The sequence below is a fragment of the Solea senegalensis genome, linkage group LG5 (genome assembly GCF_019176455.1).
Source record: "Solea senegalensis isolate Sse05_10M linkage group LG5, IFAPA_SoseM_1, whole genome shotgun sequence".
In the NCBI taxonomy this organism is placed as follows: Eukaryota; Metazoa; Chordata; class Actinopteri; order Pleuronectiformes; family Soleidae; genus Solea; species Solea senegalensis.
Genome location: NC_058025.1, coordinates 26,694,495 through 26,812,474, shown reverse-complemented (window position 1 = coordinate 26,812,474; position 117,980 = coordinate 26,694,495). Strand labels below are relative to the sequence as shown.

At 42.0% G+C, this 117,980-nt stretch overlaps 7 protein-coding genes and 38 non-coding genes across 46 annotated transcripts; 25 read left to right on the top strand and 20 right to left on the bottom strand.

Annotated features, from left to right (window-relative positions):
- The first annotated feature begins 926 nt into the window (after positions 1–926).
- LOC122769938 (perforin-1-like) lies at positions 927–2,924 on the top strand. Its single transcript, XM_044026857.1, has 2 exons — positions 927–1,007; positions 2,445–2,924. Exon 2 carries the CDS (start codon positions 2,459–2,461, stop codon positions 2,870–2,872), a length of 414 nt encoding a protein of 137 aa, XP_043882792.1. The 5' UTR covers positions 927–1,007; positions 2,445–2,458; the 3' UTR covers positions 2,873–2,924.
- Positions 2,925–4,889: 1,965 nt separating this feature from the next.
- LOC122769951 (GTPase activating protein 1-like) lies at positions 4,890–5,688 on the top strand. The gene is made up of 2 exons (XM_044026869.1): positions 4,890–4,969; positions 5,178–5,688. The coding sequence occupies exon 2, from the start codon at positions 5,192–5,194 to the stop codon at positions 5,576–5,578; it is 387 nt and encodes a 128-aa protein (XP_043882804.1). The 5' UTR covers positions 4,890–4,969; positions 5,178–5,191; the 3' UTR covers positions 5,579–5,688.
- A 4,831-nt stretch (positions 5,689–10,519) lies between these two features.
- LOC122769962 (GTPase activating protein 1-like) lies at positions 10,520–11,608 on the bottom strand. Its single transcript, XM_044026894.1, has 2 exons — positions 11,553–11,608; positions 10,520–11,010 (listed from the first exon to the last, which is right to left on the bottom strand). Exon 2 carries the CDS (start codon positions 10,994–10,996, stop codon positions 10,610–10,612), a length of 387 nt encoding a protein of 128 aa, XP_043882829.1. The 5' UTR covers positions 10,997–11,010; positions 11,553–11,608; the 3' UTR covers positions 10,520–10,609.
- A 4,415-nt stretch (positions 11,609–16,023) lies between these two features.
- On the top strand, positions 16,024–17,671 carry paxx (PAXX non-homologous end joining factor). The gene is made up of 7 exons (XM_044026685.1): positions 16,024–16,168; positions 16,538–16,598; positions 16,700–16,749; positions 16,930–17,108; positions 17,189–17,239; positions 17,384–17,477; positions 17,562–17,671. Exons 1-7 carry the CDS (start codon positions 16,068–16,070, stop codon positions 17,608–17,610), a joined length of 585 nt encoding a protein of 194 aa, XP_043882620.1. The 5' UTR covers positions 16,024–16,067; the 3' UTR covers positions 17,611–17,671.
- Positions 17,672–17,849: 178 nt separating this feature from the next.
- abca2 (ATP-binding cassette, sub-family A (ABC1), member 2) lies at positions 17,850–82,202 on the bottom strand. Of its 2 annotated transcripts, XM_044025632.1 has the most exons (50): positions 81,747–82,202; positions 51,798–51,891; positions 51,395–51,397; positions 49,969–50,080; positions 49,129–49,292; positions 46,381–46,502; positions 45,935–46,048; positions 41,506–41,697; positions 41,025–41,246; positions 40,406–40,782; positions 40,126–40,285; positions 39,374–39,502; positions 38,874–39,041; positions 38,548–38,644; positions 38,299–38,472; positions 37,207–37,309; positions 37,001–37,115; positions 36,172–36,362; positions 35,766–35,916; positions 35,486–35,690; positions 35,248–35,412; positions 34,769–34,949; positions 34,469–34,681; positions 33,680–33,876; positions 33,405–33,578; positions 31,995–32,191; positions 31,548–31,668; positions 31,155–31,445; positions 30,572–30,793; positions 29,822–29,924; positions 29,078–29,403; positions 28,135–28,348; positions 27,859–27,964; positions 27,661–27,772; positions 27,498–27,558; positions 26,631–26,805; positions 26,437–26,552; positions 26,207–26,354; positions 25,726–25,849; positions 24,379–24,511; positions 23,937–24,057; positions 23,680–23,858; positions 23,162–23,303; positions 22,604–22,738; positions 22,126–22,229; positions 21,934–22,026; positions 21,235–21,337; positions 20,565–20,702; positions 20,276–20,485; positions 17,850–19,162 (listed from the first exon to the last, which is right to left on the bottom strand). In XM_044025632.1, the coding sequence occupies exons 1-50, from the start codon at positions 81,810–81,812 to the stop codon at positions 19,127–19,129; spliced, it is 7,599 nt and encodes a 2,532-aa protein (XP_043881567.1). In that variant the 5' UTR covers positions 81,813–82,202; the 3' UTR covers positions 17,850–19,126. The 2 variants fall into 2 exon arrangements, with proteins under 2 accessions (XP_043881567.1, XP_043881568.1); XM_044025633.1 differs by lacking the exon at positions 51,395–51,397.
- Positions 54,205–54,277, bottom strand: trnar-ucg. The gene has a single exon. It is a non-coding gene; the product is annotated as a tRNA-Arg (tRNA).
- trnar-ucu lies at positions 54,477–54,569 on the top strand. The gene is made up of 2 exons: positions 54,477–54,513; positions 54,534–54,569. It is a non-coding gene; the product is annotated as a tRNA-Arg (tRNA).
- trnar-ucg lies at positions 54,825–54,897 on the bottom strand. Its single transcript has one exon. It is a non-coding gene; the product is annotated as a tRNA-Arg (tRNA).
- trnar-ucu lies at positions 55,097–55,189 on the top strand. The gene is made up of 2 exons: positions 55,097–55,133; positions 55,154–55,189. It is a non-coding gene; the product is annotated as a tRNA-Arg (tRNA).
- trnar-ucg lies at positions 55,445–55,517 on the bottom strand. Its single transcript has one exon. It is a non-coding gene; the product is annotated as a tRNA-Arg (tRNA).
- trnar-ucu lies at positions 55,717–55,809 on the top strand. Its single transcript has 2 exons — positions 55,717–55,753; positions 55,774–55,809. It is a non-coding gene; the product is annotated as a tRNA-Arg (tRNA).
- trnar-ucg lies at positions 56,071–56,143 on the bottom strand. The gene has a single exon. It is a non-coding gene; the product is annotated as a tRNA-Arg (tRNA).
- trnar-ucu lies at positions 56,343–56,435 on the top strand. The gene is made up of 2 exons: positions 56,343–56,379; positions 56,400–56,435. It is a non-coding gene; the product is annotated as a tRNA-Arg (tRNA).
- trnar-ucg lies at positions 56,687–56,758 on the bottom strand. The gene has a single exon. It is a non-coding gene; the product is annotated as a tRNA-Arg (tRNA).
- On the top strand, positions 56,958–57,050 carry trnar-ucu. The gene is made up of 2 exons: positions 56,958–56,994; positions 57,015–57,050. It is a non-coding gene; the product is annotated as a tRNA-Arg (tRNA).
- On the bottom strand, positions 57,306–57,378 carry trnar-ucg. The gene has a single exon. It is a non-coding gene; the product is annotated as a tRNA-Arg (tRNA).
- trnar-ucu lies at positions 57,578–57,670 on the top strand. The gene is made up of 2 exons: positions 57,578–57,614; positions 57,635–57,670. It is a non-coding gene; the product is annotated as a tRNA-Arg (tRNA).
- Positions 57,932–58,004, bottom strand: trnar-ucg. The gene has a single exon. It is a non-coding gene; the product is annotated as a tRNA-Arg (tRNA).
- On the top strand, positions 58,204–58,296 carry trnar-ucu. Its single transcript has 2 exons — positions 58,204–58,240; positions 58,261–58,296. It is a non-coding gene; the product is annotated as a tRNA-Arg (tRNA).
- On the bottom strand, positions 58,553–58,626 carry trnar-ucg. The gene has a single exon. It is a non-coding gene; the product is annotated as a tRNA-Arg (tRNA).
- On the top strand, positions 58,827–58,919 carry trnar-ucu. The gene is made up of 2 exons: positions 58,827–58,863; positions 58,884–58,919. It is a non-coding gene; the product is annotated as a tRNA-Arg (tRNA).
- Positions 59,181–59,253, bottom strand: trnar-ucg. Its single transcript has one exon. It is a non-coding gene; the product is annotated as a tRNA-Arg (tRNA).
- trnar-ucu lies at positions 59,453–59,545 on the top strand. Its single transcript has 2 exons — positions 59,453–59,489; positions 59,510–59,545. It is a non-coding gene; the product is annotated as a tRNA-Arg (tRNA).
- On the bottom strand, positions 59,807–59,879 carry trnar-ucg. Its single transcript has one exon. It is a non-coding gene; the product is annotated as a tRNA-Arg (tRNA).
- trnar-ucu lies at positions 60,079–60,171 on the top strand. Its single transcript has 2 exons — positions 60,079–60,115; positions 60,136–60,171. It is a non-coding gene; the product is annotated as a tRNA-Arg (tRNA).
- trnar-ucu lies at positions 60,698–60,790 on the top strand. Its single transcript has 2 exons — positions 60,698–60,734; positions 60,755–60,790. It is a non-coding gene; the product is annotated as a tRNA-Arg (tRNA).
- Positions 61,045–61,117, bottom strand: trnar-ucg. The gene has a single exon. It is a non-coding gene; the product is annotated as a tRNA-Arg (tRNA).
- Positions 61,317–61,409, top strand: trnar-ucu. The gene is made up of 2 exons: positions 61,317–61,353; positions 61,374–61,409. It is a non-coding gene; the product is annotated as a tRNA-Arg (tRNA).
- trnar-ucu lies at positions 61,943–62,035 on the top strand. Its single transcript has 2 exons — positions 61,943–61,979; positions 62,000–62,035. It is a non-coding gene; the product is annotated as a tRNA-Arg (tRNA).
- trnar-ucg lies at positions 62,297–62,369 on the bottom strand. Its single transcript has one exon. It is a non-coding gene; the product is annotated as a tRNA-Arg (tRNA).
- Positions 62,569–62,661, top strand: trnar-ucu. The gene is made up of 2 exons: positions 62,569–62,605; positions 62,626–62,661. It is a non-coding gene; the product is annotated as a tRNA-Arg (tRNA).
- trnar-ucg lies at positions 62,923–62,995 on the bottom strand. The gene has a single exon. It is a non-coding gene; the product is annotated as a tRNA-Arg (tRNA).
- On the top strand, positions 63,195–63,287 carry trnar-ucu. The gene is made up of 2 exons: positions 63,195–63,231; positions 63,252–63,287. It is a non-coding gene; the product is annotated as a tRNA-Arg (tRNA).
- trnar-ucu lies at positions 64,441–64,533 on the top strand. Its single transcript has 2 exons — positions 64,441–64,477; positions 64,498–64,533. It is a non-coding gene; the product is annotated as a tRNA-Arg (tRNA).
- trnar-ucg lies at positions 64,776–64,848 on the bottom strand. Its single transcript has one exon. It is a non-coding gene; the product is annotated as a tRNA-Arg (tRNA).
- trnar-ucu lies at positions 65,048–65,140 on the top strand. Its single transcript has 2 exons — positions 65,048–65,084; positions 65,105–65,140. It is a non-coding gene; the product is annotated as a tRNA-Arg (tRNA).
- On the bottom strand, positions 65,402–65,474 carry trnar-ucg. Its single transcript has one exon. It is a non-coding gene; the product is annotated as a tRNA-Arg (tRNA).
- On the top strand, positions 65,674–65,766 carry trnar-ucu. Its single transcript has 2 exons — positions 65,674–65,710; positions 65,731–65,766. It is a non-coding gene; the product is annotated as a tRNA-Arg (tRNA).
- trnar-ucu lies at positions 66,299–66,391 on the top strand. The gene is made up of 2 exons: positions 66,299–66,335; positions 66,356–66,391. It is a non-coding gene; the product is annotated as a tRNA-Arg (tRNA).
- On the bottom strand, positions 66,653–66,725 carry trnar-ucg. Its single transcript has one exon. It is a non-coding gene; the product is annotated as a tRNA-Arg (tRNA).
- Positions 66,925–67,017, top strand: trnar-ucu. The gene is made up of 2 exons: positions 66,925–66,961; positions 66,982–67,017. It is a non-coding gene; the product is annotated as a tRNA-Arg (tRNA).
- On the top strand, positions 67,551–67,643 carry trnar-ucu. Its single transcript has 2 exons — positions 67,551–67,587; positions 67,608–67,643. It is a non-coding gene; the product is annotated as a tRNA-Arg (tRNA).
- On the bottom strand, positions 67,899–67,971 carry trnar-ucg. The gene has a single exon. It is a non-coding gene; the product is annotated as a tRNA-Arg (tRNA).
- Positions 82,203–83,784: 1,582 nt separating the features above from the next.
- fut7 (fucosyltransferase 7) lies at positions 83,785–87,008 on the top strand. Its single transcript, XM_044026716.1, has 2 exons — positions 83,785–84,031; positions 85,491–87,008. The coding sequence occupies exons 1-2, from the start codon at positions 84,012–84,014 to the stop codon at positions 86,578–86,580; spliced, it is 1,110 nt and encodes a 369-aa protein (XP_043882651.1). The 5' UTR covers positions 83,785–84,011; the 3' UTR covers positions 86,581–87,008.
- A 5,107-nt stretch (positions 87,009–92,115) lies between these two features.
- On the bottom strand, positions 92,116–108,691 carry npdc1b (neural proliferation, differentiation and control, 1b). Its single transcript, XM_044027110.1, has 9 exons — positions 108,223–108,691; positions 100,227–100,394; positions 96,688–96,777; positions 96,390–96,602; positions 94,891–94,957; positions 94,321–94,402; positions 93,752–93,831; positions 93,534–93,633; positions 92,116–92,800 (listed from the first exon to the last, which is right to left on the bottom strand). Exons 1-9 carry the CDS (start codon positions 108,290–108,292, stop codon positions 92,732–92,734), a joined length of 939 nt encoding a protein of 312 aa, XP_043883045.1. The 5' UTR covers positions 108,293–108,691; the 3' UTR covers positions 92,116–92,731.
- Between the last annotated feature and the right edge of the window lie 9,289 nt (positions 108,692–117,980).

Here is a 117,980-nt window from a genome sequence, read left to right as displayed (position 1 = left end):
AACATGAATCATAAAATACAAAGAGATAAAGAACAGAAATACACAGTAATAACAAAATGCAAAATAGGATTAATAATAAACTGGAAATGATGACATTCTCAAATGTCTTGTTTTTGTCCACAAACCAAAATTATTCAGTTTTAATGATTTCTTTGTTATATGGAGCAAAGAAATTAAGAAAATATTCACATTTAAGAAGCTGAAACAATCCGAAATCTTGTTTTAGTCATGAAAAAAGCTTCAAACTGATTAATCTATTATCAAAATAGTTGACAATTAATTTAGTGATCGATAAATTATCGATTAATCGAGTAACTGTGTCAGCTCTACAAGTAAAAGCTCCACTATTTTGATAAAATTTTACTCAAGTACAAGTAAAAGTCCTGGTCTAAAAATGTACTCAAGTTAAAGTAAAAAAGTAGTACTTTGTTAGTAGTACTTGTTTAAAATTTACTTAGAATACATGTTACTTAGTTACGTTATTAACAAGGTAGACACAAATCTCACATTAATTGTTTATAATTAAAGTCAAAACTTTACAAATTAAAGTGCTGGCAAAATAAAATATGTAAACACATAATATATCAGACAAAATGGGTCACCAATTCGCTTGTCTTCATCATTCACTGCTAAAGAAAACGTAGCAAAGTGCAGTACACTGAATAAACTGCTGTGATTGGTCCAAACCTCCTGTGATGACACAGAATTAGCAAAGTAAGAACAGAAGTGTCTCTCTCTCTCACTTTGCTGAGAAGTTATTGAGGAATTATTTAAGAATAACACAAAACACAGTGTCGACTCTACCTTCAAATGTTTCGAGCTGAAAACAGGCTACACACTGAATGAAATTACACTGTCTCGCAAACACACACACACGTACAGACTATTGTGTAATGCTGAGAGTGTAACAGGCTGTGTGTTATGGTATGGTGACGTCACGGTGATCTGGTCTTTAAAACATACTGGACGACGGACACACTGTGGCAGACAAGACATCAAGACTGTAGGTAAGACATCTACACCTGTACTGTGTGTGTGTTCTTCTTTTAAGACACACACACAGTACGTTAATATGTGTCATTATTATTAGTCTACCTGTTCTCTGTGTGTCACTTTTAATTCACCCTAAGCTTTTAGTTTTAAAATAGTTTTTTTTCCCCTCTAATTCTTGTTAATTTAACTGGATTTTTTTTCATTCCTGCCATTAAAATAAAGATGGTCAATTGTTTTTTAAAAATGCTCTTTGATTTTTTTGTTGTTTTCCAAGCTGTTTTGTAAAAATGTTTTTTGTGTAATTATCAGACATTTTACAGTGGTTTGACCCTCATGGCCACCATACTAAAAGATAAGGACTTGTATGTTTTTGAACAGTAGTTAGGTTGGCAGCACATTTGTATGACGAGTGAACATCAGGTCTGAAACAAACACAGATATCACTGCGTATTAGAGATAACAGGGACTAAAATAGAAGAACAGTTCAAACAAATCCAGCTGTGACATTTTCCCACAGTCTAACATTGGAAACTCCTCCCTAACATTTCACTCTTCATGATGCTTTATCTACACTAAGCAGAATCATTCAAAAACAAAAGTCCATGAAATTTGGTGTGAATTTGATTAAGGTGTTGGACGAAAAGAGACAGAATATTCTGTGTTTGTGGTTGTGGGAGAACTTTCTTGCTGTTTCCTGTTTCACCCTTGATTGGACCCATGAAAAATGACCAGTGGCAGGGGTGAAAGATCTTCACTGTTGTGCAACCAATAATACTGTATAATTTTTTATAATTTTAACAACTTTAGTTTGAATTAACCAAACACCATGGGACCAAGGATGTTTCCCTGAGGGATCCCAAAAGCTAAGCAGAATATGAGACTGACCAAAAATGACTAATTTTTGAATCAGTGCTATGCGAAACATTAAGGTAAACCAGTTCACGACTGTGCTATCAATGACAGCTTTTAATCATACAACTTTACGCCGTGCCAGATGATACATAACAACTATCATGGCGTTTTATTTTTGATTGTGGCTCCTGAACGAGGATCACTGTGAGAGACGTTTACTGATGGCTGTTGTCATGGTCTAGCAACCAAAGATACAGTAGCTTGTTAAAAGTTCTAAGTTGGATGTTTACAAAAGCTACTAGACATCCCTTCTTTGTCATCATTGTGTTAAGCCCCCTTCTACCATGCCAGGGAAAACCCCCCATTCCTGACTGGTTCCCTTTTATCGAATATTTGGTAGCTGGCTAAAATGGGTTCCTCGTTAGCCAAACCAAATTGCTGGCAGATTCACCCAGTCTAGAAATCTCACAGTCTGTCAAGCGCATTAAAAAAACAGCTACAAATGGTATGTTACACTGCTACAAAGAGATGCATGAAGTCTAAGGAAAACAACAAGCACATCCACGTACCAAAATAAAAGCACTGCTCCTCCTCCACAGCCTCCTGTGCAGCCATGGCATCCAATCTTCCCATTCTCCTTCTGCTCATGTGCAGTCTGACTGTGGCGAAAGCCCAGCTGAAGGTGTTTGACCTGAGGGCCAGCGATCTTCCATCCAGCATCCTGGGAACCACAGATGGCTATGTCAAGGTGATCTGCAGCTCCGCCATCGTTGGTCAGACATCTGTGCGGAACAACGACAAAAACCCCTGGTGGAAGGATGAGTTCTCCTACTTCGGGGCGCAGGAGAATGACGTACTGAGGCTCGAGGTTCATGACAGTGACTACCTCTTTGATGACCTTCTTGGAGTCTGCCAGAGAAATATCAAGCAGGGTACCCATGAGCACGACTGCTACCTGAAGAAAGGCGGAATCCTTCATTACTCCTATACCCTAGGGGGTCAACGAGATCAGGCCAGCACAGATTAATCCAACAAATCATGTTCAGATTATCCAGAAAAAAAAGATAAAATCAAATAAACTTTGTCAAATAAACCACTCCACGTCTTATTTGATATGATATTCATTCATTGGCTAACGCTTTATCATTCACATGAGGGTGGCAGTTGGTTAACCTCACACCTTCTTGCTGCGAGGTAACAGTGTTAGCCGCACTAACCATGTGCACCTGATATATTATTATATTATAATAATGAACAAGTGCTGGGGACACAAATGCTTGCTTTTGATATTTTACCTTTTTGTATTTCTCAAGACTTATATTTGAAATCAATGTTACACCAGGTTTTAAGATTTTGACTACAAAACATCTAGAGTCTTGGTTAAATGTCCTAGATCTGTTTTGCTCTCAGTCCCTTCCAGTGTTGTAAGGTATCAAAGTACTAATACTTTGTATATCTATAGTTTACTTGTTGTTTATTTTTGTAGCAACTTGTACTTTTACTTCAATACATTTCCTCTAACTATCTATTGGTGCTTTTCCACTATACAGTACCAGCACAACTCAGCTCGACACGGCTTGGTATCGTTTTCCATTGCTCTAGTACCTCCTCAACGTGGGCGGAGCAGCACTGCTGCATGAAACTGCCATGACAAATAGTAGTATTTGTGACTAGTGACTAGTAAAGCAGTTATTTTTGGTCCACTGAATCATTAGAATCAGTGAGTTCAGTACTTCTTGCATGACTCCGTCTGACACAGTCATTGACCTAAAATACACCTGAACGGGTTGAGATGTGGCTCTTTCGGCAGCGCTGTCGCTACATACATGACTGCTCTGTTATAGCAGTCTCTATATACATCTCTATATACAGCAAATCTCTATATACAGCAATATAGAGATTTTAGAAATGTCCTTGCTAAATGTTGGAGATTAAAGCATGTTCTCAGGATTTTGAAGTTTTTTTAACTGGTCTACAATACGGCAATGATCGCTGTGCCAATGACTCTGTGCCAATGAGTGGCCGGCAGTCTGCTGACGTCACATTTTAGCTCTTTTAGGTACCAAAAAGAGCACCAGGTATTAAGTACTATCACTAATGGTAAAGCAAAAGAAGAATTGGTGATGTAGTACTTCTGCAGGTGGTAGGTGGTGGAGTTGTGTTTGAGGTCAGCTGTGTACAGGGTGAAAAAGGAAAGGAGCCGAGACTGTTCCCCATCATGTTATGCTTATGCTATTATGTACCTTTGACTTCAGTCTCTCTCTTTCAATTCAACTTTCATTAGATCCAAAAAGTGAAATAAAAGTATTCTGCACTGTCCGACATTATATAAAAAAATACTCACAAGGTTAGTTACAAACATTGATGGCCAACAGCTATGCTCGTGGCCAGAAAGAGGAACGCACGTCACTGCGTTGTGTTAGAATTTGCATCGAAGCAGCCAAAGAAAAAATTAGCATGTTCAACAGTCGTAACAGTTCCTAACAATACAGATCAGACCTGAGGCTGGCTGATAAAAAGCTGGTAGAGAGTTTTATCATGTTAACAAATGCAGTCTTTTCATCCAGAATTACCAAGTTGTCTTTAGATTGTATATAAACTAATAACAATAATTATGATAAATATTAATAGTAGTGTTTCCTATTATTTATTGCCTGCAATGTAGACATAAGAAACTGGATGTTCAAGAACTTTGTCCAGCTGGTGGGTTCAGACCCTCACAACAAAATTTCCCTATAACCCTCTATTTAGCCAAGAGCAGCCCTGCTCTGTGTGTAAAGCCTGTGAACAGACTGCAAACAAAGCCCAGAGGAGGTGCAGATGAAGGTTTTCTCTCTTGATTTGATTTGAACTATAAGCTAAGAGGTACATTTGGAGTCATGTCTCAAAAACACCAAAACATAGTGCCTCCTGCACCTTTAAATGTTGATCGTTGAATAAAAAGACGACTCATTAATGTGCTGGCACCAGATTACACACACGTCACATGACGCGGTCATGTGATGTAATGCCTCGCAGGTTGTGTGATGTGGGAGGGTCAGGGGAAGCAGATATAAACTCCACTGGCCTTTAAAACATCAGCTAAACGACAGATTCACTGTGAGAAAAGGCATCGAGACTGCAGGTAACAATTTCACCTGTTACTGTGTGGAGTTTGTGTTTTCCCTTTTTCATTTCTTTACATTAATTAGTGTCATTAGCCTTTTTGAAGAGACTGACCATACTCAAAAACCTGTTCAGAACTGTGCCATCAGTGACAGCCTTTAGAAAATGATAAAGCAGAATGTTATGGACCACTGCTAAAAAGACAGACATCCGTTTCTCCTTTACAGCCTCCAGTGAAGCCATGGCGTCCAGTCTTCCCATCCTCATGCTGCTCCTGTGCAGTCTGACCGTGGCTGAAGCCCGGCTGAAGGTGTATAACCTGCGGGCCACCGATCTTCCCTCTGACTTCTTTGGAACCACAGACGGCTACGTTAAGGTGGTCTGTGGCTCTTACAGTGTTGGTGAGACAGCTGTACGCAAAAACACCGTAAACCCCCAGTGGACTGAGGTGTTCGTCTGTGACAACGTAGGTAACAACGATGTGCTGAGGCTGGAGGTTCACGACAGTGACATCTTCTCTGATGACCTCGTGGGAGAGTGCGAGACAAATATTAGGCGAGGGACTTACTTAAATGCCTGCAACCTGAAGGGAGGAGGAACACTTAATTACGACTACACTTTGTTCTAACTTTACTGACTATACACTGATCTTTGCTTTGGTGATGTCCTGTAATACATTATCTGGAATTTTAATCCAATAATTCATGTTCAGATTACCAATAAAAAATCAAATAAAAATTATTTGTGTTTTCATTTGTTTAAAGTACATCCTGGACAGGACACCTGTCCGCCACATGGCCAACTATAGAGATGAACAACCATTCACTCTCACATTCACACCTACGCTCAGTGTCCAGAGAAAACACACACACACACACTCAACCACATATACATATACATATATATATGTATACATATACATATATATGCATACATATACATATATGCATACATATATACATACATATATATGCAGATATATAATAAAGATAAAGTACACACACAAACATATAATGAGATGCCGTTTACAAAGTAACTCAAGCTAAAAATTACATATAACATTTTGCAACAATGTTTAAAAAAGTGTTAACTTGTAAATATATGAAATAGTTCAATCTAAATATTAAATGTTACACCTAAATGTTAAATATTAAATCGAAATATTACATTTAAATCTAAATGTTATATATAAATATAAATGTTAAATATAATATAATGCTAAATCTAAATATTACATTTAAATATAAATGTTAAATCTGAATAATAAATCTAAATATTAAATGTAAATCAAAATGTTATATATAAATATATATCTTCTGGGTGAAACTAAATATTTAGCTAATATGCAAATTCCAGTAGGTGAAGGGAAGCACCACGATATAACCTTGAGATGATCAGGTTGTGATTAGAGAATCAAACAACAAATTAAAATAGTGTCCATCTCGCTGCTCTGTGCTGGACACTGTATTTGGTGGATATAGCATGTGACTGCTCCGAGTCATAGCTCAATCTGATACACTTCATGGGCGGTACTGCAATTTATGAAAATATATAGTGAGAGACCTTTTTTGTACATTTCTTTAAAACAAATTCTTACTTTAAACAGACCGACTATACATTACATCAACGCACCTGAGATGGGACAGGCTGTTTTATGACTATAAGACATACAGTAAAAGGCTTAAAGAGCATTTATGGAAAATCAAACACAGCTAAAGTGCAGTGTAAACAATTAGGAATTATAGTTTTACACATACTGGAAGCATGTGCAAACACGTAATACGTTTAATGAATCCTGAGGGACATGAGTTTTCTTCTTTTTAAAAAAGAGGTTAAAAGTGGCAAATATATGAGAAAATAAAGTTGCAGATTTAAGATTTCATCATATATTCAGACATTCATTCCACATATTCAGACTTTTATTCCATATATTCAGACTTTCATTCCACATATTCAGACTTTCATTCCACATATTCAGAACTTTCATTCCATACTCAGACTTTCATTCCACATATTCAGACTTTCATTCCACATATTCAGACATTCATTCCACATATTCAGACTTTCATATATTCAGACTTTCATTCCATTCAGACTTTCATTCCACATATCTTTCATTCCATATATTCAGACTTTCATGCCACATATTCAGACTTTCATTCTAAATATTCAGACTTTCATTCCACATATTCAGACTTTCATGCCATATTCAGACTTTCAGACTTTCATGCCACATATTCAGACTTTCATTCCACATATTCAGACTTTCATTCCACATATTCAGACTTTCATTCTAAATATTCAGACTATAGCTCGGGATGGAGCGTGAAGAAAAAGAAAAGAGCTTTAGAAACACAATAAAAACGACAATAAATCGGATAGGAAACCAGTTTCAAGAGCACATCACAGGTGAGCAGACATAAAAGATTAGAAGAATATTTACAAAATAACAAACACAGCAAAAACACAGTGTAAACAAATGAAAGTACATCAACTGCACACACTTAGTGTGTGCAAACTTGTAAAAGTTGATGTTTCCCTTGTTGTTGTTTGTCTGCCCAGTTTCTACGCTGCCTCTTGGCCAGGTCGTCATTGTAAATAAGAATTGGTTCTAAATCAACTTGACATTTCAACAATGTTTCCATCTGTTGTCCCCAAAGATATTAACAGAGGCAAAGATAAATAAAAACACAGTACACGCCTGTACAGTTCGTTTATGCACACAATGTCAAAAATAACAAAGCTAAAACACAGTTTAAAAAACTGTTAACAAATGAAAGTACATAGTGTATGTGTGTAACACTTGTAAAAGGTAACAAGGAAGTGGGAGGAAGAACAGACCAAACAAACTACATTTGAATGCAGGTTTTGAAATATGAGTCTGTTTGATCCAAAAATAGAACATTTTCTTTGGATCGCACATAAACTAATAATAATAATACTAATGATAACAATAGCAATTAGAGGTTGTAATAGCAGTGTTTTCTATTGTTCTATTATTCCTTCCAAAAATCCTATTTAGACATAAGAAAGTGGGCGTCCATGGAGTTTGTCCAGTGGGTGGGATCAGACCCTCAGGGGGCCCTCATAACAAGATTTACTAAGGCCCCCAGTTTGGCCAGGAGCAACCTGATGCGTAAAGGCTGTAAACAGAGTGTAATCACACACACACACACATACAGAGAGAGAAGGCTTGCAGGTTGAGTGATGTGGGAGGGTCAGGTGAAGCAGATATAAACTCCACTGGCCTTTAACACACACTAAACGACAGAGACACTGAGAGAAAAGTCATCAAGACAGCAGGTAACCATTTCACTTCTGTTACTGTTCTTTAGTTTAGTGTGGAGTTTGTGTTTGTGGTGGTGAGATGGTTTGTGGTGGGCCCCATGAAATTGATTGAAGGGCCACACATGGGTTTGCGACCTCTGGCCAAGAGTGTCACAGATCCACACACCCAAATGAAAGCATGGTTTCTCCTCCACAGCCTTCAGTGAAACCATGGCATTCAGTCTTCCCATCCTCATGTTGCTCCTGTGCAGTCTGACTGTGGCTGAAGGCGAGTTGAAGGTGTATGACCTGCACGCAGAGTTTCTTCCCTTTAACTGGTTTGGAACCACAGACGGCTTCGTCAAGGTGTACTCCAACATGGACAGTGTTGGTAACACATCTGTTCAATTAAATGACATGAACCCAACGTGGGATGAGGAGTTCTCCTACCCCAACGCCAAGGAGGGTGACATCCTGACTCTTGACGTTTTTGACGATGACTTCATCTATGATGACTTCTTGGGAAACTGCGAAGAAATAATCCTGCCAGGAAACTACTCAAATTTCTGCTCTCTGCTGAGAGGTGGAGTCCTTCATTACACCTACTCTTTCATCTAAAATCACTGACAACAAGTTGGTCTTTGCTTCTCTAATCTAATCCAATTTGTTGGGCTTTTAATCCAACAAATCATGATCAGATTAGCCATTTAAAAAATCTAATAAAGTTTGTTTAAAGCAATTTCTTGCATCATGCTGTATTTCTGTGTTTCCAGGTTCTTGGTCACAGTAGAATATTCTCATTCCTTAATCCTGAATTCTTCCTTTGTCCTCTCCACCCTTCCGCCTCCTCTTTCTCATCTCTTAAGTCATTTGTACTTTATCTACATTTCTGTTTTTCTTCACACAGAGCTGTAATGACATGAATGAACGTTGATTTAAAATAGAAAGTCGATGGGTTTGAGGTACAGACTTAGAGTCAATGATGACTGCACTGTACACAGACCCTTGTTTATTATTATTATCATTATTATCATTATAATGATTACAGGTCAAAGTTACGCACTAGAGGTTTGACTTAACTGGAGAATATCAGTCCGTTTGATCCTAGATTTGCATATATTCTTTGGATTGTACAAATCCTATGAAGTGTTACTTTATAATAGATCTCCAAACCAAAACAATTCCAATCTTCGCCGGAAGCATCACTGTCCATATTAAAGTTCTCAACGGGTCGGGCCGGGTTGGGGGGTCGGTTCGGGCCTTTTCCAGCTCATAAAAGACATTTCTTGCAGGTTGTAAATGATATGTTGTTGTTTGTTGTGAATCATCGCTGTTCACGTGTGGTGAAGAGTAAATCTGGAGAGGGGCAGAGCTGACGCCGCTGCCTGCGTAACCCCTGACATTTTGGGCATGTTAGTGTCAGTTTTGGGGGAAAAAATGGCAAACGTCCATCAACATTCCCGTAGCCAAAACTCAACCAGTTTCAGATGCTGCCTGCTGACCAATGGGCAAATGTACATGAATGAACTGTGCAGCAGCCGGTTCCAGAGGACCCAGGTGACGTGAGCCAGGAGACAGGCGTAGTTTTTGGATGAATACCTTGTTTTGACACAGGACGTCCCTCAGTGACATTGTCAAGCATTCTTAAATTGACCTGTTTGGATTTGGAGTTATTTAAGTTATTATGATTTCTTTAATGACAATATGATAAAAACTTGTCATTAAAGAAAACAAACATCACCATTTTACACCTTTTATGTATATACTGTATATATGTATATATATATATATATACACATATATATGTATATATACATATATATGTGTGTATATATATATATATATATACACATATATATGTATATATATTTATATACACACACACATATACATACATATATACACACATATATGTATATATACACATATATATATATACATATATAAAAATATACATATAGACGCATATATACACATATATACGTATATATACATATATATGTATATATATATATATACATATATATGTATATATATTTATATACACACACATATACATACATATATACACACATATATGTATATATACACATATATATATATACATATATAAAAATATACATATAGACGCATATATACACACAACTCTGTGTTGATGACATTTCAACTACTGATTTTATGTAAATGTACAAAAAAGGGTAAAATGCTAAAGTCAAAATGTCCTCTCTTAACTCTTTCATGTGTTCACTGCTGGTACATTATTATATTACTTTGTTCAAATAAAAAGACAAATACAGAGGAGGATAGTCGCAACATGATTTATTGGATTAAAAATCCAACAAATTGATTCCAGGACATTAGAACAGTAAAGACCAACTTGTAGTCAGTAATGTTAAACAAAAGAATAGGTGTACTGAAGTTTTCCACCTTCCATCAAGTAGCATTTGAGCGAGTAGGTCCCTCGCTTGATTGCTGTCGCACAGGATCCCACAAGGTCATCAAAGAAGGGGTCACTGTCGTGGACCTCCAGCCTCAGTATGTCGCCAGTCTTGGCCGCGGAGTAGGTCAAGTCCTCAAACCAGCTTGGGTTTTTTTCATTTTTTTCAACAGACGTCTCACCGATGGGGTCAGTGTTGATGAACGCCTTGACGTAGCCGTCTGTGGTTCCAAAGAAGTCAGAGGGAAGATCGGTGGCTCGCAGGTTATACACCCTCAGCTCGGCTTGAGCCACGGTCAGACTGCACAGGAGCAGCATGAGGATGGGAAGACTGGACGCCATGGCTTCACTGGAGGCTGTGAACGCGAGTATTTGGATTTGAGATACTCTAAGCTTTCTGTACCCAGTGTTCATCTCATGTCTGTCTTTGTAGCAGTAATATTTGCCTTAACCATTTTCTAAAAGCTGCTCAACTGGCTTTTCCTTAGTGTTTCAGACAGCACTGTTTCAACATGAATGGTCAGTGTCATATTCTGTTAAACTCCAGTGGGGAAAATTATACCAAATATCTTATCATTCATTTCTAGAGCACTGTTCAAAATGTACATTACACATTACTTCACATCAACAGACAAAACTAACAAAGTGAAAGAAAAAAACCCAGATTGAAAAACCTGGTCAGGACCTAACAGTGCACTCCAATTTGTCTCATAATGAAGAGCTCAGCGGGACAAGAGAAATGCATTTAGATGAAAGCGTGTTTTCAACAAAAAGAATCGTGAGGTCTGAGTGATAGAAAAGAGCACAATCAGAGGGACGACACTTATTAACTTCTTTCTTTTCAGAAATGAAAAAGTTAAAACACAAACTCCACACTGAACAGAAGTGAAACTGTTACCTGTAGTCTTGATGACTTGTCTCTCACAGTGTCAGTGGTAAAGGTGAGTGGAGCTTATATCTGCTTCAGCTGACCCTCCCACAACACACAACCTGCAACATATTACCCTTCTGTGTGTGTGCGTGCGTGTGTACCTTAGTCAGTCTTGTATAAAGTACCTGAAAGCAATACTTGAGTAAAAGTACAAGTATCTTACCAGAAAATGACTTTGGTAGAAGTTAAAGTCACCTTTTAGAATATGACTTGAGTAAAAGTCTTAAAGTACACATTTACTGTACTTCAGTATCAAAAGTCATTTTCTGATATAAAATGTACTTAAGTATTTAAACAAACAAACAACATTAAAAATAACCTTCTGTCATGAATGGTGACAACCTCCCTGTGTCTGCTTGTATGTTTGAGACTTTTGGAGTTTGTGGACCTTCTCGACGTCACACTGTGTTTTAATTCAACTTGGAGACAAAATCTGCCGTTTATCTGCGCGAGCTCACCGGTTGGTCACTCAGCTCACAGCTGAGAGCTGAAACCCAGCGTCCGAAGTGTACAACAGAAACCCAGAGACCAGAGCCTCGGTGTCGGACACGGTAAACAACGAGCCGCTGGTGTGTTTTAAGTCCACTCCAACAGCTGGTGCCGCTAAAACAACTAGTGACAACAAGCAGGCAAAACTCAACTTGATTTTGTCGTAACGAGTAACGAAGATGGTTAAAGAAAATGTATCGGAGTAAAAGTAAAAGATGTCAGAAATATAAATAACAAAGTATAGCACAGATATGTAAACAGTCTACGTAAGTACAGTAACGAAGTATTGTCCTTAGTAAATCTTGTTATGAGGGCCCCATGAGGGTCTGATGCCACCCACTGGACAAACTCCATGGACGTCCACTTTCTTATGTCTATACAGCATTTTTGGAAGAAATAATAGAACAAAATAAAACACTGCTATTACAGCCTCCTGTTGTTATTATTAGTTTATGTGCAATCCAAAGAAAACCTGCTATTTTTGCAGTTTTTGCTATTATCAAAAACTGCATTCCAATTTAGTTTGTTTGGACTGTTCTTCCTCCCACTTCCTTGTTACCTTTTACAAGTTTGCACACACGTTCATTTGTTAATTGTTTGTTAACACACTGTGTTTTAACATTGTTTGTTATTTTGTAAATATTCCTCAAGTCTTTTATGACTGCTCTATGAGCCATCGAGGCAACAGTGCACGACTGTTGCATGTGCACTCAACATTTCTCCTGTTTCACTTCTTACATGTAATTGCTGTGAATGGATTAATATTGTTTTGTTGTTGATGTTTCCCTTGTTGTTGTTTGTCTGCCCTGTTTCTACGCTGCCTCTTGGCCAGGTCGTCATTGTAAATAAGAATTGGTTGTAAATCGACTTGACATTTCAACAATGTTTCCATCTGTTGTCCCCAAAGATATTAACAGAGGCAAAGATAAATAAAAACACACTACACACCTGTACAGTTCATTTATGTACACAATGTCAAAAATAAGAAAAAGGTAAAACACAGTGTAAACAAACAATTAACAAATGACAGTACATAGTGTAAGTGTGTGCAAACTTGTAAAAGGTAACAAGGAAGTGGGAGGAAGAACAGTCCAAACAAACTAAATTTGAATGCAGGTTTTGAAATATGAGTCTGTTTGATCCAAAAATAGCATGTTTTCTTTGGATTGCACATTAACTAATAATAACAACAACAACAATAGCACTCATAGGTTGTAATAGCATTGTTTTCTATTGTCCTATTATTTCTTCCAAAAATGCTATATAGACTAGGGTTGTAATCAAGAAATTCTTGGTCGATTGAAGCCCTGAAATTGATGGCTCTGAAAGTGTTTTGCATCCCGTGCATCTGTGCAATATCATAGCCTTCCAAAAATATACTACATACTATACTATACTACATCGATATCAGCGTGATATCAATTGTTGAGGAATATTTAGATTATTTGGCTCTGTGCATGTCCTCGTACAGAGCGAGACTGAACATAGGAGTTCAGCTTTGCAGGTGGGACACAAATAGATCGCGTATTCAGTTATAAAACGAATCAAGGATTAATAGACTAAAACATTGAAATATGCCAATTCTGATTCTGAAAACACCCCCATTAATACTTGGTACATTCCTCCAGATGAAATCAAATTAACCATAGACTGTATGAAATTAACACGGCAAAAACTTATCAACTTATCAGAATTTGACCAGTCGACCAGGACTTTACAGCCCTAAAATAGACATAAGAAAGTGAGCGTCCATGGAGTTTGGGTGGGATCAGACCCTCAGGGGGCCCTCATAACAAGATTTACTAAGGCCCCCAGTTTGGCCAGGAGCAGCCTGATGTGTAAAGGCTGTAAACAGAGCGCAAACACACACACACACAAACAGAGAGAGAAGGCTTGCAGGTTGAGTGATGTGGGAGGGTCAGGTGAAGCAGATATTAACTCCACTGGCCTTTAACACACACTAAACGACAGAGACACTGAGAGAAAAGTCATCAAAACAGCAGGTAACCATTTCACTTCTGTTACTGTTCTTTAGCTCAGTGTGGAGTTGTGTTTTACCTTTTTCATTTATGCTCCGCTGCAACTTTGTCACTTTTTAATCCACCAGACTTTTTTGTTTGAAGATGTTTAGACATTGTTTCCCCCTAAAAGTTAGTACTCTTATTTTAGTCAAAAAAGAACGTCTGTATCATAAATGAGCATAATGGAGTGACAGCTCAGGAGATAAAGTAAGAGAGGCAAGGTTGATGGTGAGATGGTTTGTGGTGGGCCACATGAAATTGATTGAAGGGCCACACATGTGTTTGTGACCTCTGGCCTAGAGTGTCATAGATCCACATACCCAATTGAAAGCATGGTTTCTCCTCCACAGCCTTCAGTGAAACCATGGCATCCAGTCTTCCCATCCTCATGTTGCTCCTGTGCAGTCTGACTGTGGCTGAAGGCGAGTTGAAGGTGTATGACCTGTACGCAGAGTTTCTTCCCTTTGACTGGTTTGGAACCACAGACGGCTTCGTCAAGGTGTACTCCAACATGGAGAGTGTTGGTGACACATCTGTTCAAGCAAATGACATGAACCCAGCGTGGGATGAGGAGTTCTCCTACCCCAACGCCAAGGAGGGTGACATCCTGACTCTTGAGGTTTTTGACGATGACGTCGTCTATGATGACTTCTTGGGAAACTGCGAAGAAATAATCCTGCCAGGAAACTACTCAAATTTCTGCTCTCTGCTGAGAGGTGGAGTCCTTCATTACACCTACTCTTTCATCTAAAATCACTGACTACAAGTTGGTCTTTGCTTCTCTAATGTAATCCAATTTGTTGGGTTTTTAATCCAACAAATCATGATCAGATTACCCATAAAAAAAAATCTAATAAAATTTGTCTAAAGCAATTACTTATCATTATTCTTCTAATCATTTGCATCATAATGTTTGCACACATTTACAGTATGTACTTTAATTTGTTAATTGTTTGTTTACACTGTGTTATTATGTTGTAAATATTCTTCAAGTCTTTTATGACTGTTCTATGAGCCATCGAGGCAACATTGAGCGATATTATTATCAGACAGACACCGGCTGTAATGGTATTTTTTCTTCATGTTATTGTAGTAAATTATTGTGAAAATGAAAAAGAAGAAGAACGGTAATTAAGGTACTTAAAGAGTTAGAAGGATCAAAGATAGATACATATTTCTAATATCAAATAAAATAAAATACATTTAAGTAGCTCCGTGTTGGTGGTTCGCTCAGAGATTTGCTAAATCATTAGCATCACAGTCAATACTTCATACACAGAGCTGTGTCATTCACACATTCACATTGGTTTATTATACATATTAATAACAGATTGAAACGTACATTGGATTATTAAAAGACAATGTCTAGCATGAAAAAACATGTTTTAATCCCTGTATGTGACTCTGACTGAACACTAAGGTAACGTAGATGAACGACGTTAATGAAAACTCACCCCATCAGAAGATAGAAGGTGCTTTATTTCCATCGCTGGCGTCATGTCGTCATCTCAGAAGGTGTCCAGTTATTCTTAGGTCCTAAATAATCCATCCGCTTGTGTATAAACTCTGGAGAAAGTCAGCTATCTTCAATGCTAATGCATTAGCATAAAGCCCGCTAGCTTACATGCTAACGCGTTAGCATGAAGTCCGCTAGTCCGCTATTCACGTCAATGAAACAACCCTAATTCAAATACAAAGTATGGTTTTAAGACCCTTTTAAAAACTTCAACTCGTTGCTACTTTTGCCGTGGCTGGTCATATCAGGACACAATGACATGCAGTATTCAGCTAACTATATTCTAGTTATTTAGATTTGTGTGACTTACTTATATATACTTATACTTCTACGCCAGTCCACTAGAGGGCAGTGCTGTGTCATGTTTGTTCAAGTGCCACCGAGGAAGAAGGAGGCATTTATTTATCTGCTGGTGTTGCACTTCCTGGTTGTGACGCCGCTCCGAACTGAAGAGCTATGGACGTGAAGCAAACGTCGTACTGCACTGTCACAGATTTGAAGAGTCAGTCCAAGTTTCTTTGTTATACACACAGAAAAGGGGGGACATTCTCAATATGGTGAGTAAACGTTATTATTTAAAGATAATCTAATAATCTGCACTCCTGAAATGAGTGAAACCAGACCTCAATGAAAACAATAACAGCTACCCTTCACCAACACTGAATTAAACCAGTAAATACATGATTGTTGCGTGTAGTATTTATGCCGAATCAAAGAATACCTCCTTATCAGTAATACAACCATCAGTTGTGATGCCACCATTTAAGTATATGTGTATAAAGACTAGACAAAAGTAAAAATGGCGAATATTTGAATGCAGTTTGGATCACAGCTGCACTGAGTATGTACTAGGGTTTACTCACACACTGTTTACTTGTATACAGTAAATGTAAACAGTGTGTGACTGAATGTAACTGTGTGTGTAGTCTGACAGATGCAGCTGATGTTTGGAGCACAGAGTTCACAGACGATACCCTGAATCAGTTCGTAAGTTTCACCTTTGACGCCTTTTTATTCATTTATTTCATTTCTTTTCTTCCATGTGAATGTGCTGCTGACTCACTCTGCAAATACGTTTGTTTGTGTAGAGACAGAAGTTTGCCCTTCGATCTACAGAGGATTACATTCTAAAGCTCAGGTAAGAATACATTACAATCTACTTTGTGTTATTTTTACTTTTTAAATTGTACCAGACTAGAGACTAGTATAGAGACTGTATATATTTGTTTATTAAAAAGTTAGAATTGTGAATTATTTATGAGACTGTACTAGAATTTAGTGGCTCCAGTGTAGCTCATCCCCTCTGTGTGTCCCTCAGATCAGCCTGTGGGAGTGGGGATGTCTCTGTTGTGGTCCAGGATTGCAAGGCGGAGCTCCGGGTGAGGTCAGGTGACCAGAGTGTGGATCTGACCAGGCTGGAGCGTCCGCAGGCTGCAGAGGAAGTGAGGGAGCTGCTGTTCAGGATGGCGGACGACCTCACTCAGCTGAACACGACACGTAGCGTATTCTCTTATTCCACTTGTTTGACAAACACGTTGGGATTTGGTGATTTAAACGTGTTTTATGTTTCCTTGCAGTTAAAACCTCGACCAACAGTCCAGTGAAAAATCCCCAGAGGCGTCCCACAGGTACGCACATCTTTAAGGCTGTAGTCAATCCACTATTTAACTAAGAAAATTACATATATATATACATACACTGTATACTGTATGTATTTTTTTCAGAGAGAGAGAGAGACGTACTATGAGTAACAGGCACTTTTTCCATTTCAGAGTTTGAGCCCCGGCAGCAGCAGAGCTCGGCTCCTTCAGTGACCGTGAAGAAACGACCTCCAGGAGCTTCACTCATCAACCCCGGAACTAAAAAGTACAAAAAGAATCTTGTTAAAAAGCAGCCACATAACTCGTGGAAAATAAATCATCACCACAAACGTTGATCTGCTGTTTACAGGAAGGTGCAGGCGACAGGTGTGGCCTTTGATGATGCAGAGGAAGACTGAGCCTTCACGCTGCTTTTAATGTGTTTTTAGATATATATATATATATACATCATGCGAAATTAATGGATTTTTTTTTAATAGTGTTTTTAATATTATTCTGCCGTAACTTCTATGAAATTACACATTTTAACTCCTGTGGAAATGAAATAAAGAACGACGTTACTGTGTCTGTCACATGTAAAAAAAAAAACACCTTTTCTGATTGTTTTTGACAGAAATATGGGCAACACAGAGCAGAGTTCATAAACAACATGTTTAATCATACATGAGCTCCAAAGCTAAAGGTCATTTGTGTCCAAACAACACACAGAATACAGTCATACATCCATGTTAAGTATAGAAAAAAGATATTTATAACTCCAGTGGTTGCTGGTGACGGGAGTTACCTCTTCATTGTTTGAGTCCATAAACACATTGAAATTAGTTTTGCATTCGACTGATCTCTGATTCTTTTATTTCATTGGAAACTTAAATGATTTAATAGTCAACGCTCCAAAAGTCCCGCTGAGGTTTAGACGCACAGAGATCAGTGGTGTGGTCATAAATATGTATTAATGAAGTTCATTTTATTGTACAATCATTTAAATATTTAAGCATCCAATTTCCCTACAGTTTACATTCTCAGAGAAAAAAGAAAAGGAAAAACAAACTCACCAAAGCGTTGATGTGACAGAGTGACGTCAGAGAATCTCTAAGTGTGAGTCCAAACTGAAAAGTTCTGCAGAGAATAACACGCGTCTCTGAGTATCACAGTGATGTAGTGCAGTCACAATGCCGATTACCTTCAGAGGTGCGTAACTATTATAATACACGGTCTGCGTTACACAACATCGAGATATGTTCAAAGCACAAACAAAAGAAAGAGCATTCAGTAGAAAGAGACCGAAATGTACAGCGTCAAAACAAGGTGTTAGAAGAGAGAGGCACCATCCGGACACACACACACACACAGGTCCCCAGCTCACGCTCCCTCCCGGAAACCCTCTGATATCGCAAAATAAATCGCATGCCTCAGTCTTCAGCTGCGTCCATATCCAAAATAAATCGTTCTTCTTGCCACAGAAAAATAGACTATTACACAACACCACCGGGAATCAACGTCATCACAGGACGCTCTGGAGGCGCCGGGCAGACGCAGAGTGACCTGCAGTGTTTTCAATTTGAACATTTCACCATGGTCACATGTTCAGGGTGCGGTTTACCTGCTGTTCCCATCAGCCGTCGGGCGACACACACGTTAGGAAACAGTGAACATGGAAACGTTCCAGGGTCAGGTGTTAGAACCAAGTGTTGGCCGCCATTTCGTCTCTCCATGCACTTCCTGTGATCTGACCCGAGCTTCCTCGGCTGGGAGTTAAGAGTCGGGGGGGAAAATACTGAACTAGTGGTCCCATGTTCCATCGTGCAGAGAGTGTTGGTCCTCGCCGGGGTGAAGTGAGCAGCTGCGTTCTCTCCTCCCAGGACGTCGCCCTCTCTGCTCCTCCCCTCGTCTCCCTGCACCGTCAGTGGCTCGTTTTCAACAGAGAGTGTCTGTGTTGAAGGAGAGCTGCACCTGCCAAACACACACACACACACATGGTCACACGGTCACATGGTCCCTGCAGAATGTCATTCATGCAGTCGTTTGTGTCTTCAATGCCAGTGAACACGACTACTTCCTCCTGCACTCGCCTGTAGACGTGGACACGTCGATGTAACGTTGGTGCATTCCACTTGTAGTCGGAACTCGGACTTTCCTAAGTCATGGGTGACTTGGAGAAACCTCATCAACCCCGACGTGGGATTCCAAGATGGTCTGTCTTAAAACCCATTTTTACTCTTTGGCTTTCAACCCAGTATGAGACATTGTTTTTTATCTTTATCTTATAGTTTTATTGTAGGACCTTTTCATTTGTGTTTTTGTTAATACTTCCCGCAATATTTTATTGGTTTTACTGTTTGTTGTCTAGACCTATGATGTCATTTCTTACATTTTATTTATCTCTGTTGTACAGCACTTTGTTTCAGCTGTTGTTGTTTTTATAAATAAAGTTGGATTGGATTGGTTTGGATAAAACACAGAATGATGTCGTCCTGTTGGAGTCCTCGCTATTGTTCGTGGAAAATGTTTCAAATATAAAGTAAAGAAAAATCATGTGATTCATGCTTGAGAAAACCTGCTGGTATGATGATGTGGATCCAACACAGGACTCTTGATGTTTACTTCTGGATCAGCCCCGCCCAGTTTGCCCTGATCATCCCAACACATCACTTTAGTCTCACATGCAGGTTTACTTGTGGTTCTAAAAGAGCAGCATGGGAGGCGGAGCCTTCAGTTACCAGGCTCCTCCTCTCCTGTGGAACCAGCTCCCAGCCTCTCTCTGCATTTGAAGTTAGACTTAAAACCTTCCTTTTTGATAAAGCTTATCGTTGAAGTATGAATATGACTTCATTATATGTCATTAACCTTGTTCTATCTCTCTCTCTCTCTCTCTCTCCTCATCTTTTGAAAACCATATAATATTTTCCCCGACTTTTAAATGAAATGACGTTTAAATGTGTCGTTGTGGACGAAATATTAAACCACTTTCATTTATGGCTTTGATCGCCATAAAAAAGTGTTGACTTTGAGAGAAATAATGAAAATAAAGTATTGTTGTTGTTTACTTTTATGTGACTGACTCACCCTTTCTTCTTCGAAGCTGATTAGTCCTTCGTCATCGTCGCTCTCCAGCTCCTCCGGCGCTTCGCTGATCAGAGCATTGAGCTCCGTGTTTGCCGGTCGAGACTTCAGCAGGCTGAAGATGTGCTGCAGGGGCGACTGAGCGCCACCGGGGGGCAGCACCTCCTGCTGCTCCAAGTTGTCGCTCTGCTTCTTTGCGAAGTTGACGAATACCTGTGGGACAGAATTTGAGGATTCAGGATGAATCGGGAGGGACAATAAAACCAGGTTCTAAACGGGATCACGGACTCACGTTGTCCAGTGTGGTCTGACTGACTGAGTAGTCTTCGATACCCAGGACCTCCACCACCTGCTCCATCTTACTGAACACCTGAGCCAGAGAGAGCCACTCTGACTTCAGCTGGTACTGGATCTTGGTGTGGTGACGCTCCTGCAGACAAGACCACACACAGAAGATCTCACTCAGAAATATAATATAACGCACTTTCACTTCTATGTATGAAGCAAGAATCAGCTTCAAATGTTCCTAAAAATTAAATTTTTATATTAATATATTTATATTTTTATATAATCAGCGAAGCCATGTTCTTAATTCTATTAATTTAATGCAGAATCATAATCTTATTATATCTGTTTGATCAAAGTAATATAAAATAATCAAGTTAAACTTGAATCATTTTAATGCCTTTAATTAACATTAAATGCTCAGTTTATATATAATTTAAGTTCAGCTTATGAGGAGCAAGGCCACACAACTTCTGCTCCACCATTTTCTTTTGTATTCTTCATATTTATACTGTTTACACAGAGGTACATATATTATTGTATATGATCTTTCTTCTTTTACATATTATATCGCATGTATTTGACTGTAGGCTGTGAATCTCTGTTATTATTTTCTGTTCTTCTGTAGCGGTAACAAAGCGGATGAATCTCGCGGTGTTGACGGACAGTTGTTGTACCTTGAGCACGGCCTCAGGGAAGTTTCTGTTGAAGAATCGAACCACCTCCTTCACTGTGGAGCTGCTCTTGGTCCTCACTGTGATCATGTAACCGTCTCCAAACCTGGAACACCAGATGACAGCAGTGCAGACGCTGGTTTATACTCGTTACAGTGTAAATGTCAACAGTCTAAACAGAGTCTGATCAGTTGTATTCATTGTTTTTGAGGTCTTAAGGTCCTCTGACCAACTGCTGCCGCGACCGCCCCCAGACTCTGGACCTGCAGGCTCCTCTCTATATGAGAACCAGGACCTGGAGACTTTTAAATCCTCCCTTAAAAACCCACTTCTTCTCTCTGGTGTTTCATACATGAGCTCATGCAAATGTTATGTTTCATTGTTTTTATTCTCATCTTTTTCTGTGTCTGCGTGTTTTTCTATGTAAGCTGTGCCTGTGCTGTAGACTTGAACACGGTCAGGGATACTTTGTGTCACGTTATTAACGTTATTAACTTAAATACTGTCAATATTCTTGGTAGAAGCAAAATAATAACAGCTTTAAACTAAATTACAGTTACACTATACTGTGAGAAAACAATATCATCTTGAGTTTGTTGCACATTCTTGCAAATATTAATATCATTTTACTAACTTTTGAGGGGGACAGAGTTTAAAAGATCACAAATGAAATCTACAAATGATTGTTTTCTTCCTCCTCACCTGTTCTTCAGGTGTTGGATGCTGCCCAGGCATTTGAACCTGCCATTCACCATGATGCCCAGTCTGGTGCACAGAGCCTCACACTCCTCCATGCTGCAGAGAGAACACGGTCAACAACAACAACAACAACAACAACAACACATACTGTGTATGAACAGTGTATAATGAACACACTGTGGACTGTGGTCTCACCTGTGTGATGTCAGCACCACTGAGCGGCCGGTCTTGATGATGTCCAGGATTAAATTCCAGAGGAACCTGCGAGCTTTGGGGTCCATCCCGGTGGTCGGCTCGTCCTGGAAACACCAGGAAACATCGGTAAGAATAAAGTTGCACGTGAGAATAATCTGAGAATAATCTGTCACTAAATCTAAATCTACTTCTTTCAACCAGAGGCGGCCCCAGGGTTGAATTTAAAGGCCCTGATATACGTCCATACACGCAGACCCAACACGGACTGTGCACATGAACTAGGTGTCAGCTCTGTGTCACTGTCCATGGTGCTGAAGTAGACCTTGACCTCAGTTTGTGTGTCTTTCTCAGATCAGCGGGGTTCATGTAATGTAATGTAGGTAATGCTGCTGAAACAGCACCACACAAAAAGAATCAAGCTTTACATGGAGGAGGGAAGGGTCGGAGGGTGGGCGGGGCCTCCCCTCAAACCTCTTACCAGGAAGATGAGTGAAGGATATCCAATCAGGGCAATGGCCGTGGAGAGCTTGCGTTTGTTTCCTCCACTGTACGTGCCGGCGGGCTTGTCTGCGTACTTGGACAACTCCAACTTCTCCAGTGCCCACTGCACCACCTACAGGGCAAAAAGGGTAACACGTGCAGCACAGTTCATGTTAAAACATGTTAAAGACTACTGGAGTCTCATTCTAATACATCCAGGTTTAAATCCACTCCTGCTCTCACCAGGCATCAGTGATGACATGAGTGAATGCTCTCATTTCTTCTTTGTATGCACCATTTGCTAAAAATACATTCATCTTCTGGCCATTAGCACTGATGTTTATAGAGATCCTTACTTTTAACAACTTGGTGCTCACTTTGATTTATTTCATCTAAATAATTGATTTTAAAGAGCAACTGAAGTAAAATGTGAAACGCATTATTACTGACAGCTGTTGTGTTTTCTCTCCCCTGAATCATTTTGGTTTCCCGCACATCTGTGACGTGTGTGTATGTGTGTGTGTGTGTGTGTGTGTGTGTGTGGGGGGCAGCCTACCCTCTCCTGGTCTTTCCAGGGAATGCCACGGAGGCGAGTGTAGAGCTCCAGGTGTTCCCTGGCGGTCAGGTCGTCAAAAAGGGCGTCAAACTGTGGACAGTAGCCAATACTCTGCTGCACGTGTAACAGGTCCCTCAGGATACTGCACGCACGCACACACGCGCACACACACACACACACACACAAACCAGGTGTTGAGATCTTTGTTGTCACTTTAATACAATTACATTTCTATAAGAACCACTATCTGAGAATATGCAGGGGGCGGGTTATCATTAGTCTGTTCATGTAGGGATGGAAATCGGTATCGGTCAATATTGGTATCAGTCCGATACTGGACAAAATCACTGGATCGGAATCCGATACCGTCCGATACGTGCTTTAGTGCCTGCTCTGCGTCGTCACAGGAATCAAATCAATAACTGCAAATCAGTTAAAAAGACTGAAAACAATCCAAGACAATGTCTAAAACCTTGTGACTAAATATTCCCGACACAACTAAAATCCCACAAACTGACCTGCTGCCGTTAATGAAAGCCTCCCCCCCCGTGGTGCACTCATCTCCTGTCAGCATCTTGAACGTGGTGGTCTTCCCGGCTCCGTTCACCCCCAGCAGTCCAAAACACTCTCCGGGCTGGACGCCCAGACAGAGCCGGTCCACCGCCAGGATACGACCCATCTTCCTGGATTTATACACCTGAGGGACAAACGGGAGCGTCACTTTGTTGTCAGTTCACTTTGATTGTAAATAAAAGCCCCTTTGACTGTTTTGCACCTTTGTCAGGTTCTCAATCTTCAGCATGTCGTTGTCGGCGTCTCCTCGCAGCACTCTCCTCCTCTCACAGGCCACGTCTACGTCGTCGTCGTCGATCGGCTGGCAGCTGACCGGCACTCTCCTGGACGGTCAACACAAACAGCATTTCCACAACTCAAAAAGCACTAAAACCCTAAAATCTCTGATTGAAACCTTTATGTAACAGATGTGCGTACAAAGGAAAAGATTTCCAGTGACAAACAGAAAAAACATTCCACTTGCAAAACTGTAACAGATTATTTATTATCTTCTTCCGAGATTTATTTTTGCGTGTATTGCAAATAAATGACATTACAACTTGCAGTTACAGACAGACACCTAGAATCTTACGACACAAACTAAATTAGACGTGTGTAAAATGGCCGCAGTAGAGAGGACGGCCACTGACACACACAACACTCACGAGGGTTTCCTGAGGAAGTTGTACTGGCAAAGGATGGTGATGAGGAAGCCAACGAAGCCCTCTATTGTCATGGCAACGAGACTTCGAGTCACAATGTCCCACTCGAACGGTGACTTCATCTTGTCAAACTGGCCTGGAAGCACAAAGTGACACGAGTTAGAAAAATGAAGAAATAAACTTACAGCTAACGATACAACAAACCGTAACCCTTCATCCATTTACAGCAGAGGTGTCAAACTGTGGCCCCCCATTCGATGAAATTCATTAGAACAAACAACTCTAAGTCCTGCACATTTTAGGGTGAGTTTATGTTCTCCAGTCAGATCGACGTCGGGACGCAGAGTTACACGATTGTCTTGCAAAATAAAATCATCACAGAATTGTGATATTTTACCATGAGTTACCGTGTGACTAATAAAAGACTTGTTTTATTATTCTCTATGACAGAGAAACTTGTTATTAATATTATTTTAGAATTAGTAATTCTGGCACACACACCAATTAGTGATAGTGAAGTGGGTGCCTTGCTCAGGGGCACTCCAGCCCTTGGCCTGTCCTAGGATTGAACCAGTGACCTTTCAGTTAGGTGACCAGTTCCTTTCCTCTTGGCCATGCGCTGCACACACAGCACAGGATGTTACCAGCAGCCTGTTTTTATGTTCTATGTGTCATTGTTCTATGTGTCATTGTTCTACGTGTCATTGTTCTGTGTCATTGCTCTATGTGTCATTGTTCTACGTCTCCTCATTGTTCTATGTCTCCTCATTGTTCTATGTGTCATTGTTCTATGTCATTGTTCATTGTTCTATGTGTCATTGTTCTCACGTGTCATTGTTCTGTGTCATTGTTCTATGTGTCATTGTTCTCGTCTCCTCATTGTTCTATGTCTCCTCATTGTTCTATGTGTTCTATGTGTCATTGTTCTGTGTCATTGTTCTATGTGTCATTGTTCTGTGTCATTGCTCTATGTGTCATTGTTCTCGTCTCCTCATTGTTCTATGTGTCATTGTTCTATGTGTCATTGTTCTCGTGTCATTGTTCTATGTGTCATTGTTCTATGTCTCCTCATTGTTCTATGTGTCATGTCATTGTTCTGTGTCATTGCTCTATGTGTCATTGTTCTCGTCTCCTCATTGTTCTATGTGTCATTGTTCTATGTGTCATTGTTCTATGTGTCATTGTTCTATGTGTCATTGTTCTATGTGTCATTGTTCTATGTCTCCTCATTGTTCTATGTGTCATTGTTCTGTGTCATTGTTCTACGTGTCAAAAAACATACAGGGAGTGTGTGTGTGTGTGTGTGTGTGTGTGGTAAAGTACGGGACGTCGTCAGTGACGAGTACTCACCTATCTTAGCGTAGTACTCGTTGATGTACTCGTTGTAGGCCATCTCCATCAGACCATGACCCAGGTTGTAGTTGGGGAAGATGAGGAAACAGGATTTCATGTAGCTGTTGACTCTCTTCAGATCCTGCAGGAGGAAATAGATTATTGAGCAGAGGTTCATATCAAATATCAAATATAAATATGATATATATATCAAATATTAAATATAAATATTATATATATATATATCAAATATCAAATATAAATATGATATAAATATATATATATAAATCAAATATCAAATATAAATATAAATATAAATATGATATATATATATATCAAATATCAAATATAAATATGATATAAATATATATATATAAATCAAATATCAAATATAAATATAAATATAAATATGATATAAATATATATATATATAAATCAAATATCACATATAACACAGATGCATACATGTCTACCACACGTGGTCATGTGTCAAACTGACCTTATCGTGTTCAAACAGCTGCAGGAGGAAGGTGGCGACCGTTGCCGTGATGCCTATGAAGAGGTTGATGACGATGAGGAACACGTACGCTGTGCTGGGAACCTCGAACCAGAAGGATGCTGGGTACATGATGGGAGTGATGGACCACCTGGAGGACGGGAGTCATGACCATACATTTCAATATGACACTGTGTATCAACAAGAGAAGAAGAACAAAGTGTTTGTCTTACCCGTAAAGAAGAAACAAGGAGAGCACGGCGGGGAAGTTCGTGGGCGAGGTGTAGGCGGGCAGGTCGAACACAAACAGGATAATGACGCAGCACGTGGCAGGAACCAGGTAATTCAGCTGAGGAGAACAACGTGTTCAGACACACACACAGACGGCATTTCCTGCCTGTCGCACCCCATCTACAACCCGGCTCACCATGTCCCATATGTAGTTAGCCAGCCAGTAGATGACCGGGTCACAGCCGCTCACAAACTGCAGGTGTTTGGCTTTGGTGGATTTCTCTGCCACCAAGAAAACCACAAAGCTGGCTGGAACAAAGGACATGGCAACGATGATGAAGATGGCGATCACCACGTCTGTTCCCTGCAGCCTGGAGAGAGAGAGGAGAGGAGGGGGGGAGAGAGAGGAGGGAACAGCTATACACCATTCAGACTTTCTGTAACATTCATAAACCATGTATAAAAAGTAAAAATAGTCTTCCTGTGGCAAAATGAACCTTGACTTGCAATTCAAACTGTACATTTAAAGGTGTCACCTGTAACCAGGCAAGTTATCAGCTATCAACCGCACAGGTGTCCACTCATGTCGTCCTTTATCGTCTTTGTCCCTCTAAATGGGAACATAATTCTCAAAATGTGCATCGAAATCGAGATTGTATTTTAAAAAGAAAACTGAAACTAGTGTTTACTGAGTCGATTAATCTCATTTTCCTAAAGAGTTTGTCTCACAAACAGTGGTAGCACCCCCTGGTGGCTATGACCACTTCCACCGTTCATATACTGTCTGTGGTGACATCACCTCCATTATAATTCACAACCACAGACTAGAAACAGAATCCGACGCCCGTCACTTCATTCATGTGATTTCTGTCATGCGTTAAAGATAAAGCCTCTAAATAACATCTCTCTCCATCTTATATATATATATATATATATATATATAAATATCTAATGTTTACTGTAGTGAATGCTGAAAATACAGTTCTTACCTTTCATTTAAAATAACTTTGACGTGTGTTAAAATGTTACGATGTCACGTTACATTCACGACGCCGGTACTCACAAGTAGTCCAGAGACAAACTGGCGCTCGTCCGATTCATTGGGTGGTTTGTCAGCGTGATACCTGCACAGCACATGTGCACAGTCGTAAACATTCACACTCTTAACCTTTATAATAATAAATATATATATTATTATTATATATAGACATGTTCTCTGTGGTTACCGTAGGCCGCAGGGTTTCCCTTGGACGCCGGCAGGTTGGAGCGCAGGATGGCGTTGTTGAGGACGTTGAGATACGTGGGCATGCTGTGGTAACCTTTGTTGTTGTACAGAACCTGAACGCCAGATGTTGCTCTGTCAGAAGCTGTCTGTGTGTGCGTCTGTGTGTGTGTGTGTGTGTGCGTGAGTTCAGAGGTCGTACCTGAGCTGATCTGCGGACGGCTATCTTGCGAACCATTGGTGGTATATTTCTCCCAAACGACGCTGGGATGGACTTCTGGATGTTTCCCACCGTGAGACCACCGTATCTGTCGAGAGCAGAGTCGGTGATGAAGGTAAGACTTTGGGTAAGAAAGCGTTTATGTGGCGTATGTTCACATGAAACACTTGAGACACTTTTCTTGCTCGTTGTCGTCTCGTCTCCTGCTTCAGTCGTTCTTGATGCGGCGCGTGAAAGCTAAAACACCCTCTCCGTTACCTGTGCAGCCGCAGTCTGTCGGACGTGAACAGCAGATACTCGGAGACGTTGCGGCCCGTGACGTCCACCAGGATGTCGCCCGTCACCACCTTCATGAGCGGGGGCCGCCCCCCGACCCCGCTGGGGCAGGAGAAGCCCGTGCCCTGCATGGAGCAGGTGCAGCGCACCGGCTCGTGGATGGAGAGGGGGAGGGTGGGAGGAGAGGTCACAGGCTCTGAGAAAACATACAGAGTTATTAAAGGTTACTCACGTTTAAAGCCGGGGAATAAATCCATGGTGTCTACAATCGTCGTATTGTAATATCAAGTATGTGTCATATTATAAATGTGTGTATTTCACACATTTACATTAATAACACTTGTTAAATTTAAGCCTATTTCTTTGTGTTACAGCAGAATTTGACCATATTTATAGTCAATTTTATTGTTTGTACCGCGCGTAAATAATATCCTTAATTTAACATTAAAAACGGTAATAACTGTATTTTAAGATCATGTAACGTCATAAGTTACTTGCAGTGTATAAGTGTTTATTTTTACAGTGTATTCTGATATATCGTATATATTGGGATATAGCATAAAAATATATAGCTTTATAGCTTTAAGCTTGACAGAAATATTGATTTTTGATTTATATTGACGTCATTTAGGGTGAATGTTTGTAATTCCATGGTTTTTTCATGGTTTCACAGAATGATTTACTGATTTAGTCAATTTTATTTTATCTGTTACATTTCACTGTTTCGATCATTAGTATTTCAGTCTGCAGTGTTTTCCCTCGATTCCTCACTTCCTTTCCTAACTCCCTCATGTCGGCTCAGATGGTTACTGGTTGTTTTTATCCTGTGAAGCACTTTGTATGAAAAGTGCTGTATGAATAAAGTTTGATTGAAATAAATGTTACAGTTGTCTTTTCATCGGAGTTCAACATGAGACGGACTCACCGTGGACGGTGGTTGGAGGTGCGACGGTGAAGTTCCACGGCCCGTCCTCGAAGCGAGGGTCTGGGTCGTCCGAGGGCGCCGGTGAAGGAGGCGGGGGCACAAAGTTGGACAGCGGGACGCCCTGCGTGAAGGAGTCCAGACACATGGAGTCAAAGTAGCGTGCGGCCAGGGTCTTGGAGTTGTTGGCGCTGGGGTTGAGGGTCTGGGCCAGTTGGTCCAGGGTGCTGTTGAAGGGGGTTTTGAGGACGCAGGTCGCTCCCACACCCGACGGCAGACGCAGGGTGTTGATGATCGTCTGTGGATTGGCGTCTGGGGACAACTTGGACCTGAGCACAGAGACGAGCTCCTTCAGTCCACACTTACTCAGAGCGCTGAAAGGTTTCCGTTCGGATCCACTGGATCCAGAATACTTAGACGTAACGGACACATTCACCCACATCTGTTACGATGAGATGTTATTTCTACAGTTGTTTATAATATACGGAAAATATGACTCTGTTTTTGTGACACTCAAGAATCCGTGCTTAGAGTCTTACCTACATTTAATGGCAACGTACTTGAGCGATCACCTGACCATGACAAAAACATTCAGATTGATCGCTGCAGACAGGAAGTTGCTACCAGTGAGTGGCTGATAGAGGACTTGTTCTATGAGCTCGTCTTAAAACCTCTGTGATGCAAACAATGATCCAAAGTTAATACATCACCCAGATCCTGGATCCAGGGAGACAAGTGTCATGTCACCTGTACTGTGGTCTGTCTTCATTGGCGTAGGGAATGAAGTTGCCCCTGGGCTGGGTGTAGTTATGATACTGAGATGGAGACAAGATCAGCGGGGGCAAATCTCCTGTAAGACAAAGCAAACATTCAGACCTGGATAACAACACTGACGCAGCTTACACTGTGTTTACTTTACATGTCTTATTGTACAGAGGGTTGTGTATGTCTTATTTTGTTAAAGTTCTTGGTTTCCTGTGTTCCTTGCTTTGCTATTAAGAATAAGAATAAGAACAGGGAGTATTTTCATCAACGATTAATCTGCAGATTATTTTCTCGATTTATCGAGTGCTTGTTCTTAAATGTCTTGTTTTGGCCACAAACCAAAATTCAGTTTTAATTCATTCACACAGACAAAATAATGATGTCAATACGGCCGAGGATTTCAGAGATGAAGAGGTTCCTTTAGAGAAGAAGAGTATTTTAATAAGTCACATGATTTAGAACCTCTGAATAACTCTTCTACTACTGTGCCGACAGCATTGATGCTCTATCACTGTAAGCACAGTTTGAAGCATGACTCAGTCGTTGCTCTACATCTCTGCGATTGCATCCGTCTCCCTGAGAGCGCAGGTCTCGCTGCTTTTAATTACAGCAACAACGACTGTAATTAGAGTTTGATTCATAGTGAAAGTGATTCATCACAGTCTACATCAGCACTGCAGCTGTGACCCAGTGCTTTAATGCGTGGGTGACTTCCTGTTCCACTCCTCTCACCGATCTCAGGCACAGATAGTGCGACAGTCATGGCCACGCAGACGAAGAAGGCAGGCAGGAGGATCTGAGAGAAGAGGCCCTTGGTGTTCCTCTTGGCACAGTGGAACCGCTTCACTATGAGGCCGTGAAACTGACTCAGCTTCAACCACCAACCGTCCAGTTTGAAGCTGCCCTGCCCCTCCAGGACCTCCGGCTCCGGGGACGAGGGGTTCTCTGCGTCTCCTGGACACGAAGGAAACAAGAGGCTGAAAATACTGCTGTGTGTGTGTGTGTGTGTGTGTGTGTGTGGACGCTCACAGTGAAGAGTGCCGTTTTTCTTATTCTGATTTTCATACGACGAATGTTTCTAGTTTTGTATAAAAGTGAATTTCAAAGGATAAAAAAACTTGATAAGTGGAAGTTTTTATATTATTTTACACTCAGTGAAACTGAATGCACAATATGCATGAAATGCAAATATTAATAATAATAATAATAATAATAATAATGACAATAACAATAATCATCATCATCATAATAATAAACATTATAATATAATAAACGAGCAGATTCCGTGTGACCTGCAGTGTGAACATGGACTGACCCCTGAGGCTGGCAGAGTCACACTCCTGACCGTTGTCAAAGAGGGGACAGTAGTCCCCGTAGAAGTCCGCGTAGAGTCCCCCTTCGTCCCCCCGCACTGACCCAACAGACGAGGAGGATTTCAGCGAGGTCTGACTCTGGGTCAGCTGAGAACACTTCACGAGATTACTCAGCTCCACCTCTGGCTTCTGGCTCTCCACTGACGGTCCGGTCTCACCCTGTGTCACCCCGAGTCCTCCTGAACCCACTGAGGACTTCCCAGCTGAGCTGCTCCCCGGGGAACCCTTCATGTCTGCACAGAGACGGAGGAGGAACCAGGTTTTTATCTCAGACTGGAGTCAAAGAAAGACCGAAAAGACTTTTATGAATGAACGATGAAGAGGAGAGGTCTCACCAGCGTCGCTGTTTTCCAGAGACTGGTCCTCCTCAGACACTTTGAGGAAGACTTCTTCTAAGGTGGTGTCCATCACCCCAAAACTGGTGAGTGCCAGAGTGTCCAAGCTCTGCTCTAAAGCCTGAGAGAGACGTCATAGAAATCACAGCTAATATAAAAACGCTCTCATTTACATTACCAGAGATTTTATTTCATCAAATGTCAGTGGTAGAAAAAAATGACAAGAAATAAGCAAAGGAAAAATAATGTCCTAATCTAATGTTTGTCGTGTATGTTTAATTTAATTTAATTTAATTTAATTTAATTTAATTTATTATTAATAATAAAAATAATAATAATAATAATAATAATAATAATAACTACAGGCCGAGTCTCACAGACTCCTCCTGTTCCGACACCACAGACAGGCACTCATTGAAAAACAAAACAGTGTTTGTGCCTCTGTACCTGAAAGAGCCTCTCGAAGCAGCCCTTCTTCACGGCCTCTGACGGCAGCACGTAGGACAGCTCCGTGTTGGAGTCCGACACCAGCAGACAGGACGCTACAAACTGGCGGATGAACTGCGTGACCCGCGCCTCGGAGCAGGGAGACAGCGAGGAGGACGGAGACAGACACGAAGACGGCTGAAGCTGGCTGCCCTGACCTGAGGACACACACACACACACACACACAGTGTGGGGGACAAGACAACACAGGGTGAGACAGCCTGTCTGTCTGTCTGTCTGAAGGATAAGCTCTTCATGACTGTATCACTTATTCACTGAGGATTAACATCTTTACATTTGCTTCAAAACCACTGTTTCCTCAGAATCAAATCATCCAGGTGATGACGTATGAACTATTACCAGCTTTTAACGTTATTTTTGTGTCCAATTTATTCACACGTTCACTTTTAAATCAGTCAAGGCAAATGTTCACATGGCAAGGAACAATGCAGCTATTATTCCCGTTCAACAGAACAAGATCAGTGTTGTTGTTGACATGAAATGCTAAATATTTAAAGAAATGAAGCAAATACACGCAGCTGGGACTGTTTACAAACAAACAGCATTGTTTTTTCAGCATTTTGGCTGTTGTGGACAAACAAGTGTTACACTCGTGCCGCTGAGTGCAAAAAATGTGCCATTGAAACCTCACCTCCATTAAAGCATAATACGTGCATTTTATTACATCTGGGTGTCAAATCTGGCCTTTTGCCTTGGAAGTGATCAGTTTTACTCTCGCCCTGATTCATTTTGGCCATATTTGGCAATTGTGAAAAAAATTAATCATAATAATAAGTCATAATAAATCATGGACTTATCATATAATAATTATTCAATAATATTTTGCATGTCGTATCTTTAAAATAATTCATATTTACAGTTGTGACAAAAACCTGGAATTTATCGGGTTAAGATCTTTAGAAATGAATTAGCATTTGATATCAATCATTAGGTCAGATGTAGGTGAAAAAAAATCAGCTGAAAGTAGCTGAAAAGTAGAATATATAACCAGACCTCAAGTTTCAAGAGTTTTTTATGCACGTTAATCCCCTGATGACGCGATGACACAGAATAATAATAATAATCTGACAGATTATAGCGATATAGCGTTTCCATGCACAAATTCGTGCCAGGATCCGTTTCAGTCCTTAGCATTCATGCTCGGGCCTTTATAAGGAATAATAGTTTTTATAGCTTGCCTTTAAAAAGCACATTTTTGTGTGATGATCATTCTTTTAAATGTGCTCATTATATTACATGTTCTGTCTCAACTCTGAAAATAAACTAGAATTCTGGCATCATAGTTTTGTAATCCAGCCCCCATAATCCACATAATCTGCGGATGCCGATGTGCAGGACAGGTGCGCGTACCTTGGCCGTCGCTCTGCTTCTTCACCAGCGTCAGTTTGTATCCGTCTCCGTAGGTGCTCTTCAGGAAGAGCGGCGAGCCACAGCACTTGAGCTTCCCGTGCGAGATGATGGCGATGCGATCTCCCAGCAGGTCTGCTTCGTCCATGTGGTGGGTGGACAGCAGAATGGTGCGACCTGTCGCGCGCACGAGTCGTTACAGTTGAACACACGTCAGACCAACGGCAACGCGGACGTCTTAAATGAGACGTTTATAATGTAAGGATGTCCTCGCTCACCCTGTTTGTATTTGAGGATGAGGTCCCAGATGGCCCTGCGCGCGTACGGGTCGACCCCCGCTGTGGGCTCGTCCAGGATCACGGCCCTGGAGCCGCCGACGAAGGCGATGGCCACCGACAGCTTCCTCTTCATGCCGCCGGACAGAGTCTGCACCAAGCTGTGACGCTTGTTTGATAACTCCAGGTCAACAATCATCCTACGTACATGTACACAGACAGCAAAGCAATGAATGAATGAATGAATGAATGAATGAATGAATGAATGAAAGAAAGAAAGATGCAGCCCAGAAACTTATCCTCCTCTACTCTTAAATCTGGGAAAAGTCTCAACATCCTGTTTTCTTGTTTGTTTTATTTAATTATTCATTAAAAATACACCAAATACGTAAGAGTAACGCAGGCTCGTGCAGTTCCCAGTGAAGTATGACATCATGTTTGAGTTGTTTAAGAGACCTCAGGGTTTGTCTAGTACTAGCAATGAAGTGACTCTGCTGAGTTTGTTAGTATTAGTACTGTTGAAGTGCATTCACTTCAAACTGTAGCTATCACCAAGTCTTCTTCACTGTTTGTTGTCCTTTTGTCTGTGTACTGACTTCTATTATTTATGGTTCAAATCCTGAGAGCAAGAAATGTGGAACGTGTGCAGAAGAACCATATAAATAAATAAATAAATAAATGAGTCCCGCAGGGGAAATACCTTGTCTGCATTCAACCCCTCCTCTTCTTTAGACTAACAGTAACACAATGTAAGTTCAGTGGAAGTATTGTGTGCAGTGAACGTGCACTCACTTGTCCATCTCCTTGCGTATGTCTTCTTCAGCCATGCCCTTGAGCCTGGAGTAGAACCACAGATGCTCCTCGACGCTCAGCTTGTCAAAGAGGACGTTGTGTTGTGGACACATGCCCAGGTTCTGGCGAATGCGCTCCATCTCTGTGCGGATGTCATGGCCGTAGATGGTGGCTGAGCCAGAGGTGGGCGGGAACAGGCCGGTCAGGATGGACCTATGGGAATGCCACACAGGCAGTCAGGTGATGTAGAGGAGTTCTGTTGACTCTAAATCTCACACATTCACAAACTGCTCCTCTCACATGGTTGTGGTCTTGCCAGCACCGTTGTGTCCCAGGAAGGAGACCACCTGGTTTTCGTGCAGGTTGAGGCTCAGTTTGTTCAGGGCCAGTTTGCTGCCAGTCTTGTAGACCTTGGTGAGTTTGTCTATACACACGACCAACGGCAGGTGACTCGGCTCCTCCTCGATGCCCCGCATCTCCTCTGGGTCACAACGAGACGGGGAGAAAATGAGTGCCACACAAATGTTGCTCTATTTCACTTTTCTCTCACATAACCTTCATTACAATAATGAATAAATATTACTCATGTATAATTATACTAATAATAAGAACCAAGAACGGATGGATCTTATGGGTATACAGTATATGTATATGTGTATGTGTATATATACACATGTGTAATAACATGACATAAGTTAAGTGAGGTGTCAATCACATAATCACTTAACAAAGGACACCTAATGTGTATGTACAGTAGGAGAAGCTAAGGTGTTCCACACCTGATCTCCTCTGGTCCATCGCACAAGCCTGATCCTCCTCCATCACACTGAGCCTGGCAGCCCCGCCCCCACACCACGGCCAGTCCCAGGTCTCCACGCGCCCGCTCCCTGACCAATAAGACCGCTGCAGGGGGAAGTACCACGGGCGGGGCAGCCCATACATGCCTGTAAGAGACACAAAACACGGAGTACACACACCCACCCACACACACATAGAAGTGCGATGATGATTTCCTACCTGGATGCACGGCCTCTATGTACCAGGTGAGCACACCATACACACTGGCATCAATGATGAGCATCATCATGGACAACCCCAGGTTGAAGTCGTCGCCTTCTACTGGGGACTGGCTGATGGTCCTCCACTGGATGCCCACACCTGCCACCTCGTACAGGGCAAAGTACTTGGATCCGAGGCCAAAGGCAGTGGTGGACATCAGAGACTGCAGCAGACGGGTGAACGTCACATGACAGTAATCCAGATTATTAGTGGAAAAAAAGGAAAGAAAAGGTCTTACAGCTATGCACTTCTCAAAGGCAGTGATCTTATCATGGGCCACCTCCTCCCGAATGGCCACGTACATGTACGGCACGTAGCTGAGGAAGTAGATGATTCCACCACAGGCGGAAGCCAGTTTGGCCTTGGAGTAGATGACTGACACCAAAAAACTGGAAAACAGACATTGTTGTTATTATTGTTATTATTTACTGACACATTACTCATTTCAGAACGACTGACCTTGTTTTCATCAGTGCACAATCTAAACATTTGGACTCTGTGAAGATTTCACTATCAGACCACGCCCCCTGCTCTGAATACCCTCCCTCCCTCCCTCCCTCAGCTCACAGTCCATCTTCTTGGCATTTTTCAAAATCAGGCATTGGGGCGGAGTTAGCCTCAGGAGAGGGGGGTTTCATTCTCACCAGAACATGATGGTGGCCACGGCGTAGATGGTGAGGAAGAGCCAGATGATGAAGGGGTTGCTGTGGAGCAACACTCTGCCGTACTTCAAGATGGCCGTCAGAGCGGTGACAGAGATGGACAGCTGGACGAAGCCCGTGATGAACCAAGCCACCCAGTGGACCGCGTTGTTCAGACCCATCATCTTCATCACCTGACAACGCGGCGTGATGGTTACATGTCACAATGTGGAGCTTCTGTGTTCTATTTGTTTTCAGTGGGTTTATGAAAAATACACTTCGTGGACAAAAGGGGTGGAGTTGGTGTAATAATCACGCGTCTGTATACTTTTGTCCATATAGTTTATCATCTACAGTAGGTGACTGCCCTGGCAACACTGCAGTACATACACTGTGGTAAAAAAAACTGAAAGAAAGTACAATTATTTACCTCAAAAGGTGTATTTATGTCCATTTGTCATTCAAACATTAACAATTTACCTTGAGAAAAGTATTTGAAACTGCTGCATAATGACAAGGCACACACACTGGACACAATACTACAGGGCTTTATTTATTTAGTAAAGTGAGTGTTTATTAGCGCTTTTTTATTATTTTAAAGAAGAATGTGCAGCTGGTGATGCGAGCCAAGCGTACAACAGATCTCAGAACTGTGAACCTGAACTATGTTCTACAAAGACTTAGGCAAATATTAAATAGGAAAAAATGGATTCAGGGAACTGTAACGTCTCTTACTTTAAAACAGGAACAGAAAGTGTTGTTTTTGTGACATATTGCACAAAAACAGGAATTGAAAACCGTGGTCCGAGATCATTTCCACTGTTGGTTTTACCTCTTTGAGTCGGTGCTCCTTCTCCGCCACAATGTGCTGAATCATCATGGCTACTGAGTACACCCAGGAGATCACCATGCACAGAGGCATCATGTGCTCAATCACAAACAGAAAACTGGAAGAAAAAAAACCCCACAGCACTTTAAATTCTGAGCACAAAAACAAGAGCACGATCATCACAAAACCTGACAAAGCGCAGCTCTTACTCGTCTCGGGTGTAACACGGGTAAGGGAACATTTGGACGTAGTTACCGGGCTCCACCACATCATGGCCGACAAACGTGTTGATGATGGCTCGCTCTATCATATCTGTGGCAAAGACAGAGAGACACAAGGTGTTTATGTTAAAGCAATGATTGGATTATATTAGGAATATTCCTATTAAAATCATTTGAATTATTACATGTTGACTTTACACAAGTAATAATTTAAATGATTGGATTATATTAGGAATATTCCTATTAAAATCATTTGAATTATTGCAGGTTGACTTTACACAAGTAATAATTTAAATGATTGGATTATATTAGGAATATTCCTATTAAAATCATTTGAATTATTGCATGTTTACTTTACACAGGTAATAATTTAAATTATTGGATTATATTAGGAATATTCCTATTAAAATCATTTGAATTATTACATGTTGACTTTACACAAGTAATAATTTAAATTATTGGATTATATTAGGAATATTCCTATTAAAATCATTTGAATTATTACATGTTTACTTTAAACAAGTAATCATTTAAATTATTGGATTATATTAGGAATATTCCTATTAAAATCATTTGAATTACATGTTTACTTTACACAGGTAATAATTTAAATTATTGGATTATATCAGGAATATTCCTATTAAAATCATTTGAATTATTACATGTTTACTTTAAACAAGTAATCATTTAAATTATTGGATTATATTAGGAATATTCCTATTAAAATCATTTGAATTATTACATGTTTACTTTACACAGGTAATAATTTAAATGATTGGATTATATTAGCAATATTCCTATTAAAATCATTTGAATTATTACATGTTTACTTTACACAAGTAATAATTAAAATGATTGGATTTTATTATTAATATTCCTATTAAAAGTATAAAAGTATACAGTACCAGTAACATAAATACCTTGTGTGTGTATGTATTCATTGCATTTGAAGCCCATGGTTATAATTATTCAGTATCATAATAACTACATCTCTGACGTTTATAACGAACCAAACCGTTTGAAAATCGGTTATGGTTCTTTAAAAAGTCCACGTGCCACTACAACACATCAGCCTCTTACCCTGGATCCACACAAAACCATAAAGGAAGTAGAATTTCCCGCCAGTGTTTGGCCCCGGACGCCAGTAAGCCCGTCTGATTTCATTGGTTTTCTCCGTGAAACTGGAGTTTTGTCTGATCTTGTAGAGAACGTGTGGCGGCAGGGAGCCGTCTTTGTTCGTCTGGAAAATCACACCTGAAAGGAATAAAAGAGCATAAAGTGGAATCACGGCAGCCTCAGAGTTCTGGTGGCACAGAGTGAGACACTCACTGGCAAACACAGACACGTTGTCCTGGTACGCCTGGTTCAGGGTGTAGTTGACGATGCTGTCCTCATCGGGAAAGCCCTTGAACACGTCCACACTGACCTAAAATGTCCCACAGCAGAGACGGGTTGATGTGGACTGCACTGATTAACACAGTGGACATTCATTTTGCTTTAAACACTGTTAGTGAAAGAATGTGGAAGTAAACACATCAATTGAAAACATTAACAAATCAAGAATCAGGATCAGGTATTCAGTGACACAACTTCTACACACGTGTGATTGTGTGTTGTTGCTGTTTGTCATATTGAAATCACAATTGTAACAAAACCTTTGACATGAAGCGTGTCCAGCCGCAGGCGGCGTTGTCGATGGTGTCCAGCTGCTCCAGCAGAGTGGACGTGTTTGGGAGACTGTAGTTTCCCTCGATCAGACTCTGCATCAGCTCGCTGTCCGTGTTGTTCAGCAGCTCGGGGTGTTGCTGCAGCTCAGAGGACAGCTGCGGACGGACAGACAGATGGACGGACGGACAGATGGACGGACGGAGGAACACCACAAACAGATGTAAACACTGTCATTAAAAACATGATTGATTCAATTATTTGCCAAGTATTTGATCATCACTTCGTTTGAGTGTTGTTTTTTTTTATTAGTTCTCTTGTAATCTTCTAAAATGTGAATATTTTTGGCGTGTGGAGTGAAGGCAAAGACAGATTTCCTGACTCTAGAGAATCGTCAATGCGTGCTACTCCTGCAGTATCCAGCACACAGACCAAAGGAAAAGAACGCGGTTAAATAAAGGACTTATAAATCACTGGTAGGTAAGTGTACCTGTTGCAGCCACACCATGTGTCTGTGCAGCCGACCCTCCTCCAGAAAAGTCCTGAGCTGAGCGGAGATGTTCAGCCACACCCAGGTGTAGTGCGTCACGTTCCCAACGAATGCAAAAGTCTCATTTGCCTACGAGCACAACATTTCATTAGATCTCTCTCTTCACTCTCTCACCACACCTTCCCTTCCTTCCTCTTCCTCTCTCTCACACACTGCACTCTTGATTACCTTTAGCCCACATGCACAGATGAGAGATCTACACACACACAGTAGCCACTGCCAATGGTCTGTGTGTTAACAAACATGATTGTGCTGCACAGTCAGATTCAGCAATAAAAAAGTGTTAAAGGTGCAAACATGGAAATCATTAGTTTTAATTAATAATCACATCAAAGTATCTATTTTCATCATCTATCCCTAATTACTACATATTTAATGAGAACAGTAATCACAATTCATTCTGTCTGTACAGATGTGTCTACTGTGTGTGTGTGTGTGGGTGAATGAATGAATACACTACTCACGCCGCTGTAACATTAAATTACAGCTGAGGACTTTAAATTCATCCTGACCACAGACTCAGGACACACAGTATGTCCTGGACAGATGTTGATAGCACGTCTAAAAGGGTCTTTGTTTATCTTTGACAGAGATCTTGGAATAAAGATAAAGCTTTGAGAAATAAGCTGTGTAATCTTCTCGTTTATACTCACACAGGAAGTGAAACGGGTGCATTAGAATCATGTACTCGCCTTCTGAATCACTTTATCCACCTGAGAGCCAATGGGGGAGTAGAGGATCTTGGGATTTGTCGTCATCAGGTGAACCAGTAATCCCAGATTCCTCTGCTCTTTGCTGGTGAATCCCAAAGAACTCATGTTTCCCTGCTTCAAAGCCTCTGGCTCGATGATCCTGAGAGAAGGTCACAGTTTACTCCATTTCTGTCACACATGGTTGGAATGATCCTATCTAACTACATCACGTCATGTTGTAATTAGCTGGAATTATCCTTTAAATTGTAAATATACTCACCTGTTGTTCCCACAGAGAATGGGCTGCAGTCCTGCCCACAGCTGAACAAACGCTGAGAACTGAGAATGAGGATTCTCTGTTTCCTGCTTGTCTTTCTCTCCTTTAGCTCTCCCGGGCCCCTCGGGTCCCTTCTCCACCTCCTCTCTGGGGACGTCAGTGGCATTAGGGCCCCAGGTGGTGGCATTGAGGGGCCAGGTCATGTTTGTGGTGGAGGTTGCGGAGCGGCCAGTGCAGGCACCTTTGGGGAGCAGACTCGCCAGCCCGGACAGAAGGTCCACGTCTTTGAGAAGCCTCTCCACATCGGCCAGGTCCTTCAGCAAAGCCCCGAGCTGGGACTGAGAGAGGGGAACCCGAGAGCTGGGTCGATCCAGGTGAAGCTGGAGGGGTGAGGTGGGGAGAAGAGACATGGTGAACAAACACAGTGTGTTCCAAAGACTGCTCCACTGAGATCTGATCTCTCATCCAATGGACCCAGACTTTAATTTAACGAGTAACATCTAAGTGGATATAAGGTCATTAAAGAAGGTGTACGCCACCACTGGACGAGAAAAGACTTGCACCTTGTGGTCGAGCATGGGCAGATGTCACATGGACAGTAGGACTCGTGGTTCTGCCGTACCTTCTCGGCGACGCTCCGCGCGTTGATCTGTTCTCGCAGCTCGAGGCTCAGCTGTCGGAAGCGCTCTGACCTTTGACCCTCACCGCCGCTGCAAAGCGCACTGCGATAGAGCTGCAGCGCCGGCTGCTGCTTCTCAGGCACCAGGAGGATGTGACTGAGCTCAGAGGCTCCACCCTCCCCACAGGTGAGGCTCTCCAGCGTGGATCCGGTCAGGAGGATTCCCTGTCCATACAAGAACACACAGAGATTATACTGAGCCACTTCCTGTGTGTTGTTTGTTGGTCGTGAGATAAATAGATTTCTTGATTGTATTACATGACACTGAAGGTAATGTTCTCAAAATGGACAAATAAAGAAACAATTTATAATCCTAAATAATAACAATAATGAACATATATGGTGACTCCCAGAACTATTGTCAGGACGTTTAAAATATAAAAGATAAGATAGGGAGGTCAAAGTGTGGTGAGAATCAGCATACCTCAGCCTCCTTCAGCACCTGCTGGTCTCCCTGGTCTCCCTGGTCTCCCTGGTCTCCCGTGGCCTCAGAGAGGCCTAAAGTCTGGGACATCAGTGTGAGCAGAGTGTGTCTGTGAGCAGCTGTTGTTGGATCCTGTAAAGCTTTGTACAGCAGACCTCCATCCACGCCGTGACCATCGCTCAGCAGCTTCTCCTGAGGTTAAAGCACAAGGAAACACACACACACACACACACACACACACACACACACACTCACTGATCACCCGGCTTCAGTAAAGCCACTGAGTTTGTGTGTGGACAGAGGACGCGGCGTTCACGCGGGTTCATCAGAGCGTTTCCACTCGTGTGTCTCTGTGCCAAGAACGATCAGGTGTCACTGTGAGTGGATTCACTGCAGCTTACAGTCGTGAAGCGATACAGTGACACGTGGGCCGATAACGAAAGGAAACGTCGGTGTGTTTGTTGAATGCATGATCTTGTTTTGACAGCGTTGATATTTGTGTGTTTTCTGTGAGTGGTGGAGTGGACACCCACATTTAAATGTTTGTTTGGGTTAAAATAAGCTCTGAGGATTAATGAATACCTCTTGGTTATTTTCATTTCATCAAATTGAGAACATTTCCCTATTGTCTTATTGTCCTCTAAGTTTAGTGGACTATTCTCTGTTTGCTTTGACTTCTGTCTGCAGACCTCAGGGACTTTGAAGTCTGTCCATCACACTGTGAAGCGGCGCTGCGGTGCATCACAAACGATTGGAACCCGATTATTTCCTCTATTGACTCTATTGACTTCCTCTATTAATCGTTTGGTCCATAAAATGTCACAAGAGTCAGTTTTCAAACGTCTTGTTTTGGTGACAAACCAAAACGATTCCTTTGTTACATGAAGCAAATATTCACTTCAAAAGTAAGTAATCCATTACTATCCAGCCCTACTGAGGCGTCTGCTTATTACATAGTTTGCATTTCTTTTTTTTGCACATTGATAAAAATGTTTTATATAGTTAAAATTTCTAATTTTCTCGTACAACTACAGTGTTTTTCAAATTGTTAATACGCTGTTTTAACATGCAGTAAATTGGAAATAACTGATATCCAAAGTTATTCTGGGAAAAACTGACAAAAGCAACTCACAGGACATTTTCTGGCCCTTTTTTATGATTAAAATAAGCAAAAAAAAAATTTTGAGTCCCAGGTGTTAAAGGGTTAAAGATACAGATAAGTACAGTTAATCAGATTTAGATCCGATCATCAGAGACTCTGTTCAGAGACACAGAGAGAAGCGTGAACGCTGACGGACTTGGTGTCGTGACACCAGTGAACATGACAGCGTTATCATTTATTCATGTTCCTCGGTTTCACCTTTTCCCTCTTTGACAACTCAAATGTCAGACAGTAAAACTGAGCGCTGCACCACAGTGTGGCCTGATGAATCAGAGTCTGAACGACATCAGCCAGAAAAAAGAGAACGCGATGAAAACAAGTCGTAGCAGTAACTTTCTAAACAATCTTACCAAACACTAAACTTCGCCACTGACTGAGTCTTAAAGTGCTTTTAAACAACAGCCACCACTATGAAGACTCTATTAAAGGTACAGTATGAAGAATTTAGTTATTAAAAGAACATTTATTGGTAAAGTTGCACGTTGTAGCTGAATATCGCAGCCCATCCTTATGCCACCAGAAACTGAATTTGAATCATTTATATTTGAATTTAAAACTACATTAAAAAACTGCATTAAAAATACGGCACAGGACGGCGCTGATTGGCCAAAGAGGAGGCCTGTGTATCTGCGCTCGATTGCTCTTCCTTTACAAATACCCGGATGTCTGTCACAGTAAATTGAAATTGAATTGTGAGAACTGAATGTGAAATCATACAGAATTTTTCCAATGCAATGATTCAAATTAAACAATACAAATTCAAATGATGTGATTCAAATTCATTTATTTCACTGCAAATATTCAAGTTTAGCCATTTAAATACAAATATAAATGCTTCAAATTACGTTTCTGGTGGCACATACAGTACATCCTTCCCTTCCAAAAGACTTGTGCAGCCTTTAGTAAGCATCAACATGTGGACTAAGACTTTAAGACACAAATATGTGTGACATGCATAGAATAAAACATGCTTTTTGTACTGTTAATAATTCTTGTGCCCCTAATGATTCTGTGCTCTGCTGTTTGAGATTGTGTCTGCGTAAAGAGCGTAACATTAAACCAGCGCGACACAGAGTAGCCTGCCAATAAATTATACATAAAGAAGAATGTGACACAGTAAATAAAGAGACATCCAGCGTTCTTGTCATGTGGTCACAGGACAAAGCTGCGTGAGAGAAAGGTTTTTCCTACTGTTGCATGTAAGTCATTCTTCTCTGTAAAGGATTTGTAGCTCCACCCTTTAGGAGTCGCACCACTGTGCTTGGTATGTATCACCGGAAGGGAAAGGTGCCAAAAAACGAACCAAACTTTACTGCATGTGCTGATGTTTACAATCAATCTTAGCAGAAGCCTTAGCATGCACCTGCTGCTACACTCCTCTGCCTGTGGGTCGCTAGATAACTGGGATGTCTTTGTCCGTTAACCCCTCGAAGCAAAGACATGCAGGAAAACTCTGCCACAGTAACTGATGTAGAGAGGCTGAGCTGTGAGGCTGCAGGTACCTGCTGATATGGAGCTTTTCCATTTTACAGTTCTGGCACGACTCGCCTCAACTTGACTCTACTCGTTTTTTTTTGCTTTTCCATCAGTGACGGTACCTGGTGTTTTTTTTAAGTACCCACTCTGACGAGGTTCCAAGCGAGCAAGTGAGCAAAAACCAAACATTACTAAAACGTGACGGTCATGGAGTGATCAGCAAGTGGCGTCACTGGAGGAGTCGTGAGCGAACAATGCCGAACTGAAGATCCGTTAAAAAGACTTAAAAATCCTGCAAACATGCGTTTTAGCAAAGGACATTTGTAAAATCTTGCGTGCAGCCGTGCTATGGTGGCCCCGCCCACGTTGAGGAGGTACTTTGGAGTAATGGAAAACGACGTGCCTGAAACCAAACCAAGCGAGGCAGAGAGCTGGACTGTAGCTAACCCAGCTCTGTGTTTGTGTACAGTATGATGTTAAAGTGCTGACATTCATCTTCTGTACAAACACTGATAAACAGCCTTTGTGCTATTTTTTAATTAATTTTAATCTTAATTTCTTTTTTAATTTTTAATTTGTAACAGAACTAATCTCCTTCGTGGTAATAAAACTATTGTGATTCTGATTCTGATCATTATTTCTAATGTGAGGTGTAAAGTTAGGACCCAGCATAAGCAGCAGCGACAGCACCTTGGAGATGCCTCTCCCTGCAGACAGCACCCACAAAGAAAGCGCAGCGCTCTGTAAACTGGCTCATTAATATCTGTGGTGTTAGGTGTCAAGTGTGTTTCTGGTGGGGAGTTTGTCAGACCTGTTTTTCATGTAGGTACAGTACTCAAACATCTGATCACAAGTGGACAGCATTAAATCTGCCTTGTTCACACCTGTGGCAGCCAGAAGCAACATCACCCAGATGAATCTGCAAGATTTGACTGGTGCCATAATGAGGTTTATTGCCTATTTTCCTTCAAATGGAACAACACTTCATAGAACTGGCATCAGGTTCTGTTGGTGGTCCAGTAGATACTTGATCACACCTGAGCATCTTGTCTTTTGAGTCTGGTTATAATGAAATAAGTGCCTGTAAAGTCAGTAAAGTAAACTTAGCTGATTACATAAGGGAATATATGGAAAGCTGAGCCCCAGCACTCTTGGTGCAGAAGTGTGGATCAGCACCAGCTGTTTATATACCCGCACCTGTCTCGACTAATGCTTAATGATCTCATCGTCGTTCTCTGTCCAAAAATGTTCCGTGCTAAATTTAAAATGCTGTAAGAATAAATCTTTCAGCCCATTCACCAGAAAGCTTCCAGGGACCAAATGTGAGTTTGAATGTTGCTGCTCTTGCACAAAATGTGACGAGCAGTCAACGCTGACTCAGCAACAAGCCACAAGTTTGACTTCTTCTCATTTTACAAATAAAGGAATGGTTATAGAGACATGGATACATAAGTCCTCCATGGTGTCGTCATAGTTACGCTGATATTTGTGACGTTAGCAGCCATTATGTCAGGTCACAGGTGTGAGTAATTCACTGAATGACGGTCATTGCTGCTCATGGCTCATTCATTTACTCAGGAAGTGTAATGAGTTAGTTCCTACACCAGGGGTCTCAAACTCCTAATCAATCAATCAATCAAAAATAGTTATTTCTCTCCGTCCTTTTCACGTCAAATATGTTTTTCCCCAGAAAATAAAGGATTACTTTTGAAGGTGAAGACAGGTAATCTAGGTCCTCTGAAGTTATTGAAACCAGAGTGTGTGTGTGTGTGTGTGAGTGAGTGAACGTACTTCCAGATGAAGAACTGTGTCTCCAGGTTTGTGTCTGACGTCTTTTGCCGCCTGAAGCCAACTCTGAGTCCCTCCAACAGCTCGAAGAGACGTACCAAAGATAAGTCTGTGCACCTACAGGACACACACACACGAGATTATATACCAGATTATAACCCACTGTAAAAGGAATGACGAGTCAATCATCTGGTTGTTGTTTTGATCGAATGCTCTTCACAGGTGTCACTGATCACACGTCATGTGATTATTTACACCTGTGCATTATCAGCTGAGTGACACCTGTCAGAAGCCCTGCTGCGATCCACAGAAACACACGGACTGTTCACTGTGTAATATATCGAGAGACGTCGATATTTAACAACTTTAAAACAATTGTACAGTTGTACATGTGAACATGAATTCTGTGAACGAGTTGAGCTGAAGTGAAAACAGAGCGAGCGACGAACCTCTTTGACGTTGATGGGAATGCTGAGCAGTGACGTGGAGGCGGCGTCGGACAAGGACAGGTTCTTCACCAGGAACTGATGGAACGCCGACTGACTCTTCAGTAAACTGGCCAGTGTGAAGCCTGAGTCCAGACCAACACACACACACACACACACGCACACACACACAACTATAACAAACAAACACAGTCTTCAGGTCTTTAAAGTTTAGAACTATAATGAACTGGTTTCTATAACTTATAATAAACATTTAACATGATCATATTAAATCATATCAAATGATTTAAAACTTTGGTAACACTTTATATTCAGGAACACATGCATAGAAGTAGCATACTAGCCCTTTATTAGTAATTATCAAGCACGTATTAACACCTTATTCTACATAACTGACAGTTATTCACACAACAACGCGTTCATGTCCTAGTTAATATAGTGAATACGTGTACCTTATTATAAAATGTTATAAAGCTCTGTTCTCGTTCACATTATCACATAGATCCCTGCCGTGGATGCTGATTAGGAAGCCACAGGAAGTCTTTGCCCTTGAGCAAGGTATCCCCACCCAGTTGGTGTCACAGAAGAGGACACAAGGGAGAGGACGATGGAGGCAGATGATCTGCTGTGGTGACCCCTAAAGGAGCGGACGATCTAATTGACTCTAAATGGGAACGCTCATTTACAAAACAGACATGGTGCTGCATTAAAGAAGATCTGAAACTTAGAAATGAAGTGACAGGAAGGGTACAGATTACAGACAATCCAGAATTGGTTTAGATTAAGTCCATTTCGGGCAGGGATTATCTCCTTTCTCTCTCTGCTTCTTGGTTAAAGTACGTCCACAGACGCAGCATATGGAGAAAATGTTTAATAAGTCTATTTTTAACATCCCTCTCCACCCGTGCACATGCAGCAGAACAAACTGCACTGTTTTTCTTCTCTTTTTATAACAACATCACTTTATGTCACTTGAAGATACTTTGGTTGGCCACATGAGAGCTTGAACATTTGTGCACCTGCGCTCATGTGTCTCTGCTTCACATGCTGCGGTCTGTGCTGTTTCTTTTTTTCTTTATTGTTTTTTGTGGAAGCTGCTGATGAAGATAACCATCATCCAGTAACCTGTCTTTGCTTTACTAACTGACTGCAGGAGGAGAGGATATATGAGGTTATTCAGAGGTCGTGAGGTTAAACAGGCTAAAATCTACGCTGTTTTTTGTTGTTATTTTATTGTAATTGGTACTAATAAACACCAATATTATCAGTTTTTATCTTTGTCTCTGATCAATGTCTTGATCTTTTACATTTGTGACAACAAAGGCTTTTCTTGTCCTTGAAGTAGATTTCCTGTTAAGAAACAAACAACTGCTTCTTACAACTCATACAACAAACTACATATTCATATTCTAATATTCTCCTTGTTTACATCTACAAACTGTAAGAATAATAATAATAACATTTAAATAATCACGTCATTTATCCATCTCTGTGGCAACCTAACAAAAACTTATGAAGTTCATGCTGTACTGTACATATTTTGATTATATAACGTCTATAGTGGGTATTTTGTTGCATTTGTTTAACTTCATTGTCAATATTTTCCTTCTGTAACAATGGGATTAATAAAGGATTATCATATCTTAAACTAAAGAGTACATATGTAAAAAGTGTGGTTACATATTTTGGTGTACATATAACTTAGTATATATATCTAAGTGTAGAAATCAAAATCCTCTTCCCTGTCTGGCTTCAGGGATCAGGGATGGAATCATTCTGGCTTGAATCTGCTGGTTCTAACATCACAAGACCCTCAGCTACTAAAACTCTTCTTGGATCATGTGACGCAGTGGCATGTCATGCTGACCGAAGCCAAAATGTGATCACATGACTGACATGGCATCTCTCTCTTTCTGGACCGTCTCCCTGCCGACTTTCATCTGTATGCTCGACAGCGTGGCTTCAAACTGCAGCGTGGATCAATGCACAGCGCTGCTTACTCAGCCAGCTTGGAGGGCGGAGTTTGTTAAAAATACCAGCAGGAGTGGAAAAGAAAGAAAGTGAGAGAACCACAATGTTTCATTAATTATCTAAAAGAGGATATAGATTCAATATAGTGGAAGGGAATTAGGTCAAATTCTGGGACAGGTCAAGGGCTGGGGTGCCCCTGAGCAAGCCACCCAACCCCCACTGCTCCTTAGGTACCACTTTATGTGTTCACGTTGAAATATAAAATATTGTTTGGTAACTTGTATTTTATTCAGATGATGAAAATACCTTTGTTGGTTATTTTAACCATAAAAGTGATTGTTGACAGTTTGAATATCTGAATTCACTGCGGTTTTCAGATACCGCAGTAATTACGGTAATGCAACACGTGTTAGTGCAAACGTGTCGTCGGCGATAGACTCGGCGTTCTTTAAAAACGCTAAAGGGCCTTGAATTTATTTTTTTACATTCACACACTTTCAAGGATTTCAAGGACCCACGGGAACAAAAGAGAATGTGAAGGTTTTCAAGCAATATCGAACAAAGCTTCCCCTTAGCTTCCCCTTAGCAACAAGTGACCAGAGGTTCACTGGCTTGCACTTTTCGAGAAGTTGACGCTCCATGCGTATATTTGACTGAATGACTTGCAAATAACTCATTTGCAAGGTTCCTTCTTTGTACAGTCAACTGAGTTAACTGAGCGATAACAGAAACCTGGAAGATAAACGAATATCACATCAAAGTGTGGCTGCGTGTTAAGACCTTGGCTGCTGTTGAAGTGGTAGTCTGTCGGCAAAGGCGTGGAGCTGAGAGTCTCCAGGTGTTTCTGCAACATCTCCAACTCCTGACCCAGACCGGGTCGGTCAGAAGTGAAGAGTCGGTTCTGTTCGACGACTTCGCTGATCCTCTCCAGCAGCTGGGTCACCCTGAGAGACACATTTAAATTACTCCACAAAGACAGAAGCAGTTTCCTTCAACAGACACGTCAACACAGTGTTCAACTCAGTGGTCATGTTGTGTTTCTGTTCCTGTGCTCTGGAAGGAAGTCGGAAGAAAAGGACTTTCAAAATGTAGCCTGCTGTTTTTCCAGGATCTCCAACCCTACCTTTAGTTGAGGAAGAGGAGGAGGTCTATTGTAGTTTATTGGTAAAATATGGTACCAGACACTAGCAAAGTATTCATAAGCTCCTGGACCAACAACATCTGTGTTCCATTCATTTTAACCTTGATACGAAACGACGACATGGATATTAAAGTTTGGATTGTATCAGCAAAGCAAATGTTTCTGGTGCTGCCCTCACATGGCCGCAAATTAGGATGCAGGTTTCAGGCACTAACTTATTGGCTTTACTTTTCATATCAAGACACAACATCTTTCATCATAATGTCTACAGCATAAGGTTTTCACTGGGGATGAGACAAAATCACAATTTCAAGCTTATTTTCATGTTTTGTGAATAAAAAGGAAGGTGGATATTTCTTAATTGTTATATTAAGTGTTACTAATTGCTGCATTTTTCCCCACAAAGCTCCCTGACCACATTTTTATCTCAGTGCTACCACAATTTAAGAGAACGATGAAAGAAACAGAAGTCTTCTCACGTGGAGTTCTTGTACTGCAGGAAGCCAAATTCATCCCTCTGTCCATCTGGGCACAGCGACTGCATGATGGGAATGATGCCAGCCGAGGTGAGCGGGGCAGCGCTGTAGAAGGCTGGACGTAAAAAGGAAAAGAGAGATCCACAGGAAGAGGAAGAGGATGTGGCAAGAGTAGAAGATGAAGAAGGAAAGAGGAGGATGACGATCAACAGGTTTATCATGGAGAAAGAAAGAAGGAAGCAGAGGGAGAAATTCTGTGTTAGAGAGGGAAAGGAAAGGAGGTGACAGACAAGCTAATGGTCAGAGAGGCTCCCACATGTCAACGGTGACGCTGCACAGAAACGTCCCCTGATATTCTGGCTGGACAGGGTCTTGATCATAGCCTGATGTTTCCATGGTTACTGTGCTACTGAGACAACTGCTGTACATGATTCGCCCACCATTACACTTCCTCCAACTCACTCTCTTCCTTCAATGTTATCCATATATATATCTTTTTGAGGAATAAAAGACTATTTGAATGACATGTGGTCAACTGAGAGTCTGCGTTTGACCTCACCACGATCTTCAGACTGTGGGAGGAAGCCAGAATATGTGAAATGCACACCTGGATGTGTTAATCTGACTTTGAGGAATTAGATTTTGTCCAATTTCAGTCCGAGGTTTAGACATTCACATGAGCAGCCCTGCCTCCCGACTCTCCTCAACCCCCTGACCACTTTATTTTAAATTGATGTGGTGGGTGATGTTAGGCTTAGAGCTGAGGATACAGTTATTATTGACATCAGACCTCTCTAACCAGGTGAGCTGAGGGGAAAAGGGTTATCGAGTACAGGTGTTAAACACAGGATAGAGTCCATCATGACAGTATTAAGTACAGATCCAATTACGTGAGATGTACATCCATTTATTAATATGAAGCACACTGGTAGAAAATGGACGTTTAAAGGGAAAGGAGCACAGAATGGCCTTAAATAATTCAGCCTGTTAAGGACTCTGCAGTTACAACAATGCAGTTAAGGCTCTTAGAAGCCAAAAAACAGAAATAATGCAGCCAAAATGTCATTTAAGGATTGTCAGCGACACTTTAAAATTTTCTTTAAAAGTGTGCGTATGTGTGTGTGTTTGGCTCCTTCAGTAGACACGCCCCCTTTCTGAACACAGAATGTTGATTTAAATGATTTATGACTTTACACACACCGTAAACAGGAATTCATGTGTAGATTAAATTACTCTCACCTCAGTCATTCAGTGGCTCATAAAACTATAATAATAAAAAATAATTTATATGAAGATGTTATTATGAGCTGCTGAGAAACTGAAATGTGCCTGCTCGCTGTCTCCCATGATTCATAGCAGTATTCAAGGTTAGGCTGACAAACATGTAGTGTACACACAAACACAAAAAGCACAAATCTGGAACACTTACACACTGGTCCATCCAAAATGTTGAGAACATGCACCATGCGCAGGAAAATAAAGTCATAAACAGAAGCCAGAGAGACAGAAGCAAAGATAGAACAGCAGAGGTGACGTAAAAGAAAAGACAAGAATCAGAATATATCGGGTGCTACAAGCAACAGTGAAAAAACAAACTAAAAAATGAACATCATCAACTGAAAACAGTGCAATACGATAAAAAAGTGGCATAAGAACAAAAAGGTCACATGACAACAAACTAAGTGACAACAGATTTACAATAAAGCAAAGTCATTTGACCAGAAATGATGGGATTGTAATGAGGTTGACAACAATAAAAAGAAATGAGACACTTTCACGAGACTTATCCTCCTGCCGTCTCTGTCCGTGTCCCTTCTACTTTATCCGCTTACCTTCCTTGACGGGAATCGCTGGCTTCTTCTGCCGCAGACCCAGCAGGATGAAGAAGAGGACCAGCGGGATGAAGATCTCAAAGGCCAGCACCCACTGGATGGAAAGAAAGATGTGAAACTGTGAACTGTGAACTTTTGTGACTTCAGCACAATTATAACTTTGACTCAACAAAACATCAGAACATTGTAGTTGTTTTATCCCCGAGGGAATCAACATGGTCTAAAATGGTCTTTGTTTCAGACATGGGAAGCTCAATTCAGGTGCAGTTATTCATACATAAATTCTACAAACAACTAGAACCAGGAAACTAATCATGTCAAACTGAAATGCTATAATAGTGCTATTTACAGAGTATACGTACATGAGCTATGTCGTTGAGCAAATAACACACAATCACCAGTTATTTGTCTATTGATTTCCTTCGCAAAATCCACACGGGACTGAAAAGAAAAGAATCCGCTGTTGTGTATGTTCCCGCAATGCTGTCCATCAAAAACCCAGCAACCATGCCCACCCACCCCTCCATCCACTGTTGGAAGTTATGATTTTGTAACGTCTAGTAACTCAAAGATGATCTGTCTTCAAGGTTACGTTACAATCTTTCCAGGTCACTTGACGTCTACCTGCCCATGGATCACGCTGTGGAATTGATTGAGTGCATGTACTGTCACAAAGCAATCCATTCCAGCAGGGAGGCAGCGTGACGGATGTACAGTCTGCTGAACTTGCAATTTCCACTCACTGCTGCCACTGAAGAGACCATTTCTCAGAGTGGTCCGTCTTGCATTTGCAAATCTGTGTCACTATCTGTGCGCTGCACAGTAGAGACACTCAAGCAAACAAATTTGGGTGTGTTTACTGCTGTACTGTCTGTCCTAATATACACGCCACCTCATCAGGCTACAGCCTGTACCCATCTTTTACTTTCTTTGTTTGTGTTTTTCACCTGTGAAAACCTGTGGTTAAATCCTCGATTCCACCTTTGCTTTTGAAGGTCGAGATTGTGATGTCTTTTTGGGTCAATATTCGATTTAAAATCGAGATCGTGACACTCCTAGTTCTAATGTATTTCAGATCAACAAAATGTTGAGATCCTCTTTACTGGTTGTGCCAATCAATTCATTTGAAGATAAGCGACAGTGAAAGCAAGCACAAGAGAGAACTAGACTATGACATCATCCTTTTCCCAAAGTAGTGTATTGGCCGTATTCAAAAAAAAAATATGCAAGGCTGGTGTTAAGAGATATTTCCACTCTGGGACCTGTTTTCTAAAAATATTTTTTCTTATATACACACACACACACATTTTATTAATGCCCTTAGGGAAACTATTTCTCTGCATTTGCCCAATTCTAGAATTAGGAGCAGTGGGCTGCCACACTGTAACGCCCAGGGAGCAATGGGGGTTGGGTACCTTGCTAAAGTGTACCCCAGCCCTTCCGACCTGGTGGCAACTTTCCGGTTAGAAGCCAAGTTCCCTTTCCACTTGGCCACAGGCCGCCTTAGTGTTTTAGTGCTCCGAAAATGCCAGTTCTATACAGATAAAAAGCTATATTGCTATGCTTTTCTTGAAGTGTGTACTTTTTTGTACTCTGATAGCGGTCACATTCTTCAATAAATCTCACATAATCTTTCAAATAATCCCCAGTCTGTCTACTCCAGAGTGTGGATATCAAAACTGAGCCTGTTAGGACTAGTATGAGCTGTTTTCAGACACTTTGGGTCCCATCTGGTTTTATTGGCAGTGCTTTTATTTTATATCTACAGTATGTGCATACATTAACACACAAACTTTGAAATAGTGGAAATGGAAAGTTGTTTCCAAAACCACAAAATAGAGAGGAGAAAATTTGTGTCTGTTAAATACAAACCTTCACAGCACAAACCAACAGAGAGGTGTAATTGCTGATTTCCACTGGACGCGGAACGGCCGCGGAACGGCAGCGGCCCGGTAGCCGTTGCAAATCGCTTCCATTCTAATCAATGTGAGCATTCCCACCGGCCGCGCTGCGGCGCGGATCAGCAGCGGCCCAGAAGCGGTGCTGCTGCATCTCTGTTCCCCCACAACAACAATGCACAAGTTCAATTTTCAACATTTGCAAATACCTCGAGAGAAGTTTTCTTCAGAAAACCAGAAATGCTTCTAGGGTCTAAAGGCAAAAGGAGACATTGGGGTCCTCTTTGATACATCACAGGCTTCAGCCACTGACTGTGCAAACCGTTGTGTAACATTTTCACACAGAAGTACTGAACGCACACAAGGGGCAGTGGGCAACACTCATATGTATCTTTGCTCAAAGCAGACCTTGAAACAACAACCCTCCAATTAAAAGCCAAACTGCTGTGGGTACCAAGCACTTGTACTGTCATAGCACAGGTAAAGAACCAACAACAAGCACAAATAGTCAACCACGAAGGGACTCGAACCCTCAATCTTCTGATCCGAAGTCAGACGCCTTGTCCATTAGGCCACATGGTCCCGTCATTCGCACACAGTGGTGCGGTCAAAGAGCAGGCCACACACCCCGCCTTCCAAGTAAAGGCACTGTTCTCAGTCGAAATGCAAGCCTGACCCATGAGGAAGTAGGCACCACCTATATGACTCAAAGGCTATGGGTTCAAAGCCCACCGCTGTCTACTTTTTACAGATTCCTGTGTCGCTGAAGGAGCAAAAAAGAGGCTCTGTAGCGCAATGGACAGCGCATTGGACTTCTAGCTGATAAACACAGAAAGTGATTCAAAGGTTGTGGGTTCGAGTCCCACCAGAGTCAGTTCTTATGCATCGACCATTGGGGTCCTCTTTGATACATCACAGACTTCAGCCACTGACTGTGCAAACCATTGTGTGACATTTTCACACAGAAGTACTGAACGCACACAAGGGGCAGTGGGCAACACTCATATGTATCTTTGCTCAAAGCAGACCTTGAAACAACAACCCTCCAATTAAAAGCCAAACTGCTGTGGGTACCAAGCACTTGTACTGTCATAGCACAGGTAAAGAACCAACAACAAGCACAAATAGTCAACCACGAAGGGACTCGAACCCTCAATCTTCTGATCCGAAGTCAGACGCCTTGTCCATTAGGCCACATGGTCCCGTCGTTTGCACACAGTGGTGCGGTCAAAGAGCAGGCCACACACCCCGCCTTCCAAGTAAAGGCACTGTTCTCAGTCGAAATGCAAGCCTGACCCATGAGGAAGTAGGCACCACCTATATGACTCAAAGGCTATGGGTTCAAAGCCCACCGCTGTCTACTTTTTACAGATTCCTGTGTCGCTGAAGGAGCAAAAAAGAGGCTCTGTAGCGCAATGGACAGCGCATTGGACTTCTAGCTGATAAACACAGAAAGTGATTCAAAGGTTGTGGGTTCGAGTCCCACCAGAGTCAGTTCTTATGCATCGACCATTGGGGTCCTCTTTGATACATCACAGACTTCAGCCACTGACTGTGCAAACCATTGTGTGACATTTTCACACAGAAGTACTGAACGCACACAAGGGGCAGTGGGCAACACTCATATGTATCTTTGCTCAAAGCAGACCTTGAAACAACAACCCTCCAATTAAAAGCCAAACTGCTGTGGGTACCAAGTACTTGTACTGTCATAGCACAGGTAAAGAACCAACAACAAGCACAAATAGTCAACCACGAAGGGACTCGAACCCTCAATCTTCTGATCCGAAGTCAGACGCCTTGTCCATTAGGCCACATGGTCCCGTCGTTTGCACACAGTGGTGCGGTCACAGAGCAGGCCACACACCCCGCCTTCCAAGTAAAGGCACTGTTCTCAGTCGAAATGCAAGCCTGACCCATGAGGAAGTAGGCACCACCTATATGACTCAAAGGCTATGGGTTCAAAGCCCACCGCTGTCTACTTTTTACAGATTCCTGTGTCGCTGAAGGAGAAAAAAAGAGGCTCTGTAGCGCAATGGACAGCGCATTGGACTTCTAGCTGATAAACACAGAAAGTGATTCAAAGGTTGTGGGTTCGAGTCCCACCAGAGTCAGTTCTTATGCATGGACCACATCCATTGGGGTCCTCTTTGATACATCACAGACTTCAGCCACTGACTGTGCAAACCATTGTGTGACATTTTCACACAGAAGTACTGAACGCACACAAGGGGCAGTGGGCAACACTCATATGTATCTTTGCTCAAAGCAGTCCTTGAAACAACAACCCTCCAATTAAAAGCCAAACTGCTGTGGGTACCAAGCACTTGTACTGTCATAGCACAGGTAAAGAACCAACAACAAGCACAAATAGTCAACCACGAAGGGACTCGAACCCTCAATCTTCTGATCCGAAGTCAGACGCCTTGTCCATTAGGCCACATGGTCTCGTCGTTTGCACACAGTGGTGCGGTCAAAGAGCAGGCCACACACCCCGCCTTCCAAGTAAAGGCACTGTTCTCAGTCGAAATGCAAGCCTGACCCATGAGGAAGTTGGCACCACCTATATGACTCAAAGGCTATGGGTTCAAAGACCACCGCTGTCTACTTTTTACAGATTCCTGTGTCGCTGAAGGAGAAAAAAAGAGGCTCTGTAGCGCAATGGACAGCGCATTGGACTTCTAGCTGATAAACACAGAAAGTGATTCAAAGGTTGTGGGTTCGAGTCCCACCAGAGTCAGTTCTTATGCATCGACCACATCCATTGGGGTCCTCTTTGATACATCACCACTGACTGTGCAAACCGTTGTGTGACATTTTCACACAGAAGTACTGAACGCACACAAGGGGCAGTGGGCAACACTCATATGTATCTTTGCTCAAAGCAGACCTTGAAACAACAACCCTCCAATTAAAAGCCAAACTGCTGTGGGTACCAAGCACTTGTACTGTCATAGCACAGGTAAAGAACCAACAACAAGCACAAATAGTCAACCACGAAGGGACTCGAACCCTCAATCTCTGATCCGAAGTCAGACGCCTTGTCCATTAGGCCACATGGTCCCGTCGTATGCACACAGTGGTGCGGTCAAAGAGCAGGCCACACACCCCGCCTTCCAAGTAAAGGCACTGTTCTCAGTCGAAATGCAAGCCTGACCCATGAGGAAGTAGGCACCACCTATATGACTCAAAGGCTATGGGTTCAAAGCCCACCGCTGTCTACTTTTTACAGATTCCTGTGTCGCTGAAGGAGCAAAAAAGAGGCTCTGTAGCGCAATGGACAGCGCATTGGACTTCTAGCTGATAAACACAGAAAGTGATTCAAAGGTTGTGGGTTCGAGTCCCACCAGAGTCAGTTCTTATGCATCGACCATTGGGGTCCTCTTTGATACATCACAGACTTCAGCCACTGACTGTGCAAACCATTGTGTGACATTTTCACACAGAAGTACTGAACGCACACAAGGGGCAGTGGGCAACACTCATATGTATCTTTGCTCAAAGCAGACCTTGAAACAACAACCCTCCAATTAAAAGCCAAACTGCTGTGGGTACCAAGCACTTGTACTGTCATAGCACAGGTAAAGAACCAACAACAAGCACAAATAGCCAACCACGAAGGGACTCGAACCCTCAATCTTCTGATCCGAAGTCAGACGCCTTGTCCATTAGGCCACATGGTCTTGTCGTTTGCACACAGTGGTGCGGTCAAAGAGCAGGCCACACACCCCGCCTTCCAAGTAAAGGCACTGTTCTCAGTCGAAATGCAAGCCTGACCCATGAGGAAGTAGGCACCACCTATATGACTCAAAGGCTATGGGTTCAAAGACCACCGCTGTCTACTTTTTACAGATTCCTGTGTCGCTGAAGGAGAAAAAAAGAGGCTCTGTAGCGCAATGGACAGCGCATTGGACTTCTAGCTGATAAACACAGAAAGTGATTCAAAGGTTGTGGGTTCGAGTCCCACCAGAGTCAGTTCTTATGCATCGACCACATCCATTGGGGTCCTCTTTGATACATCACAGGCTTCAGCCACTGACTGTGCAAACCGTTGTGTGACATTTTCACACAGAAGTACTGAACGCACACAAGGGGCAGTGGGCAACACTCATATGTATCTTTGCTCAAAGCAGACCTTGAAACAACAACCCTCCAATTAAAAGCCAAACTGCTGTGGGTACCAAGCACTTGTACTGTCATAGCACAGGTAAAGAACCAACAACAAGCACAAATAGCCAACCACGAAGGGACTCGAACCCTCAATCTTCTGATCCGAAGTCAGACGCCTTGTCCATTAGGCCACATGGTCCCGTCATTCGCACACAATGGTGCGGTCAAAGAGCAGGCCACACACCCCGCCTTCCAAGTAAAGGCACTGTTCTCAGTCGAAATGCAAGCCTGACCCATGAGGAAGTAGGCACCACCTATATGACTCAAAGGCTATGGGTTCAAAGACCACCGCTGTCTACTTTTTACAGATTCCTGTGTCGCTGAAGGAGAAAAAAAGAGGCTCTGTAGCGCAATGGACAGCGCATTGGACTTCTAGCTGATAAACACAGAAAGTGATTCAAAGGTTGTGGGTTCGAGTCCCACCAGAGTCAGTTCTTATGCATCGACCACATCCATTGGGGTTCTCTTTCACATCACAGGCTTCAGCCACTGATCAGCAAACGCGTGTGACATTTTCACACAGAAGTACTGAACGCACACAAGGGGCAGTGGGCAACACTCATATGTATCTTTGCTCAAAGCAGACCTTGAAACAACAACCCTCCAATTAAAAGCCAAACTGCTAAGGGTACCAAGCACTTGTACTGTCATAGCACAGGTAAAGAACCAACAACAAGCACAAATAGTCAACCACGAAGGGACTCAAACCCTCAATCTTCTGATCCGAAGTCAGACGCCTTTGTCCATTAGGCCACATGGTCCCGTCCTTTCGCACACAGTGGTGCGGTCAAAGAGCAGGCCACACACCCCGCCTTCCAAGTAAAGGCACTGTTCTCAGTCGAAATGCAAGCCTGACCCATGAGGAAGTAGGCACCACCTATATGACTCAAAGGCTATGGGTTCAAAGCCCACCGCTGTCTACTTTTTACAGATTCCTGTGTCGCTGAAGGAGAAAAAAAGAGGCTCTGTAGCGCAATGGACAGCGCATTGGACTTCTAGCTGATAAACACAGAAAATGATTCAAAGGTTGTGGGTTCGAGTCCCACCAGAGTCAGTTCTTATGCATCGACCACATCCATTGGGGTCCTCTTTGATACATCACAGGCTTCAGCCACTGACTGTGCAAACCGTTGTGTGACATTTTCACACAGAAGTACTGAACGCACACAAGGGGCAGTGGGCAACACTCATATGTATCTTTGCTCAAAGCAGACCTTGAAACAACAACCCTCCAATTAAAAGCCAAACTGCTGTGGGTACCAAGCACTTGTACTGTCATAGCACAGGTAAAGAACCAACAACAAGCACAAATAGTCAACCACGAAGGGACTCGAACCCTCAATCATCTGATCCGAAGTCAGACGCCTTGTCCATTAGGCCACATGGTCCCGTCGTTTGCACACAGTGGTGCGGTCACAGAGCAGGCCACACACCCCGCCTTCCAAGTAAAGGCACTGTTCTCAGTCGAAATGCAAGCCTGACCCATGAGGAAGTAGGCACCACCTATATGACTCAAAGGCTATGGGTTCAAAGACCACCGCTGGCTACTTTTTACAGATTCCTGTGTCGCTGAAGGAGAAAAAAAGAGGCTCTGTAGCGCAATGGACAGCGCATTGGACTTCTAGCTGATAAACACAGAAAGTGATTCAAAGGTTGTGGGTTCGAGTCCCACCAGAGTCAGTTCTTATGCATCGACCACATCCATTGGGGTCGTCTTTGATAGATCACAGGCTTCAGCCACTGACTGTGCAAACCGTTGTGTGACATTTTCACACAGAAGTACTGAACGCACACAAGGGGCAGTGGGCAACACTCATATGTATCTTTGCTCAAAGCAGACCTTGAAACAACAACCCTCCAATAAAAAGCCAAACTGCTGTGGGTACCAAGCACTTGTACTGTCATAGCACAGGTAAAGAACCAACAACAAGCACAAATAGTCAACCACGAAGGGACTCGAACCCTCAATCTTCTGATCCGAAGTCAGACGCCTTGTCCATTAGGCCACATGGTCCCGTCATTCGCACACAGTGGTGCGGTCAAAGAGCAGGCCACACACCCCGCCTTCCAAGTAAAGGCACTGTTCTCAGTCGAAATGCAAGCCTGACCCATGAGGAAGTAGGCACCACCTATATGACTCAAAGGCTATGGGTTCAAAGACCACCGCTGTCTACTTTTTACAGATTCCTGTGTCGCTGAAGGAGAAAAAAAGAGGCTCTGTAGCGCAATGGACAGCGCATTGGACTTCTAGCTGATAAACACAGAAAATGATTCAAAGGTTGTGGGTTCGAGTCCCACCAGAGTCAGTTCTTATGCATCGACCACATCCATTGGGGTCCTCTTTGATACATCACAGGCTTCAGCCACTGACTGTGCAAACCGTTGTGTGACATTTTCACACAGAAGTACTGAACGCACACAAGGGGCAGTGGGCAACACTCATATGTATCTTTGCTCAAAGCAGACCTTGAAACAACACCCTCCAATTAAAGCCAAACTGCTGTGGTACCGCTTATTGCTGTCATAGCACGGGTAAAGAAGAACCAACAACAAAGCACAAATAATTCCAGCCTGAGGGACTCGAACCCTCAATCTTCTGATCCAGGTAGAACATGCTTGTCCTAAATTAGGCCATGGTCTAAATGCGTTTACGCACAGTAGTGAAGTCCAAGAAACGAGCCACACACCCACGCCCTTCAAGCCAGGCACTGTTCTCGGTAAAGCCTGACCTGAGAAGTTGCTTCCCCCTATATGGCCTCCAGAGCTATGGGTTTAAAGGCCGCTATCTACTTTTACAGATTCCTGTGTAAGCTGAAGGAGGGAGAAAAAAGAGGCTCTGTAGCGCAATGGACAGCGCATTGGACTTCTAGCTGATAAACACAGAAAGTGATTCAAAGGTTGTGGGTTCGAGTCCCACCAGAGTCAGTTCTTATGCATCGACCATTGGGGTCCTCTTTGATACATCACAGCTTCAGCCACTGACTGTGCAAACCATTGTGTGACATTTTCACACAGAAGTACTGAACGCACACAAGGGGCAGTGGGCAACACTCATATGTATCTTTGCTCAAAGCAGACCTTGAAACAACAACCCTCCAATTAAAAGCCAAACTGCTGTGGGTACCAAGCACTTGTACTGTCATAGCACAGGTAAAGAACCAACAACAAGCACAAATAGTCAACCACGAAGGGACTCAAACCCTCAATCTTCTGATCCGAAGTCAGACGCCTTGTCCATTAGGCCACATGGTCCCGTCCTTCGCACACAGTGGTGCGGTCAAAGAGCAGGCCACACACCCCGCCTTCCAAGTAAAGGCACTGTTCTCAGTCGAAATGCAAGCCTGACCCATGAGGAAGTAGGCACCACCTATATGACTCAAAGGCTATGGGTTCAAAGCCCACCACTGTCTACTTTTTACAGATTCCTGTGTCGCTGAAGGAAAAAAAAAGAGGCTCTGTAGCGCAATGGACAGCGCATTGGACTTCTAGCTGATAAACACAGAAAGTGATTCAAAGGTTGTGGGTTCGAGTCCCACCAGAGTCAGTTCTTATGCATCGACCACATCCATTGGGGTTCTCTTTCATACATCACAGGCTTCAGCCACTGACTGTGCAAACCGTTGTGTGACATTTTCACACAGAAGTACTGAACGCACACAAGGGGCAGTGGGCAACACTCATATGTATCTTTGCTCAAAGCAGACCTTGAAACAACAACCCTCCAATTAAAAGCCAAACTGCTGTGGGTACCAAGCACTTGTACTGTCATAGAACAGGTAAAGAACCAACAACAAGCACAAATAGTCAACCACGAAGGGACTCGAACCCTCAATCTTCTGATCCGAAGTCAGACGCCTTGTACATTAGGCCACATGGTCCCGTCATTCGCACACAGTGGTGCGGTCACAGAGCAGGCCACACACCCCGCCTTCCAAGTAAAGGCACTGTTCTCAGTCGAAATGCAAGCCTGACCCATGAGGAAGTAGGCACCACCTATATGACTCAAAGGCTATGGGTTCAAAGCCCACCGCTGTCTACTTTTTACAGATTCCTGTGTCGCTGAAGGAGAAAAAAAGAGGCTCTGTAGCGCAATGGACAGCGCATTGGACTTCTACCTGATAAACACAGAAAATGATTCAAAGGTTGTGGGTTCGAGTCCCACCAGAGTCAGTTCTTATGCATGGACCACATCCATTGGGGTCCTCTTTGATACATCACAGACTTCAGCCACTGACTGTGCAAACCATTGTGTGACATTTTCACACAGAAGTACTGAACGCACACAAGGGGCAGTGGGCAACACTCATATGTATCTTTGCTCAAAGCAGACCTTGAAACAACAACCCTCCAATTAAAAGCCAAACTGCTGTGGGTACCAAGCACTTGTACTGTCATAGCACAGGTAAAGAACCAACAACAAGCACAAATAGTCAACCACGAAGGGACTCGAACCCTCAATCTTCTGATCCGAAGTCAGACGCCTTGTCCATTAGGCCACATGGTCCCGTCATTCGCACACAGTGGTGCGGTCACAGAGCAGGCCACACACCCCGCCTTCCAAGTAAAGGCACTGTTCTCAGTCGAAATGCAAGCCTGACCCATGAGGAAGTAGGCACCACCTATATGACTCAAAGGCTATGGGTTCAAAGACCACCGCTGTCTACTTTTTACAGATTCCTGTGTCGCTGAAGGAGAAAAAAAGAGGCTCTGTAGCGCAATGGACAGCGCATTGGACTTCTAGCTGATAAACACAGAAAGTGATTCAAAGGTTGTGGGTTCGAGTCCCACCAGAGTCAGTTCTTATGCATCGACCACATCCATTGGGGTCCTCTTTGATACATCACAGGCTTCAGCCACTGACTGTGCAAACCGTTGTGTGACATTTTCACACAGAAGTACTGAACGCACACAAGGGGCAGTGGGCAACACTCATATGTATCTTTGCTCAAAGCAGTCCTTGAAACAACAACCCTCCAATTAAAAGCCAAACTGCTGTGGGTACCAAGCACTTGTACTGTCATAGAACAGGTAAAGAACCAACAACAAGCACAAATAGCCAACCACGAAGGGACTCGAACCCTCAATCTTCTGATCCGAAGTCAGACGCCTTGTCCATTAGGCCACATGGTCCCGTCATTCGCACACAATGGTGCGGTCAAAGAGCAGGCCACACACCCCGCCTTCCAAGTAAAGGCACTGTTCTCAGTCGAAATGCAAGCCTGACCCATGAGGAAGTAGGCACCACCTATATGACTCAAAGGCTATGGGTTCAAAGCCCACCGCTGTCTACTTTTTACAGATTCCTGTGTCGCTGAAGGAGAAAAAAAGAGGCTCTGTAGCGCAATGGACAGCGCATTGGACTTCTAGCTGATAAATACAGAAAGTGATTCAAAGGTTGTGGGTTCGAGTTCCACCAGAGTCAGTTCTTATGCATCGACCACATCCATTGGGGTCTCTTTTCATACATAACGAGCTTCAGCCGCACAGTGACTGTACAAACGTTGTGTGACATTTTCTGGCAGAAGTACTGAGCGCTTACACACAAGGGGCAGTGGGCAACACTCATATATATCTTTGCTCAAAGCGAACCTTGTAACAACAACCCTCAATTAAAAGCCAAACTGCTGTGGGTACCAAGCACCTTGCTGTCGTAGCACGGTAAAGACCAACAACAAGCACCAAATAGTCAATCCGCGAAGGGATTTCGAAGACCTTGTCTCCTGATCAAGTCAGAAGACCCCTTGTCCATTGGGCCACATAGTCCGTCGTTTTGCACACAGTGATGCGGTCAAAAGAGCAAACCACACACACGCCTTCCGTAAAGAGAGCACTGTTACCTAAGTGAAATGCAAGCCTGACCATGAGGAAGTAGGCACCACCTACTTGTGACTCTCCAAGGCTATGGGTTCAACCCACAGCTGTCTACTTTTACAGATTCCTGTGTGCATTTGGGCAAAAGAGGCTCTGTAGGCGCTTGTGGACAGGCGCGATTGGACTTCTAGCTGATAAACACAGAAAGAAGTGATTCAAGGTTGTGGGTTGAGTCCACCCAGAGTCCTTATGCATCGACCATTGGGGTCCCTCTTTGATACATCACAGACTTCAGCCACTGACTGTGCAAACCATTGTGACATTTTCACACAGAAATTGCTGAGCATACACAAGGGGCAGTGGGCAGCACTCATATCTTTGCTCAAAGCAGACAGCGAAACAACAGCCCTCAATTAAAAGCCAAACTGCTGTGGGTACCGAAGCACTTGGTGTCATAGCGCAGGTAAGGAGCCAACAACAAGCACAAATAGCCAACCGCGAAGGGACTCAGACCCTCAATCTTCTGATCCGAAGTCAGACGCCTTGTCCATTAGGCCACATGGTCTTGTCGTTTGCACACAGTGGTGCGGTCAAAGAGCAGGCCACACACCCCGCCTTCCAAGTAAAGGCACTGTTCTCAGTCGAAATGCAAGCCTGACCCATGAGGAAGTAGGCACCACCTATATGACTCAAAGGCTATGGGTTCAAAGACCACCGCTGTCTACTTTTTACAGATTCCTGTGTCGCTGAAGGAGAAAAAAAGAGGCTCTGTAGCGCAATGGACAGCGCATTGGACTTCTAGCTGATAAACACAGAAAGTGATTCAAAGGTTGTGGGTTCGAGTCCCACCAGAGTCAGTTCTTATGCATCGACCATTGGGGTCATCTTTGATACATCACTGACTGTGCAAACCATTGTGTGACATTTTCACACAGAAGTACTGAACGCACACAAGGGGCAGTGGGCAACACTCATATGTATCTTTGCTCAAAGCAGACCTTGAAACAACAACCCTCCAATTAAAAGCCAAACTGCTGTGGGTACCAAGCACTTGTACTGTCATAGAACAGGTAAAGAACCAACAACAAGCACAAATAGTCAACCACGAAGGGACTCGAACCCTCAATCTTCTGATCCGAAGTCAGACGCCTTGTCCATTAGGCCACATGGTCCCGTCATTCGCACACAGTGGTGCGGTCAAAGAGCAGGCCACACACCCCGCCTTCCAAGTAAAGGCACTGTTCTCAGTCGAAATGCAAGCCTGACCCATGAGGAAGTAGGCACCACCTATATGACTCAAAGGCTATGGGTTCAAAGACCACCGCTGTCTACTTTTTACAGATTCCTGTGTCGCTGAAGGAGAAAAAAAGAGGCTCTGTAGCGCAATGGACAGCGCATTGGACTTCTAGCTGATAAACACAGAAAGTGATTCAAAGGTTGTGGGTTCGAGTCCCACCAGAGTCAGTTCTTATGCATCGACCACATCCATTGGGGTCCTCTTTGATACATCACAGGCTTCAGCCACTGACTGTGCAAACCGTTGTGTGACATTTTCACACAGAAGTACTGAACGCACACAAGGGGCAGTGGGCAACACTCATATGTATCTTTGCTCAAAGCAGACCTTGAAACAACAACCCTCCAATTAAAAGCCAAACTGCTGTGGGTACCAAGCACTTGTACTGTCATAGCACAGGTAAAGAACCAACAACAAGCACAAATAGCCAACCACGAAGGGACTCGAACCCTCAATCTTCTGATCCGAAGTCAGACGCCTTGTCCATTAGGCCACATGGTCCCGTCATTCTCACACAATGGTGCGGTCAAAGAGCAGGCCACACACCCCGCCTTCCAAGTAAAGGCACTGTTCTCAGTCGAAATGCAAGCCTGACCCATGAGGAAGTAGGCACCACCTATATGACTCAAAGGCTATGGGTTCAAAGCCCACCGCTGTCTACTTTTTACAGATTCCTGTGTCGCTGAAGGAGAAAAAAAGCGGCTCTGTAGCGCAATGGACAGCGCATTGGACTTCTAGCTGATAAATACAGAAAGTGATTCAAAGGTTGTGGGTTCGAGTTCCACCAGAGTCAGTTCTTATGCATCGACCACATCCATTGGGGTCCTCTTTCATACATAACAGGCTTCAGCCACTGACTGTGCAAACCGTTGTGTGACATTTTCACACAGAGTACTGAAGCACTTACACAAGGGCAGTGGGCAACTCATGCTTCTATCTTTGCTCAAGCGACCTTATGGCAACAACCCACTCAATTAAAGCCAAACTGCTGTGGGTACCAAGCACTTGTACTGTCATAGCACAGGTAAAGAACCAACAACAAGCACAAATAGTCAACCACGAAGGGACTCGAACCTTCAATCTCCTGATCCGAAGTCAGACCCCTTGTCCATTAGGCCACATGGTCCCGTCGTTTGCACACAGTGGTGCGGTCAAAGAGCAGGCCACACACCCCGCCTTCCAAGTAAAGGCACTGTTCTCAGTCGAAATGCAAGCCTGACCCATGAGGAAGTAGGCACCACCTATATGACTCAAAGGCTATGGGTTCAAAGACCACCGCTGTCTACTTTTTACAGATTCCTGTGTCGCTGAAGGAGAAAAAAAGAGGCTCTGTAGCGCAATGGACAGCGCATTGGACTTCTAGCTGATAAACACAGAAAGTGATTCAAAGGTTGTGGGTTCGAGTCCCACCAGAGTCAGTTCTTATGCATCGACCACATCCATTGGGGTCCTCTTTGATAAATCACAGGCTTCAGCCACTGACTGTGCAAACCGTTGTGTGACATTTTCACACAGAAGTACTGAACGCACACAAGGGGCAGTGGGCAACACTCATATGTATCTTTGCGCAAAGCAGACCTTGAAACAACAACCCTCCAATTAAAAGCCAAACTGCTGTGGGTACCAAGCACTTGTAGTGTCATAGCACAGGTAAAGAACCAACAACAAGCACAAATAGCCAACCACGAAGGGACTCGAACCCTCAATCTTCTGATCCGAAGTCAGACGCCTTGTCCATTAGGCCACATGGTCTTGTCGTTTGCACACAGTGGTGCGGTCAAAGAGCAGGCCACACACCCCGCCTTCCAAGTAAAGGCACTGTTCTCAGTCGAAATGCAAGCCTGACCCATGAGGAAGTAGGCACCACCTATATGACTCAAAGGCTATGGGTTCAAAGCCCCCCGCTGTCTACTTTTTACAGATTCCTGTGTCGCTGAAGGAGAAAAAAAGAGGCTCTGTAGCGCAATGGACAGCGCATTGGACTTCTAGCTGATAAATACAGAAAGTGATTCAAAGGTTGTGGGTTCGAGTTCCACCAGAGTCAGTTCTTATGCATCGACCACATCCATTGGGGTCCTCTTTCATACATAACAGGCTTCAGCCACTGACTGTGCAAACCGTTGTGTGACATTTTCACACAGAAGTACTGAACGCACACAAGGGGCAGTGGGCAACACTCATATGTATCTTTGCTCAAAGCAGACCTTGTAACAACAACCCTCCAATTAAAAGCCAAACTGCTGTGGGTACCAAGCACTTGTACTGTCATAGCACAGGTAAAGAACCAACAACAAGCACAAATAGTCAATCACGAAGGGACTCGAACCTTCAATCTCCTGATCCGAAGTCAGACCCCTTGTCCATTAGGCCACATGGTCCCGTCGTTTGCACACAGTGGTGCGGTCAAAGAGCAGGCCACACACCCCGCCTTCCAAGTAAAGGCACTGTTCTCAGTCGAAATGCAAGCCTGACCCATGAGGAAGTAGGCACCACCTATATGACTCAAAGGCTATGGGTTCAAAGACCACCGCTGTCTACTCTTTACAGATTCCTGTGTCGCTGAAGGAGCAAAAAAGAGGCTCTGTAGCGCAATGGACAGCGCATTGGACTTCTAGCTGATAAACACAGAAAGTGATTCAAAGGTTGTGGGTTCGAGTCCCACCAGAGTCAGTTCTTATGCATCGACCATTGGGGTCCTCTTTGATACATCACAGACTTCAGCCACTGACTGTGCAAACCGTTGTGTGACATTTTCACACAGAAGTACTGAACGCACACAAGGGGCAGTGGGCAACACTCATATGTATCTTTGCTCAAAGCAGACCTTGAAACAACAACCCTCCAATTAAAAGCCAAACTGCTGTGGGTACCAAGCACTTGTACTGTCATAGCACAGGTAAAGAACCAACAACAAGCACAAATAGTCAACCACGAAGGGACTCGAACCCTCAATCTTCTGATCCGAAGTCAGACGCCTTGTCCATTAGGCCACATGGTCCTGTCCTTCGCAGACAGTGGTGCGGTCAAAGAGCAGGCCACACACCCCGCCTTCCAAGTAAAGGCACTGTTCTCAGTCGAAATGCAAGCCTGACCCATGAGGAAGTAGGCACCACCTATATGACTCAAAGGCTATGGGTTCAAAGCCCACCGCTGTCTACTTTTTACAGATTCCTGTGTCGCTGAAGGAGAAAAAAAGAGGCTCTGTAGCGCACTGGACTTCTAGCTGATAAACACAGAAAGTGATTCAAAGGTTGTTGGTTCCAGTCCCACCAGAGCCAGTCTTTATGCAGCGAACACCAACAACTGTCCAATGCACAAGTGCAAATACCTAGAGATAAGTCTTCTTCAGAAAACCAATTACTGATATTGAACTTAAACAAGACATTTTTACACAACAGTAGTGAACACACACAAGGGCACCACTTATATGTATCTTTGCTCAAAACAGCCCTTGAAACAACAACCCTCCAAGCCCAACTGCTGTGGGCACTGAGCCTGATAGAAAGCCTTTAATGTCATTGTACTTATCCATTAGGCCACATGGTCTTGCTGTTAGCAAACAGTGGTTCAGCCATAGGGCAGACCCCGCCTGTCAAGTAAAGGCATTGTTGTGAGTTGAAATGCAAGCCTGCCCCAAAAGGAAGTAGGCACCACTTACATGATTCAAAGGCTATGGATTCAAAGCACATCAGTGTCTACTTTTTCTGGATTCCTGTGTAGCTGAAGGAAAGCTGAAAGTTGTCTGGTAATGATTCAACAGAACATTGAATCTTACACAAAAAAATACACAAATTGGGTGTCTGTCATTGCTACAGCTGTCTTTCAACCCCTGAAGTTTGTACTATGTTCCTTTGGAGCATCGTGTAGGGAGATAAGGACCTGCTATACTCCATGTTGCACACTTCAACATTCATTACAGTCACATATGTTAAATGGCATCTTTCTTGCTTAATGCACATTAAACCAGTTTCAAATTAGAGAACAAGGATTTGCTACATCCACATTGTGACAAACATATTAAGTCACAGAGAGAGACTGTGCTGTACTGTACTCACACTCACTCACATACTTCCATGCAAACATGAGAAACAAAAACACAAAAGCTTCTGCTGACTGTAGAATCATTAATATTCATCTACAGACTGTGATCTGTGCTTCACAGCAGTGACGCCATTCAAAACATTTGGAACCACAAAGAACTCTATGTTTGAGACTGTCTGGGTGAGTGGGAGGCTGGACGTCACACACACAAGCACACACACACACAGAGGCACAAGTTTAAAATTACTGTTTAATTAAGATATTTGTACTACTGTAATTAAGCTCTAAAACCATATTTCCATGTAACAATAAGTGAAACAAAGCAAAAAGCAAACAAGTAACAATTACAGGTATTCCTGTTGTTATCTAATTATGATATTCTGATTATTTTTGTCTTGAAGAAAAAGAATTGAAAGAATCAGGTTTAGTGTGAGGAAATATATTAACCAAATTAAAGAGTTTGAAAACAAATTGCTTTTTGGCACTGCTTGAAAAATGTAGTGACCCCTTTTACAAAAACATTACTAAGCCAAGAATATAATTTGTACATAAAAACATTATGTTTTTCTTAAAGATGACGTGTTTGATCACTAAATCTCATAAGATGTATCTATACATCTTATGAGATTTTGTGTTCCATAGAACTCTGGGATACTGGGATTGATTTTCAGTGTGTGTCACACTGCATGCCAAGATACACCCTGATCAAGAGCTCTTAAAACTTTGCTTTTAAGGAAGTTAGTATTGTAGTATTGTTATGCATTTGCAATACCACAAAGCAGGAGACACAATGATGGTAGTCTTATAATCGTGCGATTGCTTCACAGACAAGGAAACGATGCAATCAGTGTTCCCTTCCCTCAGGGACGAATGATTCTTTTCATATTGTGAAGGGGGACATGAGTTGCAGCAGCATTATGCAATATCCTTTTGGCCTGTACTGTTGTCAGACAACTTCTCTCTATGAAGTAGAATTTCCTTAAAGATATCCTTCTACACTTGAACCCTGGACCCTCAGATTAAAAGTCTGATGCTCTACCAACTGAGCTACCCAGGCTTCTAAAAACACTAATCATGGACGCAAAATTCGCCTGGTGGACAAATTCTACAGTGGAAAACTGGTGACAGAAGCCTCATATGAATGGGATGTATAAAGACATCCATCAAAGAGTTTTAGACTGAAGAAACCATCACTCAACAGAGGAGGTGGACTAAGACACCAACTATCAGCCACCTACAATGCTGTCATGAGCGCTCTTCCAAAAAGAATCAACAAGCAAACACATAAAAACAACTGTGAAGTCCAACAGCCACATAATAGTTGAGTCTGCCTCTCAGGTGATCCACAGAGGCTTGATTGCCTTGTTCAGACTGTAGGTTGCTGACTTTTGGATCAATATAATCCTTCATCTTTCCAGTGGGATTACCTTATTTCCAAGAATTAAGAGTCTCTCCAAAGTTTAAAGAAAGTATGATACTTATGGAACATCTTTTCCATCGGCTCTACCCTCACTGGTGTATAAGTATATCATTATCATATATATATATATATATATATATATATATATACATATACAGTATATGTATATATACAAATATATGTATATATATACATATATTTGACAGTTTCTGTGAAGACACAATGTTTCATGCTTCAACTAAAACAGGATTAAAAACAAAATGACTAATAAACATGACTGGACCAGGAGAAATACTTTCAGACTAAATCAGAAAGTAGCTCCAGAAAGTATCAGTAGTTAACTGCCTCCCTAGAAAACAACAGTCTGATGTGATCCATGCTGCAGCATAGCCTGAGACCAGGCGAACACCACTCATTTCTCCTCCTCCCTCCTCTCCGTGTGGGAGAAAAACTCCCTCCTTCTAAATAGATGTGTCATCTCCAGTCTGGTTGCAACACACTTTAACCTCTCCCTCTAATCATGCTTGTCTTTTAAAGGGGCAGTGCAGCCAAAAAGCAAGGCTCATTTATTGAGAATGTCCAAATGATGGCTGCAGCTGCTGCACAATTTCATTTGGCTTAAGTGTTTAGCACTGATGAATATGAAGATGTTCTCCAGTAATCAGGATGAAGGACAGTCAGTCCACTCAGTCTGCTGGATGGATTAACTGAAGCCTAATAGGACACAGTCAGTATCAAAGTAAGGAGGTGTGTTGTTTGTGTTCATCAAAATAAATGGGCTTCAACTCTAATGTAAGTCATTAACTGAGCCAAAGATCTACAAAACAAGTACAAATGCTGCTGTGGTCTCAGTAAATACACAAACACACTCATTCAAACACATTCAAGGCTATGCATTCCCTCTCTCTCTCATATATGTATATAAATATATACATATATACAGTATATATACAGTATAGACACACACATGCGATATGATGCGATACGCGGGCTTCTGCCTGTCTAGGGTTAGCCACGGCCAATGATCCACGCACATGATTTGGCAGAGAGTTTTATGCCGGATGCCCTTCCTAACGCAACTCAGTGGGATTAATTTAGAGTGTCCAGATAACAACGAGCAATGGGGATTGAGTGCCTTGCTCAGTGGTACCCCAGCCCTTGACCTGGCGAGGACTTGAACCTTCCAGTCACAGACAAAGTTCCCGTTCCACTTGGCCATGGGCTGCCTCATCTGTTCAATTATCATCAAAATGCCTGATCAAAAAAGGCATTACAGCTACAGAACTAGATCCACTTCAAGTCTTGTGGAGGAGGTTGCACTGTTCTCCACCCTGCTACATGTTTTTTTGTATTCTGTAAATGAACTAATGCCATATTAGCATGTGGAGGCCCTCTCACTCCTCCTTTCTTCTCATTACTTGTTTCTTGTTCCCTCTATCTCATCTGTAGATTTAATCGAAGTCATTCTCTTTCTATCTCAAGCGTATTTTCCCCTGGAGGAGTGAAGAATCTCTCAATAATTCATCAGCCTGAGACTTTTTCCAACAATCAAAGCTGCTGCTGCTTCCTGACACAGCTAAAGCTTACCGGCTCCAGTGTTGGGGAAGTTACTTGTCAACTATCGATAATTACTCATTAAAGAAGTGAGAACTTAAGACCCAACAAAGTTATCACTGCCATAAGCTCCATCACAGGTGTTTAACACTCCTCCAGAATGGCTACAAAGCTACACCTTCAGCGTTTATAAATGGGGGAGGAGTCTGGGACAAGAGCCTTGCACTGATTAGGCAAGAGGTTGACGAAAGCGCGTACCAATGAAGCGAGAGTGGACTAAGAAAACCGATGGCAAAATTTGACTGCAGTAGCTGGTGTTTGACCATAGAGGGCAGTAGACACACATTTATCATTTCAATACTTGAAGATTTGAACATGGACATTACTACATATCCATATACACTGGTATACACCAGAAAAAAGTGGTTTCAGGGTTGAGTTCAACTTTATACTAAACACGTTTGTTACTGTCTGTTGTCTCGTTTATCCACTTTGGTTTTAGAGGGCACCACACACTGCAACTCTTCCCCTGCTCCCAGAGCAGTTTGCCCACTGAACACAAAGACCAAACGGACCAATGCGTGGGTCACGTTGTCTGCTGTCTGACCGACGAACAATGTGAACAATGTGACCCCCAAACATCAAAGTTATCACTTCTTTACAGGGATCAATTACTCCAAAGTAGTTATTGGCTTCAAATTGTGATGTACTTGTTACTGTGATCACATTACTGTAATGTGTTTCTAAGTATTGCCTTACTGCCTAACACTGACTGGCACAGATTAGCAGCCAAGGGTACTGAAGGTTGGTTGGCCAGCAGTTGTGCTCAAAACAAAAGGACTATAGAGAATAGTGCTAGTGTTCAGAGACACACAACTGAAGTGTTCTCCACAAAAAACAAAACGAAAGACAAAAAAGTAGTCAAAGTCACTAAATATAACAGCAGCCATTTGGCGGTTGTGAGTTGTATTTTGAATAAAATACAATTAGAGCAGCTTTTTAGCACGTCCATACTTAAAGGTAGCATATGCAAAACTTGAGTGCCCCTCCCGTTCACAGTTAAATACCATGTCAGAAATTGCACAGACTATGAAAATAGATACGTAATATACATAATGTATGCATTCAGCTACTAACAAGTCCAGAGGGAGAAGGGCTAGCTGTGAGTCATAATGGAGCCCTTTCACAGCTCGTACCGCTGTCGATTGTAGAAATGCCAGACCAATATTGACCGTGGTGATCTCTTTTCTTCTGCTTCTTCTGCCTTTGTGTGAAGCCTTTTAAGTCAAAGAACAAGATTTCCTTGTAAGTACCTTCGCAGAATCGCTTTTAGCTGGATGTTTTGAACAATTTTTTTATTATTTGTTGTTTTTGGCTTTCACATGTTTGTGAAAAGGAGCCCCATTGAACACTTTCCCTGTGTGGAAAAAGCTGTGTGATTATGTAATCTACAATAAAATGTATCAGCAAATAACTGTGACTGATTTTGGTGACAATGTCGACGAATCCTTGCAACCCTACAAGGTAAACAACCTTGTTTAAACACAGTTTGTTTATATACAGGGTCCAGCAGTTCAACAGTTCTCACATGCAACAGGTAGTTTGTCTACTAGGGATGGGCATGAGTATTCAATTATTCACTTCTGTAAAGTTAAACAGTTACTATGACTGCTAGTAATATTTTAAAATAATTCAAAATAAATGTTTGATCAATGATTACACTTTTAAAAAAAAATCTACCCCAGTGAATATCTCATTTGTGATGCAACTATTACCACAAGGTGTCAGAAACAGCAAGCATTTAGTCAGTGTACTGCAGAAGTAAAAATTTCGAGATTTCTTGAAAGCATCTTGAAGCTCAACATGCTGCAGATGCTGCAGAAGTGATGAAAATTTCCAGGTTCTGTGAATGCATCTCGTTAGCTGCTCCTGTTAGCTTCACACATTGTGGACCTTGCATTACAAGCTCACATGCTGGAGGTTTTAATATTCAAATCATACCATCAACTACTTATATTCATTTCCCTACGATCGACCAAACCAGGTTCACACAGAAAAGGATTGTGATGCCACGCTCTACTCTCCCTTTTTCCAGACCATTGTCTTTAAACCACAGATGTGGTTGTGTGTCAAAATCCCAGAACAACAGATCAACAGCATCAATTACACGAATAATGCTGCTAATAGAGCTACAGTCTTATCTGAGTTTAGCTGAAGAAAGCTTTCAGCCATCCAGTCTTTTATTGCATCTACACAATCAAGGAGTCAAGTGAGTCTCTTTTTGATTGAATGTAAAATGGAGCTACATGTCGTGCACATAAAAGTGACTTGTAACATTAAAACTATCTCTAACATGACCCAGAGTAATAGAGTAACTAGTATGGGTCCCAGCATTGACCCCTGTGGAACACCACAAGTCAGAAGCGAGGAGTAAGAGAGTTTTGTTGTCAGAGACAAATGAGGCAAAGTGGATATCGTTGTGTACTCTCAACAATGCAGTTTCTGTAGAAGGCCTTTTCCTAAAACCAGACTGAAATTGATCCTACAGCTCAAATTTGTGAGTTGGTTGCGTCAAGTGACCGTCCAGAGCTCTAAACCTCACACTCGACCCTTAAATGAAACACAATTTTGATACAGGAAATATTTTATATCCAGGTTCAATCATTTCTGAGTACACAAAGCCTGCACATTTATGGACCATCAAAGTACCTTATTGAGAAAAAACTGCAGCCATGATCTCACAGGATTTACAGATATCCTCTGCTGTCTCCAGTACCAGGCCTCAGTGAACCAGCTGCTAGTCTATTAGACTTTACAGATAACATATATAATTCATCTAGCTGTCAGTTGACCTTCTGCTACAGATTTGCACGTTCCCTTATCAGTCAGCAACTTTATTCCCCATCCCATCCATCTTTAAAAGCTTCCTCTGTCACACTTACTTTTCTTCCTCTCCTCTCCGTGGGAAAATGTGTATCGCCTTGCTGCTGTTTTTCCTCTTTATTTTAAAATTCTCTCTCTAGACACCCAGCCAGTGGCTTTTATCCAGCCCCGTGTCAGACGATGATTAAAAGAGTGACTAGATCTAGGTCAGATGCTCAGCCTAACTGCTCAGTACAGCTGGGCAGAGTGTTTGGTTACTGTACGCTGCATCTGCTTTGAGGTCAGAGACATCATCTGCTATGCAAAAATCTGTTACTAAATTGATGCATTAAGCTGTAAACATTAGATGGGTTTATCACTTGTATTTTAAAATTGTCTTTATCTTAATTGAGAATATGTTTCTGGTGAAGTTGTAGTAGAGAGCCCAACAACACACAATTTTGTTTTCCTTCCTATGTATTGTATCGTTTATTAAGCATTTTACGTTGTTTTGTTGTTGTTTTTAAGTTTCAGTTTGTTCCAAATCAGAAGGAAATATATGAAGCTCAGTCTAGAGGGCAGCAGCACAAGTTAAATATCATGGTTTTGCAGATCAGTAGGTTTTCGTTTCTAAAAATCGAGTAGATTTAGAGTGCCATGAAGGGGTGGTAATCTTTGGGTAAGTCTATCTATCTATCTATCTATCTATCTATCTATCTATCTATCTATCTATCTATATTCTTTGCAAAGCAACAGCAACAAAGTTCGTGATGAGCTTTATGTTTTCTATTTTGCGCTGATCGGCAGAAACTGGAGTCATGTGTTTAATCTCCACCTCCGGGTGCTAACGTAAATGTTGTTGTTCATGTTTGTTGCGTTGCCAAATTATTTTCGTTCGGTTTCCACAGTGAACATATTGTCACAAAATATGTTCTCCGCCCCCCGTAATTCACAGAAGACAAAATTTTTCCACACATCATTTTTTTAATCCAGATTACGCTGGTTGGATTATACACTTTAGCCACAGCTCTCGCTCGAGGTGACGCACACATTTATGCTGTGAGATGTTTAACCAGTTTATTGGTTAAGGCCTGGCCCACTAGAGGATAATTGGCCAGATCGGGGGTGTCTTTTGATTTTAGACTGATTTGAACAAGTTGTCTGGCCAAATTATGCTGTAGTGTGAGGGTTTAACAGACGTCTTTACGTCTGTTTAAACATCTCCACGTCAAGTCACGGTAAATCACGCGAGTTTCTGTGAGATCCCAAAATCTCTGGAATCTCCTCCCTGAAATCGTTTGATTAAACGCCAAGTCTGTAATCGTCTAGTCTGGGCTTCCTCCAGATTAAGACATTGAAAATCAGTGTTAAAATGCTACTTCATAACTGATTCATGATCAATCACGAACATTTCTCCCACCTCCCGTGTCATTGTGTTTGTAAGCTGATGAATAGAAATCAGACATAAACACTCCTTTAAAATCTCCTGTCATTTTTGAACTTATCAACCTAAAGTTTTGCTGTGAAAATGGAGGACACGGGCAAACTTAACCGTCCTCCTGAGCAGTCAGTCACGACTCCAATGCACCTGAAAAGCAGTGTGTGGAAGTACTGGGTTCTACACCACAGATGGCAGAGGAACAAACAAATCTGCTGACTCACCTTTCAGCTTGGCTGTTAGCTCCACCCAAGTGACTCGGCAAAAGAGGCATCAAAGACAGGCAGCGTGACTAATAGTGAGTGTAGTCGTGTAAAGTGCACTGTCATGAATGTTTGTTCAAACTTGACAGCCCTGGTCTTTTCACCACTCAGTGCACTTAAACATTATTATATAGCATATCTATTCATACAGACTGTATATTCAATACAGCAGCAGCAACAACAACAACAACTCACTCTCTGGAGGATTAGGTGATCAAACCAGTAAATTTAGCAGCTTTGAACATGAACTCCAATGAAGGTATGAATATTGTATTGTAAAAGAAATCCTAAATGATTATTGTTGGTGCTTCACTGTGAATTAGTCTCAGGTAAGTGCTGACGACATCATTCTTCTCCGATCATCAATCTTACGGACGGCTTTCGTGAGTTTAATCTAGGGCGGCGTGATTATAAATCTATAGGCAGCAATGATGCAGCTGTTGCTATTTTTATTATTGCAGAGGCTCTCCAGGGCTCTCTCCTTAGCTTGATTGCTGAAGGTAGGTGAAGTTAAAAATAGCTACCATCCTTTCCCACCCCACACACAAGAAACCAAAACCCTTCCCTTTATCAGGACACCAGTAAAAGCACCAGGCACTGACACAAATCTTGCAGGCAGCCTGAGGACAGATCCAACCTCGGCTTTTAAGAACAGCACAAACATCACTTGCACATGTTCTGACATCAACAGACTACAGAGTACACAGAGACAAGTTAATGCCGTTTTCGGAATTCTTCCCGACAGAGTCAAAGATCACATTTAAGTCCTCGCACCGCACCTTGCATGACGGGCCGTGGAATGACCGCGATGGCCATTATGTGGACATAGACAGAGGATGTTACTTCCTGTTGCCAGCAGGTGGCAGTAAATTCAGCCACAGATATGCGATAAACAGACGGACATCCCTAGTATTTCTTATACAAAACAAGTGTTATAGCCATATTTATAGTCAACATCCTTGATTTAACATTAAAAAGCCAAATGACTGTTTGAATCTGTTGGTTCTTCTCTCCATGAACTCTAAATCTAAAGCTCTGATCTTATACACATCACATTACTTTTGCAATATTGTTTGTTTGACCCGTGCCAGCAGATAAAAGAAAAGAGCGGTCTATGTACGCTGACGTCGTGCAAACGATATTTGTACAGCTGGAAGAGCCTGGTTGTCCGGCACAACAGGTGAATTTCTTATCAAATCAATACACAAACATTCATTTGGTCCCAGAGACGAGATTATGTTCACTTGACCAGACTGAAGTGACTCATATTTGTTTTTCTGTTTGTGTGACTACAGAAATCAAATCAGACTTGTGTCACTTCATTGGATATGTATCTGAATGGCTCAATCACACCTGTCTGACATTCAGAAAAGGTTAGGTTACCAACACGTTATTTATATTTAAGACCCCATAGGCCTTTATAAAAGCCCAAGTCCCCCAATGCCCCCCTGCTCTGCAGAGGACACCTATTTCAGCCTATTTCTTATTGGACCCATTCAATTTCCCAACAGATCCTGGGACTCAAGACTCTGAAATCCTGTCATCACTGGACCTGTTTGTTTTTGTCACGGTCACCTTTGAATGCAAGAAATTGAAATTAAAATTGTGTCATTAATTCAATTTGAGTTCTTTCTCACACACACACACATCTAGCCATGTTTAGACTTGCATTGACTTCATCATTCATTTGGACAAACTAAACACAGCTTTATCTCTAACCTTAAGCATAACCTGAGTCTTAACCTAACCACAATTCTAATCTTAGTCCTAAACCAGTTCCTCAGAAATTGGTTTTGGTCTCCATGAGAACTAACGGTCCTGACCACAGAAACAATTATATTATCGACTTTCTTTGATTCCTTTTTTCCTCCCACCCACTCACTTTCCTCACCCATTCATTCTGTAGAGTAAGAAAAAAATTGCCTTTTCATCAGATGAAGAGCAAGGTATTTTTGTACACACACACACTGTGAACACTTATAGATATAATGCATTCCCCTTACTCTTAACCACTACAACTAAATGCCTAACCCTTAACCTAAACCTAATTCTAACCCTAAAACCAGGTCTTAAGATGTGAGGACCAGACAAAATGTCCTTCACAAAGATACACATACAAGAACTCACACACACACACACACACACACACGCTCTGTCGTAACATGAGATGATTGGACACGAGTCTTCATGTCGTTCAAGTTCATAATCTTAATTTGGAGGTCAGATTAAAGAGGACAGATCTAAACTGGACCATCTCCTCTGATTGATCAGCGGGCCCACTCATTTGTGATTGGTCGACAGTGTGTCAGTGATGAACACTTCACATTTACTGTAGCCATGGCAACAACAGTGCCGATTCTGCTGGAAGTCAAACTCGCGGCTCGGCAGCCTGTTGCATGTTACGTTATGTGATGCAGATTCTTTACAGAAAACCAAAGAATGTCCATGAATAAAAACAGGGCGTCTCAGTGTGAGAGAGAAAGACTCCCGGACCTTTGTTATCAGCAGAAATGTTTACATGCACAAAACTGCCGGAAAAGAGAAACCCTGAAACACAAAATGCACATCGTGTCATCATGTCAACAATACTCAGACGTCAGCCATTATTCGCTTGGTTATAAAAAGGCAAAAGATGCTCTATGACTATTCGTAATGTGTTTTTATTAATTGTATTCATTAAAACTAATCTTTCTTCTCCAATTAGTTTGGCTTCAGGACAATCGCTGCAATCACACATTTTCCATGCGGTGAATTATTTACATGCAAAGTCAATGAGTCACGTTGGCCGGGTGAACGCCACTAATATCCTGACACGTTTACACATCATTCACTCCAATCGCTCAAGTTCAAAAAAGTTTATTTTTGGTGAAAACTTCACCTCATACAATAACTTATCGTCTGTGTGTGTGTTCTCACCCGCAGCGCTACGACGCGAGAAGCTACAAAAGCCAGAAATAAAGTCAGTGAGGAAGTCGGTGTATCACTTATGGGATGCATACATTCCCGTTGTGAGAGATTTAGAGTTTAGATTTAGCTCGACACACTGGCCCGCATTACACTGGACATTATCGTCTCTTCACCACATGTATTTACAGCTGCTATTATGACATCACATCCTGTGTGTTTTCATATCAACAACAACTTGTGAACCCTGCATTCATTTCACTAGCTCTCATGCACCGGAGTTTACAACATTCAACTATTCAGCAAATAATATTTAAACAGTATTTTTCCCATGGCTAAAGTAAACATTTCTGATCTTTCATTTGACCAAATTGCTGTTTTTTATTATTCATATTTGTATTACTTGGTCACACTACCTCCGTCACATTGAGGGATTTTTCTCTACGAGTGTGTTGTCAGGTTTTTTTTAACGTGTTTATTTGTTATATCTGAGCAACTTTGTGTTAAGATCTGCTCTATAAATAAAGATATTATTATAATAATTCAAAATATTCCGTGGTATTTTCTTATTCCCTTAAGTATGACAGTGATACACACCAGGGTACGTACTGCACACGGTCTCTACAGCAGATGACTGTGACGTGCGACAATGACACACATGAAGTGAGGTGAGTATGAATCATCACCTCACCCTGTCATTTCAACAACTACACCAGCCTCTGTTTTTCACTTCACTTCATCTGCGGCTTATGGATAAAACAAAGAAAACGCAGCCTCCACCTGGCGACATTCCCGCGCTGCACACAGGAAGTGATTCATTTGATGTCAAGACAAGTGGAGGCAACAGCGTCATTGCACGAGTAAAGCGTGAAGGCTGCAAACGCGTTGGCGTTCTTGACTGAAATCACAAAGAGGTTCAGCAGTTTGACGATATTAATGCTTCTGCTCTGCTGCTGCATACACACAAATGCTCCCTCAGTCAGGTCTAATAGTATTGCTTCGGTATACTCAGGATACTCAGTATGGGTATCGGTCTGATACTGGTCAAAATCACGGGATAGGATATTGGACAAATAAAAATCTAAAATCCTGTAAATCTGACTGTAAATGTGTTAATAATCAATCAGCAACAGCGTTTTAGCTGAGTCATGTTTATTTCTCCTATTTGTTACACAATTGCAGAATTAGGTCTTTGAAATAACCTGAAATGGCACAAATGTGTTCGCTAACAGTTTCATTTAAAATGACTGAATTGGACCGATATTGGTATCGGCCGATATATATTATATACTGATTGGTGTTTACCAAACCTTGAAATAACGATGGTTTTGAATGTTGATTTTTATCCACAAACTAAAATGATTCAGTTTTACCGATTTCTTCGTTATATGGAGCAAAGAAACCAGAAAATACCTGAAAAATATGAAGGTTTGTTTCAATGAACACTCAAACTGATTAATCGATTATCAAATTAGTTGACAATTAATTCAGTAATTGTGTATTTTAGAGATGAATCGAATAATCACTGCAGCCTTAGAATCCTCTAAGGCTAAAAAGACACAGGTGACACCGGCTTGGAGTGATTAACACGATTATAATGAATGCTATTTATAGTGTTCCATTTGGATCATTAATAGTGAAGCACAGGCTATTCTGAGGTACGCGAATCAAATTCAGCTTATCGGCCACATAAAGGCTCCAAACATGATACTGATAAAATACTTCTTATTATATTACCTGATTTTACGCAGCATGTTTACTATTTATTATTATTATTATTATTATTATTATTATTATTATCTGTGCCGCTGTAACATTACAAATGTCCTTGTTGTTGGACGGTTCTATGCGGTCCTGAAGCCTAAAGGACACAGACTGGGTCTCTGCACAACTGTTGTTTGTCAACAGCAGCAGCAACAACCTGTTTGACAGGAGAAGCACATAGACACACACACACACACACTGACAACAGACCAGCACCAGCATCATCATCATCATCATCATCATTCCCAGCACCATCATGCTGCTTTTACAGCTTTTACTGCAGTGTGTTTTTTTTATGTCTGATGGGGGACATTTGCAGACAGGGGCAGGTTCTGGGAGAATTTGCCCAAATAATAGGTGGTGGGCACTGCAGCAGCAGCAGCAGCAGCAGCAGATACCCACGCCCGTCTGCTCTGCGAGGACACAAACAAACACATAAACAAACACACGCACACAACCGCGACTCCCTGAGAGCCTCGAGAGAAGCGTTTCACGGGGAGTCGCGTGAATACGTGGCCGCGTCTTACCGGTCCCCTCCTCTTCAGAGAGATGTTCTTCCACAGCAGGAGATGGAGCTGGTGCAGGAACCCCATTTTCGCCTCCCACTCGTGCTCCGCTCTGTCCTAAATCCACCACATCAGCCTGACAGCGGTGCTGCTGCCGCTGCCGCTGCCGCCGGTTTAAGTTTCGCTGTTGTCGGTTGTCCTGTCGCTGCTGCTGTCGCTGCTGCTGCGGCGGCGCAAACTCAACAACCGGGGAATTACTGTCCCATCATCCCCGGAGCATCCGCGCGGCTCCTCCGTCACTTGATATTAAATAATATTAATCTTGTCCACTGAGGCAGGTAAAGCACAGAAAAGCGTTCTTCCGCCCGCGTGACGAGACAGTTCGTGCTCGGTGTGTCGGTGGAACAGCTCCTGGCTCCTCCCGGGGCCGCCTATCCAGCTCCTTACCGGAATGCTAGGAGTTAGTGTTGGGCACGAGCGAACACTGCGAAGTTCACTACAGCAGCGACAGGTTGTACTTCCGGCCAGGACTTTCAAAGCAAAAGCCCTCTCAATAAGAACATTTTATATACATATATGTATACACACATATATATATATATATATATGCTTTTCAGTGCAAGGACTGTTTATATACTGTAAGTGAATTTTCTCATTGTCAGAAAATGGTTGATTGATCTGAAAGATCTTTTGAGTCATTTCAAAACGAGAGAGAGTGGAGAGTGAATGTATTTACCCATTTATCTAGAAAGCACAAGCACGCTACTGCTCTGCATGTCTGGAGTGCACACTGCCCGCCTTCATCCTCCAGTGAGTCTCAGTCAATACTCCAGTGAGGAAGAACAGCAGATGTTCATCTTCATAGACGATCTTCTGTTGATATCTGGCTGTTACTACTGCAGCGCAAGGATCAACACTGGAGACGAGAAATGATGTAATAGTACATGTAAAAACTCAATTTATATTTGATGTGATCTTAGATTAACAATAAGTTATGGTTAAGTTTTTTTTTTAAGAAAGAGATTGGAAGATTTAATATGTAGTGCATATTTCTTTAGTTGAAAATTAAGTCATTTTACAAAATGACAAAAAGTTATTTTAATTGTTGAAAAACAGTTAGATTGTTTTTAAAAGTGGTTTGAAAAAATATAGTTATAATATATATTATAATTATGGAAAGTACTGTTATTTTTCAAGATATTTTTCATTATTTTACAGTATTTTTTTGGTGCCAGAATATTACTGTGTTTCAAAGGTTTTTTTTACAGTGTAGGGTAAAACAAAAACAAGAGTGACACTGGTTTGGTGTAAATAACACAACTATAAATAATGCGAGATAACCAACCCCCACTGCTTCCTGGCAGGGCCGGCCTAAGCTTTAATGGGGCCCTAAGCTGAATTTGATTAGGGGGGTCCTCTTCTCACTCCGTTGCTTGACTATTATTGATAAAACATCACAAGTAACATCACAAAAGTGGCCTAGTAGTGATGTGCACTTAATGACTTCTTTAAACTTGTGCAAATGTGCATTAATCAATAATGGACTACAAAATAAAACCAAATAACTTGAGCACAACACTATTTAGATCTCTAATTACATCTAAAGATATTTAGACTTCTTTAATATGTTAAAAAAAAAAAAATTTCTTGGTGTCTCCTGCTAATCAGCTGCTTAGATCGCTCATGCCGCTGCGTGGGACAAATCAACCGTATCAGCACAGATTTTGCATCAGGTTCCAGGCGATACAGTACACGGGTGAACGGTTGAAACAGTTAAGATGTGGTTGGCATACACAGGAGCTTCCTGTCCTCCTCTGCAGAGATATGAGCAGGAAGAGCGCCCACAGCTTGTGGTTCATCAGATGTAAAATGTGAAACCCTGCCCTTTCTGAGTGTCACATGCAGCTGGAGGTGCAAGTCGAGCAAAAAGCACCAATACGGGTATCGAAACAAGGTGGCACAGTGATGAGCGTCACTGAAGATGTGGGTTTGACCAAAGACGAAGTATTGCAGAATAAAAGAGTCTCTTTAAAGAAGAGCATTTTAAGATCACTACATCCTTCTCAATATTCAACTGTTCTTTTTAAGCAATAATAAAAATGTTCTATTTTCTATGTTTGCTGCTGCTAGTTTCTCTCTGCTGACCACAGACAGCCATCGAGAACCAACCGTCACAGGCTGGGTGTATGTGTGTAAGGAAGTGTTGGGCAATAAATCAGTCGAACGTTTTAGAGTGAACTGAAATTGAACTGAACTGAGTTTTCCTTCAGTTCTGCAGACAGCCCGATGCCACCCATGACATCCAGGCAAGTACTAACTTCTCTGATAATCTTCATTTTTATTATTATTATTATTATTATTATTATCCGATTTTCTCTACACATTCATTGTGTGCAGAACACTGTTTCTGTTCAAATGCTTTGCTCTGAAAAACGATTCATGACTTGACTTATGGTGCACAGAAAGTCATTCTAATACGTGATCAGATAGTGGGTTATTAAGAAAAAAAAGCACACACTTTGACTTTGACCACTTAAATCTGTCATTTTCTTTGCTTTTTAACCTATTTTTTAAAGTCGGGTGTGTGTGTCTCTATATGTGTGTGTGTGTCAGTGCCTTTGGTGTAACCTTGCCAGGACCTTTAGACCTCATGAGGACCTAAATCTGGGTCCAATGATGCAGAAGGTCATTTCTGAGCCTCTGGTTGCAGTGATGAAAGATCACACACACCTGCAAACACACACACACACATGCCTGCTTATAGTACAAATATACAAATGGCTTTTTCCTTTGCGAGGCTCCATCGATCAACTAATGACGCAGCTGTCGCAGAATCTTTGTGCTGATGTTAAGCGTGATTCACACTTTGTGCAACGTTCAGTTTCACATCTATTGTTACTTCTGACAAGTCATAGTGCAAGCTGGTCAACACCTGTTGTCTACATGGGCAGCTTTGTTGTACATATTTACATAATTGTCGTACATACGTCGCACTAATATTGTTTTTTCAGTGTCAACGCTAACACGCTAATTTTGTCGATTCATTTGAATAATTGAACATGTTCCAGTGGTGACGGACCCATAAGCTTTGGTCACGTGTGCAGGCAAACTGAGTCATCCTGGTTACAGGACAGTCTACGGCGCAAAGATGGATGAGGACGGACTTTTAGGCGGAAGTTTCATTTTAAAAAGTTACCCGACGGCTTGTTGGGCAAAACTAAACTTTGTGTAAAGATTCACTAATATGTTTAAAACATTAAGATGCTCTTTGTTGTGGCAAATGTGTACTTCACCAGAGAGAAACTGTGTTTAAAGTTAAGTAAAGAAAGCCATTAAAACAGCCTTTGACTATAAATATGCTTTGTGTCTTGATTCTACATTCATTCCATGATTTTATATCAATAAATATCTGTTATAAGCTTCAGGGTCAGGCGATTCATTAGTTAATTTCTTACATTTCTGTGCTATTGAATTTCTTATTTCTATATCAATTGACAGCCCTCATATGTATATATACCTATATATAGATATATACATATACATATATAGTATATATGTATATATATATATATACACACACATGTATATATCCAACATATAGTTTTTTTTATCCAAGACATACATAGACACCACAATGACATGAATTTGTTTAGATTTGAAAGCAAGACAGTTTAAAATTTGAAAGAGACTAACCCTCTGCAGTTCCTGCACTGTGCCACATGTGTGAACATGTGACACTCATGTCTTACCTTCCTTCCTTTGCAGGACCTTGAAATCTATCATCTATACTCCCTTGACCTGGTCTACGCTTCATCACCATGACATCTCCAGAATGTCCCTCTTCATCTGCCTCATGCTCTTCAGCTCGCTCTCCTGCCTGTTCTGGTACAGTTTTCTGAACCAGACGCTTCATCTGCAGAAACGTCCTCCTGATGTTCCTCAGAGAAACATCAGCATCCTGCTGTGGCACTGGCCATTTGGCCGTTCCTACAGTCTTGCAGGAGATAAATGCCTGGAGATGTACAACATCAGTCACTGTCACCTCACTGATAACACTTCAGACTTCCCCACGGCTGATGTGGTTGTGTTCCACCACCAGGAGATCAGCCATGGCTTGTCTTCGCTGCCCTTGCACCTGCATCGGCCGGCCTCCCAGCACTGGGTGTGGATGTCCTTGGAGCCTCCTGTCAACAATGCAAACCTCGCACAGTTCGATGGCCTCTTCAACTGGACCATGAGTTACAGACGTGATGCAGACATACCTATACCTTATGGAAAGACCATTCCTGGAGGGGAGGAGCACATCTTCAAGGTTCCTGCAAATCACTCCTGTCTTGTTAGCTGGGTGGTCAGCAGCTACAAGCCAGAGCAGGCCCGTTCCAGTTTTTACCAAAGTCTAAAAAAGTATATCCCCATAAAGGTCTATGGCAGGTGGACTAAAGAAATGCTGTCAGACAAAAAGCTGTTGCCCACCATTGCAAACTGCCTGTTTTACCTGTCTTTTGAGAACTCTGAGGCAAGGGACTACATCAGTGAGAAGCTCTGGAGGAATGCTTTCCAAGCAGGGGTTGTGCCAGTGGTCCTGGGCCCCAGCAGGGCCACCTATGAAGCTTTGGCACCCCCTGGTTCTTTCATCCATGTGTCTGATTTTAACAGCACAGCAAGTCTGGCTGCCTACCTCAAGCTCGTGGCTGCAGATAGGAAGAAGTATGAAGGATACTTCCAGTGGCATCGCACTCATGCCATAAAAACCTACACTGAGTGGAGAGAACGACTGTGTCAGATCTGTGTCAAGTACCCCAATTTAACAGCCAAGCAAATCTACCAGGACCTGGAGGGCTGGGTCAGCAGTTAACATTAACAGAGGCAACTGATTGTTTTTGTGTCCCCAGTGGTGTGTTTTCAGTACCCTTTCCTTGCAGTGCCAATCTCAGCTACATCGGGCGATAGGCGGGGTACACCCTGGACAGTTCGCCAGTCTCCCTGTGCTAGAAGCCATATTTTCAGTGAGAGTGATCGTTTGTGTCCCAGGGACACGAATGGTTCCCTTTATGATTGATTAGTGACTGATTAATGTAAGCAAAGAAATATATTTCCTGATCAAAATGGTGGATTCTCTGTTTTCTTTATCTTCTTATCTCTTCGTTTGTCTGCTCAGGGTTTCACTTCTGAATCATCCACTTTGGCGACTTTAGGTAACTTCCTCATGAAACAATAGTAAATTGTTGAATTGTTGGTTCATTGAGTGCATTTATGTGCAAATGAAGATATGAAACAGTAAAAGTCTTATGTCATATGTGTTAAAGACAGAACTGGTGTGTAGAGCTGTGTCATTTATCCCTAAATTCAGTTAAAAAGTAAAAAAGCAGATTTAAAGGTTTAGTTGTAACATTGTTGTGAGATCATTGACTGTGCAGCGTGAGACCACTTTAACACTGTGCACTGCTGACCTCTAGTGGCTGAAATGAGCCTAACATAGTATTCATCCAACATGTTTTCTAGTTTCCCCCATGTCATACACACACAGAGAAAGGCACCAACAGTCCTGAAATCTCCAAACTTCAAAACTCTAATCACAATCCCATCAGTCTCACTAAAATATCGTTCTAAATCTCTGTGTGCAGATCACGTCATTTAGCTGAGAAACACTGACCTTTATAATGCAGCACCCTGGTTTACATTGAGTCTCACGAATGTAACAACTGTGCAAACACTTCAATCATGTGTCAGAGAGTAAAAAAAGGCCTTAAATTACTTTTGTCAAAGGTTTTTATCAATATTATTAATCTAAATGGTGAATAGAAGTGGGCCTAATACAGAACCCTGTGGTACACCCTTGCGGATTGGTAAGTTGTTGAGAGAACAGAGACCAGGTCCTATCTCTGAGGTCATTTTGGAACCAAGAGACTGCTTGCTCTGAAAGTCCTGAGTTGAGAAGTCTGCTTTTTAGGACGTCATGATCGACTGTATCAAAAACCTGATTGAAATGCAGATAAAATGGCGTTGGTGTGGAGTTGGTCACTCACCAGAGATTCTAGAATCTTTGCCAGTACTGACAGATTAGATATTGGTCTGTAGTTGTTTAACTTAGATGGGTCACCTCCTTTTAATACAGGGAAAACAAATGCAGATTTCCATATGCCAGGTATATTTCATTATTCAGCAAAGTGAGGTTAAAAAGAGAAGTACGAGGGCCTGCTATGAAATCAGCTGCAATTGTGTTTCAATACGATCAGGTCCTGGAGTTTTTAATGAACTTCCTGGAACGTCAGTACAGGGCGTCACAGTTGTACAGCAAGTGGAGTCAAACAGAGAATCAGCCAAATTTAAACGCTCATTAAAACAATTCCATTTCTCCATTTTGTCATGAACAGCAACAGAATCCTTCATAAGAAAAGCTGGCACACGAGAAAGGGATTTTATGGCTTTCCAAAATGTCCTTGGGTCATTTAGGTTTTCAGTGGTGACAGACAGATCAGAATCTGATTTTGCTTTCTTAATAAAAGATATTTCAAAGTTGTCTAAAATCAAGCCAAACAGAGGAAACCCCCACTTTTCATTGCCTTAGCCCAAGCCAAGTTAGGAACAATGTCTTATAACTCAGGGGAAAACCAGGGATTATCACTACCCATGTCCATTCATGGCTAAAACCATCATTAAAAAGGTCCAGGCTGATTCCACATCAGGGATTAGCTCAATTCTCCTCCAATGAAACGAAACAAATCATGAAAAAAAACAAAAACCCTGCTCATTAAATAGTTTGAGATTAGTCTAACAAATGACACGTGTCTTACATTTAGGGATCTTCGTGTTCCTGACAGCAGCACATGTGTGAGGAACACTTGACTTTTTGACTTACACAATCACAACATTTTACATTCAGATGGTTAGATGGACTCACCCACCCGCGATCGCTTGCTCGTAAGTCACACACACACACACACACACACACACACACACACACACACACACAGCCAACGCGCAAACAAGAGTGACGAGAAACGCCATTGTTTTCTGTACGGAAAAGTTTGCGCGCGCGCGCGCCTGTGTGTGTGTGTGCGTGTTTGTGCGCGTGTGACAGCACAGGAGCAGAGAAGGGAAACGGGATGAGACGATGCAGCGCGTGTCCAGGTGAGTTCGTAGAGATGGAACTGTAGATCCAGAGGATTATTTCACTATTGTTGTTATTATGTTTAATTATTAGTGCATTATTATTGAGGATCTGTGTCACGCCTTTATTTTCCCATGCAGGATAAGACACAGAGACCGTCTGTCTCCCATCATGTCTCCAGCAGAGGGCGCTCCATACATGTTTCTTTGTTTTACTGACATTATTATTATTATTATACACACATTTCTATAGACATTCATTGTTCTTAAAGGGCGGTTTCACTCATTTTTCCCACTTGGTCAAATGAAGAATAAACTTACATTCACGTTGATGCTGTGTTTGATTAATTCACATTCCATTACGGTCTGAGTTTTTTTCAATGTATTTTTTATTAGATCTTTTTCAGATTATTAGAAAAAAGTGACTTTGACGTCGAGCTTTTTGTCAATTTTATTAAATGTTTTCAATCCCAACATCAATCCTCACTGTGTGATGATCGAATGACACAATTCCTGGAAATTAGTAACAAACTGTAAAAACTTTTGGGTGAAGTGGTCCTTTAAAAGAACTGCAGCTCAACTCACTCTTCAGTTCATTTTTTAACCTCTAGAGGGAGCACACAGCACCTGGAACTCCTGTTCTTCATCAGGCCTTTGACTCTTGTCCTGCTGGTGGAAGATTTTTGGATAAAGACACTTTACAAGCCAAGTGCGTTTTGACTTCAGATTATATAAATATTTATTTCTTTATTACAGCTCTGTTATATATCCACGTGCATGCTAAACTGAGTGGAAAAGAAGTGGTAAGTCCCAAAACAGTCAGTTTATCAAAGAGAGCTCGGCGGCGTGGGTCGTGTCCTTGTTCTGAGGTTCACTTTCATCAGAGAGAGAGAGAGAGAAGGAGAGAGAGAAGGAGAGAGAGAACGAGGAGGAGGGTAAAGCAGAGGCGTGGACCATTTTAAAAAAGGCAAACATGAGAGAATTATCGTTACATCTTTGTTTCCAGTAAACTTTTATCCATCCAAACAAGAAAATCTGCTCCTTTTTTTTTCTAAATACTGTCTAAATACTTCTTCTTCCACACACATCCTGTGTGTGTGTGTGTGTGTGTGTGTGTGTGCGTGTGTGTGCAGGTCCAGTGTGATATGCTCGAGCAGAACGGCTGAAACACAGCTGCACAGAGCAGCTTTCCTGAGAGACAACAGCCACAGGCCACAGTTACTGCCCCGACGTCTGTCCCTGGAGCTGAAGCATCGTCATCGTCATCGTCCCCGGGGCCCGTAATTTAACCTATGACCTGTCGAGTGGGCCAATATGACCAGCTGCAACATTAAGTCCAACACCCATGCAGTGTTTAAGCCAAGTTAAGCAGGTCCAGGAAAGCAGAGAATATCCATGAGGCGATGAATCAATTCAATCTGTCATAATATACAGGTCGAGAGATTGGACTGGATTATACTGTTTTCTTTCCATTGGAGATTAATACATGACACAATACAGTATATATATATATATACATACATATGTACATATATGTATATATATACTGTATATATGTACATATATAAAAATAAATATATATATACACGCAAATACATTACAAATGTGTAACAATAACTGAATGCAATGTTTGATTTGTTGTTAAGGTTGTAACAATTTTAAATTCAATATTAATCCTCCACTAAATTACTGGCCAACAATTGTGTTACTTTTTGTTTGTTTGTTTTCCTGATTAAATATATTGACAGATTAATCAGTAATCCACCATAATCCTTGAACTGGAACATCTAAAGGAAATATGGATTGTTATTTGTTGTAATTTTATGTTATTATTATTATTATTATTGTTGTTATCATGTCTCACTTTGTACACTGTACATATTCTTAATGACAGTGTTTCAGTATGTTGTTGATGATCTTGATAAAGACTGGATTGAATCATCCCGTTCAGGAGCTACAGTATGGTATAAGGTGCAGATTCTCTGCTTCCCACAAAAGAAACTTACATTTCATTTAAAAAACTATGATGCGACAAAAGAAACGACTATTTTTAAATCAGTTTTTCACCACTTTTCTGCCAGTGTTTGTTCTCCTCGTGTGTGTGTGTGTGTGTAAAACCCTGCAAAACAGTCGGTACGGAAGCAAACAGCTCAATTGATATTTGACACAGTACTCAAGAATCCAGAGGAACATGTGTAGTAACACGTTACGTGATAGAGGTAAGATCTCCGACTGTACATGATAGCAGCTATATACACATCACAAGAACCATAGGGACTAGCCATGTTAGTCAGATACCATATGTACAAAGTGGCCACGCTCTGTTTCAGAGTTCTAAATAAACAAGTTCCTTTGAAATCATTCAAGTTATCTGTGTGTGTGTGTGTTTGGGGATGTAACGGTATTTGTTTAAAATTCACAATGTCGCGATGTGACGTGTGATATAGACTGTAGATGTCGCTGTAAACGCTCATCCTGAGCGATGGAGGAGGGGCTTACTATCTTCCTGGATTGGGGCCGACACTAGGACTACTTTGGATGTGGCTCCCCCTTGTGGCTAAGGGTCAATTCACAACGAGCGATCGGTATTGGGGGCTTTGCTCAGGGGGTACCTGAGGATTTAAACCGATAACTCTGGTCCAAAATCTCTTCCCCTCGGAAGACCATTGGTCAGCTCCATGATTTGCCCAATTGGAGTGGTCGCTGTTTGTATTGTATCTCATGAGTTACCATGACTACCAGATCTATAAAAAGATATAAAAGCTACACAGAGCCTAACGTTGTTGCTTATTATCCCAAATTTGTAAAGATATCCCAACTGGGGGGGGGGCTTAAGTTTGGTTGATAGTTGAAAACACACAGCCAAGAAACACATCAGACCGTCTGAAGTCATGACGGCGAGGGTCCAGCAGGGGGCGCCGCGAGTAAAGCTTGAGCAACGATTTGTTTTGTTGTAAAAACGACGGAAACTGAACTCAACCGTCCCTCGGCGTGAACAAACACAAAACCAAAAATAAATTATTCGGATATTTTCAGCATGATATCGGTATCGGCCGATATATCGGCATATCGGACAAAGGCAAAAAGTCCAATATCGTGTGCGTTTCAGCACGAAAAAATTCATGCTTTCATGATAAAAATTGTACTTCAACAGTATGATAATAGTATTATTATTATTGTGATTATTATATCTGTATTATTCTATCATGAGACTTTGATATCGTCACATCCCTGTGTGTGTGTGTGTGTGTGTTGACATGATTTCCAGGCGTACACAGGAAACTTGTACGAGTTGTAAATGCATATTCACGTTCATGTTTTCATACACAGCGTCATCAATTCATGCATAGAGCAACTACACTGAGAAAACCAAGGCTACATCAACAGTGATACAGATCACGGTGCCGCGTTCAACGTGTTCATGAGGATGAAATCAATCAATAAATAACAAATAAGAATAAAAAACCAAAAGCCTGAAACAAAGACCTCCATAAATTAAGGAGTGTTTACTGATGTAATAATAATAATAATAATGGTAATAATAATAATAATGACTTATGGATTGATTGACAGGAAATCGTGAAGAAACTGTGGAATCTTTTTTGCGAACAGTGTTTTCTTTTAGTTTCAATAAAAGAACAAATCTGAGAAATAATAATAATAAAAAAAGGACGAGTGTGTGGCTGTGGAATGAGCGACGTTGGTCCAAGACTTAGTCCTTTAAGAGTCCATGAACGTCTCGCCTCGTCCTCCTCAGCGTCGCCTCACACTCTTCCCACATTCCAGCTGGTCACAGCGGTGTGTGTGTGTGTGTGTGTGTGTGTAAATGTAACAGATTGTTTTTTTTATGTTGTGTTGTTTTTTTTCAAACACACAATCGCTGTGGTCCGGGTTTGTTAGCGGAACTTGTGGAGGTAAATCGGGGTGTCGTCAAACAGCGGGTTCTTCACTTCCATTTCCCCCGTCTGTACATGGAGGGGGAGGGAGAGAGAGAGACAGAGAGAGAGACAGGGAGAGGGGGAGATTATCAGATCAGCAGGGGAGTCGAGTGACATAAAACTCACTGAAAATAAAGAAATCAAATTTGAAGTTAAAGGATTACTTCACTGATTTGTATTTACCCTAGTTTTACTAGAATAGTTTCAGTATTTTTGAAAAATGTTATATATATATATATATATATATACATATATATGTATATATGTACATATACATATATACATATATGTATATATGTACATATACATATATATGTATTTATGTACATATACATATATGTATATATGTACATATACATATATATGTATATGTACATATATATGTATATATGTACATATATAGGATTACTTCACTGATTTGTATTTACCCAAGTTTTACTAGAATAGTTTTAGTATTTTTGAAAAATGTTATATATACATATATGTATATATGTACATATATATGTATATATACATATATGTACATGTACATATATATGTATATGTACATATATACATATTTGTACATATATACATATATATGTATATGTACATATATACATATACATATATACATATATATATATATACATATATATATGTATATATATATGTACCTATATATACACACATATACACATATATATATATGTTGGATTGAAATGTAAACTATAGCCAACCCGACCAGGAAGTAACCCGGGATATCGATGAGTTTACTCACAGGTGCCAGTCCAGGACACTCGTATACTGTAAAATCTCCGTCCTCGTTCTCTTCATCAGTCGACGCCCCCGAGTCAGGAACCTTTGGCTCCTCCCTGTGTCTGTAACACACACACACACACACACACACACATACACATACACAGTGGATGAATCAGATGACATGACAGCAGAGAGGGGACACTGAGCGTGTGAGTCTGGGCTGGACCGATGACTCACTTCTCCAGGGACAGCATCTGCTGCTTCTGGTGCTGGTAGTGGTACATCTGGGCGCTGTGGGCCAGCTTCTTGTCTCCGGGCTGAAACACAACCCACCGGGGGGCGAGAAAGTCAGTGAAGATTATCCAAGTACTGAAATGTCTCTACTGCACTCCCAACATTGTTAACACTGAGCGTTCAGTTTGTGAAAGCTGAGAAGTTGTACATCAAAGCAAACGTGTAGTTATATAATCAGCGTCTTTGTCACCAGAGGAGAGAGTTGGAAAAAAACGCCCTATTCAAATATGTTTTATACTGTTTTCACTTTAAATTGTTAATACACTGTTTTAACATGCAGTACGTTAGTAAATAACTGCCAGATTTTTAAGGTAATTTGGGAAAAATGGGCAAAAGCTCTCAGTTACAGGACATTTTCTGGCCCTTTTATGGTGAAAATGAGCAAGAACGTCCATGAGTCCATTATTTAAATGATGAAATAATCAGAACCAAAGCTGGAGTCATTTGATCCGCGAGTGAAAACACAACAAACACATTCAAACCTGAGATTAAACTGTTTTTTTCCTGCTCACCAAGTTGTCAAACGCCTGAGCTCGGATCAGTCGATGTGTGGGAGAGTCCATCTTCTGAGTGAGCTGCAGACCTCTCTGCAATCTGTGAAATAAAAGCAGTGTCCTTAAGATATGTATACATATCTATATATATATTTTTTTATTTTCATATTGCTGCTACAGTTTTCATTCCTGTTTTTCTTTTGCACTACTTTTATATATATTTATTACATAAAAACACTTACTTATTTTTTATTAAGCATAGTTAGGATGAAGAGTTGGATACATGTATAGACATTGACAGTAAGATAAAAGACATTCCTCATCAAAAACTCATAAGTGACAAAATTCAATGCTATGTGTTGGTTTCTTATCTGCTGCCAAGCAACGAAATTTCGTTGCCAGTTTTCACTGCTGTGTTTTCTGTGCAATGACAATAAAAGGAAGTCTAAGTCTAAGTCTATATAAAAGTCTCTGGTATAATGTCTTTCAAAGGAATCTAAAAAGCAATCATTGAAACTTCCTCCCCACCCCAGGCTAGATAATAATAGATGATAAAATCATCTCGCTGGAGACGATGGACTCTCTTACCTGACCCAACAGGCTCCTGCCATGATCAACGCCAGCGAACCGGCCACGACGAACACGCTGCTCATGACTGAAAAGAAGTACATACAGACGGTGAGGGGGAGCGAGAACCGAGGCGGCCTGAAGGTGTCAAAGGAAGACATGATTCCCATGAACTGATCACACACACAGGCGACGGCACCGGCTCATAAGCCTCTGAAGCACAGAGAAAAGTGGGGAAATGGAGCGAGACAGAACTAATGCAGAGAAATGTGCCCGTCGTGTTCTGAACAAGCCACCGCGTAGCGAATTGGAGGTTAGTCCCGAGATTTGAGAGCATGCAGCGTGAACCTCTCACAATGGCTTCTTTTTACTGCCTCTGCTTTTCTTACGGCCACAAAAAAAGGGAGTTGTTCAGCATCTGCCGCTGGTCGGTTACTGGAAAACACAAATTCACACGCGTCCAGGGTGTTTATGACCCACATCCACATCCACCCGGCCCGTTATGAAAGCTGAACCGGACGAACCCGACATTTAACTGCAATGAACAGGAGGTCTCACTCTGTCCTGGCTGCTGCTGAATCAAACGCTATCCTCACGATACGATACATGGTCCACGATACCGATAACATGTTGTAGGACAATCCTCGATATCTCGATATCTCACTGAAGAAAACTAAACGTCAGTGGAAAGTTGAAAGAACATGTGGGCGGGGCCTCTCTTAACACGTTCCTATACAAAATAATGTATAGGAACAGGCTTGTGGGTGATTTGTGATCACTCAGTTATTTTAGAATCAGAGGAAAATCTGACACAAAATGACAAAGCTAATTGTTACACACTAATGATTCTTCTCTAAAGGTCGATCAATATTAGTTTTTCCTTTTAAGCTGATGCTGATCTTTAAGATCAGCACAAAGCGAATGAATGATGCAGAGTGATCACTCCATTTGATAAAATATGACATTTGACATCATTTTAAATGATTCAATAAACAAAATGAATGTTCTGACTCTCCAATTGGATTTGTTTTCATTAAAAAATGTTATATCTGCATAGAGATAAAAAGTCATAATTATGAAATTAAACTATTAATTATTAACTATTAAAACAGCTGTTTTCTCATTTAGTCATTTGTAGGGATGGGACTCGATATCGGTTAGTATCAGTATCGGTCCGATACTGGTCAAAATCACTGCATCGGATATTGGACAGATAAAAATTGTAAAATCTGATACAATCCAAAAATCATGTGTATATGTATATACATATATATATATATATGTATATATATACATACATACACATATATATGTATATATATATACACACACACATATATATATATATATATATATATTGTTTTAATATGAAATGACGTATACTTCACAATAAAAACCCGTTTATGATAAATAAATAGAACATTTAGCAAATAATGTAACTGTGATTAAAACATGTCATTTAACGTGGCGTGTAATACATTCCGACGATGGCGACTACGTGTCAGACGTTAGAGACTCACTGATGAAGACGTGGTCGTTGCTGGGGTGGGGCAGGATGATGGGGTCACTGAGTAGAGTGTGGTTGGTGGTGTTTGCGGTGGTCGTGGGCGTCGTCAGTCCAGCGTTCAGGACGCCGTGCCGCGCGGGCGTCTCCGCGATCAACGCGCTGTGGTCGTCGACGGCCTCGCCGAGCTGCTTGGGTTTGGCCTCAGTGACGTCCTGGGAGAGGGAAACTGAGAGGAAAAGACCTGTAAGCCTCAGCACCAGCAGGGGGAGGTAGAGAGGTAAACACAAACACATGGACAGTGTGTTCATTACCCGGCAGCCTGGTCTCTGTTCTCTGCTCACTGATGATGGCAGACAGGAAGTCGATCTCCTCGTCCAGCTCAGGATATGAGCTCATTTTACCTGAACAGACACAAAAAAAACCATAATCACTGCTTTTCAGCTCGAGAACGGAGTCATTTTCTTTTCTTTTCAATATATATTGATCTACGGCACATTGTGATATAGAACACACATAATGACTTTGAATGAAGAAGTTTAAAACCATGATCACAGGCTTGGAGGAAACAGGAAGCCACAGAAACAGCTAATTCCTCTCTGCTGTGGGATTTATTAATACGTTCAGAGACTCACAACGACGCTCATCCTCTCCATGGACATTATGAATGACATGAATGTATTCAATATTGTGTTGGTTTAAAAAGCTGCCACAGACTGTGACTCATGTCTTAAAACTGCTCTTTGACTTTATGGGAAATACTTCTACTCACATTTTTATACATTTATGAAATGTCTTTTCTCTAGTTTTCTTTCATGCTCACTCTTTGATTTTCTTTCTTAATTTCATCCGCATTGATTTTTAATGATCCTGAGCATTCTTTTAGAATAGAACATTATACTCCAGTGTTTGTTTTGCACTAAAACGCCACAAAAACAACCCAAAACATTTGAAAGAGTTAAATGAAATCTACCTAAACCAAAAAGATCTTGAAGGCCCCCTTGTGGCTGACTGCAGTATAGGTAATAAATCCTATTTTCCTCCATGTTCACATGTTATCAGACTGATGCATCTTCACGTGTTATTATCAGTTTGTTTGAATGCGGGCGGACATTATGCCACTTTCTGGGAACCTCTGTGGAGGGTCATGTCCGGGAATTTTGTTTTCATTTTTGGTTTTAAAGAAACAGAGTCGGTGTTAAGGGTCCACAGCTGCAGCAGATCGTCACACTCTGCCCGGGGGCGTGGGAGAATCTGTGTGTGTGTGTGTGTGTGTGTGTGCATGTGTGTTAGTAGTGACTGGAAGTGTAAACACGTCAGGGAAGAACTATTTGGTATGAGTGAGTGAGTGACCGTCTGGTCTGCACAACGAGGAGTTTGGGTCAGGGAACTAGTTGGGATAGGTCAACAAACTAGTTCTGGTTAAAGTCAGGATAAAAACTAGTTCTGGTTAGGGTCTGGGATAAACTATTCTGGTTAAAGTCAGGGATGAACTAGTTCTGGTTAGGGTCTGGGATAAACTAGTTCTGGTTAAAGTCAGGGATAAACTAGTCTGCTAGGTCAGGGATAAACTAGTTCTGGTTAAGTCAGGTAAACTAGTTCTGGTTAAGGTCAGGCACAAACTAGTTCTGGTTAGGGTCTGGGATAAACTAGTTCTGGTTAAAGTCAGGGATAAACTAGTTCTGGTTAGGGTCTGGGATAAACTAGTTCTGGTTAAGGTCAGGCACAAACTAGTTCTGGTTAGTCTGAGTTAGGGTCAGGATAAACTAGTTCTGGTTAGGTCAGGATAAACTAGTTCTGGTTAGATAAACTAGTTCTGGTTAAGTCAGGGATAAACTAGTTCTAAGGTCAGGCACAAACTGTTCTGGTTAGGTCAGGATAAACTAGTTCTGGTTAAAGTCAGGATAAACTAGCACAAAGTTCTTAGGTTAATCTCAGGTCTGCTAAACTAGTTCTGGTTAAGGATAAACTAGTTCTGGTTAAGGTCTGGGATAAACTAGTTCCGGTTAGGGTCTGGGATAAACTAGTTCTGGTTAAGGTCAGGGATAAACTAGTTCTGGTTAAGGTCAGGCACAAACTAGTTCTGGTTAAGGTCAGGTAAGTACAAAGTCCTAACAAGAATAGTTGTGCAAACCTGTGTATGTATACTTGTATTTGTTATAGGACCTTTTCAGACATAAACACTGACCTTGTCAGGACCAGCAGACCTCACAGAGACCAAAACCTGGTCCTAAAGAGGTTGTGGTTATAGGGTGAGGCATAACCTGGTCATGTTAGGGTTAACGCTTTGCTTCAGGATGTCCAAACTGTGTGTGTGTGTGTGGGAGGAAGACTGTGATGTTCTGTCATGCACAGCTGCTCAAAGTGTGGGTGGATGGCAATAAAAAAAGAACGAAAAGAGAAGAAAAAGAGGAGAAAGGAGAGAGAGAGAGAGAGAGAGAGAGTCTGTGTGTGTATGTGGGGGGGAGGCGTTCCTCAGACTCATGAATGAATGAAAAACACATCACTGCAGCAACAGGGAGGAGAGAACACATTGATTGTGAATAAATAAATAAATATGACATTTCCAGACTCCTGATCTGATCACAACCACTCATCCATCTTCTACCGCTTTATCCTCCACATGAGGAGGATATGTTCATAAGCTAAGCATGTAAGCAAGTAGTCTTCATTTCATTATTATTATTATTATTACTATTTAAAGTATTCACTGTGAATTTCTCACACACTGTCCACTGCGACAAATGGAAGACGGAACATCGTCATGAATGAACCCAGCGGGAGTCTCTGATGTCACGCTTTGTGAAAACAGAGGGAGCACAGATGGGACGAGACGCTGATTAGTCATTTGGCTTTCTGCAATTACACTGGAAGCAATGAGGCTACGCAGCCTGCAGTCGATAATGACGGGGGAAACACCACCAGCACCATCACTGCTGCTGCTGCTGTCCATGGAAGAGAATTAGGCTGTTTTCTGTGGAACAATAAATACTCCTTATGTTGTTATATAGGGATACGATCAACACAATATGGATATTATTTTGATTTTATGGCTGTAAAATGTCAGAAAATGTTGAGTGAGTGACTGTTTCTGTATCTTTTTTTCTAAGAAAACTTTCACTTCAACATCTGGCAGTTATTCAACCGTTTAGGAATTACAGTACTGAGACTGTAATTGTGTGAGCAAACGTGTGAACGTAACACATTCGTGCTTGTTTGTGGTGCGGTCTATGTCATTCAACGTAATGTCCAGAAATACAAACTATCCTTTTTAAAATGTATTATGGGATATTGGCAATTAGCGCCAACATCCCACGACACAACAAACATCAAAGATTTTAATGAATTGTCAGGAGTAAGTGCTGAAATTCTCCCAATGCAACTGAATACATATTCAAAATTTAAACTGTGAAATAAGAACATTTGTATTATTCTTAGACCATATACACCAAAATGTTTTGTTTTTTTTAATCTCTGAGTCTCCAACAGGATGCTGAGTCCTAGTATCAGGTGTCTTGTCTTGTTGATGTAGAGGGCTAATGGCTAATTAGCCCTTATTTCCCAGCTTAACTGACTCAGAATGAACCATCAACAGATAGCATGTTGTGTAGCTACGCTAACCCCAACTAAACATGTATACCACTGGTATTCCTCATAATTGGAGAGTTTTTTTTACAGTGCATTCTAACGCTTATCGTCCACAGTAGCAATATCTGACATGACGCTGCACATGGATTTGAACCGCCAGCCATGCCGTTACAAGCCTGACTCCCTCCCGGTTGTCCACGGGCTGCCCGTTTGTGAGCGACATTAAAGTGTTGCTATGTCAACGCAGTAAGGACCTCCCACGCACCTTTGATGAGCTGAGCAGACTGAGTGACATGTCTCCTCTTGACCACACATCTGCCGTGGGAGTTCTCCACCAGGGGGCGCAGGCAGGGGCCACAGTGCGAGCTGCCCGGCTGACAGAAGTGTCTTCCTGCTCGGGCACAGTCTAAACTCCGAGGACACACGTGAGACGCTGTGGACAAAGACACAGAAGACACCGCTCAATACAACAGCCCCCAAAATCACTTAGCTTAGCACAGACAGCTAACCTGATTCAAGACGTACAAGAACATCTGGAGAGTTAGATTCACTGGTTGACATACGTTTCTAGCGTTTGTGCTAAATATAAAACCATGTACATCACATGTCTGACAATTAATCATGAACTGAAACAATCATTTCTGTTTCATTTGACAATAAAAAAACTATGAAGAAGAAGAACAACCAATAACTGGTTAAAAACAGTCGTTTCCAGTCCACACATGAAAAGAACTACACATCTTTTAATTGGTCTCACTTCAAAAACACATTTTAATCTTCATGTGCCTTCAAGATAAAAGGCTGAAAAAGAAACGGACACACTGGAAATGTTAAACTCGACATTATGTGAAGGTCAGGAATGACGACCGCACTTTATTACAAGTTCAAGGAAAATGCCAGCTGGACAAATGTCGCTGTAACCCGAGAGCAGATGAGAGAAGGAAACCAGATCTTATTTAAACTGCTGCTGCTGCTGCTGTGATAATATTTGATTTTATGTATGGGGGGTTAGACCACTGCTGCTCATCTGATGTGATTGGTGGTTTTGCAACAGGGTCTATGGATAAACTCTCTCTACTCTGTACATGTGTGCTTGCTTCTTCTCAATGTTTGCTACTGTATTGTTGTAAAGACGTTTGGACGGCAAAGGCACATGACCAGGAGCAGTGAGGATAAAGCGCAGTGAGTGAGTGTTGTGTGGTCTACTGTAGTGTTTCTACAGTCACCTCCTCTTTTTATTTGAGTGGTCACGGGACTTGGAGTTCCCCAAGTTTTCCCTGTCGACATCCGACTAAATAATTGTAAATATCTAACGTTTATAATCTGACAAACGTTAGAAACAGCGACTATGACGACTTGTTGTTTGCTTCTTAAAAAGTGTTTTAAAATATTGACACAAATCTTATTCCATTAGGTGTACACCACATACCTGTGTACAGTGTTGGTCAAGTTACTTGGAAATAGTAATCAATAACTGATTACTTTGATTACCAGTAATGTTGATCTACGCACACGTCTGGCGTCGCACCGCTCGTACATAATTGTCACGAGACAGTCTCACAAACAAAAACAGGGTTTAGTAACGCAAGTAACAGTAATCTAATTACTTTTTTTTACAATTGTAATCCCTTAATTTACTTGTTACTTGATAAAAGTAATCGGATCAGTGCCTGTGTATCACATAGACTACACCGCTCTTAAAGCGAGCGGTCGACTGGAAGGGTGTTTACTGTGGTGTCATAAAAATATGAAACTGTAGGGGGCGCTTCATCGAGGAACAGGCACAAAAATAACCAGACTTAAAAGTCAAACCTGCACGTCCAACATGGACAATCATACAATAGTCACTGAGATTGACTGAACGAGATACTGATCTGTGCAGGAATTAAACCGCTCTTTGCTGCTACACGACTCACCGGCAGAACACTTGGATAAATAAGTTAATAGTTTGATGTATTGAGTAAATTAAAGCTCTTTTAAACACAATATATCAGTTTTTAAGGATGGGGTGTGTTAAAAGGGGTTAATTGGATTTATCCTCCATTAAACCCCAACCATACTCATGAACGAGGAAGTCAGAGCAGAGCTGTGTTTGCTTCCCCACAGGGAATATCTGTTACACTTGTTGTTGCTGCGTCCATGCACTGCAAAGAGAAGACCACCTGAGCAGCAGCATGAGGAGCAGAATACAGCAGCTGAGGATGTGAAAGTGCCCCTGGTGCCACGTGAGGGGGTATAATTAGAGACAAATATCAATATTAACCCTTTCAGCTTTTTCATCGCAAACGCTCCCATCTCTGCTAATGGAACCAAGACAATGGTTGCCATGACGACTTCCATGGCAACTGAGGAGGTGTGACATCATAGAGGCGGTGAGTCACCACACACGCATGCACAAGTCAAGGATGGAAGGGTTTGTCTCAGGCTGGTGTGTCGAGCGGGGAAAAGGCAAGAATGACAAAAGGCTGAGGGGAAAAATTCAGTGAATCTGGTCGAGAGTCACACAGTGAACACGTCTGTAACTACATGTCTATAACTACACGTCTGTAACTACACGTCTAACTACACGTCTAACTACACGCCTAAACTACACAACTACGGTAACTACACGCCTAACTACACAACTACATGCTGTAACTACACGCTGTAACTACACGTCTATAACTACACGTCTGTAACTACACGTCTATAACTACACGTGTGTAACTACACGTCTATAACTACACATGTGTAACTACACGCTAACTACATGTCTGTAACTACACGCTGTAACTACATGTCTGTAACTACAACTACAACTACTACAACTAAACTACATGTAACTACAACTACATAACTACACGCTGTAACTACACGCTATAACTACATGTAACTACACGCAACTACACGCCTAACTACATGTCTGTAACTACACGCCTGTAACTACGCTATAACTACGCGTCTAACTACACTGTAAACTACACTACCTGTAACTACTGAACTACACTAGCGTCTAACTACACTGTAACTCTATAACCACGCTGTAACTACATGTCTGTAACTACATGTCTGTAACCACCGCTATAACCACCTATAACTACACGCTGTAACTACATGTCTATAACCACCGCTATAACCACACGCCTTTAGCTACATGTCTGTAACCACATAACCACGCCTATAACCATAACCACCGCTATAACCATAACTACACGCTATAACCACACATCTGTAACTACATAAACAAACTACGCTATAACCACACGCTTTAGCTACACGCATAACCACACGCTTTAGCTACAAGTCTATAACCACATGTGTCTATAACCACATGTCTATAACCACATAACCACCGTCCTATAACCACATGTCTATAACCACACGTCTTTAGCTACACATCTGTAACTACACGTCTGTAACTACACGTCTATAACCACACGTCTATAACCACATGTCTAACCACAGTACATTGGACTCTTCTCTGTAGTTATAAGCTTCCCATGATACCACGGCTGCAAATATCGATTCATTTAATAATTGATTCATCTGTTGATTGTTTTCTTAGTGAATTGCAAACTTGTTTGATCCGTGTTCCTCAAACATGGAAGTGATGATGTTCTTGAATGTTTCCATGATTTCTTTGTTACACGGAGCAAAGAAACCAGGAAATGTTCACTTTTAAGGAGCTGAAAAATCCCAAAGCTTGTTTTAATCAGTATCAAAACAGTTGACGATTCATTGAGCGAATAATAATAGTGAAAACATCACACACACACACACACACCTGGTTACATATGCTTTGTTATCTGAGTTTTCAGGTTTTTAAATGCAAGTATCGTCTGGTTTGACAAAGAAATCATCAAAATTGAATCATTTTGACACTCGAGAACACCGTCATTTAGAGTCTGGGAAACATCATTTCCTGACATTTCATGGACCGAACAACTCGACCCATTATGAAACTAATCATCAGCTGCAGCCCTGGTACGATGATTAATGCCACGGCCGGATTTGCACATCTCACACACGCAGCAGATAAAAGCAGCAGCTAATCTATGCAAAGCTTTTACAACTGGAGGACAGAGAGCTGAACACACTGCGGCTCTGATGAAGTCGCTGCACTCGCTCAGTTCATTCGCTCAGTGTCTTCTTCTTCAAACTGAAGAAGAAGAAAAGAGCTGAAACACTGACATATTATCTCTGAGGGCGGTGACGCACAACTCTACTGCGAACGCCGACGTCCTCAAATGTCTTGTTTTGTCCGCCAACGCAAAATGCCGACACAGAAATACTACTACAGAACGCCGTGTACTACTGTAATGACTAAGTATCGATATGCATTTTGTTCACAGGCGTTCAGCAGCAGCGACACATCACACTGTCATTGTCATAAAGTCACCGTCTCCTAGCAACCGATTGTCCCGGGTAAAGTCAGAGAAAATGAAAAAGCAGCTCCTCATTCTTCTTTGACTTCATCTCAAGTGAATTACAGGAATAACCCTGATCACACTGGTTCTGCTGCCGCGGGTCAATACCATCGCAGCCTCCGTTACAGGACTCCAGAGTCTGGATGTGAAATTAGGACGTAAGACGAGACAGGAGGAAAAGAGAGGAAGGAGCAGTGTATGATATCGGCTCTTTGTCTTTTAAACTCAGGCCAAAAAGATAAGGAATGAGAAATTGAGTGTCATCTTATGACAGTATGCACACAGTGTCAGTTATAACGTCAGGTTTGACGTCGCGCTTCCTCTAAGTTGTCACTAAGGGAAAACTTGGGACTTTTTAAAGGTAATGATAAAGATCGGAAACATTTCCGTCTTTTAGGCCTCGAATGAAAAGAGCGTTTAAATTGAAATGTGGAGCCCTGCTGCATCCCTCGGTATAAAGCATCCACTAAATGAACTTCTGCAGACACCGACTGTAAAAAAACGACTCTTGTTATTTTCACTGCGGTGAGCGAGGCGCTGATTGGACAAATGCAGCAAAAGCGTCACATCCAGGGAAGCGCAGAAACTTCCCATTACAAAAGGAAGTGAGGACTCCTGTACAAATGTCCAGAACGAGAATTGTGATACACAAAATAAAAGAGATACACATTTTTTCCAGAATCGTGCACGGCAGCATCAAACTCTCATGTGTGGAGATAGAAGGTAAACGCGAGAAACTCGTTGTCATTTAGACACGAGATCACGTGCAGTTGTGAATCGAGATCGCGACGCAAATCAATCACGTCTTCGTTTCTGGGGATTTCTGAGGCTCGGACTGTGGAGGATGAAGATCAACATCCGAGCGACAGTGAGACTGCTCCCTACTCCTGATCTTCATCATGTAATAGTTCCATCCATTTATGTCCCTAAAAATAGACGCACACGCAGAAATAGAAACTGTGTCAAGACGCCTCAGCCACAGCGATCAGTGATCATCACAGTTCATCAGGCTTCATCTTTTAAACAACAGTGAATGGTGACTATTAAGCGTGTTTTTATGAGTCATCACTGTTACAGCACCCTGCCGTCCACTTCCACTACAAAGAATGAGCCCACTGTTACAGCGTATACGTGTCGTATGTTTGGTTCCATGTTCCATGTTGGTCTTATGACGAGTTTAAGTATTGATATTTGTATCAATTATCGTTATTAAATATCGTTAAATACTGTGAAAACTGTAAATTAACAGGGGAATTAAGGGAGATAGAGGATGAAAGCAGTGTTGGAGTTTTGTTTAAACTTTTAAAGAAATTGAAATCAGGTGATGAATGTGTCGATATTTCATGTCATTTTGTTTTGATACAGAATGATATATATTTCACATTTATGATGCAAAATGAATCTATAAATACCAAAAAGTTTGAGACTTCTGCTTTAATAAATGCTGTGTTTCACAGTCTTCTTGACTCTAAATGGGAACATAACTGACAAAATGGTCAACGAGTGCATAAACTATTCTGAATCTAATTCACCCCCTGCTGGCCATTCAAGAAAGTACAAGTTTCAGCCACTTCTGCATTGGCTTCAGTCTCTCGTCATATCCATCAAAGATATAAAAAGGAGGCTACATTCAGGAAACACTGGAGTTCCAGCACTACATCTAAAGTCCTGTGAACTGTGTGTGTGCGATGATAAGTGGTCGTCCGGGTCAGTGACGGAGACCTCTTCAGCTCTGACAGGAGGAACGCGTCTCTGACGACAGCCAGACAGGTCAGCGCTGATAACCACACTCTGAAAACATCCAACCATCTGCCACCTCACTGCCTCCTGTCGTACTGTACATGCAGACAGAACACCACACACATCACTGGCTGACAAAAAGCCACCAGTCGACGTGGCACCAAGTGTCGTGACTGCACTCATGCACAGACACAGCTTCAACCATGTCTCACCAGCACATTACCTTGTGAGCGATTTCAGTGCCAATATCTCGGCCCAGTCGCATGAGGATAAGGGTTTGAGTAAACGCCATCTGAACAGGTTACAGACGAGGGAACGCCAGAGAGAGTCCCATTAATATGGAGATGGGCGGAGCCTTTCGTACGGACAAAAACGGAGCGATAACACTGCAAATCGTGGGGGTCGAAAACGACAAAGACGAGTTTCTACAGGCATTTAAAACGTCCTTAGGTTCCACCACCGCGAAATCAGCTTGAGTTCCTGTCTATATTCACATCGAGCACAATAAAATAACCTCTGCAATGGTCGCCATGGACGGACAGACCTAAAACAGAGACAACAGTGGAGAAGAAAATGGGTCTTTATAGATCAACTGCAGCACAGGTTAGACTCGCACTGCAGTGTGACCATGACCTCCAGTTCATGTCGGCAGCAGGGTGGACTATAAAAAGAATTAAAATCCACATAAACTGTCAAAATTGTGCTGCAAACAAAGGCATAATTGACAGCAGAGTAAAGAAAGACAAAATGCACTTTAACACCATCAGGGACAGGGACATGTCCATCACAATGTCCTGTCAATCATACGGGCTTTTTTGTGATATTATTGTTCCTGTGAGTTATTTCAACATTACAACCCAACTGTGCCTCCTTTAGAGAAGGAAATGCTCTCCTTGTCTCACCCTGCCACTGCACCAATGTGCCGACAGCCACAGGTTCGACTCTTTAAGGATGTCAAAATTTGATTATGTTCTGATTCCTTGGGACACAATTTGATAAATAATCGAATTCCGAGTGGAAATAATAATTATTTTGATTCAAACTCGTCTCTATTCTGTAACGTAAAAACAAATCCAAGAAAGAATGATTTAATCCTCTAACACCGAGCGTATCGCAGATTCACACAAATGCACGCTGCATTACTGCAGTTACAGCAGAGAAGTTGCACGTCGAAGCCAAAATGTGGGTATTACGGTAATGTCACTCGTGCTGTTTCAGGAAATCAGCGCCTTCGTCACCAGAGAGGGGAAAAAGTGGGAGAAACGCCCGTTTTTGGACATGGAGACAAAAACTCAAACAAATGTTATTTTAAATATGTTTATATAATATTCAAATTTCAAATTTAACGTGCAAAATCTGGTGTTTGTGCACAACTACAGTGGTTTTTGTTTAATAAATAAATTTAACATTGGCCCTTTTATGGTTAAAATAAGCAAACGGAGACTTGAGGTGTTAAAGGGTTAAACTAACCTGGATAGAACTTCAAAATGATATATCGCTGTCGACAATAATCGATACCAGGGCAAGTATCGATATTTAAATGAACAAATGAATGCGCTCTACAGTAAACAGTCGCTGCCAAAGCTACGTTAAGAGAAGCCACACACGTTCAGCGTTTGTTGTGGATAAACGGACGTCGTGTTTCCTTCAGTTCGACAGATATCGCCATGTATCGTTTTGACGTATCGTTGTATCTTCTTGTACACATAAATATTACTGTATTTATAATGTACTGTTAGTTTCCTGAGAGACAGGACACGTGTTTATACCTGATTTATATCCCATAACCATAAAATATGAGCAGGTTATTGATTAAGTCCAGATCTACAACACACCAAAACCAAAGCCCCTGAGAAGTGATTAATCAATAATCAATCAGCTGCTGATGATGATTAATTGACCACTAGATTAACTAACAGTCATTTCAGTTCTCGTCTGCATCCATTCACAAATCACACAACCACAGGAGTTCAAAAGAAAATGAGCATTTCACACTCACACACGACAGCAACATCATCATCATCATCATCATAATCTGGTGATGATGCACAGTAGTCGTGGAATGGAGGCCCTCTGCAGATTCACAACAAAGCAGCAGTAGCAGCAGCTTCTCACCTGTCAAGCAGGTGCTCAGCGCCCACAGGGCCGCGAACACGGCGGCCTGGCCGAGCAGCGGGGCCCACATCCTGGGCACGGCTCCGACGACTGTCAGGGCACACGGAGACCGAGCGAAGGTGGGTGAGGAGGCTGAGGCGGCGGCGGTGGTGGAGGGGAGTCGCTGCTGATCATCCCCCCATCCCTTGGTAGTCGGGGAGGAGAAGACGCAGAGGAACGACAGACGCGGAGGCAGTGAAGAAAGGAGACAAACAGACAGACAGACACACACAGAGAGAGAGAGAGACAGGACTGGATGATCCTCCGAGCTTCTCCGTTGTTTGCTGCTCTGCTCTGCAGACCTGCTGCTCACAGGCACTGAAGCTTTCTCCTGCTGCTGCTGTTTCTCCTGCTGACACGTAACGGACGAGAGTCAGTCTGTGACGTCAGCACGCTGCGCGTCCTCCACGTTGCTTTCAGGTGCGATCACTGGCCAGATGACCAATCTTTTTTATTTTAATAAATTCCATTTTGTTAGTGTGAGTATTAGGGCCACATGTAAAAAACTAAATAAATAAAACAGCATCAATTCTGAGATTAAAGTCAGAATTATGAGAAAAAAATCTTTAGACTCAGAATTGAGGCAGAATTAACCTTTATCTCAGAATTCTCTGATTTAAATCTCATAATTCTGACTCAATCTCAGAATTCTGTTTTTTTTTTTACCTTTATCATAATTATCTGATTTTAATCTCAGAATTCTCTGATTTTGATCTCAGAATTCTGATTTTTTTTTCTCACAATTCTGATTTTTTTCTCACAATTCTGATCAGAATTCTGAAATTGAGTCAGAATTAACCTTAATCTCAGAATTCTCTGATTGTAATCACATAATTGTGACTTCAATATTATGTACAATCGAGTCCAAGATAAATTTCTCCATGGGTACAATAATCGTATCGTATTCTGTCTTATTTTAAATACTTGTTAATGTCAATTTGCACATTTTAAAAACAATCACAGTATCATCTTAGAAGATATACTGAATCTTGCCCACCTCTAATAAACATAACTTTCATAGTCACCTCTCAAAGCTGCACCTCTCAACAACAGTTTTTCCCAGAGAAACTAGGCAATCCCAACCCTAATCTCGCCACTAAACCATTAAAGGGACGCTGCATGAAATATAATTTAAGTCACAAAATGACCCCGATGTGTTATTGGAGAAACATGTTTCCTTAATCATCCAAAGATTCTGTGTTGATCTACACCATTCTGCAGTCAGCTACAAGATGCATTCAAGGACTCTCTTACCCACAATTCTTTGCATAACATTTTTAAACTTTATTGAAAACCATTCAAATATACAAATGGAGTGTACAAGTGCTAATGACAGTGAGTATATGAAAATAAACTGAAAAAGAAATCTATAAAAATATAACATCAATGTCATGCTTTCCATGTACAAAGTACTTGTTATCATTTGAACATGTAATCCCAATATCTTTACATCCAAGCCCAGGAATTAATTGAATCTATGCAACTGTAAAATAGATGTGTTGAGGAATCTGGTTCTTTGTTAAAAATGACACTAAGATTTTAGAAAACTATAACGTTGTCAAGTTTTGTTTCGGGTGAAAGCTTCTCACTGGTGCAATGACACACACTTGCTGTTACTCCTTGACTTTGAGAAACTCCACAACACTTTGACGCGAGTTGCCTGGCAGCGGGAAGGTTGCCAGTTTGCATCCCTTTTTGCATCCTTTCTGTGTGGCGTTTGCATTTTCTCCCTGTGTGCGTGGGCCAGCACTGCAGCACTGCATCTACTATTCTAACTGCATGGAAGTTGGGAGATGGGAATACTTTTGTATAAGCCAATAATAAGTCAATACTTATTTAGCAAGGTCTGCTCAAAACACACTGAAAAAACACAGCGCATTAGGAATTGACAAGGTAGTATATTTGATCTTATCTGTGTATACGGACTAAACGTTAGTAGAAACAAAGTCATATCCTCTCTGCTTACACCAAGGCAAATCATCCTAGTTGATATACAATTGTTCATAGAACTTTAAATGCCTTCATGGATCCCCATCGTCACCTGTCATCTGTGAGAGAGTGGTACCGCGGTGTGGAGTGTTTGCCGTGTGCTTTCCTTTGGATGTAGTTATGCAAAAGAATTAATCGCGGTTAAGACAACTGGGCGACACCTCCACTGCCCGACAAACGCACCGCTCTCGTCTCTATGAGCCTAACTTTACTTTGTGTACGACAGGGGCGAGGGCGGGCAGCAGCGCTTATCTGTGACAAAACACCAATAACACCTAATTGTGTTTTAGGTTGCCTGAGACAATTTTACTATCTAATCACAATACTGATTTCAGCATATAAATCAGTCTGAACGAGTCTTGAATTAAAATTCTGAATCCTACATGACCGAGACTGAGACAAGAGTGGTCTTCAGACCAAGACCGATATCAAGTACTACAACACAAGGGACCACATTTCTTGCTCCAAAATGTTTAACCTTGATGACAGAAAAAAACGTGTGTCAGGTCAATACATTCTCATGCTGAAAAGAATCTGAAGATGGCGTTGCGCTGTTTGTTTAGTTGATTCTTACAAGAGCTGGCAATACACTTGGGAAGATCCGGGTCCCCTATTTCCATAGAAACAAGGATTTTAGCTGCAGATCCCCACTTCTTCAAGAGGTGCTGGAAGGTGACCTTAGCAAGGTTCTCAACCTTCCGTAGGGTAATGTTTACACTGGCGTCATCAAGTTGAGCCCAAGTTTCATCGACCAGCTGTTGAAAGGTGGAATCCAAGTCGGTAAAAAAGACCTTGTCCCCTTTAACTGCTGAACAAACTCTTTTGATGAGTATTGTGATGAGAAGCCTGAGACAAGTCCTGCTAATCTTTGTTTGTGCTTCATCATCCTCCAAAAGTTCCGCAGTGGTGGTCAAAGGCGCTGCTTCTGGCTCCTCCACGATGTCTGGGAGTTTTACTCGAGTCACCGTCTCACTCTCCATTAAAGCGGCTATCACTCTCTCACTGTAGCAGTTCACCTGGTTCTCCAGCCACCAGCTCACCAGAGACAGGAAACAGGTCACTCTGTGTTGTATGTCCGCATACATGCTAGCATACGGCTGCAGTTCAAACACTGGCCGACTAGACGCCTCCACCCTGACTGTTTCTGTAGCGTTCCTACCCGTGATGTGGCTGTACAGAAGATCACTGAGTTTCCCCGTCAATTCAAGGACGTCATCGGGTGTAATATTTTCAAGTCTGCGATAGATGCTAATCTCACCATCGCCGGCTTGGATTTTACCGCTGGTCTGCAACACAGACTCGGCATCACACAACAACGACTTCACTGAGTCACTGTCTCTGATTTTGGCCTCATTTTGGAACTTTCCCTTTACTTGTGAAAAGATTCGACAAATTCCGGCTTTGGCGAACATCTTGACAAAAAAGTTGCAGATCTTGTTCTTCAGTCCAATCTGTGTCTCTTTGGGGCTTGACTGATCAAATCCGCTCTCTTTTGAGTTGATGTACTCTGTGACAGACTGACCGATGTCCTGTGCGGCATTTTGAATCTCCAGACTAAACTGCTCTTTCAGCTGCGTGTACTCGGCATCGGAGACATCCTCCAGAATGGGTTCGATGATTGAGTTGACCTCATTATTGATGATATCCTGGACCGACTGAAGGACTGATGAGATCTGTGTGTCCGTGTCTGACTGAATACCATCATTTGTCTGCATCTGGATGCTGCTACGTCGAGATTGCGTCTCTGTGCAGCACATTTTGGCTGCAAACCTCTTCAGCATTTTGCACACTGAATGAATCATTGACTTGGATGGCTTGGGATACACAGAACCAGAGGGGGCAGTGACCTCCTTTGCAATCAACTCGGTCAGTACAGCGGAGCTGGGACCTCTGACTGACTCGACACCCAGGGCTTCCGCAAAACTGCGGGTGATCGGTTCGTCCAGACTTTCGCGGACACGCTCCTCTGCATTGTCTAGTTTCAAGAAGTCTGACATGACGTCCACAATGCAACAGATGACTTTCACCAGCATGTCAGCCAACCTGAGTCTGGTGTCATTGTCAGGTTTACCTAGTGCCAGCAAATTCCACTGCTCCGCAGTCAAACCTTTTGTGAAGGATTCGACGTGCGGACGAACGTTGTCAAGCGACATCCTCGGTAGCTCTATGGAAAAACTCATCTTCTCACAGGTTCAAGTTCTTCTCTTGGAATTGGTAGTGGTGTTTAACAGCAGTACTGCCTTCTGGATTTTTATTCCTACATGATGTCACTGGCATATCAATGGATCAGTCCTTTGATCTGTCAACCAGTATTTGTGATATCACCTGTGACACATGTGGCCCTGGCAGCTAAATCAGACATCAGTTGCTTGGTGAAAGATTATAATTGTGACGAACTATGGTTGGTAGGTGACAAATAGTGGTTGCTAGGTGAAAGACAGCTGTTGGATAATTCTCTCAACTACCCACTACAGTCCAGCTCATGTTGTCATTTCCATCAAATGGATTACCATTGTTTTTTTTGGTCCTCTATGAACTGTGCTCTACCTGACTCTCTTGCCTGATCTGATTTCTTTACATCCTTGGGTTGCGTCTCATGTTTGACCCTTCAAACACAAATAATAATTAAAGATTGGACAAAAATCTAAATAGTCCGTTATTAGTTGCAGGTAATACCTGTGAACCTTTGCAAATTTCAAGGCTTGTAAACAGTGACGTCATGACTGTTTTCCACTTGACTGAGACCATCCAGGGGAATCTGGAGTGTGTGTCAGGTCAATATCATCAATATCAATATCCTATTTTAACTGCAGTGTTCTTAAAGGGTCACTGGAAGGTGTAACCTTGGGGAGGTTCTTTCTTGGGACAACTCTTAACAATCATGTACCTTGATGTCATAAAAATGTCACTTCATTTCGAGAGTTTGGGTTTTTATTTTGTATTTTCACTGCTTTCAGGTCGGTTTGTTACCCGTAGGCCATGGAACAGGAGTAAATTCCCTTGACAAGTGTCAGAATGATTGATGCCAACTCCTGAAAAGTTGCCACTAGAGGGCATTCACACCCTTGAATATTTCACATTAGGACAGCCCGAAGTCCTCACACACTGGCTGTGAACATTTCATCCATCCAGCCATCCATTATCTACCGCTTTATCCTCCACTGGAGGGTGCTGTGCCAATCTCAGCTGACATTGGGCAATAGGCAGGGCAGTTCGCCAGCCCATCGCAGGACCACGGAGACAAACAACCATTCACTCTCACAGTCAATTTACAGTGTCCAATTTACCGAATCCCCCATATTGTATGTTCTTGGACTGTGGGAGGAAGCCGGAGAACCCACAGCAGACCTTATTCTGTGTGATAGGGGTTCGGTTACTGCCTGTCTGCCTCTATGTTGGTTCTATGACAGGCTGGTGACCTTTCCAGTGTGTACCTTGCCTTTCCTTCGATGTCATCCCAACAGGCAGCCGAAAGCCTCCTGGTGACACACAGCAGTTGCTAGGCAGTGGTTGCCAGGTGACAATTTGAGTTCATTCATATTTATGCTCACAGTTGTAGTAATAAAAGCACAATGTACCTTCAAAAAATGTAGGATTTTATAATACTTTCATAAAAAGAATGTAGTCTTGCACACACACACACACACACACACGCAGCAGTGGCGGCAGCAGCAGCAGCAGCAGAGCATCACGTTGTTTGCCTCAGTCTGTTTATCCAGCTATCTCACAGGTGACTTTGCCTCCTCTGCGTAAATTTTGGCTCCAGTTTTGAAAAATCCACTTCTATCACATTCACACACCACAGAATAGATATGAGTAAATATTGTTCTTCTTTAAATAAGGAAATGCAGAGATAGATCATTTTCATCTGTGAGAAAATAAAACCTGAAAACCATAACAAGAATAGTTTTGGAAAAGGAGTGACACATAAATGTAAAAAAATAATAATTTTATTCAAATATGTATCTTTTTCCTCTGCTTTTAAAAAATAAATTAAATGGTATAAATTGATGTTTTAATTCACTCTTCTCTTTATTAATTAACACATCTCTTTCTTTATCATTGTCTTTAGTCACTGGTGTATTTATTGTTAATTATGGCAGTTTCAGTATCCAGTGTCTGTCCCACCTTTTTCAGCTGGGCTGACACAGAGGGAAACACCCCTGGTGACAGACAGCAGTTGCTAGGCTGTGGTTACCAGGTGACAACTGCTGTTGCTATGTGATAGTTTCTTCATATTCAAGCTCAAAGATAAATTAATATATATTAAATATATACTGTATCATTTTTCATAATACTTATACCTAATTTATCTGGATGAAAACAACGTCTTGGATACTAACACACCCACATTCACACTCATGCATGCACACATGCACATATACACGCAGCAGCAGCAGCAGCAGCAGCAAGCAGCAGCAGCAGTGTGTTTTTTGCTTCAGTTTTCTTTTCTCTTTGGCTCCAGTTTAGAAAACTGTAGGTCAGCTGCTCCCGCTGTCACAGTTGCACGAAGCAGCTAAATGATCATTTCTTGTTTATCTTGGTAAACCTGTGCTCTGCTGTTCCTCTTTCATCTCTCACTGTAGTATATGTATACGGTGTATTCATGGCTGCCACCTTGTTTTTACACTGGTTTGTGTGCTGGCTTTTTCCTCACACTTGGTTTCCATCTTGTCTATACTGTATGGCAGTGAGTCTAAGTTTAGCAGAATGAGGTCATCTGATCACATAGTTTATCTCATCCTAGCTCTATTACACCGTGCATGAAAAACCTGGGTTCCCATTGAAGCCAACCAGGAAATGAGAATATAATGCAGTCACTAGGCGACGAAGAAAATTTGCCTACTTTCAACTTCTTCTCTTGATGATTTACACCGGGCTGTACAGCACGGTGCAATGCTGCCCTCCACAGTTTGAAGTTCTCAATCACAGTTCCTACCTCCCACTTGATTTCTAAAGTCAGTAAGCATCACCGGAGGAATTAGTGGTCTTAACCTCCTTAAGTTAACCTATTTTCCTCATGATCTCGATTTCTTTGGGTCTTCATGAACAGCACAGGATTTCAAATTTTGGAAATTGCACCTATGAGTGGACACCAGTGTAATCGACAGCTGGCGTCTTCCAAATAATATAAGCAGCAGGAAACGCCTGTGTACTTCTGTTTGAACTTCTGCCAAATCACGAATCACGAAATCTATGGGGGATGTCCCAACTGGTCGCCGCTTGACAGACTGCAGGGAAACTGAAGTGTCTGGATTGACCCCCCCACTGAAGAGGTCTTCCAGAGGAAAACCGGAGTGTGTGACAGGTCAATACATTCTCATGCTGAAAAGAATCTGAAGATGGCATTGCGCTGTTTGTTGAGTTGAGTCTTACAAGAGGTGGAAATGCACTTGGGAACATCCGGGTCCCCTATTTCCATAGAAACTAGGATTTTGGCTGCAGATCCCCACCTCTTAAAGAGGTGCTGGAAGGTGACCCTAGCAAGGTTCTCAACCTTTCTTGGGTTGATGTTGACATTGGTGCCTTCGAGTTGATCCCAGGTTTCATCTACTAGACGCTGAATGGTGGAATCTAAATCTGTAAAAAAGGCCTTGTCCCCTCGAACTGCGGCACAGATTCTCTTGATGAGTATCGTGATGACGAGCCGAAGACAAGTCCTGCCAACCTTCACTTCTGTGTCGTTATCCAATTCAGCACATGTGGTCAAAAGTGCTGCTTCATACTGCACAGGTTCAGCAGTGGTTGCCTCGGTCTCCTCCACGATCGGGATCTGAGTGTGTTTTCCTCGAGTCACCGTCTCACTCTCCATTAAAGCGACCATCACTCTCTCACTGTAGCAGTTCACCTGGTTCTCCAGCCACCAGCTCACCAGAGACAGGAAACAGGTCACTCTGTGTTGTATGTCCGCATACATGCTAGCATACGGCTGCAGTTCAAACACTGGCCGACTAGACGCCTCCACCCTGACTGTTTCTGTAGCGGTCCTACCTGTGATGTGGCTGTACAGAAGATCACTGAGTTTCCCCGTCAATTCAAGGACGTCATCGGGTGTAATATTTTCAAGTCTGCGATAGATGCTAATCTCACCATCGCCCACTTGGGTTTTACTACTTCTCTGCAACACAGACTCGGCATCAAACAACAACGACTTCACTGAGTCACTGTCTCTGATTTTGGCCTCATTTTGGAACTTTCCCTTTACTTGTGAAAAGATTCGACAAATTCCTGCTTGGGCGAACATCTTGACAAAAAAGTTGCAGATCTTGTTCTTCAGTCCATTCTGTGTCTCTTTGGGGCTTGACTGATCAAATCCGCTCTCTTTTGAGTTGATGTACTCTGTGACAGACTGACCGATGTCCTGTGCGGCATTTTGAATCTCCAGACTAAACTGCTCTTTCAGCTGCGTGTACTCGGCATCGGAGACATCCTCCAGAATGGGTTCGATGATTGAATTGACCTCATTACTGATGATATCCTGGACCGACTGAAGGACTGATGAGATCGGTGTCTCCTCTGTGTCTGCCTGAATACCCTGATTTGTCTGGATCTGGACGCTGCTACGTTGAGATTGCGTCTCTGTGCAGCACATTTTGGCTGCAAACCTCTTTAGCATTTTGCACACTGAATGAATCATTGACTTGGATGGCTTGGGATACACAGAACCAGAGGGGGCAGTGACCTCCTTTGCAATCAACTCGGTCAGTACAGCGGAGCTGGGACCTCTGACTGACTCGACACCCAGGGCTTCCGCAAAACTACGGGCGATCGGTTCGTCCAGACTTTCACGGACACGCTCCTCTGCATTGTCTAGTTTCAAAAAGTCTGACATGACGTCCACAATGCAACAGATGACTTTCACCAGCATGTCAGCCAACCTGAGTCTGGTGATATTGTCAGGTTTACCTAGTGCCAGCAAATTCCACTGCTCCGCATTCAAACCTTTCGTGAAGGACTCGACGTGCGGACGAACATTGTCGAGCGACATCCTCGGTAACTCTATGGAAAAACTCATCTTCGCACAGTTTCAAGTTCTTCTCTTGGAGTTGGTAGTGGTGTTTAACAGCAGTACTTCCTTCTGGATGTTGTTTCTACATGATGTCACTGGCATATAAAAGGATCTGTCCTTTCATCTTTGATCCAGATCTCGTGATATCACCATCTGTAGCAACTGTAGTCGGTCGCATAACAACTCCTACTTGTCATGATGCAACGGAAATCTAATTAGATTAGCTTTCTGTGCCGTGTGTGTTTTCTTCTTCCTCCTCTTCCAATGAGTTCAGGCAGGCTGCAGGAGATTTGATTATCAGGTGAGCCGATCAAAGACAGAGTTTCTGGAGTCAGAGATGAGTTTCAGATCGATGCCCAACATGAACATGTAGATGTGAACAGTTGGGCGTCCCCTGTCAGTCTGCCTGTGAGTCCCAGAGTTAGGGTATTTAAAGGGTTTTGGAGGCCTCTCTCTGGAATACATAGAGCTGACCTTTGGGAGGACTGTAGAGTTGAGTTATCAGTCCTCTGTCCCAGTCAGGCCAGACACAGCTAAAATATAAAGAGGCACATTTTGTTGTAAATGACTGGTTCCAGTGTTAAACCGAGGCCTTTGTGATTAGAGAGTTGCAGCTGGCACCGCGCTGAGTTGTCGTTGTTGAGGTTTGTGCTTAGGAATGTAATCAGCTAGTTTTAGAGAAGGCCGAAAAATAAGTTTTTCTCTTACACTGCCCTCCACA

Bases quoted from the DNA above. Each gene is read 5' to 3' on its own strand.
- LOC122769938 (XM_044026857.1), top strand. From the start codon at position 2,459: ATGGCATCCAATCTTCCCATTCTCCTTCTGCTCATGTGCAGTCTGACT.
- LOC122769951 (XM_044026869.1), top strand. From the start codon at position 5,192: ATGGCGTCCAGTCTTCCCATCCTCATGCTGCTCCTGTGCAGTCTGACC.
- LOC122769962 (XM_044026894.1), bottom strand. From the start codon at position 10,996: ATGGCGTCCAGTCTTCCCATCCTCATGCTGCTCCTGTGCAGTCTGACC.
- paxx (XM_044026685.1), top strand. From the start codon at position 16,068: ATGGACGTGAAGCAAACGTCGTACTGCACTGTCACAGATTTGAAGAGT. The intron at 16,599-16,699 runs GTAAGTTTCACC...TTGTTTGTGTAG, and splicing joins ACGATACCCTGAATCAGTTC to AGACAGAAGTTTGCCCTTCG. The intron at 17,240-17,383 runs GTACGCACATCT...TTTCCATTTCAG, and splicing joins TCCCCAGAGGCGTCCCACAG to AGTTTGAGCCCCGGCAGCAG.
- abca2 (XM_044025632.1), bottom strand. From the start codon at position 81,812: ATGGGGTTCCTGCACCAGCTCCATCTCCTGCTGTGGAAGAACATCTCT. The intron at 39,042-39,373 runs GTACACTTACCT...GTCCGTCCGCAG, and splicing joins ACATGGTGTGGCTGCAACAG to CTGTCCTCTGAGCTGCAGCA. The intron at 20,703-21,234 runs GTACAACAACTG...TCTTGTCTGCAG, and splicing joins TCCCTGAGGCCGTGCTCAAG to GAGCGTCACCACACCAAGAT.
- fut7 (XM_044026716.1), top strand. From the start codon at position 84,012: ATGCCACCCATGACATCCAG. The intron at 84,032-85,490 runs GCAAGTACTAAC...CTTCCTTTGCAG, and splicing joins ATGCCACCCATGACATCCAG to GACCTTGAAATCTATCATCT.
- npdc1b (XM_044027110.1), bottom strand. From the start codon at position 108,292: ATGTGGGCCCCGCTGCTCGGCCAGGCCGCCGTGTTCGCGGCCCTGTGG. The intron at 100,395-108,222 runs GTGAGAAGCTGC...CTTTGTCCACAG, and splicing joins GCTGAGCACCTGCTTGACAG to CGTCTCACGTGTGTCCTCGG. The intron at 93,634-93,751 runs GTGAGTCATCGG...TGTGTGTTACAG, and splicing joins CAGATGCTGTCCCTGGAGAA to ACACAGGGAGGAGCCAAAGG.